Source organism: Tamandua tetradactyla, assembly GCF_023851605.1.
Source record: "Tamandua tetradactyla isolate mTamTet1 chromosome 22 unlocalized genomic scaffold, mTamTet1.pri SUPER_22_unloc_1, whole genome shotgun sequence".
In the NCBI taxonomy this organism is placed as follows: domain Eukaryota; kingdom Metazoa; phylum Chordata; class Mammalia; order Pilosa; family Myrmecophagidae; genus Tamandua; species Tamandua tetradactyla.
Window position 1 is genome coordinate 1405598 of NW_027518251.1, and position 121896 is coordinate 1527493.

The window sequence follows — 121896 nt, forward strand, 5'->3', positions numbered from 1 at the left end:
GGGATGGTCTCCCCTTTTTGATAAGTCCATTGAAGAGCCTTCATAACTAAACGCCATTGTTTTAAATTCAAAACATATGACCCTAAGGGTGAAACCAATAGCAATGTTTTTGAATGAGATCAAACAAGCTTAATAATTCAGATGTTTTAACAGAGATGCCAATAGATTCTAACAATGTTTTCAACACATAAACATACTCCTCCAGCTGCCCATTGTGATTACCCATTACCCTGATGCTACAAGGAAAATGTTTACTTACCAGTATGACTTGAGTCCTCTTATATCAGCTGGACAAAATGTCCCTCTAATGGACACTTTTCCTTGGTTCCTTAATATTGTTTTGGAGTCTTATTCTTCTTCAAACCCCATGTTGGGTGCCAGATATGGCTTCCTATGGAACATAGCTCAAAGGATATTAAGGAATGATGAGAAAGAGAATGGGGGCCTGAAGATCAGTGATAATAGAAAACAGACAACTTTATTCTTAAGCAGATCCAGAATATATACTACAGGGTGACAAAAGGCATACATGCATTTCCTGAGGGAACAGAGTGCTTATTTTTCAGTGTTCTATTCCTTCATACTTAACATAACCACCTGGGGTAAACATTCTCTCCTTCCTGGACTGCTCTACATAACAATATCCACAGTTTACTGCTACCACCACCCAGCAGCTCCCAACAAATTCTGTGGGTCTCGTTTTAACCCTTGCTCCTACACTGAAGGAATACAGAATATTCAACAGGATTGATAGTCAAAATCCAGAAATGTATACCACAATACTATGCGATGGTTGTACAATATTGTAACTATAATAAACAAAGCTGAATGTGAGTATGGTTGAAAGTGGAAGTCTTGGGGCTTGTATGACACCAAAAGTAAGGACAGAGGATAAAAATGGGAATGTATAATGTAGCAATACCTAGAAAGTTTGTACATGAGGGTGAATAAATGAATTTCACCACTGCAAGGTGTTATAAAAGGTGTCACATGGAGAAAATACAATTAATGCAGACCACGAAGTGGCAATTCACAACATTGCAATACTCTTTCAATAATTCTAAGAAAAAGAAATATACCAAAGATAAATGACAACAGAAGAGTATATAAGGGAGGGTTATTGGATTCTTGTTGTAGTTTCCTTATTTTTTCTCTTCTTTCTTGCCAAATGTAATGGAAATGTTCTCATATAGATTGTGGTGGTGAAAGCATAACCATGTGAATATAGTAGGAAACATTAATGGCTTACTTAGAATGGATTGTAAGGTGTTTGAATGAAACTGTTTGAAAACAAACAGAAAGGTACAAGGCTAGAGGAAATGTGGAGAAGGAGGTGTGTGTATTCACTGTAATTAGGGAAGTAGAATGATGCAGCCCCTCTGGAGGGCAATGTGGTAGCTCCACAGGAGGGCAAATATACAGTTGCCATAGGATCCTGCAAACCTGTTATGAGATATTTATGTGGAAGAAATGAAATGAAGGAATTGAAATGTCATTTGTACATGGTGTTTAAGGGGGAAGTTTTCATGATTTGCAGTGGATGGAGATGGTCTAACTGTACATCAGCTGCTAAACAGAAGGTCAAACTGTGGTGTAACTTTCAATGGAACCTTGAACAGCTGCAAGAAGGAATGAATCTGTGAGGCATGCAGTTAGGTTAATGGACCTTAAGAACAGTATGTGGAGTAAAATAAGCCAGGAACAAAAAGACAGATATTATAACACTTCACTAATATAGAGTAACTACATTGTGCAAACTCACAGATTTGACCTCTATTGCACAGATTATCAGCAGAAAGCCTATTGTAAAAGATCCCAGATTGCATCCACTTATAGTAGTCACGTCTATTTCTGAGTTTTAATTGTTATTTCTAAATTCTTAAGTGCTGAGCTAGTTGTATATAACCTGATGCTTCCCTAGAAATTCGGGTATCTGTGGAACATCAAAGATTGAGAGAGATCTGAAGTTATGAAAGCTAATATTACCTCATACAACAATTGTTACAAAAGCTGAAAAAGAGATAGACTTCAATTAGAGATATGAAGGAAGCCAATCTGGTTAGGACTAGGGTAAATCAGACTAAAGAGCAAAGAATGATAATAAATGTATTTTAAGACATTAACTTCGAAATGATACAAATGAAGAGCTGTTTATTTGGTACACAATTTAAATTTGCAATAGCATAGTACCTAATTTAACTTGTATGGTCAGTTTACTCAATAATCACTAATCTCATGGAAGTTTGAATAGTGAATGGAATCTTGTTGTTTTGTAGAGGTTAGTGTGATATCTTGATACATCCCAGTGTAATCTGAGAAGAAGATAAAAAATGTGTGAAGTCCCCTTGAAGCACTGAGAGAACATGGAATCATTAAACTTCTCCACATAGGGAAGATCTGAAATTGTCACAAGCATTGGGTAGTACCAATTTAATAGGCCAAGACCTCGATCTTGGGGTTTGCCCTTATAAAATATATCCCTGCTAAGAAGCTAAGATTGCTTTTAATTATGCCTAAGAGTCACACCAACGGAACTTCTATTCTTGCTCAGATGTAGCTTCTCTCTTTAAGCTTTCTCCACAGGCAAACTGACTGCCTCCCTGTAGATGGGATATGACTCCCAGGGCTGTAAAATTCCCTGGTAACATGGAACATGACTCTTGGGGATGGGCCTGGCCTTAGCAATGTAGGATCAAGTAAGATTTCCTGACTGAAATGGGGAAGAGAAATGAAGCAAAATAAAGATTTAGTGGCTGAGTGATTTCAAGCACAGTCAGGAGGTCATTCTAGTGGTTATTCTTATGGATTAAATTGATATCCATCTCATTTTGGGGGGAGTATTGGAATAACTAGAGGGAAATATCTGAACAAAAATGTAGTCTGGTCTTGAAGATGATTCAATAATATATGATTTTGACTATGTGAGGAGTGATTGTGAAGACCTTGTATCTGACACTACCTTTATCCAGTGTATGAACAGGTGAGTAAGAACATAATGACAAAAATAAATAATAAGGGGGGACATGATGAAGGATGTTTTGGATGTCCTGTTTTACTTTTATTTTTCTTCTTTTTATTGTTTATGGAGTAATAAAAACGTTTAAAAATAGGTTGTGATGATCAATGCACAGCTATATGATACTGTGAACACTGATTGTATGCCATGGATGATTATGTGCAATGTGAATATATCACAGAAAAATTCCATTTAGAATAGACAAACTGGACAATACAAGTGCTGGAGAAAATTTGGAGAGACACTGTTCGTGGGGAATTTGAATGTGCAGCCCCTAGGGTGGGCAGTGTGTTGGTTCCATAGGAGGTTAAGTATACAGTTCCAATATGATCCTGCAATCCCAGTATTAGGTATGCAGGTTGAAGAACTGAAAGCAGGGGCATGAATAGACATTTGCACACTGGTGTTCATAGCCTCAATAGTCGTGATTTTCAATGGATGGAAGTGGCCGGTATATTGACTAAGGAATAGAAGGCCAAACTGTGCTACATAGATATGATGGAATGTTGAGAAGCTTCAAGAAGAATGAAGCTGTAAGGCATGCAACAAGGTGAGTGAAAGTTGAGGACATAATGTTGAGTGAAATAAGCCAGCAGTGGAAGGACAAATTATCTTTGGTGTCTGTTCTGGTTTGAAAGGATTATGTACTCTAGAAAAGCCATGTTTTAATCTTGATCCATCTCATAGAGCCAACTGTTTCTTCTAATTCCTGAATAGGGAGAGAGATCTTCTTTTTCTGTACTGATTAATATAATACCTGGATACATTCAATAGTGTTTTGGACACAAAATGAAAAAGAGTTTGTAAAGTTCCCTTGAGGGACTTGGGAAAAATGTTGAAGAATTTATCTTTCCCATCTGAGGAATTCCTAATATTATATCAATCTTAAAGCAAGTCCTTATGAAAGTTATTTCTGCCATGGTGATGCTAAGCCTACATGTAATTATGCCTAAGAGTCACTCTCAGAGAACTCTTTTGTTGCTCTGATGTGGTCTCCCTTTAAGACAAACTGCAAAAAGCAGTTTCCTCCCCACCATTTGGGGCATGACTCCCATGGGTGCAGCACCCTGGAAACATAGAATACGACTCCCAGGGATGAGCCTGGCCCTGTCATCATGGAATTGGAAATATCTTGTTGACCAAAATGGTGTAAAGCATGGAGGCAAAATTCAGTTTCAGTGGTCAAGAGTCTTCAAATAGAGTTGAGTTGTCCTGCTGGAGGTTACTCTTATGCAGACTTCAGCCAGATATTAAATATTCCCTCAGTATGCCAAGTCACCACCAAAAGTATTACTTAAAATCCTAAAGTAAACCCTGGACTCTAAGTAAGAATCTATAAAAGTTCTTCTTATTGTGTTTATTTTTTTCAGAAACTATAGGACTCCAAATTGTTGCTCTCCCAGATAAGCTCTGAAACCCAGAGTTCACAGTTTCTCAAAGGACGTCAGCCAGTTTCTTTCTTATCCTGTAAGATAATCACCCCTTTCCTGCATGAGGGTAAAATGTCCATTGTGTAGATTTCCCTGAAGATTGAGAGAATGATCAAATGAGAGGGGGAGGTATAACTTGAAATTAGAATTTAACAAATGATTGTAACTATTGACCCATATAGTTTTGTCACAAACTTTTTATTTTCTTGTACATTAGATAGCTAGAACAAAATATGTGAAACTGTTTTTCACTAAGTTTTTCATTAGCCTTGATATTTGATAATGATTGCATAACTATAGGGCTTTCATCATGTGACCATTTGATTGCAAACCCTTGTGACTGTCACTTCCTCTATCCAGGGTATGGGCAGAAAAGAATTAAAATAACATGTATGAGAATGAATAATAATGGTAGATTGGGAATATGCTGGGAAATATCCATACATAAACTATGGACAATCGTTATAGTATTACTTTGTTAAATTTTCATCAATTGTTATGTGTTAACAACAGTTAACAAAGAAGTAGAGTTACAAAAATAGTGTTATCACCCATTCCAACAAACTCTCCACAGACATGCCTGTGTTGATGGTGGGGTGGTGTATATCAGTCTGTATTTTATGCATGAGTTTTCCTTAAATCACAGCTTCTAATAAAATAAAAACAAATAGAGCATTCATGGTTGAAATACACACTTATGAAATTTTAAAATTTCCCTGAAGTAGAATCAAAGAAAATTGGCTGTGAAAGAAACCAAACTGGAATCCAGAAAAAAAACATTAGATAATAAAAAGAAATTATGTTTGTAGATTTTGTCTAATTCCTGCAGTTATTGCAAGTAAAGCATTCCCTGTCATCACATTTATTTCCTACAGCACAGCAGAACTTCTTGGCCTAATTCAAGTGATTCTTTTGTTCCACTGACTCTGTTGTCATCCAAGGAAGCAGGGGAAAATCAAAAACATATTTTCAAAACTTAAAGAGATGAAACAGATAAATAATCTGACTTTGCAGGATTTATTTCAGAGCTACATGGTTGCATTGAATACTTCTGAAGAAGGTGATCTGAAATTGAGTGAAAATGCGAATGTTGACACTGGTGGAAAACCACTAGGACATGTTGTCCAAGACTTTCATTCAACATTGGAACTCGATCATTTGATAATCTCTGAAACCCAGCCTTTGGCAAGTGTGGAAGGATTCATTCTTCCTATGTAGCACATACATGTCTTTTGATACTGGCTACATTTTTATGGTGCATTCTTAGTAGTGAGGTCTCTGCTAATGGTTTCTACAGTTTATGAATTTAAATTGTGTTCCCAATTTCTGACAGTGTTTATTCTAACTTCAACAACTTTTGACAATTAATATTCCAACAGAAAGCATGTATCTCTTTTATATGCCATAAATTTTTAATGGAAAGATCTCATTAAATAATTATTGGATTTATCCAATGGAATACTATATAACAGAGTATATTGACTCAAAATGAGTCTTCTCCTTCTTCTATATGACATAACATGAAAATTTGAATGCAAGAATCAAATCCCCTATTGCTGCTTGAAAAATAATAGTAGTTAGATCTGTAACATGGTGTTTATCTCTCACCATGATTCCTCAAAATTTCTTTTGCAGATATCTAAATTTTAATGATTCTTCAACATTTTCCTTCAAACAAAACCCAACACTGCACTTCTTTCACCAATATCATGCAATTTGGTTATTATTTTTTGTTTCCATATATAGATTCTTCAAGAATAAAATTTAACTTTCTGTGAGAATAAATCTATCCCCTCAATTGAGGCTGAATCATAATTTTTATCACTTAATTTAATGGTTCTGGAGAAGAAGAAAGTTTTATTAACAAACCCAAGAATAGTTTTCACCTGAGAAAAAAATTGGTGTTGCTGGAATGGTAATAGAAGGAAAGCTTCAAGAGTTGGTGTGTATGGCAGAATACTAATGGTTTCCATTACTCACTCAGAACATGCTCTACAATATGTCTTTTCTCCAGAACCTGTCTACTATCTGGATGTATTGGAAAGAAAACAGGAATACTTTGGAAATTTTGAAAGAGATATAATTGCCTTTCTTCCTGAAGTACACTCAAGTGTAAGTAAGTTTGGCGTCCTGCATGGTGTATGCATGATACAGTGTGACATGAATGAGTTGGACTGGCCCTTAACAGGCATTTCTTCCCCCTTCCGGTTTTGGATCCTGTGTTGGAGAGGATGGTGAATTAGCAGGTGCATATGTAATCAATGCTTATGGGAAAAACTTCCTACTACCTGAATTTCAGAAAATGTTGCATTTGCTGATCTAAAACTTTAGTGGAGTCTTCTTGAGTATACCATGTTCCTGAGGGTGGCAGAAGCATCACATTTCCTATCTGGACTGTTCTCTACGTGTTTTTTTTCCCTAGTTGAAATACATACCTCTAGTTTCATCAGAAATATTGAGAGCATATGCTTACTAAATATTGTCACAAATTTTTTAGAGTTTTTTTATGAAAGAGATTTTTGCTTAAAGAAAAGGAGTAATGCAAGATAATTATTAGATACAGGAACTGATTGCAAATGCATGGAGTTTCCTCGATAAGATACTGGGAGTTGATGCATGAATTTGTTGGAAGTGAGACCACAATGATGCTCTGTTCTTTGGATAAATGTATACAACTAGAGCATGGTTAGCAATGGTAAAGCATGATTCATAATATAATCTTTATAGTCATCCCTAAAAAAAGTGCTTATCAAAGAACTTTGGAAAACTGTCTTGTTTATGTGATAGAATATTTTGTTGAGAATTCAAACTCAATGCATGTGGAGTAAGGTGTGTCTTTTATTTGCCTTGGAGACACATCAAATATGACAAGCTGAGAATTTTAATCCTCATATTGTGAAACAATCAAAACCATGACATTAGCAGCACTGCATGAATCAAATCTGTTTTGTCTGTAAATTACATTTCTGAATTGGGTATGACTAAAACAGCATCTGATCCTTGGGTTAATGCATTGCAATATAGGTGAATTCACAGCTCTACCAAAGACATAAAGTGAATTAAATAAATAACCACGTTTTTTCCCCAAACTGGACATTACCTCAGAGCAATCTCTCTTCTGAAAATGTCAGTCTAATTTGCCAATGGCTCTAATGTAGAAAACATTAGTAGTATTCAACTTCAAAATGAATAGGACATCTACAAATTAATGATACTATTACCTAATATTTTGCATTAATATTCTAAAAAGATACAGTTGGTAATGGGAAAAACACCCAAATTGCCTTTCAGGATCAGTGAAGGAGGCCTATGCGTGTAGGAAGTGCCAAGGGAAAGTTACTGAAAAAATCCTTACCTATAAAAACAATTTTTAAAGAGCAAAATTGAATCCCTGAAAGAAATCCAATGATTAGTAAAACCATCAATTATTGAAGAATCAGGAGCTACAGTGTCTCTTATATCCTTGCACAACTTTTATGGAATTATACAGGAGAAAGTAACAGATGGAGATGGATGTGGCATATTGAAATTTCATCATGTTGTGAATTAAGTTCAGGATGTGCCCTATTTCAATAGCTGATTAACACAACTCTGGCAGCAGGTACAGAACGTTTGAAATGACAAATGGTTTTCTCTTAAAGCATATAACAGGAGAAAAGTTTATTTCTTCTTTCAGGGATGCAACACATCTTCACCCCTCCAGTAATTGCACTAATTTTACATTTCCCTAATGACCTATATTAAACATTTACCACTGAATATTCAAATAGAGCAGTTTGGTTCCATACTGAATCCTGGGAATACATTCCTAGATGTCAAATTATTTAAAGAAAATACAGAATAAACAAGGTTTTTTCATGGATGAAAAGTAGAGATAAGTTCTAGTAATAAAGCAAAGAGCTTATTAACTTTATATACACAGACAAGAGTAATGTGATTTATATTTAATAGTATTTAATCTCTGTTAATGAAGTGTAAAGATACAATGTGTCCTTACAAGGAGACACTTTCTCAGTAGGAAATTATTTTTAAGGCATGCTTTATGTCTTTGTTTCTAACACTATAGACAAAGTGGTTCTGTATGGGAGTGACCACTGTGAACATCTCAGAAACTATTGCAGTTTCCCTTGTGTTATGTGTAGGAGCTGACCTAAGATACACTCCAGAGGCTGTACCATAAAAAAGTACACCAATGAAAGATAAGACCCACAGGTTAAAAATGCTTTAGGGCGGGCCACGGTGGCTCAGCAGGCAAGACTGCTTGCCTGCCATGCCAGAGGACCCGGGTTCGATTCCCGGTGCCTGCCCATGTCAAAAAAAAATGCTTTATACTTGCCTCCACGTGACGAAATTCTAAAAATAGAGTTTGCAATCTTACCATAAGAAAAAAGGATGCCAGTGAGAGGAATCACAGCCAGAATTCCAGTTGCAAAATGCATCACTAGGTCGTTGAGGAAGGTGTCAGAACATGCAAGGTGGATTACTTGAGAAAACTCGCATAAAAATTGGGAAGTTCCAACTCTGAACAAAAATTCAATTGCACAACCAATAGGCCATGGAAAAGAGAGTCCAGAACACTCAATATCCATTATGCCAGCAGCAGGAGACCACAAAGCCTGGGGTTCATGATGACCATGTAGTGCAGTGGGTGACAAATGACCATGTAATAGTCATAGTCCATCAGACTTAAGAGGCAGTTGTCCAATCCTCAAAAAAACATGTAAAAATACATCTTGGTGAGACAATTTCCATAACTTATAGTTTTGATCTCTGGATCTTCACCAGCATCTTTGGGACAGTGGTGGAGGCGAAATAGATATCTTTAAAAGATCAGTTAGCAAAGAAGAAGTACATGGGCATGTGCAGGTGGGTGTCAGAGATGGTGGCCAGGATGATGGGCAGGTTCCCAATGAGAGTGACCAAGTACATCATCAGGAAGAAAGCAAATAGGAGGGGTTGCACTTCTGTGTCTCCTGAGAGTCCCAGGAGGATAAATTCTGAAATGTTGTTTCATTCTCTAATTCCATGTAATTCATGAAACTGCTGGAACACAGACCAGAGCAAGGCAGGTTTAGGTATAAGCAGCTCTCAGCAAATTAACATAAATGCTATTGTTTTTACTGCAAATATACTGACTCGATTATTTCTTATTAATTATATAGAAATTTAGTGCCCTTCATCTGAAAATGTCAGAATAAACATACATTCCTGCTTCTCCTAGATACTATTGCTAGTATCTAGCCTTCCTTGTTCATAATTTTCAACTTTTTCCAAGGGCAATATATTCCACTACAAATGCTATTAGACTTTATTTCATTCAAAAATCATTTGACCAGCTATTTTGCACTGTGTGATAAAAAAGTTGCATCCAGGATATTGGTGATGGTAGCACAATATTTTTATTGCAATAAATATTACTAAATTGCATAGTTGAAAATGGTTAGGTGTGAAATTTTAAGTTGTGTATGGATTACTACAATAAAAATTAAATAAATAAAAATTTTCCATCTGTATAGTTAGAAAGATCAATACCTTTAATATACCATTTCATTTCCACCTGATCTATACTTTCAATTCAACCCCTTTCCCAACTGCAAGAAGTTAGTTTGTAGACATTTGACAAAGTAATTTTAAAGTTGATAATGAAAGGCAAAAGTTTTAGATTTCCTAGGGAATATCAAAGAAGAAAGAAATGGTAGAACCAATTCTACCTGAGTTCAAGTCTAAGTATAAAGGCACAATGAATAAACCATGTTGTATTGGTGAAATAGACACATGAACTAGTCTGTGAGAAATCAGGACTCATGCAAACAAATGTTAGGTAACTCAAAAATAGACCCACACAAGTACAGTCAACTGGCCTTCAACAAAGGGGCAAAACCAATTTAATTAAGAAAGAATGATCTTTTCCACAAAAGCTGTGGATGAAAGGCATACACACATGCAAAATCAAAAAGAAACTTAGTCAAGCATTGTACATATTTCACCAAAATTAACTCAAAATGAATCCTGTACTCAAAATTAAAAAGCAAAGGATAGTACTTCTAGAATAAAACATCCAAGGAAATCTGGTGGCTTATATTTTGGTGATGAGGTTTTAGAAATAACACCCAAATAATGATTCATAAGAGAAGAATATTTAAAAATTGGACTTTATTAAAATATAAAACTTATGCTGTATGAAAGATATTGATAAAGGAGTTGTATCTATATATACAAAGACACTTAACACTCACCAATAAGAAAGGTAACACCCAATTGAAAAACTGGGCAAAAATTCTGAACAGAAAGTGAAATGAAGAAGGCATGCAGATGACAAGTAAGTACATGAAAAAGGCTCAGTGAAATTTGCCATTGAGGAATTGCAAAAATTAAGCTGCAATGATCTATGATCACACACCTCTTAGAATACCTGAGGACATAAAGACTAACAATACCATGGTCTATTGATCAGGGAGGGAAGCACAGATTCATTCACTGATAGTGAGAACTCAAAATGGTGCAGCCAGAAGACAGTTTGGCAGTATTTAGCAAAACTAAGCTTAGTCTCACCATTCAGTCCAGAAATTGGGCCCTTAGGTATCCATCTGATTTGATAACTTAAAACCATACAAAAACCGATACATGAATGTTTTATGGAAGCTTTATGTATAATCTCTAAAATCTGAAAGCAACCAAGATATCCTTTAAGGTAAATGGACAAACACACTTAGATATATCAATGCAATGAAATATTACTCAATGATAAAAATGAATGTTCCCTCTAGTCTCAAAAGTCAAGGACACATAAATGATAACTGCTAATTGAACCAAATCAGTCTAAACATCCTGCAGAATTATAATTTCAATTATATGACTTTCTGGATTAGTCCAAATAATAGAGACAATAGAATGAACACTGGTTTCAAGGGATTGGGGAGAGGAAAGGAAGATTGAATAGGTGAATCAGAGAGCAATTTTTAGAGATGTATTCTAGTTTGCTAGCTGCCAGAATGCAACACACCAGAGATAGATTGGCTTTTAATAAAAGAGTATTTGTTTTGCTAGTTTTTCAGAGGAAATGCAGCTAACTTTCAACTGAAGTTCTTTCTTATGCAAAAGGCACAGGGTGATCTCCTCTGGCCTTCTCTGCAGGCCTCTGGGTTCCAACAACTTTCCCCAGGGTGATTCCTTTCTGCAGCTCCAAAGGCCTCAACTGAACTGTAAGTGTTGAGATGAGGTGTGCTGAAGCTGCTTTGATTGTGTTATGTTGAGATCTCTCATTTAAGTCCCAGCCAATTAATTCAAACATCATTCATTACCACAGGCAAGTCTCTTAGCTGACTGTAGATGTAATGAGCAACTGATGAGGTTCACAAACCACTAGGCTCATGTTCACAGCAATATAACTTGGTCTGTTCACCTGAGCAAGTTGACATGTGAACCTAACAACCATAAGCAGTGAATCTATTTTCTATAATCCTATAATTATAGACATCTTACTTTATGTATTTGTTAAACTGACCTTTATAAAACAAAGAATAACCCTAGTGTATGGAAATAGAAAATTAATTGTCAGGATAATAGGAATGCCAAGATTGAACACAGAATGTGATAAAACAAACTAATTATATTACACATGCATGGAACATGCTGACTGAGGGGATGAGGGGCAAAAGGTGCTGAATTTATAATTCTGGGTATGAACAGGGTCTGGAAAATAAAGGAAACTGAAGCTGCATAAGTACTATATTCTAGTGGATAAAGCTTATCTTACCAGAGTGTAGGAAGACAATTCTAACACATCTGCACATGTATATAGAAATCAAGCCATTAAGGAGATGATGTCAGGTGAGGAGAGTACATTTCCCACTGCAGAGTGGGTGGTTAACTATCAGCAAGGGGAGGACACTAAATATTATACCTGACAATGGTTTAGTGTGAGACACAACATCATGAATTGGTTAATATAGATATATGGTTACATGTAGAAATATCTATGTGTCTGTGTATATACACAACTTGGCAGTCATGTATATACTTTTTAACTCCGTATTTGGAGAGTGCCTAGATGTCCTGGGAACATGGAACACACATAGGCCTGGACCCTTAATTTAAAACCATTCTTCAATAAAAATTTCCTTGGAGAAATGGCAGGCCCTAGACCTGGAATAGAAATATATAGGAAGAGCCTGGAGCATCTTGTACTATCAGAAATTAAGTAGGTACTAAAATAAAGCATTCAATGACTGAGAAAAGTTGAAGAGACACAGAGCACCTCTGAAAGATATTGCATTGTCCAAACTGAAATAAACCTCACAACAAAATAAATAATGTAGTATTGTATCAGAACCCAAAGTATAAAATAAATGTCATGAGTTTAAAATGATTTAAAGAAACTATGTAATATATCAGTAAGAAGACAAAAATCTCCCATGCAGATGTACGCAAAGCTTTATGTAGATACACTGCTGTCTCCAGAAGGTGAGTTGATTCCCACTCCTAAAGTGTGTCTTCAAGTACTAACCCCTCCCAAAGGTGATATGTGGAAAAGCAGGAAAATGAAGAACTTTAATGTGGGGAAACCTGACAAGGTTTGTTGATGAACATCAACATCAACAGGGAAGAGTCATATTGATGAGATGTACCCTGGATACATATTGTAACAGAAATAGAATTTTATCTCTGGTGTCTTCCTCCATAACCCATAGTCCCAGTCTAATCATGAGGAGAACATCAAACAAATTCCAAATGAGGGACATTTTATCAAATACCCTGTGGCACACCTGAAAAATATCCATGTCATCAAAAACAAAGAGAGTCTGTGAAAATGTCATTTATAACTCATAGAAGTAATGTGGTATTGTGGATGGAAGGTATTCAGAATAAGCCAAAATGCATGTGATTTTCTGGAAACGGTCTCTACTACCCTTTCAATTTCTCCATAAGGCTCACACTGCTTTTTAAAATTATTTATATACTTATTTATTTTTACATGGGCAGGCACAGGGAAGCATTCTGCCACTGAGCTACCATCACACTGTCCCCACACTGGTTTTTAAAATTAGATTTATGAAGAAATAAATTTAGAAGTGAAATGCAAAATCTAGAAACAAGTGCTAATCTTCATTCTGGATGTGAGTATATGCCTTGGAACAGAGTATGACTCTGCTATATATCTCCATTCATGTCCCATTAGGTTAGAACAGAGATATCAATTACATTTAAGAATTCACAGAATTGAGAAAAATAGTGAGTATAACATGTCTGTCATTGTGCTTAGTATTCATGAAAAATATTTGTATATGCTGTGATTCAACCTCACCCATGCTCATTCCCCATACCTCCAAGCCCATTGCCACTGTGCTATTTCCATCCTTCATCATTTCCCCAGAAATTTGACAAGATAAGCTGATCCAGAACTTTCTATCACCTTGAACATCACTTTTGATAAACTCTTCACTGAATCTACAACAACTTCAAACATAAATATCACTCTCTTGGACAAAACTGAAAGCTTTCTGTTATCTGGCTGCTGACAACCTTCTCCAGCTCATGTGAATTTTCTCACACACTCCCTATCATTGTTCATCAGATATTAAGAACTACTTTTAAACTTGAGCACACCTTACAAATATATCAATTGCACATTTTGTTCCCTGTCTTCTTTTCTTGGTGGGGTTATATACTTCTCTCCTTGAGAATCGCTAATATAAGGAAATTATTTTTCCTGCCAGGCTTAGTATAATTCCCAGCACCATTGGGAAGCCATCATGGATCTCAACAGATGAGTCCAAACTTTCGATCCACCTTGCCAAGACTTCAGTTTCCATATCAGGATGTTGCATGTGCTCATATCTATATTTCTTGCCGTATTTAGAAGTAATCTCTTTGAAATAAAGAACATGTCTTACTCATTCATTTATCCTGTGAGAAACACTTAGTGCCTACCATGAAGGAATTAATGAAAAAGGTTTGTGTTGAATGATTTTAAGAAGAAATTGATGAATGTGGTCAACAAGATACTTCATGAAGGAATCCCATGAGTGTGAGCTAACATTAGATGAGACCAATATGGGAAAGAAGATGCTTTTGTGTATTTATCGTCTCCCTTGACCACAAGCTCTTTACCTGGTGAGACTTTGGACAATTATCTCTCTGTATTATTCTTTTTGATACCCCTAAATTAACTCTCAAGAAATGGGGTTCTGGGCACATAATACATTCCCCACATTCATTACCAGACTCTGTGACTCACTCAGAAATTATCAAAGATGATTCTGAATTCACAATGCTTAGTCTTACATGAATGATTGATGAAGTTGGAAGCTCTGCTCACAGAAAGGGCAGGAAGATGTAAATACTCATGAGGTCTCTAGATATTAAAACTATCTTTCCACCACAGCAGGTATTGGTGGCTTAAGACAATGTAGGCAAAGCATTTGTGTTTCTATGCTTTTATTAATTTAATTCCCATGAGTCTCATTAATGAAGTATTTTTTTGTCTCTCTACTCCCTAAGACATTTAGCTCTCTGGAGGGAAAAAAGTTAATGCAATGTGAACTTGGGGCGATTTTGATGCTTGGGAGAAAGCTTTGGAGCTTCCTGTTCATCTCTTATCCCATTAGACTCTCACCTGCCTATGGCTGTGGGCTCTAGTAGTGTAAGACTTCCCATAATGATTTACCTATCAATAATTCAGGATAGAGACTCTGGAAGCACTAAAATATCTATTGTCTCTGATTTCTGCCCTCTGATATTTAACTGAATTGTAAGGCTTCCCTCTCTCAACAATATTTCTGCTTTTTGCACTGCTTTTCCTTTCTTCCCAGTAGTTAGCAATATTTGTTCTACTGACTCAACTATTTATTTTCAGTCATTCAAAAAATATGTGTTCACCCAGAGTGATTTGATCAGTGAGTGCAAAAGTATTTGCAAAGCCCCCTTCAGAGAATGGTGAGTATGGGGAGAAATTCAACTTCCCCAGATTAACATAATATCCTGATACATTGCATAGTATTTGGGGAAGAAAATAAAAAAGTGTTTGTAAAGTTTCCATGAAGGACTGGGAAAAATGTTGAAGTACTAAACTTCTCCATCTGGTGTATTCTAATATTATCTCAACATTAAGGAATGTCCTTATGAAAGTTATTTCTGCAATGGGGATGTTAAGCCTACTTATAACTATCCTAACAATCACCCTCAGAGAATCTATTTTCTTGCATTTGTGTGGTCTCTCTTTGAGCCAAACTCTGCAAAAATATTTAGTTTCCTCCCCACCACTGGGGTATGATTCTAATTGGTGTGTCTCCCTGGAAACATAGGATATTACTCCCAGGGATGAGCCTGGCATGGTCATCATGGGATTGGAAACACCTTGTTGACCAAAATGAGGAAAAGAAATGAGGCAAAATTCAATTTCAGTGGTCAAGAGATTTCAAATAGAGTGAAGTTCTCATGTTGGAAGTTATCTTATACAGGCTTCACCCAGGTATTAGATATTGTCATAGTGTGCCAATCCAAAACCAAAGTATTCCTTAAAATCCTAAGGAAACCCTGGATTTTTACTAAGAATCTATAAATGTGCTTCTTATTATGTTTATTTTTTCAGAAATAATAGGACTCAAATTGTTGCTATCTCAGATACGCTCTGAAACCCAGAGATAACAGTTCCTCAAAGGACATCAACCATTTTCTTTTCTTACCCAGTAAGGTCATCACCATTTTCCTGCATGAAAGTAAAATGGTCATTGCCAAGATTTCCCTGAGGATTGAGAGTATAGTCAAATGAGAGGTGGAGGTGTAACTGGAGATTAGAATTTAACAAAAGATTGTGACTACTGACTCATATAGACATGTCACAACCTCTTTATTTTCTAGTATGATAGACTAGCCAGAAGGAAGTACTTGAAACTTTAGTTATCCATTAGCCTTGATATTCGACAATGATTGAATAACTATACAACCTTCATCAGGTGACCATTTGAGTGTAAAACTTTGTGTCTGACACTCCCTCTATACAGGGTATGGGTAGATAAGAATAAAAACAAAGACGTGTAAAAATAGTAATAATTTCAGATTGGGAATATGGTTGGAAATGCCCATATGTAAATTATGGACAATCATTACAGTAGTGCTTTGTTAATTTTTCATCAATTGTTAAAAGTGTTAGCTACTGTTAATAAAGAAGTAGAGTTACAAAAAATGTGTTATCATCTATTGCAACAAACTCTCCAAAGCCATGCAAACATTTATGGTGAGATGCTGTTTATGAATCTGTATTTTATGCATTATTTTTCTTTAAACAATAAATTCTGATAAAATAAAAACAAGTCAAGTAGAGTATCGATGGTTGAAATATACACTTATGAAAATTTAAACTTTACCTAAAGTGGAACTCAAAGAAATTTGGCTGCAATAGAAAACAAAGTGGAAGACAGAAAAAGACATTAGACAATAAAACAAATTTATATTTGTAGATTTTCACTAATTCCTGCAGCTATTGCAGGTTAAGCATTCCCTGACATCATATTTCTTTCCTACAGCACAACAAAATTTCTCTGTTTAATTCAAGTGATTCTTTTGCTCCACTGACTCTGTTTCCACCCAAGATGACAGATAAAAGTAAAACATCTGCATTCTAGAAACTCAAAGATATGAAACAAATAATCTGAGTTTGTATGTTTATTGCAGAGTTTCATGGGTGCATCTAACACTTCTGAGGAGGGTGATCTGAAATTGAAGGGAAAATGAGAATGTTGATACTGGTGGAAGACCATTAGGAGATGTTGTCCAAGACTTTCTCATCCAACATTGGAACTCTGTCATTTGCTACTCTTCAAAAATCAGATAGCTGTTATCTATCACATACATGACCTTTGATACTGGCTACATTTTTATTGGTGAGAGCACTGTTATTGCTTTCTATGGTGTATGAATTTAAATCATGTTCCCTGATTCTGATAGTGTTCATTCTGACTTCCCCTGCTCTCGACAATTAATCTTCCAGCAGAAAGCATGCATCTCTTTTGTATGCCTCAATTTTGAATTGCAAGGTCCTAGTGAATAATTACTGGATGTATCCAACAGAATACTATTGAACAGAACATACTGACTAAAAATGTCTTCTCCTTCTATATAACATAAAATTGCAAGTTTGAAGACAAGAATTAAATCCCCTGTTTCTGCTCTAAAAATAATAGTTTTTTCATCTGCAAAATGGTGATTACCTCTAACCATGATTCCTGAAAATTTCTTTTACAGGTATCTAAATTGCAATGAGTTGTTAACATTTTCCTTCAAACAAAACACAAATCTGCATTTCTTTCAACAATAACACACCATTTGATTATTTTTTCTTGTATGCATATATAGGTTCTTCAAGAATACAATTTAATTTTCTGTGATACCCAATCATTCCTGTCAGTTAAGACTGAATCATAATTTTTATCACTTAATTTCATGGGTGGTGAAGAATAAAATTTAACTAACAAACGCAGGAATATTTTTTATGTGAGAAAAAATTGGAGTTATTGGAATGGTAATAGAAGTAAAGCTTAAAGAGTTGGGGTATATGGAGGAATAGCAAAATAGTTTCCATTACATACTCAGAATATGCTCTACAAAATATCTTTTATTCAGAACCTGTCTATTAGCTGGGTGTATTGAAAAGAAAACAGGAAGTGTTTGGAAATTTTGAAAGAAATACAATTGCCCGTCCTTGTGAAGTGCACACAAGTGTAAGTAATTTGGTGTCTTGCATGGTTTCTACATGATATGGTGTGACATGGATGAGGTGGACTGGTCCAGAAGAGGCATTTCTCCATTCCTCCAGTTTTGGGTCCTGTGTTGGAGAGGATGGAGAGCATATGTAATTATTACTTATGGGAAGAGATTCTTACTACCTGAATTGCAAAAAATGTTCCATTTTCCAAGCTTACACTTTACTGGAGACTTCTTGATTATACAATGTTCCTGAGGATAGCAGAAGTATCACATTTCCTGGATGGAGTGTTTTCTAGTGTTTTTTTTTCTTCCAGTTTTTTTCTACTTGAAAGACATACTTCTACCTTTTTCAAACATATTGAGAATACATGTCTGCTAAATTTCTTCATGAATTTTTAGATTTTTTTTTCAAGAGAGATTTCCGCTTAAAGAAAAGGAGTAATGAAAGTAAATTGTTAGATACAGGAACTGATTGCAAATGCCTGGAGCTTCCTGGATAAGATTTTGGGACTTGATAGATGAACTTGTTTGAAAGTCAGACAACAATGATGCTGTGTACTTTGGATAAATGTATACAACTAAGTGCATGTTTAGCAATAGCAAAGTATGACTCACAATCTATTCTTTACAGTCATTCATAAAGAAAGTGCTTATCAAATACTTTGGGAAAACTGCTTGGTTTATGGGACAAAATATTTTGTTGAGAATTCACACTGATGGAATGTAGAATAAAGTGGGCCTTTATTTTCCCTGTCGAGGCATCAAAAATGACAAAATGAGAATTTTAATTCTCAGATTATGGTACAATCAAAACCAAAAAATTTTCAGCATTGCATGAATCAAAACTCTTTTCTCTGTAAATTACATTTCTGATGTGGGTATGACTAAAAGAGAGTCTGAAACTTGGGTTAACACATTGCAATATAAATGAATTAACAACTCTGCAAAAGATTTAAAGTGAATTAGGTAAATGACCACATCCTTTTTTCCCTAACTGGACATTAACTCAGAACAATCTCTCATCACACAATGTCACTCTACTTTGTGAATGTCTCTGAAGAAGAAAGCATTAGTGGTATTTGATCTCACAAAGGACACAGGAAATTTACAAAAACCCATGATATTATTACCTAATATCTAGCATTAATGGTTGAAAAAGACACAATTGGCAATGGGAAAATGACCCAAATTACTTTCCAGAATTGTTAAAGGAGGCCTATGATTTTAGGAAGTGCAAGGAAAAGTTACTGGAAAATGTCCCTGCCTATGCAAACAATTTTTAAAGAGAAAATTTGCATCATTGAAAAAAATACAATTTTAGCAAAACCATTAACAATTGATGAATCAGGGGCTGTAATGTCTTTTATATCCTCACCTAACTTTTATGGAATATACAGGAGAAAGTCACAGATGGAGATGGATGTGGCTTCTTGTAATTTCGTCATGTTGTGACTCAAGTTCAGATGTGCCCTATTTCAAGAAATGATTAACACAACTCTGGCAACAGGTACTGAGCTTTTGAAATGACAAATGTTTTTTTTCCAAAAGCATATAATGAAAGAGCAGTTTATTTCTGCTTTCAGGTGGGCAATGCACCTCTGCCCTTCCAGTAAGTACAATAATTTTATATGTGCCTAATGATCTGTATTAAACATTTGCCACTGAATGTTCAGGTAGAAGAGTCAGGCTCAATTCTGAATCCTGGGTATACATTCCTAGATGTCAAATGATTTAAAGAAATTATATTTCTTTAAATCATTTGATTTAAAGAAATTTTTTCATGGATATAAAGTAGATATAAATTTCTGGTAATAAAGCAAATAGCATATTACCTTCATATACACTGATAAAATTAATGGGATTTACATATACCAATATTTAATCTCTGTTAATGTAGGGTAAATTTCTGTACTTGATGTAATGTGTCCTTCTAAGGAGAGACTTTCTTACCTGGAAATTATTTTTAAGGCATGCTTTATGTCTTTGTTTCTAACACTATAGATAAAGGGATTCAGCATTGGAGTGATGACTGTGTACATCACGGAAGCTATTGCAGTTGCCCTTGTATTTTGTGTAACTGCAGAACTAAGATATACTCCAAAGGCTGTTCCGTAAAACAAGGACACCACAGAAAGATGAGACCCACAGGTAGAAAATGCTTTAAACTTGCCTCCATGTGCTGAAATCCTAAAAATAGAGCATGCAATCTTAAAGTAAGAGAAAAGGATACCAGTCAGTGGAATACCACCCAGAATTCCACTTGCAATATTCATCAATAGGTCATTGAGGAAGGTGTCAGAACATGCATGTTGGATTACTTGAGGAAGTTCACAAAAAAAGTGGGGAATTTCCAACTCTGCACAAAAAGTCAGTTGCAAAACCATTAAGCCATGCAAAAGAGCGTTCAGAACACTCAGTATCCATGATGCCAGCAGCAGGAGACCACAGAGCCTGGGATTCATGATGATCATGTATTGTAGTGGGTGACAGATGGCCACATAACGGTCATAAGCCATCATGGTTAAGAGGAAGTTGTCTAAATCTCCAAAAAGCATGAAAAAATAAATCTGGGTGAGGCAGTTTCCATAACTTATAGTTTTGGTCTCTGTCTGGATATTCACCAGCATCTTTGGGACAGTGGTGGAGGTGAAACAGATGTCTGCAAAAGACAAGTTAGCAAGGAAGAAGTACATGGGTGTGTGCAGGTGGACATTTGAGATGGTGGCCAGGATGATGAGCAGGTTCCCAATGAGAGTGATCAGGTACATCATCAGGAACAGAGCAAATAGGAGGCACTGCAGTTCTGTGTCTTCGGAGAGCCCCAGGAGGATAAATTCTGAAACAAACGTTTCATTCTCTAATTCAGTGTAACTCATGAAACTGCTGGAACAGAGATGACAGCAAGGCAGGTTTAGGCACAAGTGGCTGTCAGCAAACTAACATAAATGCTATTGCTCATGTTTCAAATATGCTGCCTTAATTATTTTGTATTGATTATGTAGAAATTTAGGGCACTTTTTCTGAAAATGTCAGGGTAAACAAACGTTCCTGCTTCTCCTTGATGCTATTGCTAACAAGCCATCCTTGTCCATAATTTTAAACTTTTTCAAAGACAATATGTTCCACCTCAAATGCTCTTAGACTTTATTTTATTCAAAAACCATTTGACAAGTTATTTTGCATTATGTGATGAAAATGTTTGGACATGGATATTGGTGATGGTAGCACAATATATTTATTGTCATAAATATTGCTAAATTACACTGTGAAAGATGCTTGAATGAGTAATTTGCATTGTATATAGATTACTGCAATTACATTTAAGATAAAGAAAAATGTTTCCATCTGTATAGTAGAAGGATCAAAACTTTCATTATGCCATATCATCTACATCTGATCCATATTTTCAACTCAACCTTGCTCCCAATGTCAAGAGGTTAGTTTCTAGAAATTTTACAAAATAATTTCAAAGTTTATAAGGAAAGTCTATTGTCCTAGGTTACCTAGAGAATACTGAAGAATAATGAATTTGTAGAACCAATGCTACCTGAGTTGAAGTCTAACTATAAAGACACAATGAAGAAACCATATTGTATTGGTGAAATAGACACATGTACTAATCTTTAAGAACTCAGTGGAAACACAAACAGATGTTAGAGAACTCAAAACTAGACAAACACAAATACAGTCAACTAACCTTTGATAAAGGGACAAGAACAATTTAATGGGAAAAGTAAGATCTTTTCAACAAATGCTGTGGAACAATGGCAAAAACACATGTAAAACAAAAAAGGAATGTAGCCAAACATTGTATACATTTCACAAAAATTAACTCAAACTGAATCTTGTACTCAAAATTGAAACACAAAGTATAGTACTTCTAGAATAAAACATCCAAGAAAATCTGGTGGCTTTACTTAGGTGATGAGGTTTCAAAAATAGCACCCACATTATGAGCCATAAGAGAAGAATATTTAAAAGTTGTTCTCTATTAAAATATGAAACTTATTATGTCTTAAAGATATTAATAAATGACTTGTATCCATATATATATATATATATATATATATATAAAGAACCCTTAACACTCACCAATAAGAGAGATACTACCCAATTAAAAAACTGGGCAAAAATTCTGAATGGGAATTGAAATGAAGAAGATATGCAGGTGGCAAATGAATCAGAGAAAAGAGGTTCAACACGATATGTCATTAAGGAATTGCAAAATTAAACTGCAGCAATATATGATCAAACACCTCTTAGAATACCTGAAGATCTAAACAGTGACAGTAACATGGACTATTGATAATGGGGAACAGTACAGACTCTCATTCACTGCTAGTGAGAATGCAAAATGGTGCAACCAGAAGACAGTTTGGAGTACTTAACAAAACTAAATTTGGTTCCACCATTCAGTCCGGAAATTGTGCCTTTAAGTATCCAGCTGATTTGATATGTTAAATCCATACAAAAAACTATACATGAAGGTTTTATAGCAGCTTTATGTGTAATCTCCAAAATCTGAAAGCAAACAAGTTGTCCTTTAATGTCAATGGATAAACATGATCAACTATATCTATACAATGGAATATTACTCAGTGATAAAAATGAATCTTCCATCTAGTCTCCAAATCAAGGATACATCTTAAATGATCACTGCTAATTTAAGCAAATCAGTCTAAATATCCTGCATACATATAATTTCAGTTATACAACTTTCTGGATTAGTTCAAATAATAGAGGTGTCCTAGTAACATGTACCTATATTTTAACTCCATTCTTCAATAAAAGTTTCTTGGAGAAATAGCTGTCACTAGACCTGGAACAGAAATATGGAGGAAGAGCCTCGAGCATATTGTACTACCAGAAATTAAGGAGGTTCTAAAATGAAGCATTCAATGACCAGGATAAACCCAAGAGAACCAGAGCACATGTGAAAGATATCCCATTGCCAACTAAAATAAACCTCACAACAAAATAAATAAAGTAGTTTTGTATCACAATCCAAACTATAAAATAAATGTCCTGAGTCTATAATGATTTACAGGAAATATTTAATATATCAGTAAGCAAAGATCTCCCATGCAGATGAATTCCAATGATATATGTAGATACTACTATCTCAGGAAGGTGAAGTTAATATTCCCAATCCTAAAGTGTGGTCTTCACATATTAATCCCCTGCCGAAGGTGATGTATGGAAAAGCAGGGGAATGAGGAACTTTGAAGTAGGGAAAACTGCCAAGCATTGTTGATGAATGTCAGTATCAACCATGAAAAGTCACATTGATGAGATGTACCCTGGATACATAGGGCAAAGACAATAGAATTTTATCTCTGGTGTTTTTCTGCATGACACTTAATCCCAACTTAATCATGAGGACAACATCATATGAATTCCAAGTGAGGGGCTTTTTGCAAAATACTTGACCAGCAGCCCTGAAAAATATCCATGTCATCCAAAACACATAAAATCTGAGAAACTGTTGCTTATAAAAAATAGATGAAATGTGGAATTGTGGTTGGAAGATGTTCAGAATAGGGGAAAATGGATGTGATGTTCTGTATGTCTCTACTATCCTCACAATATTGCCATAAGTCTCAGAATGTTTTAAAAAATACATTTAATAAAAAGTAAAACTATTAATGGAATGCAAAAACCTAGGAAAAAAACTGTGAGCTTCATTCCAGATGTGATTATATGCCTTGGAAGGAATATGACTTTGGTGTCAGACTCACATTCATCACCCATTAGATCACAACAGCGATACCAATAATATTTAATAATTGAAATAATTAAACAAAATAATTACTATTAAAAGTCCAATATTGTGCTTAGTTTATATGAAGTCTATTTGTTTACACTGTGATTCAACCTCACCCATATTCATTCCTCATACCTCCAAGACCACTGTCACTATGCGATTTCCAGACTTCATCACTTCCCCAGAAAATCGGCATCAGAACGTTTCACAGGGCAAGAATTTTCCCGAACATCGCCTTCTAAAAACCCTGCACTGTCTCTCCAATAACTCTAAACATAAATTTTAATCTTGTGGACAAAACACAAAACTCTCTTTTATTGGGCTGGTGAAAACCTTTCCAATCTCATGTTGCTTTTCTCATACCCTCCCTCTCATTGTTATCATGTATTAAGATCCACTTTTAAACCTAACCACACCTTCCAATTATATTGATTGCATATTTGTGTTCTTGTCTTCTTTTCTTTGTGGGTTTATATTCTCTTCTCCCATTGAATTACTAATTTAAGGAAAATATTCCTCCTGCCATGTTCAGTACAATTCCAAGCATCCTTAGGACGCCTTCACGAACCTCAACAGGAAGAGTTCAAATTTTGGATCTACTTCACCACAACTTCAGTTGTCACTTCAGGATATTGCATGTACTCATTTCTGTTTGTTGCCATATTTAGAGGTAATCTCTTTGAAATAAAGAACATGTCTTACTGATTCATTTATTCTGAGAGTAAAATGTAGTGCCTACCATGAAAGAACTAATGAACAAATTTTTCTTGAATAATTTAAATAAAAAATTGATAAATGTGGTTAACAAGATACTTCTATGCGGGAAGCCTGTGAGTGTTAACTGACATTGGATGAGACAGATATGGGAAAGGAGATATTTTAGTGTATTCTTTGTCTCCCTCAGTCACAAGCTTTGTACCTGGGTAGGAAGTTGGATGACTATCTCTTTGTGTTATTATTATTGATGTCCATAAAATTACTCCCCATAAATGGGGTCTTGGACTCATAATACATTCCCCACATTCATAACCAGACTCTGTGACTCACCCTGAAATTTTCAAAGAAGATTCTGGGTTCACCAATACTGAGTCTTCCCTGAATGATGGATGAAGTTGGAAACTCTGCTCCCAAGAACAGCAGGACCATGTGAATATTCTTGAGTTTTCTAGAAGGCAAAATTATGTTTTCCCCTCAGCAGAGATTGATAATCCAGGCTTGGGATGGTGTAGGCAAAGCATTTATGTCTTCATGTTTTGTGAATTTAATTCCCATGTGCCTCATTAATGAAATATTCTTTTGTCCCTCTGCTGCCTAAGATATTTAGCTCTCTGGAGGGAAAAAAAGGTAACACAATGCAAACTTGGGTCTATTTTGACCCTTGGGAGAAAGCTTTAGAGCCTCCTATTTCAGTAGACTCTCCTGTCTCTGTAGCTGTGGACACTTGTACTGCAAGTTTTCCCATAATGAGTTCCATATCACTCATTCTCAATAGAGATTCTGGGAGAACTAAAATATCTGTTGCCTATGATTTCTGTCTTCTGATATTTGATCTGATTTATGGGTCTGCCTTCTCTAAAACAAATATCTCTTTGTTTCACTGCTTTTCATTTCTCCCCAATAGTGAGCAATATCTGTTCAACTCACTCAATTATTTATTTTCAGTCATTCAAAAATATGCATTCAGCAATACTATATGGTAATCATTAAACTACAGTCTGATAATGAAAAAGAAAAGAGTAATAAAATGTGCCTGTTGTCAAAGACCAAAGTCATGGAAATAAATAAATACTGCACCCGAGGGTGGTATTGAAGTCCTTGTGAAATGTAATGCTATGTGGATGAGGATCAGCTTTTCCATTTCTGCTAAAATGGATTCTGGGACTCTGATATTGTTGAATAAAATATTTGAAACAATGAATAGAAAAATAAACAGAACTTCAGTGTTGAAAGGACAATAGAAGAGATTTAAAATATCCTAGAGGAACATGACAGCATATTTTGAACTTCCAGAATAAAGGATTGGCACAGTAGAAGATACAATATAGAAATTTACAGACTGGAATGAAAAAGAAAAGACAGACAAACAGGAGATGAACTCAGGGAAGTTAATAACATCATGAAGTGCATAAACAAATGTTCATGGGTGTCCCAGAAGGATAAGAAAAGTGAAAATGGGCAAAAAGGACACTTGAGGAAATTTTGGCTGAAATTTCCCAAGTCTTATGGAAAACATAAATGCAAATACCCAGGAAGCACAACATATTCAAAACTGAATGAATTCTAATATGTTTAAATCTGTATAAATGCTAACAAGAGTGATAAATGTGAAAGATAAAAAGTGACTCTTGATAGCAGTTGGAGGAAAGTAATTCATCACATACAAAGAGATTGTAATAAAATAAAGGACCAATTTCTCATCAGAATCCATGAAGGTGAGATGACTATGGTATGATGTAGTTCTCCCTGAAGGAGAAAAACTGCCAGCCAAGAATTCTTTAACTGGAAAAACTGTCCTACAAACATATGTACAGTTTAAAATATTTACAGGTAAACAAGAAGTATTTCCCTCAGAATTCTGTCTGTAATTATTGCTTTTAGAGTAATAACATAATGTGAATGGAATAATACACTTATCAAAAGATGCAGATTGGCAGAATGTACAAAATGTATGATCTATCTAAAGGCTTTCCTTGGACCAAAGGCAACAGAGAGATTGACAACGAAGGCTTGGAAAAACATGTTCCACACAAACTATAACCATAAGGAGCTGAGGTAGCTATGCTAATACTGGGCAAAATAGACTTTAAGTGCAAAAGTGTTACAAGAGACAAATAAGACACATTTTATTAATGCAAGGGACAATTTCCCACAAAAAATCACAATTATAAATGTTTAAAATCCTTATCAGAGAACAGTAAATACAAAAGATCAGTAACTAGCAAATTTCAGTGAGAAATAAACATCATTTTGCTTTTCTGGAATTCCTCAATATACCACCCTCATTAATCCACAGAATATATAGTCAGCATATAAATTAGGAAACCAAAAACTAGAATACTATGATAAATCAACTAGACTTAACAGATATATGGAAAACAATGAACATCTAAGCAGCAGGATATACATTCTTCTCAAGGTCCCTTGATCATTCTCCATGATGCACCACACGTTTCTTTACAAAACTCATTAAAAATATTTAAAAAATTGAAGTGAACTAAAACACTTTCTCTGAACACAATATATTCAATATGGAAGTCAATAAAAAGCAGAAAAATTGGAAAATTCACAAACATGTAGAGGTTAAATAAGACACACAAGCAATTTGTGGGTCAAAGAATAAATCGTAAGAGAAATCACTAAATACTTGAGAACAAATGCAACCAAACACAGATATCAAAACAGTTGTGATTCAGTGAAGGAAGTGCTGAGAGGGATACTTATGGTCTTAAATTCCTGTATTATATAAGAAGAAAGAGCTAAAACCAATTATCTAATTTAACATCTGGGAAAACTAGAAAAAGAATGGTAAATGAATCAAAGCAAGTATGAACTCACAGTTCACCATGAGCTATTGTGAATTATCTGTATTAACTGGGCTATGAGTTAAAGAAGAGAATCAACATGCAGTTACTCTACACTAAAATCTTATACTAGAGGGAGAATCTATTTGCTAAAGTCACCTATCAAAACATTCAAATGACAAAAATTCCATAGAAGTTTTGAAGATATATAAAAAAAACAGAAGACATGATCCACTGAAAGGAAAAAATAAATAGAACCTCAAAGAAGTGTTTCTGTTTTTGCTCAGATGTAGTTTCTCTCTATAAGCTTCTTCACAGGCAAACTGACTGCCTCCCCCTAGATTGGACATAACTTCCAGGGCTGTAAAACTCCCTGGCAACATGGAACATGGCTCCTTGGGATGGGCCTGGCCTTAGCATCGTAGGATTGAGAAAGACTTCCTGACCCAAAGGGGGGAGAGGAGTGAAGCAATATAAAGATTTAGTGTCTGAGTGATGTCAAGTTCAGTCAAGAGATAATTCTAGAGGTTATTCTTATGTATGAAATAGATATTCCTATTCATTGTTTTTCTAGGTATTGGAAAAACTAGTGGGAAATACCTGGAATAAAATGTAGTCTGATCTTGAAAATGATTGTATAATATATGTTTTTTATGATGTGAGGAGTGACTGTGAAAATCTTGTGACTGACAGTATTTTTGTCCCGTGTATGGATAGATGAATAAGAGCATAAATAGAAAAATAAATAATAAGGGAGAAAGCAGGACAGATGTGTTCAATGTTTTTTGTTTATCTTTATTCTTATTTTTATAGTTTCAGGAACAATAAGAATGTTCAAAAACAGGTTGTGATGATCAATGCACAGCTATATGATATCATGAACATTGATTGCATGCTTTGGATGATTATATGGTATGTGAATATATGAAAATAAAATTGCATTTAAAATAGACAAACTGAATGATACAAGTGCTGGAGAAAATGTGGAGAGACACTGTCACTAAGGAATTTAAATGGTGCAACCCCTCTGGAGGACAGTGCACTGGTTCCATAGGAGCCTAAGCATAAGGTTGCCATATGATCCTGCAATCCCAATATTAGGGATGCAGCAAGATCACGAATAGACATTTGCATACTGGTGTTCATGGCACCAATATTCATGATTTGGAATGAATGGAGGTGGCCTTAGGGTATATCAATAATGAACAGAAGGGAAAACTGTGGTGCATACATATGATGGAATGTTGAGCAGCTTCAAGAAGGAATGAAGCTGTAAGACATGTGACAAGGTCAGTGAAACTTGAGGACATAAAGTTCAGTGAAATAAGCCAGCAATGTGAGGACAAATATTGTATGGTGTCTGTCCTGGTTTGAAAGGATTATGTACCATAGAAAAGCTATGTTTTTATCCTAATCCATCTCGTGGGTGAAACCGTTTCTCTTAATTCCTGAATAGGGAGTGAGATCTTGTTTTTCTGTACAAATTAACAAAATACCCTGATACATTCCACAGTATTTGGGGCATAAAGTAAAAATGAGTTTGGAAAGTCCCTCTGAGGGAATGAGGGGAAATGTTGAAGTATTAAACTTCCCCATCTGGGGAATTTCCAAATTATCTCAATCTTATGCCATGTCCTTATGAAAGTTATTTCTGCAATGGTGATGCTAAGCTTACTTGTAATTGTGCCTAAGAGTCACCTTCAGAGAACTCTTTTATTGTTCTGATGTGGCCTCTCTTTAAGCAAAATTCTGCAAAAAACTCACTTCCCTCCAAGCCATTTTGAGTACGTATAACTCCCATGGATGTGTTTCTCTGGAAACAGGTATGGCTCTCAGGGGTGAACCTGACCCTGACATCATGGGATTGGAAATACCTTGTTGACCAATATGAGGATAAGAAATGAGTCAAAATTCAGTTTCAGTGGTCAAGAGATTTCAAGTAGAGTTGAGTTGTCATGTTGGAGGTTACACTTATGCAGACTCCAGTCAGATATTAAATATTCCCACAGTATGCCAAGCCACCACCAAAAGTATTCCTTACAATCCTGGAGGAAACCCTGGACTCTAAGTAAGAATCTAAGGAAGCTCTTCTCATTAAGTATTAATTCTCATTAAGTATTAATTAACTTAGTAACTCATTAATTAACTTTGTAAGAATCTAAGAAAGCTCTTCTAATTAAGTTTGATTTTTTTCAGAAATTATATGACTCCAAATTGTTACTATCTGAGATAAGCTCTGAAACCCAGAGGTAACAGTTTCTGAAAACACATCAACCATTTTTTTCCTTACTAGGTATAGTCAGCATTCTTTTACAGCATGAGGGTAAAATGGTGATTGCCAAGATTTCCCTGAAGATTGAGACAATGATCAAATGAGAGGGGGAGGTGAAACTTGAAAGTAGAATTTAACAATCAATTGTGACTACTGACTCATATAGATATGTCACAACTTTTTATTTTCTACTACTTTAAAATAACCAGAAGGAAAACCTGAAACTGTAGTAATCTTTTAGCATTGAAATTTGATAATGATTGCACAACTATAGAGCTTTCATCATGTGACCATTTGATTGTAAATCCTTGTGACTGACACTCCCTCTATCTAGGCTATGGCAAGATAAGAATTAAAATAAAGACACGTAAAAGAAATAATAATAGTGGTAGATAGGGGATATTGTGGGAAATACCTATATGTAAACTATGGACAATCATTTTTGTGTTACTTTGATACATTTTCATCCATTGTAAAAACCGTTAACTATTGTTAAAAGAAAAATAGAGTTACAAAAACAGAGTTATCACCCATTGCAACAAACTCTCCACAGCCATGCACATGTTGATGGTGGGGTGATGTATATCAGTCTGTATTTTATGCATGAGTTTTCCTTAAATCACAACTTCTAATAAAATAAAAACAACAAATAGAGCATCAATGTTGAAATGCACATTTATGAAAATTTAAAATTTCCCTGAGTTGGAATCAAAGAAAATTGGCTGCAATAGAAACCAAAGTAGAATCCAGAAAAAGGCATTAGAGAATCAAACCAATTTATGTTTGTAGATTTCCCTAATTACTGCAGTTATTGCAAGTAGAGAATTCCCTGCCATCATTTTTCTTTCCTACAGCACAACAGAAATTCTCTGCTTAATTCAAGTGACTCTTTTGTTCCACTGACTCTGTTTCCACAGAGAAACAGAGAAAAGAAAAAAAAATCTTTTCAAAACCGAAAGAGATGAAACAGAACAATAATCTGAGTCTGCATGATTCATCTCAGAGCTACATGGTTGCATTGAATACCTCTGAGAAGTGTTATCTGAATTTGAGGGAAAATGAGAATATTGACACTGGTGGAAGACCACTAGTAGATGCCATCCAAGACCCTCTCATCCAACATCAGAATCTTGTCATTTGTTTCTCTTCCAAACTCAGCTCTTGGCAAGCGTGGAAAGATTCATTCTTCCTATGTATCATATACATGACATTTGACATATACATTTTTATGGTGCATTCTCAGTAGTGAGGACTCTGCTACTGCTTTCTACAGTGTATGAGTTTAAATTGTGTTCCCTGTTTATGACAGTGTTTATTCTGACTTCTACTACTGTTGACAACTCATCTTCCAAAAGAAAGCATGCATCTCTTTTGTATGCTTTAAATTGTGCATGGAAAGGTCTCAGTAAAAAATTATTGAATGTATCCAGTGAAATACTATTGAGCAAAGCATACTGACTCAAAATGAGTCTTCTCCTCCTTCTGTATGACAAAACATGAAAATTTGAAAGCAAGAATTAAATCCTCTATTGCTGCTTAAAAAATAATAGTAGCTAGATCTGTAACATGGCGTTTATCCTTCACCATGATTCCTCAAAATTTCTTTTGCAGATATCTAAATTATAATGACTCTTCAACATTTTCCTTCAAACAACACCCAACACTGCACTTCTTTCACCAATATCATGCAATTTGATTATTATTTTTTGTTTCCATATATAGATTCTTCAAGAATAAAATTTAACTTTCTGTGAGAATAAATCTATCCCCTCAATTGAGACTGAATCATAATTTTTATCACTTAATTTAATGGTTCTTGGAAAGAATAAAGCTGTACTAACAAACCCAGGAAAGATTTTCATCTGAGAAAAAAATTGGTGTTGCTGGAATGGTAATAGAAGTAAATCTTGAAGAGTTGGTGTATATGACAAAATGGTAACTGTTTCCATTACTCACTTAGGACACGCTCTATGAAGTATGTTTTTTTCAGAACCTGTCTACTACCTGGGTGCATTGAAAAGAAAACAGGAAGTCTTTGGAAATTTTGAAAGAGATACAATTGCCCTTCCTTCTGAAGGACACTCAAGTGTAAGTAAGCTTGGCATCCCACATGGCATCTACATGATATGGTGTGATGTGGATGAGGTGGATTAGTCCTTAACAAGCATTTCTGCCTCTTTCATATTTGTGATACTGTGTTGGAGAGGACGGTGAACTAGCAGGTGCATATGTAATCAATACTCATGGGACGCATTTCTTACCACTTGAATTGTAGAGAATGTTGCATTTGCCAATCCAACACTTTAGTGGAATATTCTTGATCATACAATGTTCCCGAGGATAGCAGAAGCATCACATTTTCTGTTTGGACTGTTTTATAATTGTTTTTTTTTTTCAGTTCTTTTTTTCTCATTGAGAGACATACCTCTAGCTTCATCAGAAATATTGACAGTATATGCCTACTAAATTTCTTCACAATTTTTAAAGAGATTTTTATTGAAAGAAATTTCTGCTTAAAGAAAAGGAATAATGCAAGTAAATTATTAGACACAAGAAATGATTGCAAATACATGGAGTTTCCTTGATCAGATTCTGGGACTTGATACATGAACTCCTTGGAAGTGAGACCACAGTGATGATATGTACTTTGGATAAATGTATACAACTAGTGTATGTTTAGCAATGGCAAAGTATGATTCACAATATATTCTACATAGTCATCCCTAAAGAAAGTGCTTATGAAAGGCATTTAGAAAACTGTCTGGTTTATATGATAAAGTATTTTGTTAAGAATTCAAATTCAATGCATGTGGAGAAAGGTGGGTCTTTTATTTGTCCTGGAGAGACATCAAAAAATGACAAGTTGAGAATTTTAGTCCTCAGATTATGAAAACTAAGAAATTGACAGAGCTGCATGAATCAGATCTCTTTTGTCTGTAAATCACATTTCTTACACGGATATGACAAAAATAGTGCCTGATCCATCAGTTAGTACATTGCAATATAAGTGAATTCACAGCTCGACCAAAGATATTAATTGAATAAAATAAATGTCCACATCTTTTTTTCCCAAACTTGACATTACCTCAGAGCAATCTCTCATCTCAAAATGTCAGTCTACAAAAATCCCTGAGGTTATTACTTAATATCTTGCATTAATAGTTTAAAAAGACACAGTTGGCAATGGGAAAATGACCCAACTTGCGCTTCAGAATCCGTGAAAAAGGTCTATAAATGTAGGAAGTGCCAAGGGAAAGTTACTGAAAAAATCCCTGCCTATAAAAGCAATTTTTAAAGAACAAATTTGTATCCCTGAAAGACATCCAGTGATGAGAAAATCATCCATGTTTGAAGAATCAGGGACTGCAATGTCTCTTATATCCTCACCTAGCTTTTACGGAATATACAAGGGAAAGTCACAGATAGAGATGGATTAGGCTTATTGAAACTTCATCATTGTGTGACTCAAGTCCAAGATGTGCCCTGTTTCAAGAGCTGATTAACCCAACTCTGACAACAGGAACAAAGCATTTGAAATGACAAATGGTTTTCTCCAAAAGCGTGTAACAAATGTGCAGTTTATTTCTGCTTTCAGGGAGTCAATGCACCTCTGCCCTTCCAGTAATTACAAAAATTTCATGTGCCTAATGAGTTGTATTAAACATTTACCACTGGATATTTAGACAGAAGAGTCCAACTCAATACTGAATCCTGGGAATATATTCCTGGATGTCAAACGATTTAAAGAAAATACAGAATATATAATGGTTTTTGATGGATGTGAAATAGAGATAAAGTTCTAGTAATAAAGCAAATAGCATATCAACTTTATATACACTGATAAGAGTAATTTGATTTATGTTTAACAATATTTAACCTCTGTTAATGAAGAGTAAATTTCTGAACTTGAGGCAAGGAATCCTTGCACATAGAGGTTGTCTCAGCTGGAAATTGTATTTAAGGCATGCTTTATGTCCTTGTTTATAAGACTGTGGATGAAGGGGCTCAGCATGGGAGTGACCACTGTGTACATCACAGAAACTATTGCACTTGCCTTTGTGTTTTGTGTAGCTGTGGAACAAAGATGAACTCCAAGACCTGTACCATAAAACAAGGACACTACTGAAAGATGAGACTGACAGGTGGAAAATGCTTTATACTTGTCTGCACGTGATGAAATTCTCAAAATAGAGCATGCAATCTTAGATTAAGAGAAAAGAATGCCAGTGAGTGAAGTGCCACCCAGAATTCCACTTGAAAAATACAAAACTAGGTCATTGAGGAAGGTGTCAGAATATGCAAGTTGAATTATTTGGGGAAGTTCACAAAAAAAGTGAGGAATTTCCAACTCTGTACAAAAAGGCAATTGCAAAACCATTAGGCCATGTAAAAGAGAGTCCAGACACTCAATATCCATGACACCAGCAACAGGAGGCCACAGAGCCTGGGGTTCATGATGACCATGTAGTGCAGTGGGTGACAGATGGCCACGTAATGGTCATAGGCCATTACAATTAAGAGGAAGTTGTCTAACTGTCCAAAAAACGTGAGAAAATACAACTGAGTGAGTCAGTTTACAGAACTTTAGTTTTGGTCTCTGTCTGGATGTTCACCAGAATCTTTGGGACAGTGGTGGAGGTGTAACAGATGTCTGCAAAAGACAGGTTATCAAGGAAGAAGTACATGGGCATGCGCAGGTGGATGTCAGAGATGGCAGTCAGAATGATGAGCAGATTCCCAATAAGAGTGGCCAGCTACATTGTCAGGAACAGAGCAAATAGTAGGGGCTGCACTTCTGTGCCTTCTGAGCATCCCTGAAGGATAAATTCTGAAACACGTTTCGTTCTCTGATTCCATGTAATTCATGAAACTGCTGGAGCAGAGATCAGAGCAAGGCGGGTTTAAGCACAAACAGCTCTCAGCAAATTAACATAAATTCTATGATTAATATTGCAAACATATTGAAATACATTTTTTATCAGTTATATACAGATTTAGTGCCCTCTATCTCAAAATATCAGGGTAAATACCTGTTCCTACTTCTTTTTTATGTTGTTCTTCACAAACCATTCTTGTCCAGAATTTTAAACTTTTTCCCAAGGTAATAAATTTCACTACAAATTCTCTTAGCCTTTATGTTATTCAAAAATCATTTGACCAGTTATTTTGCCCTATGTAATGAAAAAGTTGGGACATGAATATTGGTATTTTTTATTGTAATCAATATTACTAAATTTCACACTTGAAAATGGTTAGGCTGTGAAATTTCAAGTTGTGTGTAGATTACTAGAATAAAATTTTAAATAAATAAATTTTCTATCTTTATGGATACAAAGGTCAATAATGTTAGTATTCTGTTTCATCTCCACCTGATCTATATTTTTAGCTCAATCCCATCTTCAATGGCAGGAAGTCAGTTTATAGATATTGACAAAATAATTCTAAATTTTAAAGAGATAGGCAAAAGTACTAGATTGCCAAGAAAATACTGAAAAAAAAAACAAGGTGGTGCAACCAATACTACCAGATTTCAAGTCTAACTAAAGACACAATGATCAAACTATGTATTCGTGAAATAGATACGTGAACAAAGCTAAGCGAACTCAGTAGACATACAATAAAAAGTTGGGGAACTCAAAAAACGACCCACACAAGCACAGTCAACTGTACTTTGACAAAGGGGCAAGTGCAATTTAATGGAAAAAAGTTTGGTCTTTTCAACAGATTCTGTAGAACAATGGCATATATATGTGCAAAACAGAAAAGGAACATAGCCAAGCACTGTATATATTTCACAAAACTTAACTCAAAATGAATCTTGTACTCAAAATTAAAATGCAAAGTATAATATTTCTAGAATAAAACATCCAAGAAAATCTGGTGGCCTGTACGTTGGTGATGAGGTTTTAGAAATAGCACCCAAATCATGATCCATAAGAGCAGAATATTTAAAAGTTGAACTTTATTATAATATAAAACTTATGCCATGTGGAAAACCTTGATAAATGATTTCTATCTAATATACAAACAGCTCATAACACCCAACAATAGAAAACATAACTCCTAATTTAAAAATGGGCAAAGAATCTGAACAGAAAGTGAAACTAAGAAGATACACAGCTGGGAAATAAGTATGTGAGAAGATGCTTAGTCATTTGTCATTAGGGGATTACAAAATTAAACTACACAAAATATATCATCACACACCTTTTAGAATACTTGAAAACCTAAACACTGACAGTACCGTGGGCTGCTGATCATGGGGAGCAATACAGACTCATTCTCTGCTAGTGAGAATACAAAATGGTGCAGCCAAAGTACAGTTCGGCAGTATTTAGCAAAACTAAACATAGTCTTACCATTCAGTCCAGAAATTGTGCCCTTAGATAACCAGCTGGTCTGACTACTTGTGTCCACACAAAAAGCCTACACAAGAATGTTTTATAGCAGCTTTATGTATAATCTCCAAAATCTGAAGGCAATCAAGATGTCCTTCAAGGTGAATGGATAATCAAACTCTGGTATGTCTATATAATGGAATATTACTCAGTGATAAAAATGAATGTTCCCTCAAGTCACAACAGTCAAGGACACATCTTAAATGATTACTGAAAATTGAAGCAAACCAGCTTAAATATCCTGCATAAGTATAATTTTAATTATATGATTTCTGGATTAGTCCAAACAATAGAGACAATAAAATGATCACTGGTTGCCAAGGGATTGGAAAGAGGGAAGAAGTTGGAATAGGTGAATCAGAGAGCAATTTTTAGAGCAAAGACTCTATTCTGTATAATCCTATAATAACAGACACGTGTCTTTATGTGTTTGTGAAAGCACATGGACCATTACAAAACAAAGAATAATCCTTACTGTATGCAAAAAAGAGATTAATCTCAAGATAATAGGAATACAATGGTGGAATGCAAAATGTGAAAAAACAATATAATTGTATCACAAATGTATGGAACATGCTTACTGAGGTGATGAGGAGAAAAGGTTCTGAAATGGTAATATGGGATACAAATGGGGTCTGGAAAATAAAGGGAACAGAAAGCACAAGTACTGTATTCTAGTGGATAAAGTTTATCTCACCATAGTGTAGGTTGACAATTCTATCACATCTGCACATGTTTACTGGAATCAAGCACTTAAGTAGATGATGGCAGGTGAGAAGAATATGTTTCCCCCTGCAGAGTGGGTGGTTAACCATAATAAAGGTGAGGAGGCTAGAATGTTCTGCCTGGTAATGGTTTAGAGTGAGAAATATCTGCATGAGTAGGTTAATACAGATAGAGGGTTACATGCAGACATATTTATGGGTCTGTGTATATGTACAACTTGCAAGATACACATATATTTCTTACCCTGTAGTGGAGAGTGCCTGGGTGTCCTGGTAATGTGGAGTACACATAGTGACCACACTTTTATTTTAACACCATCCCTCAATAAAAGATTCCTTGGAGAAATGGCTGACTCTAGACCAGGAATAGAAATATACAGGAAGATATTGGAGCATCTCTTACTACCAGAAATTAAGTAGGTACTAAAATGAAGCATTCAATGATCAGGATGAGTCCAAGGGACCCAAGCACCTTTGAAAGATATCCCATAGCCCAAACTGAAATAAACCTCAGAACACAATAAATAAAGTAGTATTGTATCACAACCAAAAGTATAAAATAAATGTGATGGGTCAATAATGATTTAAATATTTTTGTTATATGAGGAAGAAGACAAAAATCACCCATGCAGATGAATTCCAATGATATATGCAGATATTGCTATCTCAGGAAGGTGAAGTTAATTCACACTCCTAAAGTGTGGGTTTCATGTATTAATCCCCTTCTAAAGGTGATATATGGAAAAGGAGGTGACTGAGGGACTTTGAAGTGGGGAAACCTGACAAGCATTGTTGATGAACATCAACAGTGAAGAGTCACATTGATGAGATGTACCCTGGATACATAATGAAAAGAAAATACAATTTTATCTCTGGTGCTTTTCTCCATAACACATAATCCCAATCTAATCATGAGGAGATCATCATACAATTGCCAAAAATACTTGACCAGCACCCCTGAAAAATATCCAGGTGATCACAAACAAGTAGAGTCTGAGAAACCATTGTTTACAACAAAGAGACAAAATGTGATATTGCGGATAGAAGATGTTCAGAATAGGGGAAAATGGATGTGATGCTCTGTAATCTGTCTCTGCTATCCTTGCAATTTTCCTGTAAGTCTCACACAGTTTTTAAAATACATTATAAAGGAAAGCTATTAATGAAATGTAAAACCCAATGAAACCAACTCTGATCTTCATTCCAGATGTGGTTACAAGCCATGGAAAAGAATATGACTCTGCTGTAAGTATCAACTCATTGCTGATTAGATCAGAACAGAGATATCAATTCTATATAATAACTGAGATAATTAAAAAATAATGACTATATAGTGATCAACATTGTGCTTATTATTAATGAAGAATATTTTCATATGCTGTGGCTCACTCCCACCCATACTCATTCCCCAAACCTCCAAGCCCACTGCCACTGTGCTATTTCCAGCCATCATCATTTCCATGGAATTTGACAAGAGAAACTGATCCAGAACATTCCTTAAGGAAGGAATTTTCTTGAACATCACCTTCTAAAAACCCTGAGCTGACTATCCATTAACTTCAAACATGAATATTAATCTTGTGGACAAAACACAAAGCTCTCTGCAATAGACTGCTGACAATCTTCCCCAGCTCATGTTGCTTTCCTCACACTCTCACTCTCATTGTAATAAGGTATTGAGATCCACTTTTAAACTTAACCACACCTTACAATTATATTGATTACACATTTGTGTCCCTGTCTTCTCTTCTTGGTGGGTTTATATCCTCTTTTTCTCACAGAATTGTTAATGTAAGGAAAATATTCCCTGTCAAAGGGTTAATAAAGTTCTCAGCATCCTTGGGAAGCCTCACCCACCTCAACAGATGAGTCCAAACTTTCTGATCAACTTCATCAGTAGTTCAGTTTCCACATCAGGATGTTGCATGGGCTCGTTTCTATGTTTGTTGCCATATTTAGATGTAATATCTTTGAAGTAAAGAATACTGTCTTATCATTCATTTATCTTGAGAGTAACAATACCTACCATGAAGGAATCAATGAATGAATCAATGAATGAGCTTATGTGGAATGATTTTAAGAAAAAAATTGAAGGATATGGTCAACAGTGTACTTCCATGAAGGAAGCCCATGAGTGTGAGCTGACATTAGATGAGACAGATACAGGAAAGAAGATGCTTTAGTGTATTCACTGTCTCTCTCAACCACAAGCTTTTTACCTGTGTAGGACATTGGATGATTATCATCCTGTGTTAATGTCCCTAAAGTTACTCTCAATAAATGGAGTCCTGGACTCATAATAGTTTCCCCACATTCATGACCAGACTTTATGACTCACTCAGAAATTATCAAAGAATATTCTGAATTCACCATGCCAAGTCTTCCCTGAAAGATGGATGGAATTGGAAGATCTTCTCCCAGAAAAGCCAGAAAGATGTAAATACTTTTGAGGTTTCTAGAAGGTAAAATTATGCTTCCACCTCAGCAGAGATTGGTAATCCTGGCTTGAGATAGTGGTGTTAAAACATTTATGTTTCCATGCTTTTATGAATTTAATTCCCATGAGTCTCATTAATGAAATATTCTTTTGTATCTCTATTCACTAAGATATTTATCTCTCTGGAAGGGAATAGAAGTAGGGAAATGAAAACTTGGGTCTATTTTCATGCTTTAGAGAAAGTTTTGGAGTTTCTTGGTCATCTTATTTCAGTAGACTCTCTTCTCTCTTTAGCTCTGGACTCTAGTACTGCAAGTTTTGCCATAATGAGTTCCCTATTACTCATTCAGGATACAGATTCTGAGAGCATGAAAATATCCATTTTCTGTGATTTTTAACTTCTGGTATTCAATCTGATTTACAGTGGTCCCTTCTCTCAACAATGTTTCTGCTTGTTTCACTGTTTTTCCTTTCTCCCCAGTAGTTAGCAATATCTGTTTGGGTGATGCAACTGTTTATTTTCATTCATTCAAAAATATGTATTCAGCAATACTATATGGTCATCATTAAACTATGGTCTGAGAATGAAAAAAGAAAGAGTAATATATTGTACCTGTTGTCAAACAGCAAATGATCATGGAAATAAATAAATACCGCACCTGAGGGTGGTATTAAAGTCCTGGTGAGGGGCAATACTCTGTGAATGAAGATGTTCTTTTCCATTTCTGCTGAAATGGATCTAGGGATTCTGATAGTGTTGAATAGAAAGGTTTGAAGCAATGAAAAGAAATGTTACATAACTGTGGGGGATGAAAGGATAATAGAAGAGATTAAACATATCCTAGAGGAACATGACAACATGTTTTGAACTTGCAGTAGAAAGAATTGGCAAACTAGAAGATAGAACATAGAAATTTACAGACTGGAGAGATGGAGATAAGATGGGAAAACAGGAGCTGGAGCTCAGGAAAATGAATGATATCATGAAGTGTGTAAACATATGCTCATGGGTGTCCCAGAAGGATAAGAAAAGTGAAAAGGGGCAGAAAAAACACTTGAGGAAATTTTGGTTGAAATTTCCCAAGTTTTAGGAATAACATAAATGCAAATACCCAGGAAGCATAATATATTCAAAGCTGAATGAATTCTAACAGGCTTAAACCAGTACAAATGCTAAGAAGAATGACAAATGTCAAAGATAAAGAGTGAATCTGGAAAGAAGCAGGAGAAAGCAATTCATCACCTACCAAACACTGTAATAGAATTCAGGACAAATTTCTCATCAGAATCCATGGAGATGAGAAGGCAATGATTTAATATATCTCTCTGTGAAGGGGAAAACTGTCAGCTGAGAATTCTTTATGTGAAAAAACTGTCCTTCATACATATGCAGTTTAAAATAGTCACAGGTAAACAGGAAATATATATTTCTCAAGAAATATTAGATGGAGTTCTGCAGGCTGAAAGGAAAAGAGAAGCTTGGAGAGAGCATAGAAATAAAGAGTAACTTAAGGGTAAATGAGAGGCAAATATAAGGACAGCATGCAAAAATAAAAGGATAAAATATTTGATGTAATTATTGCCTTTACAGTAATAACACAATGCGAATGGATTAATGCACTCATCATAATATGTAAATTGGCAGATTGCACGAAACGTATAATCTATCTAAAGGTTTTCCTTAGACCAAAGGAAGCAATCAGAATGACAGTGAAGGGTTTGAAAAACATTTACACAAACTACAACCCAAAATGTGCTTGAGTAGCTATCCTAATATTGGACATAATTGACTTTAAATTTGAAATTGTTATAAGAGACAAATAGGACACATTATATTAATGCTAGTGACAATTCCCCATGAAGAAATTACAATCATAAATGTTTATGATTCTAACCAGAGAACAGGAAATACGTAAGGTCAATAACTAGCAAACTGCAGTGAGAAATTGACATCATTTTAATAATACTTGGATACTTCAAAACATCACTCTCATCAGTACACGGAATATCTAATCAGCATATGAATAAGGAAATAAAAAACATGAATATTATGATAAATCAACTGGACTTAACAGAAATACAGAGAATAATGGACACCTAAGCAGTAGAATATATATTCTTCTTAAGTTCCCTTGATCATTCTCCAAGATGGACCCTATGTGGCATTACAAACCAGGTTTCAGTGTATTTAAAAAATTAAAATGATCTAAAGCACTTTCTCTGAACACAATGTATTTAATATGGAAATAAATAAAAAGCAGAAGAACTGGAAAATTCACAAACATATAAAGGTTGCATAAGATGCCCTAACAATCATGTATCAAAGAATAAATCACAAGAGAAATCAGTAAATACTTGAGAACAAATACAACCAAAAACACATATCAAAACAGAAGTGATTGAGTGAAGGCAGTGCTGATAGGGATATTTATGGCCCTGAATTCCTGTATTATAAATGAAGAAAGAGCTAAAACCAATGGTCTAATGTAACACCTTGGAGAACTAGAAAATAGAATGGTAAATGAATCCGAACCAAGTAGAAGCTCATAGTTTACCACGGGCTGTTCTAAATTATCTGTAGAAACTGGGCCATGAGTTGAAGAAGAGATTCAAAATGCAGGTACTCTACATTAAAACCTTATATTAGAGGGAGACTCTGATTGCCAGAGTTACCTATTAAAATATTCAAATGACCAAAATTCAATAGAATATTTGAGGATAAGCAAGGAATGGGGAAATATGATCCATTAAAAGGAAAAAATAAATACAACCTCAAAGAAGTGTTGATATTGGAAGAACTAATCAAAGGCATCAGATGAAATGTTCTATATAGATTCACTGAGCTAAGGGAAATCATGAGCATAGAACTCAAGGAAATCAAGGAGATGATGCATGATAAAGGGAAGAATTAGTAATTTTGAAAAGGCAGTTTGCTAGTTTCTCAAGAAGTTAAGTATAGAATTGCCATGTGATTCATCAATCTTATTAGTAGGAATATATTCAGAGGAGCTGAAAGCAGGGACATAAATGGACATTTGCACACCAATATTTATATTGGCATATTCACAATTACCTAGAGATGGAAACAGCCCTAATTTCTACCAATGGACAAGTGGCTAAATAATCTGTACATATGATGGATACCAGGCAGCTGTAAGACAGAATAAAGTCATGAACCATGCAACAATGTGGATGAATCTTGAGGATGTTTTAATGTGTAAAATAAGCCAGAAACAAAAGGACAAACCTTGTGTTGCCTCACTAATATGAATTACTATAATGAGCAAACTGTGAGAGTTAATGTTGAGGAATACAGGTTGTCAAGAGATAGAAAGAGGGTCGAATTTGGGCACTTGATGCTGAAGGAGTTTAGAATATTCAACAGGATTGATAGTCAAAATCCAAAAATGGATAACAATACTATGTGATGGTTCCACAATACTGTAAGTATAATGAGCAAAGGTGAATATGATTATGGTTGAAAGTGGAATCTAGGGGCTTTTTTGACACCAGAAGGAAAGATAGAGGACAAAACCCAGACTCTGTAACTTAGCAATACCTAGAAAGTTTTTACATGAGGGAGAATAAATGAATTTTACCACTGCAAGGTGTCAAAAAATGGGATGGCATTTGGAAAAAATACAATTAATGCAGATTAGGATATAGATATTAGTAGCATTGCAATATTCTTTAATTAATTGTATGAAAAAACAATATACCAAAACTAAATACCAACAGTGGGGTATATAAGGTGGGGTTATGAGATTCTTGGGGTAATTTCCTTATTTTTCTCTTCTTTCTTGGCAAAGGAAATGGAAATGTTCTCATGTAGATTGTGGTGGTGAAATCATAACCATATGATTATAGTGGGAACCACTAGTTACTTAGAATGGTTTGTATGGTATTTGAATAAACCTTTTGGAAAAGCAAACAGAAAGATATAAGGGCTAGAGAATATGTGAAGAGAGAGATGTATGTTTTCACTGTCGTCACAGAAGTAGTGTGGTGCAGCCCATCTGGAGGGCAGTGTGGTGGTTCAACAGGAGGCCAAATGTACAGTTACCACAGGATCCTGGAACTCTGTTGTAGGTATATATTCACAAGAAATGAAAGCAGGGATTTGAATAGCCATTTGTACATGGTGTTTATGGTGGCAGTTTCTATGATTTGCAATGGATGGAGATGGACAAAAGTATATCGGCTGATAAACAGAAGGTGGAACTATAGTGTAACATCCAATGGAACATTGAGGAGCTGCAAGAAGGAATGAAGTCATGAAGTGTGCAACTTGGTTAATGAACCTTGAGGACAGTATGTGGACTAAAATTACTCAGGAACAAAAAGACAGATATTATGACACTTCACTAGTAAGGACTAACTACAATGTGCAAACTCAGAGACTTGACCTCTAGGGCATAGATTATCAGCAGAAGGCCTATTGTAAAAGCTCCTAGATTGTATAGCAGTCAAATCTATTTCTGAGTTTTAACTGTCATTTCTATTCTTAAGGGCTGAGGTCATTGTGCATAACCTGATTTTTCACTGGAAATTTGGGTACCTGTACAACACCAAAGATTGAAAAAGATCTGAAGCTATGAAAGTTAATGTTACCTCATACAGCAATTGTTACAAAGATGAAAAAGAGACAGACTTCAATTAGAGAAATGCAGGAAGCTGATCTGGTTAGGACTAGGGTAAATCAGACTAAAGGGTAAAGGATGACAACAAGTGTATTTTGAAATATCAACTTCCATATGATACAAAAAGAAAAGCTGTTTATTTGGTACAGAATTTATATTTTCAGTAGCACAGTGTCTAATTTAATTTCTATGATCAGTTTACTCAATAATCTCTAATCTCATGGGATCTTGAATAGTGAGTGAGAAGTTGTTGGTTTGTACAGGTTAGTGTGATATCTTGATACATCCCAGTGTAATCTGAGAAGATAAAAAAAGATTTGCAAAGTCCCCTTTAAGCACTGGGGGAAAACATGGAAATATTAAACTTCTCCACATAGGGAAGACCTGATATTGTCACAAGCATTCGGTAGTACCAAGTTAATTGGCCAAGATCTCCATCTTGGGGTTTGCCTTTATGAAACATATTCCTGCAAAGAAGCTAAAAAAACTTAGAGTTATGCCTAAAATTCACATGGAGGGAATTTCTTTTGTTGCTCAGATGTAGCTTCTCTCTTTAAGTTTTCTCCACAGGTAAACTGACTGCCTTTCCCCTATATGGAACATGACTCCAAGGGCTGTAAATCTCCCTGGTAACATGGAACATGGCTCCTAAGGATGAGCCAGGCCCTATCATCCTAGGAATGAGAAAGATTTCCTGACACAAAGGGGGTAGAGAAATGAAGCAAAATAAATATTTAGTGGCTGAGTGATTTAAGTACAGTCAAGAGGTCATTTTAGAGGTTATTCTTATGTATGAAATAGATATCCTTATTCATTATTTCTTTGGGTATTGGAATAACTAGAGGGAAATACCTGAAACAAAATGTAGTCTTGTCTTGAAGATTATTGTATAATATATGGCTTTTACAATGTGATGAGTGATTGTGAAAAATTTGTGACTGTCACTACGTTTATCCAGTGTATGGTTAGATAAGTAAGAGCATAAAGACTAAATACATAATAAGCGGGAAACTGGGAGGGGTGTTTTGGATCTTCCTTTATACTTTTATTTTTATTCTTATTTTTATTGTTTATGGAGTGATAAAAATTTGCGAAAATAGGTTGTGATGATCAGTGCACAGCTATAAGATGATACTGTGAAACTGATTGTATGGCTTGGAAGATTATATGTTATGTGAATACATCACAATAAAATTGCATTAAAAGCAGACTAATTGAATGATACAAGTCCTGGATAAAATGTGGAGAAGTAGAATGTTGTAGCCCCTCTGGAGGACAGGGTGCTGGTTCCATTGGAGTCTAAGTAAAGGGTTGCACTATGATCCTGAAATACCAATATTAGTTGTTCAGGTGGAAGAACTTAAAGCAGAGTAATGAATAGACATTTGCACACTGGTTTTCACCACGGAAATATTCATGATTTGCAATGGATGGAGGTTGACTAAGGGTATATTGACTAAGGGATAGAAGGGCAACCTGTGGTGCATACATATGATGGAACATTGAGCAGCTTCAAGAAGGAATTAAGTTGTAAGGCATGCCCAAGATGTGTGAAATTTGAGAACATAATTTTGAGTGAGATAAGCCAATGGTGTAAAGCCAAATATTTAATGGTGTCTGCCCTGTTTTGAAAAGATTACGTACCCTAGAAAAGCCACGTTTTCATCCTGATCCATCTCAAGGAGGCCGCCATTTCTTTCTTTAAATTCCTGAATAGGGAGTGAGATCTTGTTTTTCTGTACAGATTAACATAATACCCTGATACATTCCATAGTATTATGGGCAAAAAATAAAAAAAGTATTTGTAAAGGTCCCTTGACTGACTGGCAGAAAAGATTGAAGAATTAAATTTTCCTCTCGGGAATTTCTAATATTATCTCAATCTTAAAGCATGTCCTTATGAAAGTTATTTCTACAATGGTGATGTTAAGCCAACTTATAATTACTCCTGAGTCACCCTCAGAGAATCTCTTTTGTTGCTCTGATGTGACCTCTCTTTAAGCCAAACTCTGCAAAAAACTCACTTTCCTCCCCACCATTTGAGACATGAGTCTCATGGGTGTGGCTTGCTGGAAACATAGGATATGACTCCCAGGGATGAGTCTGGCCCTGTCATCATGGGATTGGAATGTCTTGTTGACCAAAATGAGGAATATAAATGAGGCAAAATTCAGTTCAGTGTTCAGGAGATTTCTAATAGAGTCGAGTGGTCATGTTGGAAGTTAGTCTCATGCAGGCTTCAGCCAAATATTTAATATTGCCACTGTATGCCAAGCCAACACCAAAAGTATTCCTTAAAATCCTAAAGGAAACGCTGAACTCTAACTAAGAATCTCTAAAAATTCTTCTCCTTAAGTTTATTTTTTTCAGAAACTATGGGACTCCAAATTGCTGCTATCCCAGATAAGCTCTGAAACTCAAAGGTAGCAGTTTCTCAAAGGACGTCAACCAGTTTGTTTACTTATCTGGCAAGGTCAACACTCTTTTCCAGCATGAAGGTAAAATGGCCAGTGCCAAGATTTCTCTGAAGATTGAGAGAATAATCAAATGAGATGGAAGGTGTAATTGGAAATTAGAATTTAAGAAACAGTTGTGACAACTGACTCATATAGATATTTCAACCTTTTTATTGCCCAGTACATTAGAATACCTAGAAGAAAATGCCTGAAACTGTAGTAATCCATTAGCATTGATATTTGATAATGATTGCAGAACACTAGAGCTTTCATCATGTGAAGATTTGAGTGTAAAAACCTTGTGACTGATACTCCCTTTCTCCAGGGTATGGATAGATAAGCATTAAAGTAAAGACGTGCAAAAAATAATGAGAATTGTGTATTGAGAATATGGGGTAAAATACCCCTATGTAAACTATGGACAATCATTATAGTACTACTTTGATAATTTTTCATCAACTTTTAAAACCGTTAACTGCTTTTAACAAAGAAGTAGAGCTACAAAAAAAGTGTTATCATCCATTGCAACATGCTCTCCAAAGCCATGCAAGCGTTGATAGTGAGGTATTGTATGTGAATCTGCATTATATGCCTGATTTTTCCTTAAATCACAATTTCTAATAAAGTAAACAAGTCATTTGAGCATCTGGGTTGAAGAATACATTTATGAAAATTTAAATTTTCCCTGAAGTTGAGCTCAAAGAAAATTGGATCCAAAAGAAAGCAAAGTGGAATTCAGAAAAAGACTTCGGACAAAAAAACAAATTTATGTTTGTAGCTTTTCCCTGAATCCTGAAGATATTGCAAGTAAGGCATTCCCTGCCATCATATTTCTTACCTACAGCACAATGGAACTTCTCTGCTTAATTCAAGTGATTCTTTTGTTCCACTGAATGTTTCCAACCAAACGTAACAGAGAAAAGCAAAAAACTCTTTTCAAAACCTTAAGAGATGATACAGATAAATAATCTGACTGCACAATTCAGCTCAGAAGTACATGGTTGCATCCAATACTTCTGAGGAGGGTGATCTGAAATTGAAGGAAAATAAGAATGTTATCACTGGTTGAAGACCATTAGAAGATGTTGTCCAAGACCATCTCATCCAACATTGGAACTCTGATTTAATTATCTTCAAAACTCAGCTCTTGGCAAGCATAGAAGGATTCATTCCTCCTCTGTATCACATATGTGCCCTTTGATCCTGGCTACAATTTTATGCTGCATTCTTAATGGTGAGGAGTCTGCTACTGCTTTCTACAGTGTATGAATTTAAGTCATATTCCCTGTTTCTGACAGTGTTTATTCAGACTTTTCCTACTCTTGATATTTAATCTTCCAACAGAAAGCATGCATCTATTTTTTATGACATATTTTGCAAGGAAGGGTCCTAGTAAATAATTATTGGATGTATCCAATGGAATACTATTGAACAAAATAAGTCTTCTCCTCCTTCTTTAAAACACAGCTTTGAAAGTTTGAAGGCAAGAATCAAATCTCCTATTTCTGCAAGAAAAATAATAGTAATTTCCTCTGTAACATGGTGTTTATCCCTCACCATAAGTGAGAAAATTTTTTGCCAATATCTTCATTTTAATGACTCTTAAGCATTTCCCTCCAAAGAAAATCCAATGCTGCAGTTTTTTCACCAATAGTACACAATTTGATTATTTTTTTCTTGTATCCATATATAGATTCTACAAGAAAAAAATTAATTTTCTGTGAGAATAAATCTATCCCCTCAGTTCAGGTTGAATCATAATTGCTATCACTTAATTTAATGGTTCCAGAGAAGAATGAATTTGTACTAACAAACCCAGGAATATTTTTCATCTGAGAAAAATGGGAGCTGCTGCAATGGTAATAGAAGGAAAGCTTGAAGAGTTGGTGTATATGGCAGAATGGTAACCACTTCCATTACTCACTCAGGGCATGCTCTAAAAAAATATCTTTTCTTCAGAACATGTCTATGAGCTGGGTGCATTGGAAAGAAAAAAGTAAGACTTTGGAAATTTTGAAGGAGATACAATCACCCTTTCTCCTGAAGTACACTCAAGTGTAAGTAAATTTGGCATCCTTCATGGCATGTATGTGATATGGTGTGACATGGTTAAGGTAGACTGGCCCTTAACAGACATTTCTCTCTCCCTCCCATTTTGGATCCTCAGTTGGAGAGGATGGTGAACTAGCAGGTGCATATGTAATCAACACTTATGTGAAGAACTTCTTACTACTTGAATTGCAGAAAATGTTGCATTTGCTGATTTAACACTTTAGTGGAGTTTTCTTGATTATACAGTGTTTCTGATGAGAGCAGAAGTATCACAATTCCTGGATGGACTATTTTCTAGTGGTTTTCATTTTCTTTCTTTTTTTTTTTACTTGAAAGACATACTTCTAGCTTCTTCAAAGATATTGAGAGTATATGCTTGCTAAATTTCTCCACAAATTTTTAGAGATTTTTTTGAGAGCGATTTCTGCTTAAGGAAAAAAATAATGCAAGTAAATTATTAGATGCAGGAACTAATTGCAAATGCATGGATCATCCTGACTAAGATAATGGGAGTTGTTACATGAACTTGTTGGAAGTGAATATACTGTATACTTTGGATAAATGCATACAACCAGTGCATATTTAGCAATGGCAAAGTATGAGTCACAATATATTCTGTATAGTCATGTCTAAAGAAAGTGCTTATCAAAGAGTTTTTGGAAAGCTGTCTGGTTTATGTGATAAAATATTTTGTTGAGAATTCAAACTGAAGGAATGTGGAGTAACGTGGGTTTTCTAATTCTTCTGGAGAGACATCAAAAATTGACAAACTGAAGTTTTAACCCCCAGATTATGGAACAATCAAAACCAAGAAATTCATAGTGCTGCATGAATCAAATCTCTTTTCTCTGGCAAATTACAGTTCAAATTAAAACAGAGTTTGATCCTTGGGTTAATACATTGCAATAAATGAATTCACAGCTCTACCAAAAATATAGAGTGAATGAAATAAATGACCACATCTTTTATTTGGATGTGGTCATTTATTTTATTGAAATAAAAATTTTATTTCTTTTATTGAAAATAAAATTTTATTTATTTTATTATTTCACAGCAATCTCTCATCTCAAAATATCAGTCTACTTTGCCAATGGCTGTGATGAAGAAAACACTCATATTTTACCTCACAAATAATGAAGGATGTCTACAAAAACCTGTGATATTATTACATAATATCTTGCATTGATAGTTTAAAAAGACACAGTTGGCAATGGAAAAATGTCTCAAATTTCTTTTCAGGATCAGTAAAAGAGGACGATGATTGTAGGAAGTGCCAAGGGAATTTTACTAAAAAACGTCCCTGCCTATAAAAATAATTTTTAAAGAGCAAAATTGTATCCCTGAAAGAAATTCATTATTTAGTAAAACCATCAATGATTGAAGAATTATGAGCTGTAATGTCTCTTCTATCCTCACTTAACTTGTAGGGAAAGCTACAGCAGAAAGTCATAGATTGACATGGATGTGGCTTATTGAAACTTAATCATAAGGTGACTCAAGTTCAGCATGTGCCCTATTTCAAGAGGTGATTAACACAATCTTGACATCAGGTACAGAGAATTTGAAATGACAAATGGTTTTGGCCAAAAGCATATGACATAAGAACAGTTTATTTCTTCTTTCATTTGGGGCAATACACCTTCACCCGTCCAGTGATTACAATAATTTTATATGCCCCTAATGACTTGTATTGACATCTACCTCTGAATATTCATGCAGAAGAGTCTGGATCAATACTGAATTATGGGAATGCATTCCTAGATGTCAAATAATTTAAATAAATTACAGAATATACAAGTTTGCTTTTTTTTAACATGAGCAGTCATCAGGTCTCAGGCAAAGCATGCAAGAATTCTGCCACTGAGTCACCTTGGCCCACCAAAAATGCAAGGGTTTTTGATGAATGAAATGTAGAGATAAAATTCTAGCAAAAATGCAAATAACATATTACCTTCATATACTGATAAGTGTAATTTGATTTACATTTGCCAGTATTTAACTTCTGTAAATGAAGAGTAAAATTTCCAAACTTGAGGCAAAGCATCATTCTAAGGAGAAACTTTTTCAGTTGGAAATTGTTTTTAAGGCATGCTTTATGTCTTTATTTCTAAGACTATAGATAAAGGGGTTCAGCACATGAGTGACCACTGTGTACGTTATGGAAAATATTACACTTGCCCCTGTGTTTTGCATAGTGGCAGAACTAGGATACATGCCAAGGCCAGTTCCACAAAAAAAGAATACTGCTGAAAGATGAGACCAACATGTAGAAAATGCTTTATATTTTCCTGCACGTGATGAAATTCTCAAAATAGTAAATGCAATCAAAAAGTAAGAGAAAAGGATGCCAGTGGGTGGAATACCACCCAGAATTCCACTTGCAATATTAATCAATAGGTCATTGAAGAAGGTGTCAGAAAATGCAAGTTGAATTATTTAAGGAAATTTACAAACAAGTAGGGAATTTCCAACTCTATACAAAAATTCAATTGCAAAACCATCAAGCCATGCAAAAGAGCATTCAGAACACTCAGTATTCATGATGTCAGCAGCAGGAGAACACAGAGTCTGGGGTTCTTGATGACCATGTATTGTAGTGGGTGACAGATGGCCAGATAATGGTTGTAGGCCATCACAGATAAGAGGAAGTTCTCTGTCCAAAAACATGCAAAAATACATCTGGGTGGGGCAGTTTCCATAACTTATAGTTTTGATTTCTGTCAGGGTGTTCACCAGCATCTTTAGGACAGTAGTGGACAGAAATGTCTTCAAAAGACCAGTTAGAGAGTAAGAAGTACATGAGCATGGGCAGGAGGGTGTCTGAGCTGGTGGTCAGGACAATGAGCATCTTTCCAATGAGAGTGGCCAGGTACATCACCAGGAACAGAGATAATAGGAGGAGCTGCACTTCTGTGTCTTCTGAGAGTCCCAGGAGGATAAATTCTGAAACATGCGTCTCGTTCCCTAATTTTATGTAACTCATGAAACTGCTGGAACAGTGACCAGAGCACACCAGTTTTAGGTACAAGCAGCTCTCAGCAAAATAACACAAATGGCATGGTTTGTATTCTAAATATATTGACTTAATAATTTCTTATTAATTATACAGAGATTAAGTGTCATTTATCTGAAAATGTCAGCATAAACAAACGTTCCAGCTTCTTCTTGATGATACTGCTAACAAGATTTTTCTTGCTCATAATTTTAAACTTATCTCCCAAGACAATATGTTCTACCTCAAATGCTCTTAGATTTTATTTCATTCAAAAATCATTTGACCGGTTATTTTTTTTATTAATTAAAGAAAAAAAGAAATTAACACAACATTTAGAAATCATTCCATTCTACATATGCAATCAGTAATTCTTAGCATCATCACATAGATGCATGATCATCATTTCTTAGTACATTTGCATCAATTTAGGAAAAGAACTAGCAAAACAACAGAAAAAATATAGAATGTTAATATAGAGAAAAAATAAAAATAATAATAATAGTAAAGAAAAAGAAAAGGAAAAAGAAAAAAAGACACTAACAAACAAACAAAAAAAAAACCTATAGCTCAGATGAAGCTTCATTCAGTGTTTTAACATGATTACTTTACAATTAGGTATTATTGTGCTGTCCATTTTTGAGTTTTTGTATCTAGTCCTGTTGCACAGTCTGTATCCCTTCAGCTCCAATTACCCATTATCTTACCCTGTTTCTAACACCTGCTGGTCTCTGTTACCAATGACATATTCCAAGTTTATTCTCAAATGTCGGTTCACATCAGTGGGACCATACAGTATTTGTCCTTTAGTTTTTGGCTAGACTCACTCAGCATAATGTTCTCTAGGTCCATCCATGTTATTACATGCTTCATAAGTTTATTCTGTCTTATAGCTGCATAATATTCCATAAATGTATATAACACAGTTTGTTAAGCCACTCGTCTGTTGATGGACATTTTGGCTGTTTCCATCTCTTTGCAATTGTAAATAATGCTGCTATAAACATTGGTGTGCAAATGTCCTTTTGTGTCTTTGCCCTCAAGTCATTTGAGTAGATACCTAGCAATGGTATTGCTGGGTTGTATGGCAATTTTATATTCAGTTTTTTGAGGAACCGCCAAACTGCCTTTCACAGTGGTTGCACCATTTGACATTCCCACCAACAGTGGATAAGTGTGCCTCTTTCTCCGCATCCTCTCCAGCACTTGTCATTTTCTGTTTTGTTGATAATGGTCATTCTGGTGGGTGTGAGATGATATCTCATTGTGGTTTTGATTTGCATTTCTCTAATGGCCAGGGACATTGAGCATCTCTTCATGTGCCTTTTGGCCATTTGTATTTCCTCTCCTAAGAGGTGTCTGTTCAAGTCTTTTTCCCATTTTGTAATTGGGTTGGCTGTCTTTTTGTTGTTGAGTTGGACAAGCTCTTCATAAATTCTGGATACTAGACCTTTATCTGATATGTCGTTTCCAAATATTGTCTCCCATTATGTAGGCTGTCTTTCTACTTTCCTGATGAAGTTCTTTGATGCACAAAAGTGTTTAATTTTGAGGAGTTCCCATTTATTTATTTCTTTCTTCAGTGCTCTTGCTTTAGGCTTAAGGTCCATAAAACCGCCTCCAATTGTAAGATTCATAAGATATCTCCCTACATTTTTCTCTAACTGTTTTATGGTCTTAGACCTAATGTTTAGATCTTTGATCCATTCTGAGTTAACTTTTGTATAGGGTGTGAGATACGGGTCTTCTTTCATTCTTTTGCATATGGATATCTAGTTCCCTAGGCACCATTTATTGAAGAGACTGTTCTGTCTCAGGTGAGTTGGCTTTACTGCCATATCAAAGATCAAATGTCCATAGATGAGAGGGTCTATATCTGAGCACTCTATTCTATTCTATTCGTCGATATATCTATCTTTATGCTAATACCATGCTGTTTTGACCATTGTGGCTTCATAATATGCCTTAAAGTCCGGCAGCATGAGACCTCCAGCTTCGTTTTGTTTCCTCAAATACTCTTAGCAATTCGGGGCACCCTGCCTTTCCAGATAAATTTGCTTATGGGTTTTTCTATTCCTGAAAAATAAGTTGTTGGGATTGTGATTGGTATTGCATTGAATCTGTAAATCAATTTAGGTAGGATTGACATCTTAACTATATTTAGTCTTCCAATCCATGAACATGGTATGCCCTTCCATCTATTTAGATCTTCTGTGATTTATTTTAACAGTTTTTTGTAGTTTTCTTTGTATAGGTTTTTTGTCTCTTTAGTTAAATTTATTCCTAGGTATTTTATTCTTTTAGTTGCAATTGTAAATGGGATTTGTTTCTTGATTTGCCCCTCAGCATTTTCATTACTAGTGTATAGAAATGCTACAGATTTTTTAATGTTGATCTTGTAACCTGCTACTTTGCTGTACTCATTTATTAGCTCTAGTAGTTTTGTTGTGGATTTTTCTGGGTTTTTGACATATAGTATCATATCATCTGCAAACAGTGATAGTTTTACTTCTTCCTTTCCAATTTTGATGCCTTGTATTTCTTTTTCTTGTCTAATTGCTCTGGCTAGAACCTCCAACACAATGTTGAATAATAGTGGTGATAATGGACATCCTTGTCTTGTTCATGATCTTAGGGGGAAAGTTTTCAATTTTTCCCCATTGAGGATGATATTAGCTGTGGGTTTTTCATATATTCCCTCTATCATTTTAAGGAAGTTCCCTTGTATTCCTATCTTTTGAAGTGTTTTCAACAGGAAAGGATGTTGAATCTTGTCAAATGCCTTCTCTGCATCAATTGAGATGATCACGTGATTTTTCTGCTTTGATTTGTTGATATGGTGTATTACATTAATTGATTTTCTTATGTTGAACCATCCTTGCATACCTGGGATGAATCCTACTTGGTCATGATGTATAATTCTTTTAATGTGTTGTTGGATTTGATTTGCTAGAATTTTGTTGAGGATTTTTGCATGTATATTCATTAGAGATATTGGTCTGTAGTTTTCTTTTTTTGTGATATCTTCGCCTGGTTTTGGTATGAGGGTGATATGGGCTTCATAGAATGAATTAGGTAGCTTTCCCTCCACTTCGATTTTTTTTGAAGAGTTTGAGGAAAGTCGGTACTAATTCTTTCTGGAATGTTTGATAGAATTCACATGTGAAGCCGTCTGGTCCTGGATTTTCTTTTTAGGAAGCTTTTGAATAACTGGTTCAATTTCTTTACTTGTGATTGGTTTGTTGAGGTCATCTATTTCTGCTTGAGTCAAAGTTGGTTGTTCATGTCTTTCCAGGAACCCGTCCATTTCATCTAAATTGTTGTATTTATTAGCGTAAAGTTGTTCATAGTATCCTGTTATTACCTCCTTTATTTCTGTGATGTCAGTGGTTATGTCTCCTCTTCCATTTCTGATCTTATTTATTTGCATCCTCTCTCTTCTTCGTTTTGTCAATCTTGCTAAGGGCCCATCAATCTTATTGATTTTCTCATAGAACCAACTTCTGGTCTTATTGATTTTCTCTATTATTTTCATGTTTTCAATTTCATTTATTTCTGCTCTAATCTTTGTTATTTCTCTGCTTTTGCTTGCTTTGGGGTTAGTTTGCTGTTCTTTCTCCAGTTCTTCCAAGTGGACAGTTAATTCCTGCATTTTTGCCTTTTCTTCTTTTCTGATATAGGCATTTAGGGCAATAAATTTCCCTCTTAGCACTGCCTTTGCTGCATCCCATAGGCTTTGATATGTTGTGTTTTCATTTTCATTCGCCTCGAGGTATTTACTAATTTCTCTTGTAATTTATTCTTTGACGCACTCGTTGTTTAAGAGTATGTTGTTGAGCCTCCATGTATTTGTGAATTTTCTGGCACTCCACCTATTATTGATTTCCAACTTCATTCCTTTATGATCCGAGAAAGTGTTGTGTATGATTTCAATCTTTTTAAATTTGGTAAGACCTGCTTTGTGACCCAGCATATGGTCTATCTTTGAGAATGATCCGTAAGCATTTGAGAAAAAGGTGTATCCTGCTGTTGTGGGATGTAATGTCCTATAAATGTCTGTTAAGTCTAGCTCATTTATAGTAATATTCAGATTCTCTATTTCTTTATTGATCCTCTGTCTAGATGTTCTGTCCGTTGATAAGAGTGGTGAATTGAAGTCTCCAACTATTATGGTATATGTGTCTATTTCCCTTTTCAGTGTTTTTGCAGTGTTTTCATCACGTATTTGGGGCATTCTAGTTCGGTGCATAAATATTTATGATTGTTATATCTTCTTGTTTAATTGTTCCTTTTATTAGTAGATAGTGTCCTTCTTTGTCTCTTTTAGCTGTTTTCCATTTGAAGTCTAATTTGTTGGATATTAATATAACTACTCCTGCTCTTTTCTGGTTGCTATTTGCATGAAATATCTTTTCCCAACCTTTCACTTTCAACCTATGTTTATCTTTGGATCTAAGATGGGTTTCCTGTAGACAGCATATAGAAGGATCCTGTTTTTTAATCCATTCTGCCAGTCTATGTCTTTTGATTGAGGAATTCAGTCCATTAACATTTAGTGTTATTACTGTTTGGATAATATTTTCCTCTGCCATTTTGCCTTTTGTATTGTATATATCATATCTGATTTTCCTTCTTTCTACACTCTTCTCCATACCTCTCTCTTCTGTCTTTTTGTATCTGGCTCTAGTGCTCCCTTTAGTATTTCTTGCAGAGCTGGTCTCTTCGTCACAAATTCTCTCAGTGACTTTTTGCTGTGAATATTTTAATTTCTCCCTCATTTTTGAAGGATAATTTTGCTGGATATAGAAGTCTTAGTTGGCAGTTTTTCTCTTTTAGTAATTTAAATAAATCATCCCACTGTCTTCTAACTTCCATGGTTTCTGCTGAGAATTCTACACTTAGCCTTATTGAGTTTCCCTTGTATGTGATGGATTGTTTTTCTCTTGCTGCTTTCAAATTCCTCTCTTTCTCTTTGACCTCTGACTTTCTAACTAGTAAGTGTCTTGGAGAATGCCTATTTGGGTCTATTCTCTTCAGGGTGCTCTGCATTTCTTGGATCTGTAATTTAAGGTGTTTCATAAGAGTTGGTAAATTTTCAGTGATAATTTCTTCTATTAGTTTTTCTCCTTCTTTTCCCTTCTCTTCTCCTTCTGGGACACCCACAACATGTATATTTGTGCACTTCATATTGTCATTCAATTCCTTGATTCCATGTTCAAATTTTTCCAGTCTTTTCCCTATAGTTTCTGTTTCTTTTTGGAATTCAGATGTTCCATCCTTCAATTCACTAATTCTAGCTTCTGTCTCTTTAAATATATCATTGTAGATATCCATTGTTTTTTCCATCTTTTCTACTTTGTCCTTCACTCCCATAAGTTCTGTGATTTGTTTTTTCAGTTTTTCTATTTCTTCTTTTTGTTCAGCCCATGTCTTCTTCATGTCCTCCCTCAATTTATCGATTTGGTTTTTGAAGAGGTTTTCCATTTCTGTTCGTATATTCAGCATTAGTTGTCTCAGCTCCTGTATCTCATTTGAGAGATACAGGAGCTGTATCTCCTCAAATACAGCTATTGGTATTTGTTCCTTATTGGTTTGTTCCTTTGACTGGGCCATATCTTCAATTTTCTGAATAAAATTGTTCCTTTGTTCCTTTGACTGGGTCAGATCTTCAATTTTCTTAGTGTGATCCATTATATTCTGCTGGCATCTGGGCATTTAATCAGATTTCCCTGGGTGTGAGACCCAGCAGGTTGAAAGATTTTTCCGTGAAATCTCTGGGCTCTGTTTTTCTTATCCTGCCCAGTAGGTGGTGCTCGTTGTGCTCATCTGTCTGCAGGTCCCACCAGTAAAATATGCTGTGGCTCCTTTAACTTTGGACAACTCTCACTGTAGGGGTGGTCACTAACCGAAGCAGCTTGGGGGAGTGCCAATCCGAATCTCCCAGCCGGCCTGGGATTCCACATGCAGGAAGTTTCGCCAGCCTCCGTGGCTTGGGGGAGTGCCTGTCTAAATTTCCCAGCCGGTCCAGGGTGCCAAGCATGGCAAGGGGGCTCCAGCCGCCGTGGCCTGGGAGAGTGCCTATCCACCATTCCCAGCCAGACCGGGAAGCCACGTGTTTGGAAGGGACCCCTGTCGCCATTCTCCATGGCTTGGGGATCTCCAATCCAATTCTCCCAGCTGGTCAGGGGGGCCACACATGGGGGGGTGCCAGCCTCCATGGGTTAAAGGGACCACCTGTCTAATTCTCCCAGCCAGCCTGTGAAGGAGGGGGGAAGGGATTCCGGCCGCCTGCCGCACCGGCCCGGGGAAGCCCACGCCCCTCGGCGATCTCACTGGAGCAGGTTCTCCCAGCCAGTCAGCCATTCCAGAATGGGGTACGCTGTCTTCTTGGTCTCTGTCATGGCTCCGGGAGCTGTTCTGTATCATTCCTACTTCCCTAGTAACTGTTCTGGAGGAGGAACTAAGACCCACGCGTCTTACTAAGTCCCCATCTTCTCTGGATGTCTTGACCAGTTATTTTGCACTATCTGATGAAAAAGCTGGGACAAGTATATAGGTGATGGTACCACAATATTTTTATTACCATCAATGTTACTAAATTGCAGGGTTGAAAATGGTTAGGTAGTGAAATTTGAGTTGTATTTAGATTACTACAATAAAAATTAAAATAAATAAAATTTTTCCATCTGTATAGGTAGAAAGAACATACTGTTAATATGCCATTTCATCTCCCCCGATCTATACTTTCAATTCGACCCCATTCCCAATCACAAGACGTTAGCTTGTAGATATTTGACAAAATAATTTAAAATTTTAGAAGAAATCATAAAAGTCATAGATTTCCTAGAGAATACTGAAGAAGAACCAAATCTTAGAACAAATAATACCTGATTTTAAGTCTAACTATAAAGAATAAACCATGAACAAAACATGTGGTAATGGTGAAATAGACACATGAATTAATCAGTGAGAACTCAGTAGACACACAAACAGATGTTAGAGAACTAAAAAATAGACCCACACAAGTACAGTCAACTGGCCTTTGACAAAGGGGCAAAAGCAATTTAATGGAAAAAGTAAGATATTTTCAACAAGTGCTGTGGAACAATGGCATGTACACGTGCAAAACTAAAAAGGAATGCAGCCAAACACTGCATACATTTCACAAATATTAACTCAAAATGAATCCTGTACTCAAAATTAAAATGCAAAGTATAGTAACTCTAGCATACAAATCTGGTGGCCTGTACTTTGGTGATGAGGTTTTAAAAATATCACCCAAATCATGATGCATAAGAGAAGACTATTTAAAAATGGTTCTCTGTTAAAATATAAAACTTATGCTTTATTTAGGACATTGATAAATGACTTCTATCAATATAATATAGAACACTTAGCACTCACAATAAGAAAGATAACAACCAAATAAAAGACTGGGTAAACATTCTGAACAGAAACTGAAATGAAGAAGATACTCAGGTGGCAATTAAGTCAGTGAAAAGAGGTTCAATGGCATTTGTCATTAAGAAATTGCAAAATTAAACTGCAGTGATATATAATCACACACCTCTTAGAATACCTGAAGACCTGAGCACTGACAATACCATGGACTATTGATATCAGGGAGCTGCACAGACTCTCATTCACTGCTAGAGAGGGTGCTAAATGGTGCAGCCAGGAAACAATTTGCGGTATTTAGCAAAACTAAATTTGTTCTCACCATTAAGTCCAGAAATTGTGCTCTTAAGCTGATTTGAGAAGTTAAATACATACAAAAACCTATACATGAAGGTTTTATAGCAGCTTTATGTACAATCTCCAAAATCTACAAGCAACCAAGTTTTCCTTTAAAGTCAATGGATAAACACACTCATCTATATCTATAGAATGAAATATTACTCAGTGATAAAAATAAATGTTCTCTCTAGTCACAAAAGTCAAGGATGCATCTTAAATGATTACTGGTAATTGAAACAAAGCAGTCTAAATATCCTGCATATGTATAATTTCAATTATATGACTTTCTGGATTAGTCAAAATAATAGAGACAATAAAATGAACAGTGGTTTCAGGGTACTGAGAAGAGGGAAGGAAAGTTGAATAGGTAAATCACAGAGCACTTTTTAGAGCAGTGAATTTATTCTCTATAATACCATAATTATGCATTTATTAAACATAACAAATTTATGTATTTGTTAAACTGACGTTATGAAACAAAGAATGACCCTACTGTATGCAAATAAAAGATTAATTGTCAAGACACTAGGAATGCAAGGATGGAATGCAAAATGTGATCAAACAATCTAATTGCATTACAAACATGAAACAATGTTACTGAAGCAATGAGGGGGAAAAGCACTGAAATGGTTATAGTAAATATGAATGGAGTCTGGAAAATAAAGTGGACAGAAAGCATAAGTACTGTATTTTAGTGGATAAAGTTTATCTCACCAGAATTTAGGTTGACAATCTATCACATCTGTGTATGTACACTGAAATCAAGACATTAAATAGATGATGTCAGGTGAGAAGAATACGTGTGCCACTGCAGACTGGGTGGTTAACCACAAGGAAGGGGAGAACACTGGAATGTTCTACCTGATAATGGTTCAGAGTGAGACACAACAGCATGAATAGGTTACTAAAGATAGATGTTTACCTGTGGACATATTTATGAGTCTGTGCATATGCACATCTTAGCGACCACACATATATTTTCTTACCATGTTTTTGGAGAGCACCAAGAGTTCCTAGTAACATGGACCACACATAGTGTCTGGACCTTTATTTAACACCATTCTTCACTAAAAGTTTTCTTGGAGAAATGGCTGATCCTAGACCTGACATGGAAATATACATTAAGAGCCTGGAGAATTTTGTACCACCAGAAATTAAGTAGGTACTAAAATAAAGCATTCAATGATCAGGATAAATTGAAGAGACCCAGAGAATCTGTGAAAGATATCCCATTGCCAAAACGGAAATAAACCTCACAACAAAATAAATAAAGTAGTGTTGTATCACAACCCAAAGTATAAAATTAATGTCATGTGTCTATAAAGATTTAAAGAAATTTTAATTTATGAGTAAGAAGACAAAAATCTACCATGCAAACACATGCAAAGATTTATGTAGATACTGTTGTCTCCAGCAGGTGAGTTAATTTCTGCTCCTAAAGTGTGTCTTCACATATTAATACCTTACCAAAGGTGATATATGGAAAAGCAGGAAAATGAAGAACTTTAAAGTGGGGAAACCTGGGCGAGCCATGGTGGCTCAGCAGGCAAGAATGCTTGCCTGCCATGCCAAAGGACCCGGGTTCTATTCCTGGTGTCTGTCCATGTAAAAAAAAGTTGGGAAACCTGACAAGCATTGTTGGTGAACATCAACACCAACAGTGAAAAGCGACATTTATGGGATGTGCCCTGATTACATAATACAACAAAGTAGAATTTTATCTCTGGTGTCTTCTTCCATAAACAATAATCTCAATCTGATCATGAGGATAACATCAAACAAACTACAACTGAGGGACATTTTACGAAATACCTTGTGGCACCCCTGAAAAATACTCAGGTCATCAAAAACAAAGAGAGTCTGAGAAACTGTCATTTATAACACATAGAGATAATGTGGTATTGTGGATAAAAGATGTTAAGAATAAACAAAAATGGATGTGAATTTCTGGAAGCTGTCTCTACCACCCTTGAAATTTTTCTATAAGTCTGACACTACTTTTCAAAATTATTTATTTGTTTATTTAATTATTTATTTATCTTTACATGGGTAGGTCTGGGGAAGCATTGTGAAACTGACTGCCATTGCACTGCCCCCACACTGTTTTTTTAAAATTAAAATTATGAAGAAGTAAAATTAATAGTGAAATGCAAAAATCTAGAAACAAACTCTGAGTTTCATTCCAGATGTGATTATATGCCTTGGAAAAGAATATGACTCTGCTATAAGTCTCAATTCATCTCCCATGAGATCAGAAGAGAAATATCAATTTCATTTAATAATTGACAGAGGTAAGATAAAATAATGATTATAACGTGTCTGACATTGTGCTTAGCATTAATGAAGAATATTTTTACATGCTGTGATTCAACCCAACCGATACTCATTCCCAAAACCTCCAAGCCCACTGCCACTATGCTTTTCCAGCCCTCATCACTTTCCCAGAAATTTTACAACAGAAATGGATCCAGAACTTTCCACATGGCAAGTATTCTGTTTAACATCACTGTTGATAAACCCTGCACTGACTCTCCAATAACTTCAAACATAAATATCAATCTTGTGGACAAAACTCAAAGCTCACTGTTATCTGGCTGCTGACAATCTTCCCAAAGTCATGGTTCTTTTCTCACACCCTCCCTACCATTATTCATCAGATATTAAGATCTACTTTTAAACTTGACCACACCCTACAAATACCTCAATCACGTATTTGTGTCTTTATTTTCTTTTCTGGTGGGTTCAAATCCTCTTCTCCTCTTAGAATTGTTAATGTAAGGGAATTATTCCTCCTGCCAAGCTCAGTACAATTCTAAGCACACTTGGGAATCCTTCATGAACTTCAACAGATGAGTCCAAATTTTGGATCCACTTCACCACAACGTCACTTTCCACCTCAGGATATTCATGTGCTCGTGTTTCTGTTTGTTGCTGTTTTTAGATGTAATCCCTTTGAAATAAAGAACACTTTCTTCCTCATTCTTTTATTCTGAGAGTAACAGTGCCCACCATGAAGGAATTAATGAATGGGTTTGTGTTGAATGATTTTAAGAAGAAATTGATGAATGTGGTTAACAAGATACCTCGATGAATGAAGCCCATGAGTGTGACTAACATTACATGAGACAGGTATGGGAAAAAGATACTTTAGTGTATTCATCGTCTCCCTCAACCACCATTTTTTCCCTGAGTAAGACTTTGGACAATTATCTCTCTTTGTTATCCCTGTTGATGCCCTTAAAGCTAATCTCAATAAATGGGGTCTTGTACTCATAATACATTCCCCAAAGTCAGTACCAAACTTTTGACTCTCCCTGAAATTAACAAAGAAACATCTGAGTTCACCAAAGCAGGTTCTTCCTTGAATGATGGATGAAGTTGGAAGCTCTGCTCCAAGGCAGCACAGGAAGATGTAAATACTCATGAGGTCTCTAGAAGGCAAAATTATGTTTCTATCTTACTAGAGATTGGTAAACTAGACTTGATATAGTGTAGGTAAGGCATTTATGTTTCCATGCCTTTATGAATTTAATTCCCATGAGCCTAATAAATGAAGCATTATTTTGTATCACTGCTGCCTAATATATTTAGTTCTCTGGAGGTAAAGGTAATGCAATGCAATCATGGGTCAGTTTTGAGACTTGGGAGAAAGCTTTGGAGCTTCATGTTCATCTCTTATTCCCGTGGTCTCCTTCTGTGAGATCACCTCTCTTGGACTACAAGTTTTCCCATAATGATTTCCTTATCACTGGTTCTGGGTGCACTATAATACCTTGTCTCCGATTTCTCTTTTCTGATATTTGATCTTATTTATGGGGCTGCTCTCTCTCAAAAAGGTTTCTGCTTGTTTACCTCATTTTCCTTTCTCCTCTATAGTTAGCAATGTCTGTTGATTTCTAATTTCATTCCACTGTGGTCAGAGAAGATGCATTGCATAATTTCAATTTTTTTAAATTTATTGAGACTTCTGTTGTTAACAAATATCTGGTATATCCCAGAGAATGATCTGTGAGTACTGCAGAAAAATATGTATTCTTCTGTTTTTGGCTTAGAAATCAATAGGAGAATGTAATGGAAAATACTCAAATACTTAGAAGTTAAACAATGAACTCAAACAATCAAAGGGTCAAAAAATATATCACAGTGGAAATCTGGAAATAACTTGAGACAAATGGAAAGGAAACCACAGCAAACAGAAATTATGGGATGCAACAAAATCAGTATTCAGAGGATGATTTATAGCTGTGGGTGCTTATATTAAAAAAGAAGAAAGGGGTGTATCAGTGATTCAATGGGAGAAAGAGAGGAAGCCTATTACTAAAATGCAGAATGTAATGAGGATATTAATATATTTTATATAAGTTAAAAGTTTTAGAAATGAATACTATGAACAGTTATATGCCAACAATCTGGATAATCTAGAAGAAATGGACAACTTCCTACAAATTCATCTTTCCTGTATTGACTCAACAGGAAATTGAACATCTCAACAGACCTATAATAAATAGATTCAAACAGTAAACAAAAACCTACAAAAAAAAGAAGTCCAGGACAAGATAGGTTCAATAGTGAATTCCATCAAACAGTCACAGAAAAATTAATTCAAGTAGTACAGAAGCACTTTGAAATTGAAGAGGAAGAAATGTTTCTTAACTCATTCTATGAAGCTAACATTATTGTGACACCAAAGCAACATAAAGACATAAGAAAAAAGAAAAACTAAGGACAAATTGCTTTTATAAATAAAGATACAAAAATTTTCAATAAAATTCTAGAAATTTGAATTAAACAGAATAGTAAAGAAATGTCCACTGTGTCCAAGTAGGATTGATCTCATAAATTCAAAGGATTCAACAAATGAAATACAGTGTAATACAGCACATTCACAGAATGAAAGGGTAAAATTATGTATTCTCAATTCATGAGGAAAATATGCTAGACAAAAACCACTGCCGTTTCATTACAAAATCACTCAGAAAAAAAGCAGAAGGTAACTTTGTCAATATGAAAAAGCATATATATAGAAACAGAGCTAACATATATTATAATTATTTAAATATTTCAATATTCTTTTATTGTATAATATAACATATATACAAAGCAAAGAAAGACAAAGACAATACTTTTCAAGCATACATCAACAAGTAGTTGCAGAGCAGATCCCAGAGTTTGGCACAGACTACCATTCCATCATTTCAGATTGTTACTTCTAGCTGCTCCAGAACACAGGCAGCCAGAAGAAATATAAATATAGTGATGCAATAGCCATATCATATGTTAAATCCCATTTCTCTGTCATATCTAGTTCTTCTCCTTTAATCCTTCTCCCATTCTACAAGGATCTTTGGGGGAATGCCTGTTTCTCCTTTTCATGTTGAGAAGATGTGTCCACACCAAAGGATAGGGGAATGTAATTCATTGACCATCTTTTAGAGACTGGTCTCTCTGGCTTTCAGGATTAATCTGCCCTGGGAATTCTCTGGGACTTATATGTTCCAGGAAGGCAAACCTAGTGCATGAAACCCTTATAGAATCTCAGTTCAGCTTAGGAAAGCACAGCCAATATTATACTCTAGTTGAAAGAGTCCAGGACATCCCCTTGAGGTCTGTAACAATACAGTGTATTTTCACTGTTTCAATTTCATATTGTACTGGAAGTTTAGACAATTAAATGAAATAAGTGGCATCCAAATTGGAAAGGAAGAAGTGCAACTGTCTGTATTCACAGACAACATGATCTTTATATAGAAAATTGGAAATCATCCAGGAGAAAACTCCTGGAGCTCATAGACGGATCCAGCCAAATGAAAGCTCAAAGATTATATGAAAAAATCTGTTGTGTTTTCTATACCAGCAAAGGTAGCTCCTAGCTGGAAGTTTTTTAAAAATTCATCCAAACAGTATTAGAAAATAAAATACCTAAGGATAATTTTTAATTCAAAATGTCAAGCACTTATACAGGAACACTAGAAAACATTGCTGAATGAAATTAGAGAGAACCAATATATAAAGGGCAAGACACCAGTTTTCTTCAATGGAAATAATTAATATTACTAAGGTGTCAATAATACCCAAAATGACCTATAGTTTGAACATAATCCCTGTCAGATTCCCAGGATCCATTTTAGGAAAAATGTAAAAGCTGATCCTCACTCATGGAATTACAGTTCACCAGAACTTCAGAACCACCATCAGGTGCTGTGTTTATTTATAACTGTTTGCTGTTTGACTGGAGGCACAATATATTACTCTTTCTTCATTATCAGATGATACATTAGTAACTACCATACAATATTGCTGAATAAATATTTGCAGAATGACTGAAAATACATAATTGAGTGAATTGAACAGATATTGCTAACTATTGGGGAGAAAAGAAAAGCAGTGAAACAAGCAGAAACATTGTTGAGAGAAGGCAGACCCATAAATCAGATCAAATATCAGAACAGCAAACTCAGAGACAAAAGTCTCTGCTCCCAGAATCTCTATTCTGAATCTGTGATAGGGAAATCATTATGGAAAATCATGCACTACTTGAGCCCACAGCTAAAGAGAGGTGAGAGTCTACTGGAATAAGAGAGAACAAGAAGCTCCAAACCTTTCTCCCAAGAGTCAAAATTGACCACAGTTTGCATTGCATTTCCTTTTTGTTACCTCCAGAGAGCTAAATATCTTATGGAGCAAAGAGATAAAAGAAGATTTTGTTAATGAGACTCATCAGAATTAAATCCATTAAAGCATGGAAGCATAAATACTTTGCTTATGTTATCTGAAGTCTAGTTTACCAATCACTGGTGAAACACAATTTTGCCTTCTAGACATCTTATGAGTATTTTCATATTCCTGCTCTTCCTGGGAGCAGAGCTTCCAACTTCATCTGTCATTCAAGGAAGACTCCACATTAGTGAACTCAGAATCTTCTTTGATAATTTCTGAGTGAGTCATAGAGTCTAGTTGTGAGTGTGGGGAATGTGTTATGAGTTCTGTACCCTTTTCATTGATGGTAACTTTAGGGGATCAACAAGGATAACACAGAGAGATAATCATCCAATGTCCTACCCAGGTAGGAAAAAAGCTTGTGGTCAAGGGAGACGATGAATACACTAAAGCATCTTCTTTCCCGTATCTGTCTCATCAAAATTAGTCACATTCATGGGATTCCTTCATGGAAGTAACTTTTAAACCACATTCATCAATTTCTTCTCTATATCATTCTACAAAATAGCTTGTTCATTAATTCGTTCACAGCAGGCACTAAGTGATATTCTCATTATAAATAAGTGAGTAAGACAGTGTTGTTTATTTCAGAGATTACATCCAAATAGAGCAACAAACATAGAAATGGACACATGCTATATCCTGAGGTGGAAACTGAATTCTTGGTGAAGTGGATGCAAAAGTTTGGACTCATCCAGTTGAGGTTTGTGAAGGGTTCCCAAGGGAGCTGAGAATTGAACTGAGCCTGGCTGGAAGAATGCTATCATACATTAGCAGTTCCAATAGGAGATGGTGGCAGAATCCATCAAGAAAAAAAGACATGGACACAAATATGTGATCAATAAAATTGTAAGATGTGGTTAGGTTTAAAAGAAGATCTTAATACCTGATGAACAATGGTAGGGAGGGTGTAAGAAAAGCAACCTGAGCTTGGGCAGGTTGTAGCAGCCACATAATAGATAGCTTTGTGTTTTGTACACAAGATTCATATTTATGTTTGAAGCTATTGGAGAGGTAGAGCAGGGTTTATAGAAGGTGACCCTCATGAAAATTCTTGCTCTGTGGGAAAATCTGGATCAGTTTCTTCTGTCAATTTCCTGGAAAAGTAATAAGGGCTGAAAATTGCCCAGTGGCCATGGGCTTGCAGGTTTGGGGAATGAGTATGGAGGGTTGTATCACAGCATATAAAGATAGACTTCATATATACTAACCACAATATTCGACATTTTATAGTAATTATTTTATTTAATTATTTCAATTATTAAATGAAATTGGTATCTCTGTTCTGATCTAATGGGTGATGAATATGAATTTTACAACAGAGTCATATTCTTTTCCAAGGCATGTAATCACATCTGGAATGAAGCTCAAAGATTGTTTCCAAGGTATTTGCATTTCACTAATAATTTTACTTTTTAATAAATGTAATTTTAAAAAGCAGTGTGAGACTTACAGAAGAATTGAGAGGATAGTGGAGACAATTTCGAGAATATCACATCCATTTTCCCCTATTCTGAACATTTTCCAACCAAAATACCACATTACATCTATTTGTTACAAACAATGGTTTCTCAGACTCTACTTGTTTTTGATGACCTGGATATTTTCAAGGTCCTGGTCAGGTGTTATGCAGAATGTCCCTTAGTTGAGATTTGTATGATGTTCTCCTCATGATTAAACTGTGATTATGGGTTTTGGTGGAAGACACCAGAGATAAAATTCTATTTTCTTTGCATTATATATCCAGGGCACATCCCATCAATGTGACTCTTCACTGTTGATGTTGACATTCATCTACAATGCTTGTCAGGTTTCCCCACTTCAAAGTTCCTCATTCCCCTGTTTTTACATATATCACTTTTGGAAGGGCATTATTATGTGAAAACGCAATTTGGGAGTGGGAATTAACTTCACCTTTCTGAGAGAGCAATATCTATATAAATCATTGCAATCCTTCTGTATGGGAAATTTTTGTCTTCTTATTCATATATTATATAATTTATTTAAGTCATTATACCCTCATGACATTTATCTTATACTTTGGGTTGTGACAAAATACTACTCTATTCATTTTGTTCTGCAGTTTATTTTAGGTTAGGCAATGGGATGTCTTTCATTGGTGCTCTGTGTCTCTTTGATTTATCTCCATCCATGAGGACTTTATTTTAGTACCTACTTAATTTCTGGTAGTACAAGATGATCCAGGCTCTTCTTGTATATTTCAGCCATTTCTCCAAGGAAACGTTTGTTGAAGAATGATGTTTAAAACAAAGGTCTGGACTCTACATGTTCTCCTTGTTACTGAGACCTGTAAGTGCTCTCCACCAACAGAGCAAGGAAATATATGTGTGTCTGCCAAGTTGTGAATATACACATATCTATAAAAATGTCTACATGTAGCCTTCCACCTGTATTAAGGTACCCATGTTAATGTTTATAACTCTAAACCATTTTCAAATAAAACATCATGGTCTCTTTCCTTTGCTTATGGTTAACCACCCACTCTGCAGTGGGAAACATACACTCCTCACCTGCCATCCATCTACTTAATTGCTTGATTCCAATACAGCAGTGATAGAATTGTCAACCCACAATCTGGTGAGATAAACTTTATCCACTAGAATACCACACTTATGCATGGTTTCTGTCCCATTTGTTTTCCAGTCTCCATTCATATCCAGTATTACCATTTCAGCACCTTGTTCCCTCATCATCTCTGTAAGGGTGTTTTATACACTTGTAATACAATGAGATTGGTTTGTTTCATTTTGCATTCCATCCTGGAATTCCTTTTATCTTCACTATGAATCTTTCATTTGCGTATACTTCTATTTGCATATTCTTTGGTTTGTAAAGATCAGTGTTTTAACAAATGCATGAAGTCGTGTGTCTATACATCTAGTATTATAGAGAATAGACTCACCACTCTAAAAATTGCTGTGTGATTCACCTGTTCAACCCTATTTCCCTCTCCCCAATCTTTTTGGCAACCAGTGATCAATCTGTTATTTCTTTTCTTTGACTATCCAGTCATACAGTTGAAATTATACTTATGTATGATGTTTAGACTCACTTGTTTTAATTATTAGTATTCATTTAAGGTTCACCCTTGAATTTTGTGGGTGGAAGAATCATTTATTTTCATCACTGAATAATATTCATTGTGTAGATAAAGCAGAATGTGTTTCTCCATTGACCTTGAAAGACATCTCAGTGGTTTTCAGAGTTTGCAGTTTATATATAAAGCTGCTATAAATGTTCACGTGTAGCTTTTGTGTGGACTTAAGTTTTCAAATTGGCTGTATACATAAAGACACAATTTCTGGACTGAATGGTTAGACTATGTTTAGTTTTGTTAGATACTGCCAAACTGTCTTCTGGCTGCACCATTTTGGTTTCTTACTAGCAGTCAATGAGATTCTGCATTGTTCCTCAGGTATTCTATGTCACTGAAATTTAATTTTGCAATTCCCTAATGACAAATGATGTTGAACATCTTTTCACATGCTAATTTACTGCCTGTATATCTTCCTCATTTCAGTTTCTGTCCAGAATTTTTGCTCAATTTTTAAATAGGTGTTTCCTTTCTTATCATTGGGTGTTGAATTCTTTGTATATTTGCATACAATTAATTTATCAGTGTCTTTCATGGAGCATAAATTTTATATTTGTATGAAGTCCAATTTATGAATATCCTTGTCTCATGGATCATGATTTTGGTGGTATTTCTAAAAAATCATCACAAAAGTACAGGTGACAAGATTTACCTGGATGTTTTATTCTAGAAGTATTATACTTTGCATTTTAATTTTAAGTGCAGGATTCATTTAGTTAATTTTTGTGAAATGTATACAATTCCTGGTTAAGTTCTTTTCTATTTTGCATGTCTGCATGCCATTGTTCCATAGCATTTGCTGAAGAGATTGTACTTTTTCCATTAGATCACTTTTGCCCTTTGCCATAGGCCAATTGGCTGTATTTGTGTGAGTCTATATTTGCATTCTCTAACATTTGATCGTGTGTTTACCGAATTCCTAAAGATTAGTGCATGTGTCTATTTCACCAACACAGTACGGTTTGATCATCATGTCTTTATAGTTAGGCTTGAAATCAGGTAGCACTGGTTCTACAACTTTGTTCTTCAGTATTGTTTAGGCCATCTAGGACTTTGTCTTTCCTTATAAACTTGAAAATTATTTTGCCAATGGCTACAAACTGACTTTCTGCTTTTGGGAATGGGATTTGTGTTGAAAGTATAGATCAGGTAAAGATCAAATGGTATACTAGCAATACTGATCTTTCTATCTGTAAAAATGGAAAAATTTAATTATTTTAAAATTTTATTGTAGTAATCTATATACAACTCAAAATTTCTCACTCTATCCATTTTCATGTGCATAATTTAGTAATATTGATTATAATGAAAATATTATGCTACCATCACCAATATCCTTGTCCCAATTTTTTCATCATATAGTCAAAAAAACTGATCAAATGATTTTTGAATGATATAAAATCTAAGATCATTTGTATTGGAAAATATAGCCTTGGGAAAAAGTTCAAAATTATGAACAAGGATTGCTTGTTAGCAATAGCAACAAGGAGAAGCAGGAACATTTGTTTACTCTGACATTTTCAGTTAAATCTCTATAAAATAAATAATTATCTCAAAGTGTTTGCAATACAAACCATAGCATTTGTGTTAATTTGCTGAGAGAAGCTTGTACCTAAAACTGCCTTTCTCCAGTCTCTGCTCCAGCAGTTTCATGAGTTACATGGAATTAGAAAATGAAACACGTGTTTCAGAATGTATCCTCCTGGGACTCTCAGAAGATACAGAAGTACAGCCCCTCCTATTTGCTCAGTTCCTGACAATGTACCTTGTCACTCTTACTGGAAACTTGCTCATAGTCCTGACCACCATCTCTGACATGCACCTGCACATGCCCATGTACTTCTTCCTTGCTAATCTGTCTTTTTCAGACATCTGTTTCACCTCCACCACTGTCCCAAAGATGCTGGTGAACCTCCACTCAGAGACCAAAACTGTAAGTTATGGAAACTGCCTCATCCAGATGTATTTTTTCATGGTTTTTATAAGATTAGACAGCTTCCTTCGCATCATGATGTCATATGACCTCTTGTGGCCATCTTTCACCCACTGCACTACATGGTCATCATGGACCCCAGGCTCTGTGCTCTCCTGCTGCTGGTGTCATAGATAGTGAGTGTTCTGCACTCTCTTTTACATGGCATAATGGTTTTGTGATTGTCTTTTCATGCAGATTAGGAAATCTCCCACATTTTTGTGAGATTTATGAGATAGTCCAACTTGCTTGTTCTGATATCTTCCTCAATAACCTCATGATGTATATTGCAACTGGAATTATGAGTACAATTCCTTTCACTGGGATTCTTTTCTCTTTCACTAAGATTGTATTCTCCATTTTGAGAATTTCAACAGCTTGAGGCAGGTATAAAGCATTTTCTACTTATGGGTCTTATCTCTCAGTAGTCTCCTTGTTTTAAGGTACAGTTCTTGGAATCTATCTTAAATCTGCTGCTATCAAAAACTCAAGGGCAAGTGAAATAGCTTCAGTGATGTACACAATGGTTACTTCCATGCTGAACCCCTTTATCTGTAGCCTTTGAAACAAGGACATGAAGTAAGGTGTAAAAAAACTCCTCAGATGAGAATCACTCTCTCTATAAAAGGATCCTTTTTCTCAAGTTCAGAAATATGCTCATGATTAACGCAGGTTAAATTCACTGAATGTAAATATAGATAGTCTTATCTGTTGTGTTAATGAAAGATAATCTGCTTTTGTCTTATTTCTGGAATTCCATCTCTTACTTTTGATCCATCAAAACAAAACAAAAGAAAAAAATGGAACAAAGATAATTTTGCATATTCTTTAAGTCGCCATTTGACCTTTCTGATGGTCCTCCCTAGATTCATTCAGCAGTAAATATTTAATACAGGTTATTGGGTACACATAAAATTACAGACATTGCTGGAAGAAAGAAAGTTTGTTGCAGTTCTTGATATATGACATCAACTTCTCTTGTGTTATGTGTGTTTGGTAAAATCATTAAACATATCAAATGCTGAGTACCTGTTTCCATTGTCTGTTTTAATTGGCTCCATTAAATATCATATCTTGAACAATTGTCACCGTCTGATTTTCAATAATACACATTTTATCTCTGATATATGACATTTTCCTAAACATCCACAACATAAATTAGGTGAAGATGTAATATACATTATGTCTACTGTTTCTTCAATCATTGCTTGTTGTCACTACTCTCTGTGATTGTTCCAGCAATATAATGTTGCTCTTTAAAATTTATTTCCATAAACAGGAGTATTTTCTGGAAATTTCTTTTGGCACTTCCTGTGCTCTAGTATACCTACAATAATGGTCCTCACTTACAGATTCTAAAAAGCCATATGGACATTTTGTCCATGGCTCTCTTTATCTTTTTCAACTATTAATCCCAGATGTTAGGAAATAATATCAGGATTTTATGGGTTTAATATGTTCTCTGTAAGGTATAATAAGGCTAACTCTCTGATCATCACCTCTTCAATTAGCAAACCGAGTGGCACTCTAGAATTAGACATTGCTCAGAGCTAATACCCACTTTTGAAAACAAAAGACCTGGTCATTTGTAAAAATTCATTTCACATACTTTGGCAAAGATCTGAGTTCATCTTTTTTTTTTTTTTTTTTAGAGAGAGGGAGGAAGGGAAGGAAAGACAGAGAGAAGGAAGGAAGGATGGAAGGAAGGAAGGGAGGAAGAAAGGGAAACATCTTTAAACATTTTCTTGTTTTATTATATTTTGTTTGTTTGTTTGTTTTTTTTACATGGGCTGGGGCCGGGAATCGAACCGGGGTCCTCCGGCATGGCAGGCAAGCACTCTTGCCCGCTGAGCCACCGCGGCCCGCCCCTGAGTTCATCTTTTGTTACAATGCATTAGTCCACAGGAGAAGACTCTGTGTTTGAATCACAGTGACCTCTGAACTGTAGTTTACAGAGAAAAGAGACTTAATTCATGCAATCCAGAGAATTTCTTGTTTTTGATTGTGCTATAATCTGAGAATTAAAAATCTTCCACTGGTTATTATTTTTTGGAAATCTCTCCAGGGCAATTAAAGTCCCACTTTACTTTGCATTCCTTGAATCATGATCGTTAATATATTTTATCAAATAACAAGGAAGTTTGTCAATATCATCCCTCAGTAATTTCTTTAGGGATGACAACAAAAAATATATTGTGAATCAGATTTGTCAATTCTATACATAAACAAATGGTATATATTTATTTGAGGGAAATACCATCATTATTGTTCTCACATACAAGTAGTTGTTATATTAATTCCAATATTCCTAACCTGGAAAATCCATTGCCTTGCTTTCGGTACTTGTATTTTAAAATGTATAACTATGGCTTATATTTTCAAGCTGATGTCTCTTTTTTCATTAAAAAACTTCCATGTAAGTGTTTTTAGAAGAAAATTAGTAAGCATGAAGTCTCCACAATGTTGAAGAAGAGAGGGATATTTTTTTCTCAAGTAACTTAAAATGTGGGAAACATTGGGAAACAGTCAGCTGAGAACATTTTAGTTAGGCTATCACCAGGAACATTATATAAACCTGAAGATATCAGTGAAAATTTTTGACTCTACAAACTTGCTGCATATTCCACAAATCAGGTATTAGGAAGCTCTTTCCATAAGTATTGGTTAAATAGTCCTGCTAGTTCACCAGCCTCTGGAGTTCAGGAACAGAAACCAGAAGGAGAAAGAAATAGCTGATAGGATCCAGTCCACTGCACCTACTTGACACTATATCATGTAGACTTGATGATAAATGCCAAACTTATACTCTTAGTGTAATTTAAGAGAGAGTGTATTGCATTTCTTCCAAAATTCCTTAAGCGTTTTCCCTGTTTTCTTTCTAACATACTGTAGGTAGTACATAGGGTCTTAAGAAAGGATGTTTTATAAAGCATGTCATGAGTGAGTGACAGAAACCATTACAACTCTGCCATAGACCTTTGATCTTTATTTAAATTAGTGTTCTAGTTATTCCTGTTTTTCCCTCAGACATAAAATCTTCATGGATTTTATCAGTAGAGTAGTTCTCTTCTCTAGGTTTCTTAAAATATATGGCAAAAAATGATTCACACTGAATTGAGGGAATGAATTTTTTCTCACGGACAGTTAAATTTTATTCTTGAAGAATCTGTAGAGGACTACAAGAAAAAATCATCAATATTTTTGTTATTGGTGAAGCAAGTGCAGTATTAAGTTTTATTTAGTTAGTTATATTTTATGGAATGGGCAGGTTACAGGAATCAAACTATGCTTTATTTTAAAGGGAAATATTGAAGAGAGATATTAAGATATAGATTTCAGCAATAGAGATTTACATGAATTGTGTAAGGGATAAACACGAGGTTTCAAAGGGAAAATTTTTTGCTGGAGAAATAGGGAGTTGATGTCTTCAAAATATCAATGTTTTATTATACAGAAGGAAGAGAAAACTAATTTTGAGTGATGTGTTATCTCTTTAATTTTATTATATTGCATAAATTTAACATATTATTTACTGGAATTCTAGTATAAAATATTTGAAAAAATGTTTGCTTCAATTAAAAGAATTATTTCTCAGATCAGAGGATAAATAAACACTTTCAGAACCAAGGAACACCATTTTAATTAAGACACAGTTAAGAGCCCGTAACAGAGCACTTAGCTCTTAGACATTACCATAATAATGTAGCTAGTGTCAATGTGTGCATATGTCCAATATAGAAACAGTGATTCCTTCTAGCTCTACCAAAAGCTGAGTTTCCAAAAGATGCAAATGATGGAGCAACATTATTCAATGAGAAGGCCAGTAATGCATCTCCTCATGCTCTCCCCCAGAGTCAACATTCCTATTTCCCCTCACTTCCACTTTACCTTTGAGCAGAGTCTCAGGGAATTGAATGACAGCAAGAAGCACACAAGCATATGCATCATGGGTGTCCCAGGAGAAGGGAAGGGAAAAGGGGAAGAAAGAACATCTGCAGAATTAATAGCTGAAAAATTCCTAATTTTTATGAAAGTCATAAATGTATATATCCAAGAAGTGCAATGTACCCTAATCAGAATAAATCCTAATAGACATACTGTAAAACATATACTAATGAGAATGCAAATGCTGAAAATAAGAGGAGAATACTGAAAGCAGCAAGATAAAAACAATTCACCACATACAAAATACTGAAAGCAGCAAGATAAAAGCAATTCACCACATACAAAGGAACTGCAACAAGGTTAAGTATCAATTTTTCATCAAAAACTATATAGGCAAGAAGGCAATGGTATGATATATTGAAGGGACTGAAAGAGAAAAACTCCCAGCCAAGAATTCTTTATTTGCCACCTGTCTTTCACAAATGAAGGTGAGTTGAAATATACAACATTTTTATATATTAAGAATGGAGAAAGTTTATCAACAAGCGAGCACCCTATAAGAGACACTACTAATAAATACTACTAAAGTGAGGTCTGCAGGCTGAAATAAAAAGGGAAGAAGAAGAGACTTGTAGGAGAGTGTAGAAATCAATATTATCAGCACATATATTTAAAATGGTAGAAAGAGACAAAAATAAGACTTGACGTAAAACCCAAAGGATAGAATAGTTGCAATTAGTACAGCCTTCACTGTAATAACCTTGAATGTGAATGGATGAAATCCCCTATCAAAAGACACAGAGGGTAGTATTGATAAAAAAAAGTCAGGTCCGTGAATATGCTGCCTACAAATGAGTCACCTTAGACTCAAGGTCACAAAGAGGTTTAAAATGGAAGATTGGAGAAATATATTCCACATATACAGTAACCAAAAAGTGAGGCGGTAGCTATACTCATATTGGACAAAATAGATTTAAAAGTATGAATATCATAAGAGACAAGGAAGGACGCTTTATAGTAATAGAAGGTGCAATCCACTTAGAAGAAATAAAAATCAATATTTATGCATCTAACCAGGATGCCCTAAAATACATGAGGCAAACACTAAGAAATCTGAAGGGAGAAATAAACTTCATTACAATAATACATGGAGAATTTAATAAAGGATTCTCTCCAATACATGGACTATCTTGACAAAATATCAACCAGGAAACTGAGTACTTGAAAAGTATGATAAATGAACAAGTTCTAATACACATAGACAGAACATTTCCCTCTAAAAACTCAAGATGTACATTCTTCTTAATATCTCATAGATCATTCTCCAGGATGGTTCACATGTTTGGTCACAAAACTATTCTCAATAAATTTAAAGAGATTGAAGTTACACAAAACGTTTCTCAAACCTTAATAGAATGAAGCTGGAAATAAACAACAGGGGAGAATGGGAAAATCCACAACTATATGGATGTTAAAGAACATAATCTTAAACAATCCATTGGTCAATGAAGTAATTGCAGGAGAAATCAGCAAATACTCAAGACAAATGAAAACAAGAACACAACATATAACTTTATTGGATGCAGTGAATCAGTGCTAAGAGGGAAATTTATAGCCCTAAATGACTATATTAAAAAGGACAGATTTAAAATCAAAGACCTAAGTATACATTATCTAGAACAACAAACTAACCCCAAAGTAAGCATAATGAAAGAAATAACAAAGGTAAGAGTAGAAATAAATGAAATTGAGAATAAAAAACAACAGAATTAATGAAACCAAAAGTTGTTCTTTGAAGAGATCAATAAAATTGACAAACCCTTAGCCAGACTGACAAAAAAGATAGAAAATGCAAATAAGTAAATAAGAAATGAGAGGGGCAACATTATTGCTGGCCACACAGAAATAAAAAGAATAATAAGATGATACTGTGATTAACTGTAGGCCAAGATATTAAACAATGTAGATGAAATGAGAAATCTCCTAGGAACACATAAAATACCTGCACTGACTCTTGAAGAAAGAGAAAACTTCAATGAACAAATTACAAATAAAGAGATGGAATCAGTCATCAAATTCTATTCCAACCAAGAAAATCCCAGGACCAAATGGCTTCATGGATGAACTCTACCACTCGTTCCAGGAAGAATTAACACCAATACTGCTGAAATTCTTCCAAAAAATTGGAAAGGAAGGAACACTACCTAACTTATTCTTTGAAACCAATATCACCCTAGTACCAAAGCCTGGAAAAATATTGCAAGAAAAGAAAATTACAAACCAATTGAATATAGATACAAAAATATTCAGCAAAATACTTGCAAATTGAATCCAATAGCACATTGAAAGAATTATACAACCTAATCAAGAGGCTTTTGTACCAAGTATGCAAGTGCGGTTCAGCATAAGAAAATCAGTTAATGCAAAACACTACATTAACCAAATGAAGGGAAAAATGACATGATCATTTTCATTGCTTTAGGAAAGGCATTTCTACAGGACCCTTTCTTGATAAAAACACTTGAAAAATAGGAGTAGAAATAAATTTTATCAACGTGAAAAAGGCATATATGAAAAGCATGCAGATTATCTCATGCCAAGTGGCGAATATCTAAAAGCTCTTCTTTCAAGATGGGAAACAACAAAAGGGTGTCCAATGTCACCACTGTTATACAGTTTTTTGTGGGGCCTAATTATCAGAGCAACAAACAAAAGTATTGCATGACTTTATGTATTGGCTGCAACTTTTTCCATGGAGAGTTTGCTTCTGGGTTCCTCAATCTGGAATTACTTGGGGCAGTGAAGCAGGTTGACTGGAGCCATAGGGCAAGACTTGTGGTAAAAGCAAGAGCACAATGGCAAAAGCAGACCATGGAGATCAGCTAATTAGAATTTTTGGGATTGGATGCCTGGAATAAGACAAAGAAAACAGCCAGTCACTCAGGGAAGAAAAATTGAGAAAAAAAACTCCTTTTTTCATGTTGAAATAGTTGCACATATTGGGTCATTCTTGAAAGCTTCTGTTTATCTCTAGGGAAAGAAAACAGACTCAGAAATAACATGAGAAGAAGCTCACACTTCAGTTTGGGTTGTTCTAAAGATTCAATATAAACTGGGTTGTGTTTTTAAGAAGAGGTTCAACATACAGCAAACTTATACAAAATCCTTAGAATTGAGGGAGACTATGGCTGGCAGAGTTATCCATAAAAATATTCAAATGCCAAAACTTCAATAGAAGATTTCAAGGCATACATAGAAACAGGAGGACATGACCCATTGAAAGGAAAAGAAAAAGCATGAAGGGCAGTCTTTGGATGAAGTAATCTGAGACATTAAGTCAACTCTTCTAAATAAGTTCAATGAGTGAAGGGAAGACATGGACATAGGAAATCCAGAAGATGATGCATGAGGAAAAGGAAGAATTATAAATTTTGAAAAGGAATCAAATAGAAATTTTGGAGATGATAAATGCAATATTGGAAGTTACAAAAATAATACACTGAGTATTATAGGGTAAAGGTTTTCAACAGCATGTTAGAACAAACAGATGAAAAAATCATCAAACTATAGAAAGGACTTTGAAATAATACTTTCTGAGGAGCAGAGAGAACAAAGAATGAAAGAAAGGGAGGAAAGTCTAAGGGATCTGTTTGGGTGATATGAGGAGTACCATTAGATGCATGATGGGAATCCCAGAGGCAAAAAGAAAGATCAATAGCAGAAAGACTATTTGAAGGAATAGTGGTTGACGACTTTCTCAAATTGAAAACTACATGTATATGCGAGTCAGACAACGTCACAGAACTCTAAACAGAGTAAACCTACTTAGAGGCATACCATAAACAAATTTTTAAGGGCAAAAAGATAAGGGAACAATTCTGAAATCATTAAGGGAGATGCATCTTGACACATACAAGGGAAACAGAAAAATTGTCAGCCAAGAATTTTATGTCAGACAAAATTCTCCTTCAAAAATGTAGAATTTGATATTTTCTGACAAACAAAGCTTAAGGCATTGTCAACTTTAGACCTGCCCTCATGAAATGCTATAAGGAGTTTTCTGGTTGGGGAGGAAAGGACAATAGAGAATACATTGGAACCATCTGAAAAAAAATGGACTTCTAAGTAAAAGTCAATACATGGGTTAATATGAATGACTATAATATTGCATTCTCAGTTTATAACTCTACTTATTATTTCTTACAAGAACCAAAATATATGCATAAGAAATAATCATATTTCTATGGTATTAGATAAGAAATATATAGAGAGGTAAAGTTTGATGGGAAAAATTTATGGAAGGGGTAAATGGGTTTAGGTGCATAGATTGTGTGTGCTAGTAAATTTAAATTAGTATCCCATCAAAATATTGTGTTGGTCCTTTAGGATGTGAAGTATAAATCAAGTGGTGACATCATAGAAAATTCATATATATATGAATTGAGAAAGTAGTAAATTTGTATCACTAAAATTAACCAGCTACACATAAAGGACAACAGTATTAGAGGAAATGAGGTACAAAATGTATAAGATATACAAGACACTAGTGACAAAATGACTAAAATATGTCTTTACTTATCATCAACAGCTCTATTTGTAAATGTCTTAAATTCTTCAGTGAAAAGACAATGATTAGCAGAATGGATGAAAAAGTATGATCCAATTATATGTTACTTATAAGAGGCAAAACCTAGACCTAAAGATACAAATAGATTGAAAGTCAGAGGATGGGAAATATTCCAAGCAAATTGGAACAAAAAGAGAGTTGGGATGGCTATACTAATGTCTGATAAAATGGAACTCAAGTCAAAAGCAGTTACAAGACACAAAGTGAAGAATGATGTATATTGATATATGGGTCCATACCTTTATAAGACTAAATAATTAAAAATATATACAAATCTAATGAGTGCATGTAAAAATATGTGAAGTAAACATTGGTGAAACTGAAAGGACAAAATAGATAGTTGATGATTTTATTACATTAATTCCATTAATGAATAGAACACCTAGACAGGACATCAATAAGAAAAGAGAAGACTTGGAAAATATCCAGACCTAACAGATATATAAAGAATATTCCAACCAACAAGGAAAGAATATATATTTTCTTCAAGTGCATATGTACAATTTTCCAGTATAGGTCACATATTAGTTAACAACAGAAGCCTCAGTACACTTAAAAATATTGAAATTATTGAACATCTTCTCTGACCACAATGGAATAAGGGTAGATGTGAATAACTGAACAAAACTAGAAAATACACAAATATATGGATGTCAAACAATGCAGTCTTAATCAGTCAAAGGGTCAAAAAATTAATCACAGCAGAAATCAAGAAATACTTTGAAACAAATGACAAGGAAAATACAACATACCAGAACGTAAAGGCTGCAGTGAAATCAATGCTCAGAGGGAAATTAATAGCTACGGAGACCTATACTAAAAACAAAGAAGGGCAACAGATAAATAACCAAACTTCACTTCTGAAGGAACTAAATGTCTTTTTCCTTCTGATATTTCATTCAACATACACTCCTAAAGGTTCATTCACCTAGTTGCATACCTCACAACTTCATTCCTTCTTGCTGTGGCTCAATAGTCCATTGTATGTGTGCATCATGTTTCCCCCTTCCATTACACAGTTGTTGCACCCTTAGGCCACCTCCATCCATTGTGGATTGTGAACACTTCCACCATAGACACTAATGTGCAAATGTCCATTCCTGTGACCACACTCAGTGCCCCTCAGTTTTGAAGCATAGTTTTGCTGGATATAGAGTTATTGGTTATCTCTTTCAGAATTTTAAATATATCATACCACTCCTCTCTTCTCTACATGGTGTCTGCAGAAAAATCCGCATATAGTCTTATTGAGCTTCTCTTGTATGTGATGGATTGCTTGATCTTGCTGCTCTCAAAGTTCCTTCTTAGTTTTTGATATTTGGCAATGCTTAGTAACTGTCTTCAAGAAGGTCTATTTGGATGCATGATTTTTGTGATATGTTGCATTTCTTGAATTTGTAATTTTGTGTCTTTTGTAAGAGATGAGAAAATTTTAGTGAATTTTTCCTCCATTATCTTTCTACTCCTTTTCCCTTCTCTTCTCTTTCTGGGACACATATAACACGTATTTTTTTTGCATCATGATGTCATTCAGTTCCCTGAGGCCGTTCTCGTATTTTTCCATTTCCATTCTTTTATCTATATTTTCTTTTGTTTTTTTTGTCAGATTTCGGATGTCCTGTCGTCTAGGTCACTAATCCTTTCTCCTGTCTCTTCAAATCCATTGTAGGTCTCCATTGTTTTTTCACCCCTTCTCTTGCGACTTTCATTCCCATAAGTTCTGTGATTTGTTTTTTTCAATTTTTTGTTTCTTCTTTGTGTTCACCCAATGTCTTCTTTACATCCTCTGTCAGTTCATTGATTTGATATTTTTTAAACTTTTTTTTATTGTGTAGTATAGCATATATAGAAAGCAGAGAAATAAAAAAGCAATAGTTTTTAAAGCGTTCTTCAAAAAGTGGTTACAGGGCAGATCCCAGAGTTAATCATGGGCTACCACAAAATCCTCTCATATTTTTCCTTCTAGCTACTCCAGAATATAGGTGGCTAGAGGGCTTAAATAATTTTTTATCGTCACAGTTGACTTTTTCCTTCTTTTTTTGTAAAAAAATAACATATATTCAAAAAAGCTATAAATTTCCAAGCACAACACCACAATTAGTAGTAGAATATATTTCAGACTTTGACATAGGTTATAATTTCACAATTTTAAGTTTTTATTTCTAAGTGCTCTAAAATACTGGAGACTAAAAGAGATATCAATTTAATGATTCAGCATTCATCTTCATTTGTTAAATCCTATCTTCTATGTATAATTCCACCTTCAACTTTAGCCTTTCTGCACTTCTTTTTAGGAGTGTTTGGGCTATGGCAATTCTAAATTGTTGATATTGGAAGGCTTTGTCACTAATATGGTGTAGGTATATGGGACCATCTGATGTTTTGGAGAGACTGGGTTAGTTTTCAGTAGTTATCTAGACCAGGGACCTTCCAGTGGTTGCATGATTTTGGTAAATTACTCTAGTGCCTGAAACCCTTGTGGAATCTTTTAAATTGCCCTAGGTGTTCGTTAGGGTTGGCTGAAATGGTCCTGGTTGGGAATTTTCAGGTTATGATACATAGTGAGGTCTTACTTGAAGATTAAGTAAGAGCAACCTTCAGAGAAGCCTCTCTTCTGTTTGAATTCTCTCTGCCACTGATACTTTATTAACTACGTTTCTTTTCCCCCTTTTGGTCAGGATGTAATTGTTGATCCCATGGTGCCAGGTTGGGATTCATCCTTGAGGGTCTTCTCCCACATTGCCAGGGTGGTTTTCACCCCTGAATGTCATGTCCCACGTTGGGGGGAAGGCAATGATTTCACTTACAGTGTTGGGCTTTGAGAGACTGAGGTCACATCTGAGCAACAGCAGAGGTCCTCCAGAAGTAACTCTTAGGCATGCCTATTCTCTGCTACCTACATAAGCTTCACAAGAGTATGCCTCATGATTGAGGGCATGAGGGCATGGCCTTTTGATTTGGGTATCCCTAAAGTTTGTCACAGTATCAGGGGATTTTCTCATGTTAAGGTTTAATAGTTCCATATTGCTTCCCCCTCCCTCAGGAGACTTTGCCAATACTTTTTGATTATCTGCTTAATATACTCTAGGATGCTTCTAAGCATTACAATAATCTACAATAAGGATTAAAGGAGTTATTTCTTATTCTGTGCTTCTTGTGTTTCAGTTGTTCAACTGAGCCATACAGACAGGTTGAAGTAGATTATGCACTACAGAAAATTTCATTTCCAGATCAAATGAAACTTTCCTTCATTGGTCTCAAAGAGTATGTGCTGTTCTAAAATATAGACACTGTCTTTCTTACCCCTATGTTCTGAATTATTTTAACCACAACCTGTTCAGTTTCATTCTTATCTCTAAATATCAAGTTATATATATAAAACAGCTGCTCAAAATCCAGAAAGAATAATCACTGCTCTGGATTTAATGCATATGCTCTAAGAGCTTACAATCTAGGCCCCTGTTTCTTATATGCATTTTCTAAATGTGACCATACCATTGTTGTTCTTTTGTTTTGGACTTATTTTTCTCTCACCAAATATCCCACATGTTCATTCACATCATTGCATGCCTCACGACATTGTTTCAGGACATCATTTTACCTTGGTACTGCATAATATTCCTTTGTATGTATATACCATATTTTGTTTATCCACTCATCTGTTGATGGGCATTTGGTTTGTTTCCATCTTTTGGCAATAATGAATAATGTTTCTATGAACATCACTGTACAACTGTCTGTGTCCTTGCTTTCAGCTTTTCTGGGTATATACCAAGTAGTGCTATTGCTAGGTCATATGGCAGTTTGATATATAGTTACCTAAGAAATGGATAAACAGTCTTCTATACTGGGCCCACCATTGTACCAGCAGTGTATAAGTGTCCCACTTCCTCTACAACCTCTCCAACATTTATAGTTTCCTGATTGTTTAATAGCAGCCATTCTTATACATGTGAGGAGGTGTCTCATTCCAGTCTTGATCTGCATTTCCCTTATAGCCAGTGAAAATGAGCATCTCTTCGTGTGCTTTTGAGCCATCTGTGTTTGATCTTCAGAAAAATGCCTATTCCCATATTTAGCCAATTTTATAATTGTATTATTTATTCTTTTGTTGTTGAGTTGCATGATTTGTTTGTATATACAGGAAATCAAACCTTTGTCTGATATGTGATTTCCAAATATTTTCTCCCATTGAGTTTGCTACCTCTTCACCTTTTTGACAAAGTCTTTTGAGGTGCAGAAGCATTTGATTTTGAGGAGTTCACATTTATCGATTGTTCTAGTTTGCTAGCTGCTAGAATGCAACACACCAGAGACAGATGGGCTTTTAATAAAAGGGGATTTATTTTGTTAGTTCTTCAGAGGGAAGGCAGCTAACATTCCACTGATGTTCTTTCTTGTGTTGGAAGGCACAGGATGGTCTCTGCTGTCCTTTTCTCCAGGCCTCTAGGTTCCAACAACTTTCCCCAGCGTGATTTCCTTCTGCATCTCCAAAGGCGTGGGCTGACCTGTGAGCGCTGAAATGAGGTGTACAGAGTTTCTTGGGCTGTGCCAACTTGATCTCTCTCACTTTAGCACCAGCCAATTAAGTCAAACGTCATTTAATGCAGCAGGCATACCTCCAACCAACTGCAGATGTAAAGCAGCATCAGATGAGATTCATATACTATTGGCTCATGTCCACAGCAACAGAACTAGGTGCCTTCACCTAGCCGAGCTGACAACTGAATCTAACTACTACATCTATTTTTTATTTTGTTGCTTGTGCTTTGGGTGTAAAGTTTAGGAAACTACATCCTATTACTAGGTTTTGAAGATGTTTCCCTACATTTTTTGTCTAGAAGCTTTACAATGCTAGCTCTTATAGCTAGTTGTTTGCTCCAATTTGAGTTAATTTTTGTGTAGGGTGTAAGATAGGGGTTCTCTTTCATTCTCTTCAGTATTAATATCCAGTTCTTCCATGCCTAATTATTCAAAAGACTATTTTGTCCCAGCTCAGAAGATTTGGGAGCCTTGTCAAAAATCAATTGACGATAGATTTGGTGGTCTATTTCTGCACTCTCAATTCGATTCCATTGGTCATTGCTTCTGGTTTGTGCCAGTACCATGCTGTTTTGACCACTGTGGCTTTATAATAGGTTTTAAAGTCAGGACATGTTAATTCTCTCACTGTTTTCTCCTTTTATAGCATCATTTTAGCTATTTGGGGTCTCTTTCCCTTCCAGATGAATTTGGTAGTTATCTTTTCCAAATCTTCAAAGTAAGTTGTTAGAATTTTGATTGGTACTGTGTTGAATCTGTAGATAAATTTGGGGATAATTGACATCTTAAGATACTTAATTTAACCTTTCTATCTATGAGCAGGGAATGTCTTTCAACTTATTTAGATCTCCTTTGATTTCTTTTAGCAATGTCTTCTGTGTACTAGTCTTTTACACGCTACTTAAGTTCATTCCTAAGTGTTTTATTCTTTTAGTTGCAATTTTGAATGGAATTTTTTCCTTAAATGACTCCTCAGCTGGTTCATTGCTTGTGTATGGAAATGGTACTGATTTTTGCACATTAATTTTATATCTGCTACTTTGCTGAAATTGTTTATTAGCTCAAGTAATTTTGCTGTAGATTTCTCAGGATCTTCCAAGTATAGTATCATATCATCTGCAAATAATGAGAGCTTTACTTCTTCCCTTCCAATTTGGATTTCTTTTATTTCTTTGTCCTACCTAGAATTTCTAGCAAAATGTTGGATAATAGTGGTGACAGTGGGCATCCTTGTCTTTTACCTGATCTTAGGGGGAAGGCTTTCAGTCTCTCTTCATTGAGAATGATGCTGTCAGTTTTTCATATGTTCCCTTTATCATATTGAGGTAGTTACATTTGATTCCTATTTTTTGGAGTGCTTTTATTAGAAGAGGATGCTGAATTTTGTTGAATGCTTTTTTTTTTTTTTTTTTTTTTTAAAGAGAGAGGGAGGAAAGGAAGGAAAGACAGAGAAGGAAGGAAGGATGGAAGAAAGGGAAACATTTTTAAACATTTTCTTGTTTTATTATATTTTGTTTGTTTGTTTGTTTTTTACATGGGCTGGGGCCGGGAATCGAACCGGGGTCCTCCGGCACGGCAGGCAAGCACTCTTGCCCGCTGAGCCACCGCGGCCCGCCCTTGTTGAATGCTTTTGCAGCATCAATCGAGATGATCATGTGATTTTCCCTTTTGATTTGTCATTGCACTGTATTACATTAATTGATATTCTTGTGTTGAACCATCATTGCATTCCTGCTATAACCCTCACTTGGTTATGGTGTATAATTCTTTTAATGTGTGTTTGGATTTGATTTGCTAATATTTTATTGAGAGTTTTTGCATCTATATTCATTAGGGAGATTGGCCTGTAGTTTTATTTCCTTTAGCATCTTTAACCGATTATGTTATTAAAATGATATTAGCTTCTCCAACAAATTAGACTTCAAATGTAAAACAGTCAGAAGAGACAAAGAAGAATACTATGTATTATGGAAAAGTTCAGCATGAAGACATAACAATCATAAATATTTATGCACTGAGCCAGAATGTTCCAAAATACATGTGACAAACACTGAAAAGAGAAATAGACACATCTACCATAATAGTTGGAGACTTCAATTCACCACTCTTAACAATGAACAGAACATCTACACAGAAGATCAATAAAGAAACAGAGCATTTGAATAATACAATAAATGAGCTAGACTTAACAGACATTTATAGAACATTACACTCCACAATCGCAGGATACACCTTTTACTCAAGTGTTCTTGGATCATTCTCAAAGACAGACAATATGCTGGGTCATAAAGCAAGTCTCAATAAATTTAAAAATATTGAAATCATACAAAACACTTTCTCAGATAAGAAAGGAATGAAGTTGGAAATCAATCATAGGCAGATTCACAAATATTTGGAGGCTCAGCAACACACTCTTAACCAGTGAGTCAAGGAAGAAATTACAAGAAAAATCAGTAAATATCTCGAGGCAAATGAAAATGAAAACACAACATAACAAAACTTATGGAATGCAGCAAAGACAGTGCTAAGAGGGAAATTTATTGCCCTAAGTGACTACATCAAAAAATAAGAAAGGGTAAAAATCAAGGAATTAACTATCCACTTGGAAGAACTAGAGGAAGAACCACAAACTAACCCCAAAGCAAGCAAAAGGAAAGAGATAACGAAGATTGCAGCAGAAATAAATGAAATTGAGAACATGAGAACAATTGAGAAAATCAACAAATTTAGAAGTTGGTTTTATGAGAAAATCAATAAGATTGATTGACCCTTAGCAAGACTGACAAAACGAAGAAAGGATGCAAATAAATAAGATCAGAAATGGAAGAGAGTGGGCAAAAGACTTGAAAAGACACTTCTCAGAATAGGAAATACAAATGGACAAAAGACACATGAAGAAATGATCAATGTCCCTGGCCTTTAGAGAAACGCAAATCAAAACCACAAAATGATATCATCTCACACCCACCAGAATGGCCACTATCAATAAAACAGAAAATGACACGTGCCAGAGAGGATGTGGAAAAAAAGGTACACATATCCAGTATTGGTGGGAATGTGAAATGGTGCAACCGCTGTGGAAGCATTTTGGCAGTCCCTCAAAAAGTTAAGTACAGAATTGCCATATGACCCAGCAATACCATTGCTAGGTATCTACTCAAAGGACTAAGGAGAAAGACACAAATGGACATCTGCACACCAATGTTTATAGCAGCATTATTTACAATTTCAAAGAGATGGAAACAGCCAAAATGCCCATCAACAGATGAGTGGCTATACAAACTGTGGCATATACATATGCTGGAATATTATGCAGTAGCAAGAATAAAATTATGAAGTATGTAACAACATGGATGGACCTTAAGGACGTTATGATGAGTGAGATTAGTCAAAAACAAAAAGACAAATACTGTATGGTCTCACTGTTATGAGCTGACATTAGTGAACAAACTTGGAATGTTTCATTGGTAACAGAGACCATCAGGAGATAGAAATAGGGTAAGATATTGGGTAATTGGAGCTGAAGGGATACAGATTATGCAACAGGACTAAATATAAAAACTCAGAAATGGACAGCACAATACTACTTATCTATAATACAATTACATTAAAACACTGAAAGAATCTGAATGTGAAATGATACAGGAAGGAGGGCTGGGGCCATGAATGAAATCAGAAATAAAGTTGGACGATAAAGATTGAATTGGTATAATCTAGGAATGCCTAGGGTGTATAACAATAGTGATTAAATGTACAAATTTAAAAAATGTGGTTGCATGAGGAAGAATGAAGGAATGTCATTAATGTGGGGTGCTAAAAATAGATGGTAATTAATATTTAAAAATTTCAACTTATGTGTGAGACTAAAGCAAAAAAATGTTTATTCGGTACAAAATTATATTTTGACTAGTGCATTTCTTAATATAACTCATGCAGACAGCTTAATTGAACACCATAAGTACATGGAAGTTTGAGTAGGACATGAGATTTTGTTGGCTTCTCCAGAGTGATGCCCCAACGAATTTGATCAGAGAGATTTGATCAGAAAATGGAAAAGTATTTGCAAAGTCCCCTTCAGGAAATGGTGAGAATGGGGGAAAATTCAACTTCCCCAAGTTGAATTCTTGATATTCTCACAAGCAGTGTGGACAACCAAAGCTATAGTCTGAGCCCACAGCCTGGGGTTTGTTCATATGAAACTTAACTCCATGAAGGTTAGGTCAAGTCTACTTAAAATTAGGCCTAACAGTCACCCGCAAGAGAGCCTCTTTTCTTGCTCAGATGTGGCCTCTCTCTCCAGCCAACAAAACAAGAAAACTCACCACCCTCCTCCTGTATACATGGAATATGATTCCCAGGGGTGTGGACCTTCCTGGCAACGTGGGACAGAAATCCTAGTATGAGCTGAGACTCAGTGTCAAGGGGTTGAGAAAAACCCTAGAATGAGCTGAGAATTAACATCAAGGGATTGAGAGAACCTTCTCGACCAAAAGGGGGAAGAGTGAAATAAGACAAAGTGTCAATGGCTGAGAGATTCCAAATAGAGTCAAGAGGTTATCCTGGAGGTTATTCTTATGCATTAAGTAGATATCACCTTGTTATTCAAGATGTAATGGAGAGGCTGGAGGGAACTGCCTGAAAATGTAGAGTTGTGTTCCAGTAGCCATGTTTCTTGATGATGATTTAATAATGTTATAGCTTTCACAATGTGACTGTGCGATTGGGAAAACCTTGGGTCTGGTGCTCCTTTTATCTGCCTTGTCAACAGATGAGTACAGCATATGGAGTAAAAATAAATAAAAGTGGGAACAAATGTTAAAATAAATTTACTTTGAAATGATACTGATCAATGAAAAGGAGGGGTAACGGGTATGGTTTGCATAATTTTTTTTCTGTTGTCTTTTTATTTCTTTTTCTCAATTGATGTAAATGTTCTGGGAAAAGATCATGAAGATTAACATGCAATAATGTGATGATATTGTGAATTACTGATTATATGTAGAGCGGAATGATCAAAAGAGGAATGTTGGCATTATTTACATGTTTTTTGGTATTAAAAATAAAATAAAATACATTTTTAAATGATATTAACTTCATAAAATGAGTTTGGTGGAGTTCCTTTTTCCTCAATTTTTTAGAGAGGGTTAAGCAGGATTGGTTTTAGTTCTTTCTGGAATGTCTGATAAAATTCCCCTGTGAAGCCATCTGGCCCTGGGCTCTTCTTTGTAGGAATATTTTTGATGACTGATTGAACCTATTTACTTGTGATTGGTTTGTTGAGATCTTCTATTTCTTACTGACTCAGTGTAACTTCTTAGTGCATCTCCAGGAATATGTCCATTTCATGCAAGTTGTCTAGTTTTTGGCATATAGTTGTTCATAGTATCCTCTTATGATTTGTTATTTCTTTCGGGTCTGTGGTAATTCACACCTCCTCATTTCTGATTTTGTTTATTTGCATCCTCTTTTTTTTTTCTTTGTCATTCTAGCTAGTGACCCATCAATTTCATTGAATTTCTTAAAGAACCAACTTTTGGTTTTATCCATTCTTTCTATTGCTCTTTTTTCTCCCATTCATTTATCTCTGCTTTAATCTTTGTTATTTCTCTTTTCCTATTTGCTTTAGGCTTAGTTTGCTGTTCTTTCTCAAGTTTCTCCAGGTTTGTTGACAAGCCATCAATTTTTTCTCTTTCTTGTTTTCTAATATAGTCATTTAAGGCAATAAATTTTCCTCTCAGCACAGCCTTTGCCACATTCCAGAAATTCTGATAAGTGGCATTCTCAGTTTCATTTGTCTCCAGATAGTCGCTGATTGCTCTAGTAATTTCTTCTTTGATCCACTGGTTTTTACAGAGTGTGTTATTTAATCTGCATATATTTGTGAATGTTCTCATTCTTTGGTGGTTATTGAGATCCAGCTTCATCCCATTGTGATCACAGAAAGTGTTCTGAATAATTTCCATATTTTAAAATTTATAAAGACCTGTTTTGTGCCCCAGCATATGATCCATCCTAGAGGATATTCCATGAGCACAAAAGAATGTATATCCTTGTGTTTTGGGGTTTAATGACCTATATATGTCTGTTAGGTCTAACACTTATGAAGTTGATTTACTTTTCTATTCCTTTGTTGATCTTCTGTCTGTTGTTCTATCTACAGAGGAGAGTGGTGTATTGAAGTTTCCTACTATTATTTTTGAAACATTTGTTGCTCCCTTTAGTTGTTCCAATGTTTATCTCATGTACTTTGGAGCACTTTGATTGGGAGCATAAAGCATTTATGATTGTTATTTCTTCTTGGCAAATTGTCCCTTTTTAAATATATAGTGTCCTTCTTAGTCTCTTATGATGTCTTTACATTTAAAGTCTATTTTGCCTGATATTAGTATAGTTACTCTTTTTTTGTACATGAGCAGACACTGGGAATCGAAAACTGGTCCTCTGGAATGGCAGGCGAGCATTCTTGCCTGCCGAGCCACCGTGGACCTCCCAGTATAGTTACTCTTGCTTTCTTTTGGTTACGACTTGTGTGGAATATCAGTTTCCATTTTCACTTTCAATTTGTTTTTATCCTTGTGTCTAAGATGAGTCTCTTGTAAGCAGCATATAGCTGGATTATGTTTCTTAATCCATTCTGCCAATCTGTATCTTTTCATTGGTAAATTTAGTCCATTAATGTTCAAAGTTATTACTAAAATGGAATTTCTTGAATCCACTATCTTATTTGGATTCTATTTGCCAGATTTATATATTATTTTCCCTCTTTCTCTTTTTATCCCTTAAGCTACACTTACTTGTAATTTTCAATTCTGTGCCCTTCTCTAGATCCCTCTTCCTATCTTTACTTTTTCAACTGGCAGAACTTCCTTTAGTATTTCTTTTAGGGATGGTCTTTTGTTGACAAATTCTTTCAGGATTTGCTTGTCAAAATTTTAATCTCCCCTCAGTTTTGAAGGACAACTTTTCTGGGAATAGAATTCTTTACTGAAAGCCTTTTTCTTTCAGGATCTTAAATATTTCCCTGTCTTCTTGCCTCCATAGTGCCAATTGATTAGTATGAACTCAATCTTATGTGGTTAACCTTGTATATAACGGATTGTTTCTCTCTTGCCAATTTTAGGATTTCTTCTTTTCTCCAACATTTGACAGACTCATTAGTATGTTTCTTGGGGAAGGCCTATTTGGATTTATTCCTTTTGGAGTTCAGTGGGCTTCTTTGACTTGCATATTTATGTCCTTTGTAGGGATTGGGAAGTTTCCCCACACTTTGTCCTCAACTAATTTTCCTAGCCTTTTACACTTCCTTCTCCTTCTGGCACAGCCATGATTCTTCTATTTATGTACTTTGTTTTGTCCATCACTTCCCATAGATCCAATTCATTTTTTTCCATCTTTTTTGGCCATTTGTTGTTTTGAGTGTTTGAAATCTGTTGTCCTGTTCTGTAGTTCACTTACTTTTTCCTTCTATCTCTTCAGGTCTGCTGTTGTGTCTGTCTAGAATGTTTTTTGTTTGGTCCACACCATCTTTAATCTCTGTGATATCTACTATTCTTACATTTATTCTTTCAAATTCATCTTTATGTTCCCCTAGTGTCTTCTTGATCTCCTTTATGTTACTGGGTATCTCATTTATTTTATTCAGTAGAGTTATATGAACATCTTTGATTAGTTGTTCCAATGTGTGTATCTCCTATGGTGTTTTAACTTGGTCATTAGTTTGGGCTTTATCTGTCTTCATCAAGATATGCTTAGGGATCTTCTGCTGTCTTCATGGCATGTACATGTCTTGATTATTTACCTTGTAAGTTGATTTCCTTCAGTAGTCTAAAGACTTTGTATCTGTGGGATGGATGTGGACCAGGATGCAGGGCACAGGATGGAGCACCACAGTGAGGTGATGCATTGCAGTGCAGGTATAGGCACAGTTTGGAGATGTTATGGTGGTGTCTGTGAGTGAGGTCATCCAGTGGTTTGGGAGGATGTGGCTGTGCAGGTGCATGGGTGGGGCCCTAGTGTGTGCTGGTCTACTGTGTGTTGCCCTTAGTGTGTATGTGCAGACCTCAGAGCAACATGTCAGCATTAGGCCTGCTTGGGGTGGGGGTTGATGTGGCCTGGCTGTGCAGGTCAGTGCCTGGTCAGAGCTGTGGTGTGTTGCTGGGGGCCATATGTGTGGGTAGACCTGGGAGGGCCATAAACTGATGTACATGTGAGCAGAGCTAGGGAGTATGTGTTGTGGGGTTGCACAACTGTATGGGCTGAGGGTGGGTGTAGCCTGAATATGGAGGTAAATGCTGGCTGCTTTTATGCACTGACAACTGCCTGCTGGGGACAGGGACAAAGAGGTAGGGCTCCAGAGGGCTGCACATGCTTGGGGTGGGGGAGTGGGGTGGGTACATGACAGGATGGGCTTGGTGAAACGGGCACTTGGTACATGGGGAGGGGTGGAGGGTGGTGGGATTCAAGTACATGAATTGTGGGGTGGGTCCCAGATCATGGGGTTGCGCTGGTGAAAGTAGCTTGGCTTACTTCCTAGTTCCTTTCATCTCCCTGCCCATGAACTCCTGAGGGCTCCAGGCTTCTGCATTAGGCTGTTATCACCAACAGGATGCTCTCTGGTTCTCTGCTTCTCAGTTCCTAGTTTTGCAACCAGGCCCTCTCCAAATTGTGCAGAAGACTCTCCCAAGTCACTTACACCCTGGAATTGCCATTTCAGTCACCCACCCATCCATTCTCTAGCTGTTCCTTGGGGCAGGTGTGAACTCGATTTATCCTATTCTACCATCTTTCTGGAGTTCTGGTTGGGAGAATAGAGTAGAAATGAATATTAACGGCTTGGGTAATTAAATGAAAAAAATAAATTAAGAAAATGTAAGACATAATCTATAAAATACGAAGGACAATATACTTGAAGAAAGTAATACTTTTACAGTAATAACGTCAAATGTTAATGGATTAAACTTCCCAACCAAAAGGCATACACTGACAGACTGGGCAAAAAAAAACAGGATCCATTTTTATGTTAAATACAAGAGACTTGCTTTAGACCCAAGGACAAAAGTAAGTTGAAATAGAATGTTTGGTAAAAGATATTTCACACAAATTACAACTATCCTTCTGTTTTTCCAATGAGGAGGTTTTAATTGTTTCATGTTTGAAATGTGTTCATGCCATTGTATATATTTTAAAGATGCTTTTTACTTTTCTTAAACTTAGTAAAAAGTGTTGTCTCATGATCTGTGTTTGAATAATTAAATATCTGAAAGAGTTACACTTGTTTCCAACTTCCACTTTTCTTTTGGCTCTTAGTCATAGTATCTTGCTATTTTAGTGTCCTTAGTGATTTTTGTTGTGTTCTGTTTAATTTCTTAGGTTTATTTTTGTGAGAATTCTGGGAAGCCTTGGTGGAAGAGGGAGGGGTCACATTTGAATTTTCTTTTGCTATTACTAAGTCAGCACCATTTAAAATTCAGCTTTCTACCTAGTGATTTTAAGATCACACAGGTCCTGTGATATCAGACTGAATGCTGGCATATCATTCACATGGCTTTCCCCACCATGTAGCACAAGGGTCAGGAAAATGTGTGTCTTCATAACAATATTGGTTCATGTGTTTTCACATTGTTAAACTCATGAATGCAGCCTTAATTCTAAGGATACAACTTTTGTCCTGGAGTCTTTTACCAGAGTTTCCACTTAAGAGAGATTTGAGCTTCACCTATGTATGAAATCTACTGTATTACATGGAATCTCATGCTCTTAAGTATCAAAAAACTGCCAAAACTTCAGAAGGCGTTTGAATTCCTTTTCCAGGAAGGTCAATAATGTTATGTATATTGTGGCTAAATTAATTCCTTAGTGTCAGGTAATATCAGGGATGATTTTAAAAGATTATGAACAATTTTTTCCAGAATTTTATTTGTCAGGTAAAAGTGATGCCTTTTCCATAATGGAAGTGCTGCAATGTATTCAACTTTTCACTAGGTGGTTGAAAGGTACCCCCAAAGGAATGTTGGCATATTGAGTATTCAGAGTTATTCTCTGCTGTTGGCAGGTGGCACTCAGAATTGACTAAACCATTTGTGCTTTCATGAGTGTAACTACCTGCTATTCATTCCTTCCTAAGTTTTATCTCAGGCACTAAAGCCACTCTGGCCATAAACCCATTGGACAAAGACAAAAAATACTGGGGTAATCACTGGTTGCCTTCCACAGAATAATACCACTTTGCTCTTTTTGCCATGACCATATTCTGCTGGGGATTACCACAACAGTGGCCATTTCAAATATACTATAATTGCTCAATAGCAGATTTGACAAGTAGGAGAGAAGACTCATTAACTAGAACAGGAAAACTGAAGTCATTGAGTTTGAAAAGCAGACAGAAAAAATGTAAAAGATCAGCAGAAACCAAAGCATACCCAACATATATACTGTGGAAATCTGAGGATGAGAAGAGAGTATTAAATTGGCAGAAAGCCTATTTGAAAAAAATGGTTGAAAATTTCTCAAAATTGGTGAAAGACATGAATATGCAAATAAAAAAGATTCATGAAACTCCAAGCAGGGTAAACACACTCTAAGGTATACAATAACAAATTTTTAAAAAGCAGTGCTAAAGAGAGAATTTTGAAAGTATTATGGAAGAAGTAACTTGTCATATACACGGAAATCTCAATAAATCTGAATTCCTAATTCTCTTCGGAAACAATTGAGGTTAGAGAGAGCATGGTAGCCTATTTAAATTAGTGTAAGAGAAAAGTTGCCAGCCCAGAATTCTCTATCATAAAAAACTGTTCTTCAAAAATCTGGGAGTGGTGGTTCCTCTCAAGGTGATGGAATGTGGAAATCCATTGCCCACTTCTTCTTCAAAAACCATTAGTAGATGGACAGAAACTGCCTGCAACAACTGTCCTTGTGCTCTAGAGTCCATGGGAACATTCTTCAGCATCAAGGAGTAAACAGAAAGAAGAGTCTGAGAAACTGAGTTAAAGAATTTTGAGTATTCACTCTGCAGCCACTGGTGCTGCCCATACCTAAATTATGGTAGACCTCCTTGGTCCTGGTCCATGGATGCTGCTGTGGAAACCCTCTTCCTCAAGAATATGGTAGGAGAGTTATGGCCCAAATCATGGCTTTTTCAGAGTATTTAAATTGCTGAGTCCTAGATATGAACTGCTGTCTTAGTCCTCCATGTCAGGGAGCACTACAGCCATAGTTTGAACTCTGTCCCTGACAGGTATCAAAACAGTGGAGATTTAAAAACATAGTGCTTCTTATGGGAGTGGGGAGCAGTTTGCTGCTTAGCCCCATCTGTTTAACAGGCCAGGAAAGTGCTGATTTGGGGAGATATTAAAAAGATATTTTGAGTCTGTCTTAACCCTTTCTCCAGAGTTCTTCAGAATTAATCTGTAACCCCTTGTAGGTTCTTGTGTTGGTTTGGCTGGGAAAAATTATGCAGTAAAGCCTTCACTAGAATGGCCTTCCTTCAAAAAGTTGTCTTGTAAGCAAAAGTAGCTAGAGGCAAAGAAATTGGAGTTAAACAAAACCCTATAGGGCAAAACAAGAACAAACAGATCAATATAGATTCCTGGAGAGTGAATAGAAGAAAAGGTGCTTTCTTCTCAGGGTGAAACAACTGAATAAATAATGAAGTCCTAAAAATGTTTCCACACCATTGAGCATAAATCAGAGGAGGGAAAATGGAAAAATCAAACTAGTTAAACATTCTAAGGTCTGGAATAAGTTGAAATAATGTTAATGAAGAGCTTTCATACAGAGTTAATCAACATTAAAACCCCACAAAAGAGAGAGAAAATGGCCTTCAGGGTAAATTCATCAAAATAATAGATGCTTAGAAATCAGAAAAAAATTTAATAAATTTGCCTCTCTCAAAATGAACATTTTAATTTAATTTAAATTAAAATTTTGAGGGAGACAATTTGGAACAACTAATTAAAGATGTTCAAACAACTAATTAAAGATGTTCAATTCAAGAATATGATGAAAAATAGATAAAGAGATAAAGAATATTTAAAAACACACTGGATATGCATAAAGAATATTTGTAAGTATGAAAAGAAAAATAATTCATGGAGATGAAAAGCACAACATAAGAGCTTCAAAATACACTGGAGATGAGTGCCAGCGAATTTGAACAAGCAAAGAAAGAATTGTGAACTACAAAATTGGACAACCTGAAATTTCCAGAAGAAGAAGAAATTGAGAAAAGAATGGAACAAATTAAGCAAGGTCTCATGAAATTGAATGACATCCTGAAGCACACAACATACCCATCATGAGTGTACCAGAAGCAGAAGAGAAGTGAAAGGGGGCAGAATGAATAATTGAATTATGGCCAAAATCTTCCAAAGTCTTATGAAAGACATATGTATACAAATCCAATAAAAAGCACAATGTATGCCTGCCATATCCCAGAGACCTGGGTTCAATTCCTGGTGCCTTCCCATGCAAAAAGAAAAAAGAATAAAGAAAAATCAAGAAAGAACAATATACTCCAAACAGAAAAGTTCTAATAGATCTACACCAATAGAAGTATTGACAATAATGACAAATGCTAAATACAAAGAGGAATATTCAAAGCAGGAAGAGAGAAAAAATTCATTACTCAGAAAGGAACTGTGGTAGGATTAAGTGCCGATTTCTCAACAGAAAGGCAAGAAGGCAGAGGTATGATATATTTGAGCAACTGCAAGAGAAAAACTGCCAGCCAAGAATTCTTTCTTTTGAAAAATTGCCCTTCACAAATGATGTAGAGTTTAAAATATTCACAGGTAAACATACTAATGAGCTTGTCAACAAGAGACCTGCACTACAAGAAATGTTAAAGAAAGTTCTTCAGGCTGAATGAAAAAGGAGGAGAGAGAGAGGCTTGGAGAAAATCAACGAAATGAAGATTATCAACAAGGGTAGCAAAATGGGTAAAAAAAAGGAGACAAAAATAAGGCACAACATATTAAACACAGAGAATAAAACCATTGATTGTAAGTACTGCCTTTACCATAATAACATTGAATATGAAAAGATTACACCTCAATAAAAGATGTAGATTGACAGAATGCATAAAACGTTTGATCTATCTATACGAGACACTCACCAAAGACCAAAGTACACAAAGAGTTGATAGTGAAAAGCTGGAAAAAGAAATTCCACACAAACTGTAACCAAAAAAAGTAAGGGTAGCTATACTAATATTGGGCAAAATAGGCTTTAAATGCAAAGGTGTTATAAGAGACATTTAGTACATTCTATATTAATACAAGGGACAATCCATCAAGAAGAAATAACAATAATAAATACGTATTCACTTAACCAAGATGCCACAATATGCATGAGGCTAACACCAGCAAACTGCAGTGAGAAATTGATGTTGCTGAAATTATAATCATACAATTCAGTACACTACTCATCTATAAATTTTATTTCTAGACAGAGTATCAATAGCAAACTTGAATAGTATGATAAATCAACCAAACTTAACAGACATATAGGGCAATCAAACCCCAAACAACAGAATATACATTTTTCTCAAGTGTCCCTGAGTCATTCTCCAGGATAGACTCCATGTTGGATAATCAAACAGGTCTCAATAAATTTTAAAAGATTAAAATGGAAGAAAGTTTCTCTGACCACAGTCAAATTAAGCTCAAAATTGATAAAATCCAGGAAACTGGAAAATTCAGAAATATGTAGAGGTTAAACAGCACACTCTTAAACAATATGTGGGGCCAAGAAGAAATTGCAAGACCAGGCAGTAAATACTTGAGACAAATGAAAATGATAACACACCATACCATAACTTATCTGATGAAGTGAAGGAAGTGCTAAGAAGCAAATTTATAGCCCTAAATGCAATAAAAAAAGTTTAAAATCAAAGACCTAATTTCATGCTTGGGAGAACTATAAAAAGAACAGCAAACTAACCCAAAAGCAAACAGCAGGAAATAAATAATGAAGATCAGAGAAGAAATAGATCAAATTGAGCATAACAAAGCAATAATATTAACAAGTACAAATTGAAAAACTGTTATCCAGCCTGACAAAGGAAATAAGAAAGAAGATGTAAAGAAATAAAATCAGATATGAGAAAGGGAATGTTTTAATTTGTCATTGCTACTGGAATGCTATATACCAGAAAAGAATGACGTTTATAAAGAGTATTTATTAAGTTACAAGTTTGCAATTCTAAGGCCATAAAAATGTCCAAACTAAGGCAACCAGAGGTATATACCTCCACTCAAGAAAGGCTGATGGCATCCAGAGCACGTTTATCAGCTAGGAAAGCACGTGGCTGGTGTCTGCTGGTCTTTCTTCCAAGTTCTGTTGATTCAAGCTTCTGATTTCAGTGGCCTCCTCTAAGCATCTGTGGCCTTCATTTAGTTTCTCCAGGACAAACTCTGGGTTTTGGTTTGTTTAGCATCTCATATGGGAAGCCACATGGTGACATCTGTTGGGCTTTACATCTCCAAACATCTGTATTTAAGTATCTGCTCTCTCTGTTAGCACTCTGAGCACTCTTCAAATGTCTACATCAGTGCCAGCACTGGTTCCTGTTTGCTCCTGCCAGCTCTCTCAATTTGCGACATCTCCTGGGATTTCTACATTTTCAAATACCAGTGTCTGCATCTGCATCTGAGGTTTATCCAAAACGTTTCCCCTTTAAAAGACTCCAATAAGCTAATTAAGACCAACCTTTATTGGGAGGGTCACACCTCCATCTAAACAAAAGCTCACACCCACAATTGTGTATGACACATTTCCATGGAAATAATCTCATCACAAATCATCCACAATTGAGAATTTCCATCTCCATGAAAACAGCCTAATCAGAAGCTCCCACCCTACACAATAGGTTTGGCCCCACAAAATTGGATCAGGACTGAAAGTAAAGAGCTTCTCTGGGGGTACCTAATAGTTTTAGGGGACATCACTGCTCACTGCATAGAAATTAAAAGAAGGAAGGTCACAATTCAATAAGGTAACCTCACATCTGGAGGAATTAATAAAAAGAAGGGCATAATAAACATAAAGCTAGTTGAAGGAAGGAAACAAAAATTAGAATGGTAGTCGTTAGTGAAATAAAATATAGAGAACAATTGAGAGAACAAGTGAAACTAAAAATTGTTTCTTGGAAAAGAGCAATAAAATTGCATATGTTTAGCCAGTCTCAAAAAAAAAAAAGAGAGGTTATAAATTTCTAAAATCCAAAATGACATTTGGGACAATAATATGTATTGTGAAAATGAAAAGGAATATAAACAAATAGTATGAACAATTGCTTGCCAACAATCCAGAAATCTAGAAGCAAAGGGCAAGTTACCAGAAAAAAGTGCTTACCTAATTGACTCAAGAAGAAATAGAAATGTCAATGGATCTATAATAAGTAAAGAGCTTTAATCAGTAATTACAAATCTCCAAACAATGATGCATTTAGAACCAGACAGTTTCAATGGTGAAGTACAGCAATCAAAGAGGAAATAACTCCAATACTTTCCAAATTCTTCCAAATTTAAGTGAGGGAACTCTTCCTAAATCATTCTATGAGGGTGACGTTATTGTAAAACTGAGCTACATAAAGACATGACAAGAAAGAAAAACTAAGAACCAACTTATTTTATGAATATAGATGCAAAATTCTCAAGAAAATACTAGCAAATTCATCATCATAATAATAAAAGAATTCTCCACCATGAACATGTGGAATATATCTCATGAATACAATAGTATTCAACATAAGAAACCAAACAGTGTATTCACCACATTTCACAGAATGAAGAATAAAATCACTTGATAATCTCAATTGATGCAGAAAATATATTTGACAAAAAGCATTTTTCTTTCATCATAAAATCACCCAGAAAAATAAGAAAAAAAGAGACGTCCTCAATATGATGAAGGGTATATATATATATATAAACATGGTAAAATTTTACACTCAATGTTGATTGATGGCCTTCCTTTCAATGTCTGGGACAAGAAAATGATGCTTAACTTCACCTCTGCTATTTAGTACTGTACTTAAAATCTTTGCCAAAGCAATTAGACAAAAGAATAAAAAAGGACATCCAAATTGGGGAAGAAGTACAACTATCTGTATTCAGAGATGCTTTGATATTTTACATGGAAAACACAAAACATCCAGAGGAAAACTTGTAGCACTCATAAATGAAGCCAGCCAAATGCAAGCTACAAGATTAACGTGCAAGAATCAGTTATGTTTTACATACCAGAAAAAATATACCTAATGGAAGTTTTTAAAAAGTTCATTCACCACAGCTCTAATAACTTAAAATAGCTAGGGATAACTTTTACCCAAGAGGTGAGGGACATCCACACTGAAAACTACAAAACATTGCTGAAAGAAATTAGAGCAGGCCCAGTAAATACCAAGATATCTATTTCTTGGATAGGAAAGATTAACATTATTAAACTGTCAATAATAGCAAATATGGTCCATAATTTGGAACATAGGTTCTATAAAAATCCTATGAGCCATTTTAGCAGAAACATATATGCAATTCTCATTCTCATTGGATCACACTTCACCAGGACTGCAGTACCACTTTAGGGTTTTGCATTAATTTATTTACCCATTTCTTGGCTTGTTTAGTCTGAAAGATTTGAGAAGAAACGATGTCTTACTTGTTTCTTCCTCCTCAAACCATAGTTTAGTGCTTATTCAGAGTATTGCTGAATAAATATTTGTTGAATAACTGAATATAAATGGTGGAGAGAGTTTAACAGATGTTGCCATCTTTGGGAAAGAAAGGCGAAGCAGTGAAACAAGAGGAAATACTGCTGAGAAAGGGCAGCCCCATCAAAGAGATCCTTCACAGGAGGAGACAGATCATATCCAGAAGGTCATTTAGGGTACCCAAAATCTCTCTCTAGAATCAGCAATGGGGAAATCATTATAAGAAACCTTTCAATAATAGAGCCCAAACTTAACATGAGCTGACCTTCTCTGGGGAGGAGAGAGGCCCCTAGAATAAGGGATGGACATGAAGTTACAGGGCCTTCCTCCGAGAGTCATAACTGTCACAAGTTTGCATTTTATTTTTCTTTCCCATCTCTAGAGAACTCATATATCATGGAGTAGAGAGACAAAATAATATCTCATTACTGAGGCTCATGGAATGAAATCCCTAAAACAATGGAAAAGTTAAATACTTCATCTACTGTATCCCAAGTCCAATTTCCAATACCTGATGAGGAGGCAACATAATTGTGTCTTCTAGAGACCTCATTAGTGTTTCCATCTCCCTGTCCTTCCCTGGAAGCAGAGCTTCCAATTTCATCCATTATTCAAGGAAGAAGCTGCATCTGTTAACTCAGACCCTTCTTTGATAATTTCTGTATGAGTCAAAGAATCTTCACTGGAGAGGAGGCAATGTATTGTGAGCCCAGAGACCCCTTTTATCGGTTGTAACTTTAGGGGTATCAACAGGGAAAAGTGTAAAGAAACCTTAATCATACAAATTCATGCTGGTCAGAAAGCCTGAAGGTGGAGGGAAATAGTGGATACACCAAATATCTTCTTTCACTAAATCTGTCTTACTTGGGTTTAGTTTTCACTTAGGACTTTTAAATAGTGGATACACCAAATATCTTCTTTCTCTAAACCTGTCTTATGTGAGTTTAGCTTTCACTTAGGATTTCCATCATGAAAGTATTTGTTTATCAACATTGTCATTTTTTTCTATTAATCATTCAACACATTATTCATCAAATATTTCAGGACAGACACTAAGTACTATTCATCTACATATGAAATCTACCTCATTAGTATAGAATCTCAAGCTCTTTGATAATGAGAGACTGCCAAAACTGCAGTTGGCATTTGAACTCCTATCCCAAAAGATCTCTATTGTTGTTTATATTGAGTGAATTAATTCCATACTGTGAGGACACATCATGGATCAATTTAAGAGATAACTAGCCAAATATTATTTTCCAGAATTGTATTTGTCAGATTGAAGTAGTGTCTTTTCTATAGTGGAAGTGGTTCAATGTAATCATCTTGACACTAAGTGGCTGACAGGTTCCCAAGGAATGGTGACCTATTGGGTAGAAGAGGTCTGAAAGCACAGTGCTTTCTTAGGGGTTGTGATGAATGGTTTGATGTAGAGCAACATCTGCTTGAAAAGCCAGGGAATTGCTTCTCCGTGAATCCATCAAAAAAGACTTTTAGTGTCTTTTCAGATGCTTTCCCCAGGGATCTTTGGAATGGCCTGTGCCTACTTGGGGTTCCCTGCACTGTTTTGGATGGGTAATACTTCCTTGTGAGAATCCTCTTTGAGATCACACTCTTTCCAGAATTTGCCCTCCAGGTAAAGGCAGCTGAAGGCAACAAAAACGGATTAAAATAAAGACACTATAGAGCAAAACAAAAACTAACAAACAATCAAATTTCCCAGAGAAGTACTAGAAGGATGGAAGCTTTCTCCTTGGAGTAAAAGTTACACAAATAGTGCAATCTTAAAAATTGTACTGCACACACAGGGCAAAATCTCAAGAAGAACTTAAGAATGTTACCAGTTATATATGGACAATACTAAAGGCCTAGAATAAGGTAAGCCAAGTATCGAAGAAGAGCTTTAACACAAAGTCAATCAACCATAAAGCCCTTGGCAAGAGGGAGAAATTGAAATTTCAGATGCACTTACTGAGATAATTAGATGCTGACACATCAGCAATAATTTGCAAGCCATTCTAAGAACATGAATGTATGGCTGAGGGAAAGGAACAAATAGAAATTTTGAGGGGATGCAGAATTTAGAAAACTAATCAGAGATGTTCAAACAAATGCCCTTGAAACAAATGCTTCTTGAAATCAATTCAAGAAGATGAAGGAAAGTATGAATAAAGAGATCAAGGATATTAAAAGACACAGGAGCAATAAAAATATTTGAAAAGATGAAAAGAAAGGAAACAGCCCTTTGGTGAATGAGATTACAATACAAAATATTAAAAGTACCCTAGAAATCCAGGACAACACATTTGAACTGGCAGTAGAAAGGATTGGCAAATTAGAAGATAGGATATAGAAATTTACAGACTGCAGAGATAGAGAAAAGTTGAAAAAATATGAGAAGTGTGTTAAGGACATGAATGACATTATGAAATGCATGCAAATATTCTCATTGGGTGTCCCAGAAGGATAAAAAACATAAAAAGGGGAAGACAGAACACTTGAGGAAATTTTGGCTGATATTTACAAGTCTTAGGAAAAACATAAATGTAAATACCCAGGAAGCACAAAATATTCAAAACAGAATAAATTGTAATTGGTTTAAACCGTACAAATACTGACAAGAATGACAAATGTCACAGCTAAAAAGTGAATCCTGAAAGCAGCAGGAGAAAAGCAATTCATCAAATACAAATAGACTGTAATTAGATTAAGGGTCAATTTCTCATTAGAATCCATGGAAGTGAGAAGAGAATGGTATGATATATTTGTCTCTGAACGAGAAAAACTGTCAGCCAAGAATTCTTTATCTGGAGAAACTGTCTTTCACATATATGTACAGTTAAAATATTCACAGGTAAGGAGAAAATATTTTTCTCTCAAGTAATGTGATAGGGAATTCTGCAGGTTGAAAGGAAAAGGGAGGAGAGACAGGCTTGGAGGAAAGCATAGAAAATAAGTGTAACTCAAAGGGGAAAAGAAAGGTAAATATAAGGACAACATGCAAAAATAAAAGGATGAAATATTCAATGTAATTACTGCTTTTAGAATAAGAACACTGAATTAATTAATGCACTAATCCAAAGATGCAGATTAGGAGAATGCATGAAACGTGTGATCATCTAAAGGCTTTCTAGAAAACATGTTAGACAAAGAAAACAAAGAGATTGACACTGAAGAGTTGGAAAAACATATACCACACAAACTGTAACTGAAACGAGCTGGAGTAGTGTCACGGTCAGGTTCATGAATCCACTTGGCCAAGTGGTGTTACCTGCTGGTCTGGTTGGGCAAGTGCTAGCCTGCCTGTTGTGATGAGCACATATCATAAAATTAAATCACGATCACATCAGCTGTATCCACAGTTGCTTCTATTTGTAATGAAGGACCACTCTGCCCCATCTCCATCTCCATAGGCTGTGTGGGAGGTGAGTGGTTGCCATGGTGATTTTATCACTTCACTAAGATCTTGGGTGCTCTATGGTGAACAGAAGATCTGCCTTCATTAGAATTTTATTTGAGATATTCACACTCCTCCAGAACAAAGTGGTTTCTTTCTAGTGGGGAAGAAGGGAACCTCTTCTCTTTGTATTAGGTCTGAGAACCACCATACCCTCACTGGCAAGAGGCTTAACCTACCCTCTTTCCCAGTCACAACTTGGAGCAAGAAAATAGCCCTAAAGGACAAGTCCAGAGGCTTCCCAGTGATGGTTCCCATTAGCTGGGTTGTACAACAGTGCCAGGAAAGCCAGACGTGCACCACAGGACAAACCCCTCCTGGGACAGGGCCCAGGGACCTGTTGGGACACAGCATCAGCCAGAGGAGAGAAGGGACCCCAGAAGTCCAGACACCCCAACACCATTTCAGAGTGATTGTGAGGCAAGGTCCACTATGGCCCATCTCCAGCTGACCCATCTCAGTCTTTGTTCAAAGGAAAAACAGAACAGAACTCCAATGCATTTCCTGGGAGTTTCCTTGAGGTATTTAATGGTTTGTAAAAAGCTTTAGCAAGAGGAGCATTTTCTGTTGATTTACCTGCAGGATGGAAGTGGATTTCTGCAGAAACAGCCACCTCTCTTCTTAAAACTATTCCTTTGACCTCAACTCTTTGTACCTGAAATCTGGCAAGGGTTTCCTTCCCCATCATGAATTCAAGGGAAAGTCTGTCATCAAACCTTGTGTCCAAGCCTGAGCTGCATCTCCTAGAGTGAGTGCAGTGTGACGGTGAGCAGGAGTCCCAGCACCCCGGGCAGATATGCTGCAGTGTGTGGTTCAGGAATCTGTGGGTGCCACTCCCAGCTTTTCCCAAGTTGACACAGGCGACCCTGCAGGTCAGGTGGGGGAGCACCACAGAAATAAGTTTAAGTGGCACTGCATTCTGGGCTCTAAGACAGTGGCAGGAAGGTGGATACTGATCTATTCCCCCAGCATGCATTACTGAGTGACTTCAAGGTCTCCAGCATCAGTGTCCTTCTAAAACACAAATTAGATTATGTCCCATCCATGCTTTATGAGCAAAGACCCGACTCATTGGGGAGACAGTAAAGCTAGATGCTCTTCTATCTGACCCCAGTCTACCTCTCTAACCTCGTCTCTGCCCACTCCCCATCTCAAAAGTTACTGGTGCTTGCTGAATATATACCAATGTTTCATTCAACATATATTTACTGCACACCAATTATGTGCCAGACACTGTGCCACTAAGTACAATAGAGAGCAGACATGGTCCCAGTTATTATGAAGCCTCAGGGAAACCAGTGCGGGGATTCCACCAGTTGCTGAACATGTCTATTGCAGTTATGCATTTAAGAACCGGGCCTGTAAACACAAGATGGAAACAGGGACCCACTGGACACTGTGAGATGGTATACTAGTATTGGACAAAGAGATTTTAAATGCAAACTTTTATAAGAGACAAATAGGACAAATTATACTAATGCAAGGGAAAATTGTCCCACAAAGAAATTGCAATCATAATGTTTATGATCCTAACTGAAGAACAGAAAATATATAAGGTCTGTAACTAGCAAACTGCAGTGAGAAATAGACAAAAATTCAATAATGTTTGGATACTTCAATACACCACTCCCATCAATACGCAGAATATCTAGACAGACTATCAATAAGGAAACCAAAAACTTGAATAATAGGATAAATAAACTAAGCTTAACAGATGTATAGATAACAATGGACCTCCAAGCAGCAGAATATATATTCTTCTCAAGGTCCCATCGCAAAACAAGTTTCAACATATTTAAAAAACAGAAATGATCTAAAGCACTTTCTCTGAACACAATATACTTAAGATGGAATTCAATAAAAGCAGAAGAAATGGAAAATTCACAAAATTAGGAAGGTTAAACAAGACACACAAACAATCTGTGGGTCAAAGAAGAAATCACAAGAGAAATCAGTAATGCTTCATACAATGAAATAAAAACACACAACAAACCAGATGTGATTCAGTGAAGGCAGTGCTGAGAGGGAAATTTATGGCCCTAAATTCCTATGTTAAAAAATAAGAAAGAGCTAAAACCAGTGACCTTATTTCACACCTAGGAGAACTAGTTAAAAGGATGGTGAATGAATCCAAAATCCAAGTAGAATCTCACAGTTCACCATGGGCTGTTCTGAATTATCTGTATAAATTGGACCATGAGTTGAAGAAGAAATTCAACATGCAGGTAGACTACACTAAAATCTTGCATGAAATCGAGAATCTGATTGTCAGTGTTCCCTTTCAAAATATTGGAATGGCCAAAATTCAACAGAGAATTGAAGACATATAAAGAAACAGGAAGACATCACCCATTGAAAGGAAAAAATAAATACAACCTCAAAGAAGGGCTGATGCTGAAAGAACTAATCAAAGACATCAAGTGATGTCTTCTATATAGGTTTACTGAGCTAAGGGAAAGCATGGACTTAGAACTCAAGGAAATCAAGAAGACTATGTATGAATAAAAGGAAGAATTAGTCATTTTGAAAAGGTACTTTGCTCCTTCCTCAGAAAGTTAAGTATAGAATTGTCATATGATTCGGCAATCCCATTACTAGGAATATATTCAGAGGAACTGAAAATAGAGATACTAGTGCACATTTTCACAGCAATATTTATAGTGACATATTCACATTACTTAGAGATGGAAACAACCCAAATGTCTACCAATGCACAAGAGGCTAAACAAGCTGTACTGTATGCATATGATGGAATACCAGACAAAATAAAGTCATGAAGCATGCAACAATGTGGATGAATTTTGAGGATGTTTTGTTGTGCAAAATAAACCAGAAACAGAAGAATAAATCTTGTATAGTTGCATTAATGTGAACTAAGTATAATGAGCAAACTCTGAGGGTTAAAGTTGAGGAACACAGGTTATCAAGAGATAGAAAGAGGGTCAAATTTGGGCACTTGATGCTGTAGAGTACAGAATATTCAACAGGATTTATAGTCAAAATCCAGAAATAGATACCACAATACAGTGTGATAGTTGTACAATATCGTAACTATAATGAACAAAGCTGAATGTGAGTATGGTTGAAAATGGAAGTCTAGGGGCTTATATGACACCAGAAGGAAAGATAGAGGATAAAAACTAGAATATATAACAGCAATATGTAGAAAGTTTGTACATGAGGGTGAATAAGTGAATTTCACCGTTGCAAGGTGTTAAAAAAAAGGGCTGTCATATGGAGAAAATATACTCAATGCAGACTAGGATATAGTTATTTGTAACATTGTAATATTCTTTAAATAATTGTAAGGAAAACAATATATCAAAGCTAAATGACAACAGAGGGGTATATAAGGAAGGGATAGTGGGTTATTGTTGCAGTTTCCTTATTTTTTATCTTCTTTCTTGCCAAAAGAAATGGAAATGATCTCACATAGATTGTGGTGGTGAAAGCATAACCATGTGAATATAGAGAGAACCATTCATTCTTTATTTAGAATAGATTGTAGGGTGTTTGAATAAAACTGAAAACAGACAGAAAGATACAAGTTCTAGAGAAAATATGGAGAGCAAGATGTATGTATTCACTGTTGGTAGGGAAGTAGAATGGTGCAGCCCCTCTGGAAGGCAGTGTGGTGGCTCCACAGAAGGCCAAACATACAGTTGCCAGAGGATCCTGCAATCCTGTTATGAGGTATTTACATGGAAGAACTGAAAGGAAGAATTTCAATAGTTATTTGTACACTGGCGTTTATGGTGGCAGTTTTCATGATTTGCAATTGATGAAGATGGCATAAGGGCACATCAGCTGATAACATGTAGGTCAAACTGTGGTGTAACATCCAATAGAACATTGAGCTGCTGCAAGAGGAATGAAATTGTGAGTCATGCAACTAGGTAAATAAAACTTGAGGAAAACATGTGGACTAAAATAAGCCAGGAACCAAAAGGCAGATATTATAACACTTCACTAATATGGATGAACTACGATGCACAAACTCAGAGAGTTGACCTCTGGAGCACAGGTTATCAGCAGAAGGCCTATTGTAAAAGCTTCTAGATTGTAAGCACTTATAGCAGTCACATCTATTCCTGAGTTTTAACTGTTATTTCTAAATTCTTAAGTGCTTAGCTCATTGTGTATAGCCTGATACTTCCTTGGAAGTTTGGATATCTGTGCAACACCAAAGACTGAGTGAGATCTGAAGCTATGAAAGTTAACATTACCCCATACAGCAATTGTTACAAAAGCTGAAAAAGATAGACTTCAGTTAGAGATATGAAGGAAGCTGATCTGGTCAGGACTAGGGTAAATCGGACTAAAGGGTAAACGAAAATAATAAGTGTATATTAAGACATTAGCTTCCATATGATACCAAATGAAGAGCTGTTTATTTAGTCCACAATCTATATATGCAATAGGACAGTATCTAATTTAACTTGTATGGTCAGTTTACTCAATAATCCATAATCTCATGGAATCTTGAATAGTAAGTGAGATCACGTTGGTTTCTACCAGTAAGTGTGATGTCTTGATGCATCCCAGTGTAATCTGGGCAGAAGATAAAACTTATTTGCAAAGTCCCCTTGAAGTGCTGGAGGAAAACATGGAAATATTAAACTTCTCCACATAGAGAAAATCTGAAATTTCCACAAGCATTGGGTAGTACCAATTTAATTGGCCAAGACCTCGATCTTGGGGTTTGTCCTTATGACACATATTCCTGCAAAGAAGCTAAGACTGCTTATAGTCATGCCTATGTGTCACATCGAGGGAATATCTATTCTTGCTCAGATGTAGCTTCTCTCTTTAAGCTTTCTCCACAGGCAAACTGTCTGCCTACCCCTAGAGGGGACATGACTTCTAGGGCTGTAAAACTCCCTGGTAACATGGAACATGGCTCCTGGGGATGAGCCTGGCCTTAGCATTGTAGGATTGAGAAAGATTTCCTGACCTAAAGGGAGAAGAAAAATGAAGGAAAATAAAAATTTAGTGGCTCAGTGATTTCAAGCATAGTCAAGATGTCATTCTAGAGGTTATTCTTATGGATTAAATAGATATCCATGTTATTTTGGGGGGTGACATTGGAATAACTAGAGTGAAATATCTGAAGAAAAATGTATTCTGGTTTTGAAGATGGTTGTATAATATATGGTTTTTAGGATGTGAGGAGTGCTTGTGAAAACGTTGGGACTGATGCTACCTTTACCAGTGTATGGACAAATGAGTAAGAGCATAATGACAAACATAAATAATAAGGGGGGAAAGGTTAAGGCATGTTTTGGATGTTTCATTTTACTTTTATTTTTATTCCTATTTTTATTGTTTATGGAAAAACAAAAATGCATGAAAGGGCGGGCTACGGTAGCTCAGTTGGCAAGAATGCTTGCCTGCCATGCCAGAGGACCCAGGTTCAATTCCCAGTGCCTGCCCATGTAAAAAAAAATGAAAAATGCATGAAAATAGGTTGTGATGATCAATGCACAGCTATGTGATGATACTGTGAACACTGATTGTTTGCTTTGGATGATTATGTGGTATGTGAAGATATCACAGTAAAATTGCATTTAAAATAGACAAACTGAATGATTCAAGTGCTGGAGAAAATGTGGAAAAACTCTGTTGGTAGGGAAGCATAATGGGGCAGCCCCTTTGGAGGACAGTGTGCTGGTTTCATTGGAGGCTAAGTGTAGGGTTGCCATATAATCCTGAAAACCCAATAGTAGATATACAGATGGAAGAACTGAAAGCAGGGTCATGAATACACATATACACCCTGATGTTCACGACAGCAATATTCATGATTGTCAATGGATGGAGGTGGCCTAAGGGTATATTGACTAAGGAATAGAAAGGAAAACTGTGGTGCATACATATAATGGAATGTTGAAGAGCTTCAAGAAAGAATGAGGCTGTAAAGCATGCAACAAAGTGAGTGAAACTTGAGGACATAACATTGAGTAAAATAAGGCAGGGATTGAATTACAGGTATTATATGGTGTCTGTCCTGGTTTGAAAGAATTCTCTACCTTAGAAAAGCCATGTTTTCATCTTGATCCATCTCATGGAGGCAGCTCTTTCTTTTTATTTCTGAATAGGGAGAGAGATCTTGTTTTTCTGTGCAGATTAACATAATACCCGATAGATTCCATAGTATTTTAGGCAGAAAATCAAAAAGAGTTTGTAAAGTCCCCCTGAGGGACTGGGGGAAAATATTGAAGTATTCATTGTTCCCATCTGTGGAATTCCTAATATTATCTCAATCATAAGGTATGTCCACGTGAAAGTTATTTTTGCAATGGTGATGCTAAGCTTACTTATAATTATGTCTAAGATTCACCCTCAGAGAATTCTTTTGTCACCCTGATGTGGCCTCTCTTTAAGCCAAGCTCTACAAAAAACTCACTTTCCTCTCCACCATTTCAGGTATGACTCTAATGGGTGTGTCTCCCTGCAATCATAGAATATGACCCCCAGGAATATGCCTAGGTCTGTCATCATGGGATTGGAAACACCTTGTTGACCAGAATGAGAAAAAGAAATCAGGCAAATTTCAGTTTCAGTGGTCAAGAGACTTAAAATAGAGTTGAGTTGTCCTGTTGGAGGTAACTCTAATGTGGACTTCATCCAGATATTAAATAATCCCACAGTATGCCAAGCAACAATTAAAAGTGTTCCTTAAAATCCTAAAGGAAACCCTGGACTCTAACTAAGAATCTATAAAATGTTTTCTTATAAAGTTTATTTTTTTCAAAAACCATAGTACTGCAAATTGTTATCCCAGATAAACTCTGAAACCCAGAGGTATCAGTTTCCCAAAGGACATCAACCTATTTCTTTCCTTACCCAGAAAGGTTAACACCCTTTTCCAGCATGAAGGTAAAATGGTCAATGTCAACATTTCCCTGAAGATTGAGAGAATGATCCAATGAGAGGGGGAGGTTCTAACTGGAAATAAGAATTTAAAAAACGATTGTAGCTACTGACTCATACAGATAGGTCACAACCTTTTTATTTTCTAGCACGTTAGAATAGCCAGAAGGAAGAACCTGAAACTGCAGTAATTCACTAGACTTGATATTTGATTATGATTACATAACTATGGAGTTTTCATGAAGTGACACTTTGATTGTAAAATCCTTGTGCCTGATGCTCCATCTCTCCTGGGTATGGGTAGATGAGAATTAAAATAAAGACATGTATAAAATAACAATAATAATGGTAGATTGGGAATATGGGGGAAAAACCCATATGTAAACTATGGGCAATCATTATAGTACTACATTGATAATTTTTCATCAATTGTTAAAACTGTTAACTACTGTTAACAAAGAAGTAGAGTTACAAAAAAGTGTTATCCATTGCAGCACACTCTCCACTGTCATGCATGTGTTGATGGTGGGGTGGTATATGTGCATTTGTATTTTATGCCTGAGTTTTCCTTAAGCAACAACTTCTAATAAAATAAAAACAAATCAAATGGAGCATCGAGAGTTGAAATATACATTTGAGAAAATTTAAAATGTCCATGAAATGGAACTCAAAGAAAATTTGCTGCAATAGAAACCAAAGTGGAATGCAGAAAAAGACATTAGATAATAAAAATAAAACATGCTTGTAGATTTTCCCTAATTCCTGCAGCTATTGCAGGTAAAGCATTCCCTGCCATCGCATTTCTTTCCTACAGCACAACTGACCTTCTCTGGCTAATTCAAGTGATTCCTTTATCCACTGACTCTGTTTCCATCCAAAGTAACAGATAAAATCAGAATATATGCATTCTGATACTCAATGAGATGAAAGAGATAAGTAATATGGGTTTGCATAATTTATCTTGGAAGTTCATGTTTGCATCCAATATTTCTGAGAAGGTGATCTGAATTTTAAGGGAAAATGAGAATGTTGTCACTGGTGGAGGACCACAAAGAGATGCTTTCCAAGACCCGTTCATTCAAGATTGGAACTTCGTCATTTGTTTCCCTTGGAAATCCAGCTCTTAGCAGGGGTAGAAGGATTTATTTCTCCTATGTATCACATACATATCCTTTCACTCTGGCTACATTTTTATGGTGGCATTCTATGTGGTGAGGGCTCTGTTACTGCTTTCTACAGTGTATGAATTTAAATTTTGTTCCCTGTTTCTGATAGTGTTTATTCTGACCTCTCTTACTTTTGACAATTAATCTTCAAACAGAAATCATGCATCTCTTTTGTAAGTCTTAAATTTTGTATGTAAAGATATCAGTATATAATTATTGGATGTATCCAATGGAATAATATTGAACAGAGCATACTGACTCAAAATGAATCTTCTCTTCATTCTATATAACTAACATAAAATTGACAGTTTGAAGACAATGATTAAATCTCCTATTTCTGCTGGAAAACTAATAGTATTTTCATCTGTGAAATGGTGTTTATCTCTCACCATGATTCCTTAAAATTTCTTTTGCAGATCTAAATTTTAATGACATTTCAACATTTTCCTCCAAGTAAAACCCAACACTGCACTTCTTTCTCCAATAGCACACAATTTGATTATTTTTTCTTGTATCCATGTATAGATTCTTGAAGAATAAATTTAATTTTCTGTGAGAAGAAATTTTCCACCTCAGTTCATATTGAATTGCAATTGTTATTACTTAATTTAACAGTTCTGGAGAAGAATAAAGTTGTACTAACAACCCCAGGAATATTTTTCATCTGAGAAAAAATTGGAGTTGCTGGAATGGTAATAGAAGTAAAGTTTGAAGAGTTGGTGTATATGGCAGAATAGTAAGGGTTTCCATTACTCACTCAGGACATGCTCTACAAAACATCTTTTCTTCAGAACATGTCTATGAGTTGGGTTTATTGGAAAGGAAACAGGAAGACTTTGGAAATTTTGAAAGAGATACCATCACCTTTCCATCTGAAGTACACTCAAGTATAAGTAAGCTTGGCATTCAGCATGGCATCTGCATGATGTGGCATGACATGGATGAGGTGGACTGGCCCTTAAAAGTATTTCTCGCTCCCTCCAGTTTTGGATGTTGTGCTGGAGAGGAATGTGAACTAGTGGATGTATATGTAATCAATACTTATGGGAAGAACTTCTTACTACCTGAATTGCAGAAAATGTTACATCTGCCAATCTAACACTTTAGTGAAGACTTATTGATACACAACATTCCTGATGAGACCAGAAGTATCAACTCACCTTCTGGACACAGCAGTATCTACATAAAGTTTTGCATGCCTTTGCATGGGAGATTTTTGTCTTCCTACTCATAAATTATATATTTTCTTTAAATCATTATAGACTCATGACCTTTATTTTATACTTTGGGCTGTGATACAATACTACTTCATTTATTTTTTGTGAGGTTTCTTTCAGTTTGGGCGATGGGATATCTTTCAGAGGTGCTCTGTCTCTTGGATTTATCCCAATCATTGAATGCTTCATATTAGTACCTACTTAATTTCTTGTGGTACAAGATACTCCAAGCTCTTCCTGTATATTTCTATTCCAGGTTTAGGGTCAGCCACTTCTCCAAGGAAAATTTTATTAAAGAATTATGTTGAAATAAAGGTCCAGGCACTATGTGTGCACCATATTACTAGGATATGTAGGCACTCTCCAAAGACAGAGTAAGAAAATGTTTGCGTGTCTGCCAAGTTGTGCATATACACAGACCCATAGATAGGTTTACATGTAACCTTCTATCTTCATTAACCAACTCATGCTGATGTGTCTCACTCTAAACCATTACCAGGTAGAATATTTACTGTCATGCCCTTACTAATGGTTAACAACTCACTCTGCAGTGGGAAACATACTCTCCTTACCTGACATCATCTAATGACTAACTTGATTCCAGTATACATGTGCAGATTTGATAGAATTGTCAACCTACACTCTGGTGAGATAAGCTTTATCCACTAGAATACATTACTTATGCAGTTTATGTCCCCTTTATTTTCCAGACTCCATTCATATCCAGTATTACCAATTCAGTACTTTATCCCTCATCCCCTCAGTACATGTGTTTCATACGTGTGTAATACAGCTAGATTGTTGTATCACATTTTGCATTTCATCCTGGCATTCTTATAATCCTGACAATTAATCTTTTATTTGCATATACTAAGGACTATCTTTTGTTTTACAAACATCAGATTAACAAATACATAAAGTCAGGTGTCTATAATTATAGGATTATAGAGAATATATTCACTGCTCTAAAAAGTGCTCTCTGATTCATCCATTCTACCTTTCTTCCCTCTCTCCAATCCCCTGAAACCAGTGATCATTCTATTATCTGTATTATTTGGACTAACCCAGAAAGTCATATAATTGAAATTATAATTATGCAGGATGTTTAGACTGCTTTGTTTCATTTACCAGTAGTCATGTTAAATGTATGCTTGACTTTTGTGACTAGAGGGAACATTCATTTCTATAACTGAGTAAAACTCCATTGTAGAGATATAGCAGAGTGTGTTTATCCATTGACCTTAAAGGACATCTTGCTTGCTTTCAGATATTGAAGATTATACATAAAGCTGCTATAGAACATTCATATATAGGGTTTTGCATGGATTTAAGTTATCAAATCAGATGGATACTTAAGGGCAAAATTTCTGGACTGAATGGTGAAACTAACTTCAATTTTGCTAAATACTGCTAAACTGTTTTCTGGCTGCACCATTTTGAGTTCTCACAAGCAGTGAATGAGAGTCTGTACTGCTGCCCATTATCAACAGGCCACAATGTTGTCACTGTTTAGGTCCTCAGGTATTCTAAGAAGTATGTGATATATCAGTGCAGTTTAATTTTGCAATTCCCTAATGACAAATGATGTTGAGCTTATTTTCACATACTTATTTGTGTCCTGAATATCTTCTTCATTTCACTTGCTGTTCAGAATTTTTGCCCAGTTTTTTCATTGGGTATTATCTTCCTTTTGATGGGTGTTAATGGTTCTTTGCATATATGAATGCAAGTCATTTATCATTATCTATGATAGAACATAAGTTTTATATTTTAATGAAGTCCAATTAATAAATGTCCTCTGTCATAGATCATGATTTGGGTGCTAGTTCTAGAAACAGATCACCAAATCACAGGCCACCAGATTTTCTTGGATGTTTTATCCTAGAAGTATTATAATTTGCATTGTAATTTTGAGTACAGAATTCATTTTGAGTTAATCTTTGTGAAATGTTTACAATGCTTGTCTAGGTTCATTTTTGTTTTGCATGTTCATATGCCATTATCCCACAGCATTTATTGAAAGATCTTACTTTTTCCATTAAATTGCTTTTGCTTTTTGTAAAGACCAGTTGACTGTATTTGTGCGGGTCTGTTTTTGAGTTACCTAACATCCGCTTTCTCTGTCTATTGAGTTCTCACAGGTTAGTTTGTTTCTCTTTCACCAATACGACATGGTTTAATCATTGTGTCTTGATAGTTAGACTTGAAATCAGATAGTATTGTATATTCTAGTTGAATATTCTCAAACTTTGTCCTTCTTCAGTATTCTCTAGGTAGTCTAGGACATTTGTCTTCCCTTATAAACTTTAAAATTATGTTATCAAATATCAACAAACTAACTTCTTGACATTGGAAATGGGGTTGAGTTGAAAGTATAGATCATGTATAGATGAAAGACATATTAACAGTATTATCTATCTATACAGATAAAAATTATTTTTAAAAATGTTATTGTAATAATCTATATACAACTGAAACTTCTCATTCTATCCATTTTCATCATGCAATTTAGCAATATTAATGACAAGAAAAATATTGTGCTGCCATCACCAATATCCATGGCCCAATTATTTCATCACATAGTGCAAAATAGCTGGTCAAATGATTTTTGAATGAAGAAAAGCCTAAGAGCATTTGAGGTGGAGTATACTCCTTTGTGCAAATGTTTAAAATTATGGACAAGGAAGGTTTCTTACCAATAGCATCAAGGAGAAGTAGGAATATTTGTTTACCCTGACAGTTTCAGATAAATGACACTAAATATTTATAAAATTAATAAGAAATAATTAATTCAATATATTTGCAACACAAACCATAGCATTTATGTGAATGTGCTGAGTGCTGCATGTACCTAAACCTGCCTTACTTTTGATTCTGTTCCAGCAGTTTCATGAGTTAGGTGGAATTAGAGAATGAAACACATGTTTCAGAATGTATCCTCCTGGGACTCCCAGAAGACACAGAAGTGCAGCCACTCTTATTTTCTCTTTTCCTGTTGATGTACCTGGTCACTCTCATTTGAGAACCTGCTCATCATCCTGGCCACCATCTCTGACACCCACCTGCACACGCCCATATATTTCTTCCTTGCTGACCTGTCTTTTGCAGACATCCGTTTCACCTCCAACACTGTCCCAAAGATACTGGTGAGCATTCCGACAGACACCAAAACTGTAGGTTATGGAAGATACCTCACTGAGGTGTATTTATTCATGGTCTTTGGAGGATTAGAAGATTTATTCTTATCCGTGATGGCCTATGATATTCATGTGGCCATCTGTCACCCATTGCACTACATGTTCATCATAAACCCCAGGCTCTATGGTCTCCTGCTGCTGGCATTATGGATATTGAGTGTTCTGAACTCTCTTTTACATGGCTTAATGGTTTTCTATTGACTTTTTGTACAGAGTTTGAAATTCCTCACTTTATTTGTGAATTTACTCAAGTAATCCATCTTGCATATTTTGAATTTTGCAACTGGAATTCTGGGTGGTATTCCACTCACTGTCATCCTTTACTCTTACTCTAAGATTGCATGCTCTATTTTGAGAATTTCATCACGTGGAGGCAATTTTAAAGCATTTTCTACCGGCAGGGTCTCATCTTTCAGTTGTGTCCTTGTTTTATGGTACAGCCTTTGGAATGTATCTTAGTTCTTCAGCTCCACAAAGCACAAGGGCAAGGACAATAGCTTCCATGATGTACACAGTGGTCATGACCATGCTGAATCGCTTTAACTACAGTCTTAGAAAGAAGAACATAAAGGATGCCTTAAAAATAATTTCCTGTTGTGAAAGTCTCTATGTACTACAAGGATCCTTCATCTCAAGTTCAGAAATTTACTATACATTAACAGAGGTTAAATACTGCAAAATGTAAATCAAATTACTCTTATCAGTGTATATAAAGTTAATATGCTTTATTACTAGAACTTTATCTCTACTTTTCATCCATCACCAACATTGTTTATTCTGCATTTTCTTTAAATCATTTGACATATAAGATATATTTCCAGGATTCACTATTTAGCTAGCCTCTTCTGCCTGAATATTTGGTGGTAAATGTTTAATACAGGTCATTAGGTACATATTAAATTATTGTAATTACTGGGGAGGCTGAGGTGCATTTCCTCTTTGAAAGAAGAAATAAACTGCTCTTGTGTTATATGCTTTTTGCAAAAATCATTTGTTATTTCAAATGCTCCATACCTGATGCCAGAGTTGTGTTAATCATCTCTTGAAATACCATACATACTGGATTTGAGTCACCTTATGATTAAGTTTCAATAAGCTACATCCATCTCCATCTATGACATTTCTTGTATATTCCATAAAATTAGGTGAGGATATAAGAGACACTACAGTCCTGATTCTTCATTCATTGATGGTTTTACTGATCATTGGATTTCTTTCAGGGATACAGTTTAGCTCTTTAAAATCTGTTTATATATGCAGGGATATTTTCCAGTAACTTTCCCTTAGCACTTCCTACACGCACAAGCCTCCTTCACTGATCCTGAACAGTAATTTGGGTCATTTTCTTATTGCAAACAGTGTTTTTTAATGATTAATACAAGATATTAGGTAATAATATCATGGGTTTTTGTAGACCTCCCGTGTTCTTTGTGAGGTAGAATACTGCTAAAGCTTTCTTCATCATTTGCTCTCTGAGCCATCTCTTTGATTGGCAAATTGCAGTGACATTTTGAAATGAGAGATTGTACTGAGCTTATGCCCATTTGGGAAAAAAGACATGGTCTTTTTATTCACTTTATATCTTTGGTAGAACTGTGAGTTGACATATATTACAATGTAGTAACCCAAAGATCAGACTCTGTTTTAATCATATGCACATGAGAATTGTAATTTATGGAGAAAAGAGGTTTGATTCATGCAGCACTGCAAATTTATTTGTTTTGATTTTGCCATAATCTGAGGATTAAAATTCTCAGATTGTCAATTTTAATGTCTTTCCAGGGCAAATAAAAGACTCACCTTACACCACATTCATTGAATTTGAATTCTAAGTAACATATTTTATCACATAAACCAGATAGTTTCCCAAAAGTCTTTGATAAGCACTTTCTTTACGGATGACTATAAACAATTTCTTGTGAATCAAACTTTGGCATTGGTAAGCATACACTAGTTGTATACATTTATCCAAATTACACAACATCACTGTGGTCTCAGTTACAACAAGTTAATGTATCAATTCCCAGAATATTTCCAGGAAACTCCAGGTATTTTCAATCAGTTCCTGCATCTAATAATTTACTTGCATTACTCTTTTTCTTTAGGCAGATATCTCTTTCAAAAGAAATCTTTAAAAATCTGTGAAGAAATTTAGCAGCCATATTCTCTCAATACTCTTGATGAAGGTAGAGGTGTGTCTTTCAACTAGAAACAAAAACTGAATGAGAAAAAAATACAATAGAAATCAGTCCATCCAGGAAATGCGATACTTCTGCTCTCATCAGGGGCATTGTACAATCAAGAAGACTCCTCTGAAGTGTTAGATCGGCAAATGCAACATTTTCTGCAATTCAGGTAGCATGAAGCTATTCTCATAAGTATTGATTACATTTGCACCTGTTAGTTCACTGTCCTATCCAATGCAGAATCGCATACAGAAAAGAAGGAGAAATGCCTGTTAAGGACCAGCCCACCTCACCCATGTCACACCATATCATGTAGACACCATGCTGGACACCAAACTTACTTACACTTGAGTGTACTTCAGGAGGAAGGGTGACTGTAACTCTTTCATAATTTCCAAATGCTTCCTGTTTTCTTCTTAACACACTCAGCTCATAGGCAGGTTCTAAAGAAAGCATATTTGTAGAGCATATCCTGAGTGAGTAATGGAAACCTTACTATTCTGACATATACACAAACTCTTCAAACTTTACTTCTATTACCATTTCAGCATCTCCAATTTTCTCTCAGTTAAAAATATTCCTGAGTTTGTTAGTAAAATTTTATTCTTCTCCAGAACCATTAAATCAAGTGATAACAATTATAATTCAATCTGAACTGAGGGGATAGATTTGTTCTCACAAAAAATTAAATTTTATTGTTGAAGAATCGATATATGGATACACGAAAATAAAAACATTGTGTGCTATTGGTGAAAGAAGTGCAGTCTTCGGTTTTGTTTGAAGGAAAATATTGAAGAGTATTTACAATTTAGATATTTGCAAAAGAGATTTTTAGGAATTGTGGCGAGAGATAAACACCATATTACAGAGGGAAATACTATTATTTTTCCAAAAGAAATGGGGCACTACATTGCAGTCTTCAAACTTTCAATGTTTATGTTACATAGAAGGAGGAGAAGGCTCCTTTTCAGTCAATATGCTCTGTTCAATAGTATTCCATTGGATAAATTCAATAATTATTTACTAGGAACTTTCCATGAAAAATTTAAAGCATACAAAAGAGATGTATGTTTTTTATTGGAAGATTAATTGTCAAGAGTAGGGGAAGTCTAAATAAACATAGAAACAGGGAACATGATTTAAATTCATACTTTGCAGAAAGCAGTCACAGAGCCCCTGCCACTAAGAATGCACCATAAAATTCAGCCATTGTCAAAGGGCATATATGTGATATGTAGGAAGATTGAGTCTTTCCACCCTGGCAAAGAGCTGACTTTGGAATAGAATGATTTGACGGAGTTCCAATGCTGGATAAGAGGGTCTTGGAAAATAACTCCAAGTGGTATTATACAACTGTCAATGTTCTCATTTACCCTTCAATTTCAGTTCACCCTCTTCAGAAGTATTGGATGCAATCATGTGGCTCTGGGATAAATCATGCAAAACTCAGAGTATTTACCAGTTTCATCTCCTTGAGTTTCCAGAATGCATATGTTTTGTTTTTCATCTGTTACCTTGTGTGGAAACAGAGTCAGTGGAACAAAAGAATCATTTGAATTAACCAGACAAGTTCTCTTGTACTGTAGGAAACAAATATGATGGCATGGAATGCTTTACTTGCAATAGCTGCAGAAATTAGTGAAAATCTACAAATATAAATTTGTTTTATTGTCAAAGGTCTTTTCTGTATTCCACTTTCGTTTTTTTCAATTGCAGCCAAATTTCTTTGTGTTCCTCCACATTAGGGAATTTTTTAAATTTCATAAATGTACATTTCAACCATCAATGCTCCACTTGATTTGCTTTTATTTTATTAGAAGTTACAATTTTCTCTTGCTGCTTTCAAGATTCTCTCTTTCTCTTTCACCCTTGACATTCTGATTACAGAGAATGGCATCTGACATACTTTCTCTTTAACATCTGAAACATTTTTCTCAAGTGCTCATCAATTATTCTCAAGGATAGACCATATGCTGGGTCACAAAGCAAGTCTCAATAAACATAAACAGTTTGAAATTATACAAAACACTTTCTAACCTCACAGAGGAATGAAGCTAAAAATCAATAATAGGCAGAGTGACAGAAAATTAACAAATATGTGGAGGCTCAAGAACACATTCTTAAACAGCCAGTGGGCCAAGAAAGCAATTACAAGAGAAATCAGTAAATATCTCGAGGAAAATGAAAATGAAAACACAACGTATCAAAATTTTTGGGGTGCAGTAAAGGCAGTAAGTATTATGAGGGAAATTTATTGCCCTAAATTCCTATATCAAAAAAGAAGAAAGGGCAAAAATAGAGGAGTTAACTGTTCACTTGGAAGAACTAGAGAAAGAAGAGCAAATTAACCACAAAGCAAGTGAAAGGAAGGGAATAATGAAGATTGCAGCAGAAATAAATAAAATTGAGAACATGAAAACAATTGAGAAAATCAACAAAAAACAGAAGTTAGTTCTATGAAGAAATCAATAAGATTGCGGGACACTTAGTAAGGTTGACAAAAAGAAAAAGAGAAAAGATGCAAATAAATGCAATCAGAAATAGAAGAGTAGACATAACCACTGACCCCACAGAAATAAAGGAAGCAATGAGAAGATATTATGAAAAACATTATGCTAATAAATTCGACAATGCAGATGAAATGGAAAACTTTTTAGAAAAGCATGAATAACCAACATTAACTCGAGAAGAAATAGATGACCTCAACAAACCAATCACAAGAAAAGAAATTGAATCAGTCATTTGGAAGATCCCCAAAAAGAAAAGTCCAGGACCAGATGTCTTCACATGCGAATTCTACCAAATATTCAAGAAAGAATTAGTATCAATGTTGCTCAAGTCTTCAAAAAAAGTTTAAGAAGAAGGAAAACTACCTAACTCATTCTACAAAGCCAACATCACCCTCATAATAAAGTCAGACAAATATACTACAAAAAGGAAAACTACTGACCAATCTCTATAATGAATATAGATGCAAAAATTCTCAGCAAAATTCCAGCAAATAGAATCTAACAGTGCATTAAAAGAATTATACACCATGAGCAAGTAGGATTCAACCCCGGTATGCAAGGATGCCTCAACATAAGA

The 121896-nt window shown here is 35.5% G+C and overlaps 1 protein-coding gene and 1 pseudogene across 1 annotated transcript; both read right to left on the minus strand.

Annotated features, from left to right (window-relative positions):
- Nucleotides 1-20096: 20096 nt before the first annotated feature.
- LOC143672901 (olfactory receptor 7A10-like) lies at nucleotides 20097-20921 on the minus strand. Its single transcript, XM_077147353.1, has one exon. The coding sequence runs from the start codon at nucleotides 20919-20921 to the stop codon at nucleotides 20097-20099; it is 825 nt and encodes a 274-aa protein (XP_077003468.1).
- Nucleotides 20922-33647: 12726 nt separating this feature from the next.
- LOC143672909 (olfactory receptor 7A10-like) lies at nucleotides 33648-116580 on the minus strand (annotated as a pseudogene).
- Nucleotides 116581-121896: the final 5316 nt, after the last annotated feature.

Bases quoted from the DNA above. Each gene is read 5' to 3' on its own strand.
- LOC143672901 (XM_077147353.1), bottom strand. From the start codon at position 20,921: ATGATGTACCTGATCACTCTCATTGGGAACCTGCTCATCATCCTGGCC.